The 142,434-nt window shown below is 42.3% G+C and overlaps 1 protein-coding gene and 1 long non-coding RNA gene across 2 annotated transcripts; both read right to left on the bottom strand.

Annotated features, from left to right (window-relative positions):
- Positions 1-58,996: 58,996 nt before the first annotated feature.
- LOC117522079 (cAMP-specific 3',5'-cyclic phosphodiesterase 4B-like) lies at positions 58,997-135,455 on the bottom strand. The gene is made up of 7 exons (XM_034183452.1): positions 135,450-135,455; positions 121,280-121,527; positions 103,364-103,558; positions 103,227-103,263; positions 97,275-97,345; positions 95,671-95,720; positions 58,997-60,127 (listed from the first exon to the last, which is right to left on the bottom strand). The coding sequence occupies exons 2-7, from the start codon at positions 121,507-121,509 to the stop codon at positions 60,102-60,104; spliced, it is 609 nt and encodes a 202-aa protein (XP_034039343.1). The 5' UTR covers positions 121,510-121,527; positions 135,450-135,455; the 3' UTR covers positions 58,997-60,101.
- LOC117522083 lies at positions 125,799-132,011 on the bottom strand. The gene is made up of 3 exons (XR_004564139.1): positions 131,897-132,011; positions 131,760-131,796; positions 125,799-125,870 (listed from the first exon to the last, which is right to left on the bottom strand). It is a non-coding gene; the product is annotated as an uncharacterized LOC117522083 (long non-coding RNA).
- Positions 135,456-142,434: the final 6,979 nt, after the last annotated feature.

The raw sequence follows: 142,434 nt of genomic DNA, 5'->3' as shown, positions 1-142,434 counted from the left end.
CGGCACCTCTGTCACTTCTTAAGCCTGGTTCACACGACAGGATTTTAAAATTATCTTTAAGTTTCTGATAGAAATTTCAAATATATGTTACCAATTATAATGTCTCTATCCTGATTTTTCATATACATGTATATTGGTGTGATTTTACTTTCCAAGTTAACCACTGAACTACTCACATGGTAAAAGCTTTTGCTGACTTGAGAGAGCGTGATCTGTGAGAGCGTAAATCTTGTTTACTGAGTACATTTTAATTAACAGATCGGCCTTGAGCAGGAACGTTGCGGCCTGCTCACCTAGCTCAGGGCTGGTCCTGTTTTTTCTCTGTTTAGTTTCTGTTCAAGAATAACGCTATATCTATGTGTGAACAGACTGTGAGATTCCAAAGTGTAAAGACATAATAATGCCATATCAATGTAAGAACAGACTGTGTGACTTCAAGATGTGTGTTGTTTTTTGCATATGCCTGTATGCAATTTTGCTTCAATAAATTCAGGAGGTGAGTGGGCGGGCCCTTCAGAGCTGATGAGGGGTCATGCCCGCCGGCTCTCTCTCCTGATTAGGAAAGAAATTCAGTGTTTGCCGTGTGGTCATTCTCTGTGATAATTTGAGTTGTCTTTTCCACCAGACACTCTGACAGTTTTCAAAACCTGAGAAACACACGCGTGAAGATAAAAAAAAAAAATCATAGCTCTAACAGGTTTCATCGTACAGTGTGTGGTGTTCAGCCACATGGTAAGGACAACAACACCACACACAAACAGATTTCACACACGAACATTCCCAGCTCAGACAGGAAATCTTGCAAAATCTCTCGAGATTATAAACGTGACTTCAGAGTAAACAAACAGAGATACTTGGTGGACTATTTAAAACAGAGGGAAAAACAATACAAAAAAAAAAAGAAAAGGCGTTCTTTAAAGGAGTGGAGACAGCGCGACCACCAGACTTCCTGGTAAGTCAGAACAGCTGTTTTGATTTTATTTTCCGCTCCGTACGTCCGTCACCTCGTTTTCTGATTGGCTGCACATCACACTCAGCAGGCTGTGTGCTTGTTTTGGTCAGAGGACAACACACACTGCGATATCGGGCAAAAAAAATCCAACATGTTGAATATCCCCGATTTGCGATCGGAGCGCCCCTGACGTCCTTCCGAGCAGATCAGAGCACTCTTAACACACCATACACCGCAGGAATATCTGATAAGATTATCTTTAGCATCATCACTATTGTCGGGGCATCCTTAAGATTGTCGGAAGGGGAAGATCGGGCCCAATATCAGCCCAATTATCCTGCTGTGTGAACCAGGCCTTACACGGATGCCAAACAATGTAACATTTTTTAGATTTTTTTTTTTTGTCTTGCTGGATAATGGGATTTCTTTTCATCGCGGGAATAGTCGAATGATTGTTGGGAAGGTGTCGTAGCACGGACCCACAACAGGGGGCGCAAATGAACGGACAATGAATAAACCAAAAGGTAACAATTTAATGTTGTGACACTACACAACGAAAAGATACAGAAAATATTCACAGTCACTTGTCAGTCACTTATCTGGAGGGAGTGGGAGGCGAAGACGTCGCGGTTCCCACAATACGCCGCTCCAACAAAACTGTCCCACATGAATAAACGGCTGCAAACAGAGATCAAAACGTGGATTAATCCAAATACTGCAGAGAAGGATTACCTCAGGAATGGTAGTCGATTTCTCGGCAAGGAGGTGGAGTTGCAGTCCGGCTTTTATGGTGTGATGTTGATGATGATAAACGAGTGACAGCTGGTGCAGGGAGAGAATGACAGCTGTCACTTCTTCGGGATCTGGCGCCCTCTCGTGCTTGGAGCCCGCACTCCAAGCAGGGCGCCCTCTGGTGGTGGTGGGCCAGCAGTACCTCCTCTTCAGCGGCCCACACAACAGGACCCCCCCTCAACGGGCGCCTCCTGGCGTCCGACCAGGCTTGTCCGGATGTCGTGCGTAGAATTCGGCCAGGAGGGCCGGGTCCAGGATGAAGCTCCTCTTCACCCAGGAGCGTTCCTCAGGTCCATACCCCTCCCAGTCCACCAGATATTGGAAACCCCGGCCCTTACTACGGACGTCCAGGAGCCTGCGGACTGTCCAGGCAGGCTCCCCGTCGATGAGCCGGGCAGGAGGCGGCATCGGTCCCGGAGTACAGAGGGGCGAGGTGTGGTGTGGCTTGAGACGGGAAACATGAAAGACGGGGTGAATCCGCAGTGAAGCCGGGAGTCGAAGCTTCACTGCGGCCGGGTTGATGATCTTGAGGATCTTGAATGGTCCGATGAATCTGTCTTTCAATTTAGGGGAGTCGACACACAGAGGGACGTCCTTGGTCGAAAGCCACACCTCCTGCCCAGGCTGGTATGTGGGGGCCGGGGAATGCCGGCGGTCCGCATGGGCCTTAGCCCTCGTCCGGGCCTTTACCAATGCAGAGCGGGCGGCCCGCCACACCCGGCGGCACCTCCTGAGGTGGGCCTGGACCGAGGGCACACGACCTCTCCCTCCACCAACGGGAACAATGGGGGCTGGTACCCCAAACATGCCTCAAAAGGGGAGAGGCCGGTAGCAGACGAAACTTGGCTGTTGTGGGCATACTCGATCCAGGCCAGATGGTGACTCCAGGCCGCCGGATGCGCGGAGGTGACACATCGGAGGGCTTGCTCTAACTCCTGGTTAGCCCGCTCTGCCTGGCCGTTGGTCTGGGGGTGGTACCCGGATGAGAGACTTACGGTGGCCCCCAGCTCCTTACAGAAACTCTTCCACACCTGTGAAGAGAACTGGGGACCCCGATCCGGGACGACGTCCGACGGTATCCCATGCAGCCGCATGACGTGGTGGACCAGGAGGTCTGCCGTCTCCTGGGCCGTCAGGAGCTTCGGGAGGGCCACGAAGTGGGCCGCCTTGGAGAACCGGTCCACTATCGTGAGAATCACGGTGTTGCCCTGGGACGGCGGGAGGCCCGTGACGAAGTCCAGGCCGATGTGAGACCAGGGGCGATGAGGCACTGGCAGGGGATGGAGGAGTCCCGTCGTCCTCCAATGGTCCGCCTTACCCCTGGCGCAGATGGTACAGGCCTGGACGTAGTCCCGGACGTCGGTTTCCAGGGACGCCCACCAGAAGCGCTGCTGGACTACTGCCACGGTCCTGCGCACTCCGGGATGACAGGACAACTTGGACCCGTGACAGAAGTCCAAGACGGCAGCTCTTGCCTCTGGTGGGACGTATAGTCTGTTCTTGGGGCCAGTCCCCGGGTCCGGGCTTCTTGTCAGGGCCTCCCGGACGGTCTTCTCCACGTCCCAGGTGAGGGTGGCCACGACAGTGGACTCGGGGATGATGGTCTCGGTAGGGTTCGACAGCTCTGCTTTGGCTTCTTCTTCATGCACCCGGGACAATGCATCTGGTTTTTGGTTCTTGGTCCCGGGGCGGTACGTGATCTGGAAGTCAAAGCGCCCGAAGAACAGAGACCAGCGGGCTTGCCTGGGGTTCAGCCGCTTGGCGTTCCGGATGTACTCCAGGTTCTGATGGTCCGTGAAAACCGTGAAGGGCAACGACGCCGCGAGGAGTTCCCGATTGCCGACGTCATAGTTCCGTTCAGCTGGGGTCAACCTGCGGGAATAAAAGGCACAAGGATGGAGAACTTTATCAGCCTCCACGCTCTGGGACAGCACGACTCCTATCCCTGAGTCAGAGGCGTCAACTTCAACTACGTACTGGCGATCAGGATCAGGCTGCACCAGAACAGGTGCAGTCGAGAACCGGCGTTTCAACTCCTGGAACGCGGCTTCGCACCGATCCGACCAGGTGAAGGGGACTTTGGTGGAGGTCAGGGCAGTCAGGGGACTAACTACCTGACTGTAACCCTTGATGAACCTCCTATAGAAATTTGCAAAGCCGAGGAACTGCTGTAGTTTCCTGCGGCTTATCGGTTGGGGCCAATCTCTCACCGCCGCAACCTTGGCCGGATCAGGGGCGACGGAGTTGGAGGAGATTATGAACCCCAGGAAGGACAAAGAAGTGCGGTGGAACTCGCACTTCTCGCCCTTCACAAACAGCCGATTCTCCAACAACCGCTGTAGGACCTGACGTACATGCTGGACATGGGTCTCAGGGTCCGGGGAGAAGATGAGTATATCGTCCAGATATACGAAGACGAACCGATGCAGGAAGTCCCGCAAGATGTCGTTTACCAAAGCTTGGAACGTCGCGGGGTGTTGGTGAGGCCGAACGGCATGACCAGGTACTCAAAATGACCTAACGGGGTGTTAAACGCCGTCTTCCATTCGTCTCCCTCCCGGATCCGAACCAGGTGGTACGCGTTTCTAAGATCCAATTTAGTGAAAATTTGGGCTCCATGCAGGGGCGTAAACACAGAATCCAACAGGGGCATCGGGTATCGGTTGCGAACCGTGATCTCGTTCAGCCCTCTGTAATCAATGCATGGACGGAGTCCGCCGTCTTTCTTGCCCACAAAAAAGAAACCAGCACCCATCGGGGAGGTGGAGTTTCGGATCAGCCCGGCAGCTAAGGAGTCCCGGATGTAGGTCTCCATTGATTCGCGTTCCGGACGTGAGAGGTTGTACAGTCTACTGGATGGGTACTCAGCGCCCGGGACCAAATTGATGGCACAATCATACGGTCGGTGCGGGGGAAGAGTGAGCGCCAGATCTTTGCTGAAAACGTCAGCAAGATCATGGTACTCCTTTGGCACCGCCGATAGATTGGGGGGGACTTTGACCTCCTCATTAGCCGTAGTGCCGGGAGGAACCGAGGATCCTAAGCACTCCCGGTGGCAGGTTTCGCTCCACTGCGTCACAACCCCAGACGGCCAATCAATCCGGGGATTGTGCTTCACCATCCATGGAAAGCCCAAAATCACTCGGGAGGTAGATGGTGTGACATGGAACACTATCTCCTCCCTGTGATTCCCAGACACAACCAAAGTCACTGGTTGAGTCTGATGTGTGATTAATGGAAGCAGGGTGCCGTCTAGTGCTCGCACCTGCAATGGTGCCGGCAGAGCCACCAGGGGGAGCCCTACTTCCTTTGCCCATCTGCTGTCCAGCAGATTCCCTTCCGACCCTGTGTCTAATAGTGCTGGGGCATGAAGGGTTAAATCCCCACTCAGGATTGTTACTGGGATTCGTGCAGATTTGCGGGGTTTTCCCGCGTGCGTATTATGGCCCACCCTTAGCCCAGTTTCTAAGGACGGGCGTTGTAGTTTGACCGTTTAGGGCAGTCCCTCTGCATGTGCTCACATGAGCCGCAGATAAAACACTCCCCGCGGGCCAGTCTCCTTTGTCTGATGTTTGTTTTTACTTTGGCCCTGCTCGTGTCCATAGCCTCCTCAGCAGGGGGAGCTGTAGCCACACGGAGCTCTCTGGCAGTGAAGCGTGGGGACGACGTCACTTTGTCGGAACCGGAAGGAGGAGGGACGGCTCGTGCCCGGTCACGCCCCCCGGCCTGCTCCCGACGATGCTCGTTTAAACGGTTGTCTAAGCGTATAACTAAATCAATAAGCCCGTCAAAATCCCGCGGTTCCTCCTTAGCCAGTAGGTGCTCCTTAAGGACCGGTGACAGTCCATTTACAAAGGCGGCGCGGAGCGCAACGTTATTCCAGCCGGACCTCGCTGCCGCGATGCGGAAGTCGACTGCATACTCGGCTGCGCTACGGCGCCCCTGTCTCATCAACAGCAGCACGTTCGAAGCGGTCTCGCCTCTGTTGGGATGATCAAACACTTGTTTGAACTCCCGTACAAACCCAGTATAAGACGTTAGGAGCCGTGAATTCTGCTCCCAAAGCGCCGTAGCCCATGCGCGTGCCTCTCCTCGAAGCGAATTAATAACATAAGCCACCCGGCTAGCGTCTGATGCGTACATGACAGGGCGCTGTGAAAAGACGAGCGAACACTGCATGAGGAAGTCCGCGCACGTCTCGACACAGCCCCCGTACGGTTCTGGAGGGCTTATGTATGCTTCAGGGGACGGTGGGGGGGTTCGTTGAACGACCAGTGGAACGTTGGATACAGGCCCAGGACCAGCCAGAGGAGCGGCTGCAGCAGCGCCCTGATCGTGCGCTTCCACCCTGGCGGTGAGAGCCTCCACCCTCCCATTAAGGAGGACATTCTGCTCGGTCACTAAATCTAACCGAGCCGTGAAGGCGGTTAAGATCTGCTGCAGCTCACTCAACACGCCTCCTGCTGACGCCTGCGCTCCTGGTTCTTCCATTGGCCGTTCAAGCTCGGGTTGACGCCCCTCGGAATCCATGACGATGGCCGAGAAATCCTGTTGGGAAGGTGTCGTAGCACGGACCCACAACAGGGGGCGCAAATGAACGGACAATGAATAAACCAAAAGGTAACAATTTAATGTTGTGACACTACACAACGAAAAGATACAGAAAATATGCACAGTCAATTAGCACCAGGTGACGTGTGGCAGGCTCGAAGATAGGAGACCCCCCCCGACGAGAGAGAAGCCGTACTCCACACGGCTTCCACCACCAACGGCCTGAAGAACACCGGAGCCGCCAAGTCCCGAGTCCCCAGGTGGCCTCTGTTCCCGGCTGTCGACCCTGGTACTGCTGGCAGAGAGCAAAAACAGGATGTGTGAGTGCGAGTCCGCACACTCAGTAATACACAGTCCAACACTGATGGGAGGGAGCACCTCCACCTCCAATCATACACTTAAGCAGCTCCTGTCAGTCACTTATCTGGAGGGAGTGGGAGGCGAAGACGTCGCGGTTCCCACAATACGCCGCTCCAACAAAACTGTCCCACAGGAATAAACGGCTGCAAACAGAGATCAAAACGTGGATTAATCCAAATACTGCAGAGAAGGATTACCTCAGGAATGGTAGTCGATTTCTCGGCAAGGAGGTGGAGTTGCAGTCCGGCTTTTATGGTGTGATGTTGATGATGATAAACGAGTGACAGCTGGTGCAGGGAGAGAATGACAGCTGTCACTTCTTCGGGATCTGGCATCCTCTCGTGCTTGGAGCCCGCACTCCAAGCAGGGCGCCCTCTGGTGGTGGTGGGCCAGCAGTACCTCCTCTTCAGCGGCCCACACAACACTGATGGCTGTAAACGATGATATGACATTAAAGAATGAGGCGCTGTGACTCTTAAGCTGATTTTCTTGTTGTGGAACAAAGCACTGGTGTTCTCTGGTTCAGGCTGAAAATACAGAGGGACTTCTTTTAAAATTCTACGTCTCTTCATGCCCCCGACAAGGAACTATTTTCAGACATTGTTTTCCAAAATCAGGATGATTATGCGGATAGGTTTTCACCAGGCTTTGATGATCAATCAGACTGAAAAGAACAGATAAGACTTTCTATTCAAATTTATATCATGTTTCCGGGGCTCACATTGGCTGTGGCTCGCCCCGCGTTTACACACTAACTGAAGTCAAATAACATTGGGACTGCAGTGTTTTTCAACAAGTTTTTTTTGTTTCGAACGCATTCTCAGCGGGACAAGTGAGTAACTGTGGGTCCCCATCACGTTAGTGGCTGCGTCTATAATAGTGCTGGGTTGAAAAGATTGATTTGCCAATTTCAAATGCATTCTCATTTTAATTACCACAGATCGATTCATACATCCAAAGATCGATAAAAAAAAAAAAAAAAAAAATATATATATATATATATATATATATATATATATATATATATATATATATATATATGTTTCGCCAGCATTATAACAGCGTGCCTGAAAATAATTACACCACAGTTTGGCTGTTACGTTGTTTCCGAGGGTGTGAAAATGATCATTTCTCTACATTCATTAGAGAAATACACTGGTTCTGATTTAGAAGCAGCGCGTCCACAATTTATTCATCAACCTCTGTCAAAGCCATTTAAAAAATATCAATCATGACTACCGGGACTGTTGTCTGTTGCGGGCGACAAAAGAGAATCATCCACCGTTAAACAGTCACCACTTAATTCAAACAGTAGTTTTTTTCTTCGTTCGTCATAACGTGCCTTTTCCGTGGGACAGGACAGTACTCCTTGTGCGGCTGTGGAAAAGTACTGCTGTAGCATGTTGCGCTGCAGATGCGAGTATCTGTAGGGGAGACCAAGACTGTTGTCCCTGGAAAATATTTTAATTTATAACGCTCTGAAACACTACTGCCTACATTTGAGGGCCAAATTTTGTGAAGTCAAGCCATAGTTTTTTTGTATATTTGTTACAGCTTTACTTTAAAGCCAAAAGAAACAAGGCATCAGGCCAAAACATGAAAGCGTATAGAAATGTACCTGTGTCAGGAGCAATGAACCAGGAGTAGAGCCCAATGGCGCCCTCTTTTGGCTGCCCTAGATCTGTTCAGTAATTCTACTCTAGAGTATGGCTGTAAAATGAAAAATAATAGTCTATCTTTCTGGGAGGGGGATTGGTCTGTGCCATTAGTCTTTTAGCCATTATTATTAACTACCAATACTTCATTAATTTGCTGTCAAATGCCAACATAATACTAGTATTAATATGTTGCAAAACTACACAATCAGGTAACAGCTCAAAAAACCGTTTTTAACCCCTACCACCTGCCTCATTTTGGCTTGTCAGTATCTTACAAATAAAAAGTGAAATTCCCATTGAATCAGGAAATACGGGCTTAGAAGGGGTTAATAACACTAACCCAAATCGATATCGGATCGAATCGAAATCATCAATTCTGAATCTTAAGAGTCAGAATCGAATCGATTCTTGAAATCTGAATCAATACCCAGCCCTAGCGTATACGCGAGTCAGACTATATTTTTAGACAAGCGCATAAACAGCCGGCCAAGAGCACCCAGACACAGACGCTGTTTGTGACAATCCCGCTGATCGCACCTGAACTTTGTGAAACTTTTGTCAGGCCGTCTTAACATTCTCCCTCTTGCACATAGAATTCAATGTGGATACAATAAGGTTAGTGCTTGGTCCCCACACGTCATAAAATTTCTGAACAATCAGATGCATTCTTTATCATTTTTCATTTTATCAATTTATTAATTATCAAAAACAAAAAAACTCACAAGAAGGGTAGGAAATGCATGTTTTTAGTGTGTTTTATCAGATAAAATAAGAAGTTTGATCACACAAACTATCTGCAGTGAAACAGAAGTTAAAGTAAACATAAAAATCACGGTGCGTGTGTGTGTTTTAAATTTGCAATTTCCATTTCGTCCCAACTTTTTTCTGATTTGGGTTGTCCTTGAAATTATCTGACTTGCTCTTTGAATCATTCACACCACTTCAGGACTGCATTCCGCAGAGATGTAGCATGCTACACAAACTGGCCCTCTGAGGGAAACCTTATCAAACTCCAAACTCTACTTCCACAAGCAACACAAGTGGCTAACTCTGACTGAATTTGGGGGTGGGAGGCTGGACCAGGGTCTCGGCATGTGCCAAAGAAACCAAAGAACTTCCTCTTTGGCTCTGCACTCTCTCAAAACATGGAGTGGAATTCCTGAATGGCAACGTGAGTACTGAAGTTCGTCACAGGAACCATTTGACTAAGCAGCCACGTGTCACAGGGCTGTGACTCACAACAGGCAGGCATACAAGAATTGGGGAGAAAAAAGTGAAATGGAGCAAAATAATCTAAGTACTAAGAGTGGCACTTAGAAATAACAGAAGGAATGTTGATTAAACACATTCCCCTCTGAATCTTTCTCTGGAAAAGACAGATCTTTACTTCACAGGAGTCCACACATGGAAGAAATTTACCCCATATGCTTAGCACAACAGCAAAGGCAGCGTGCTGCTCCCCAGTCTACGTCAATACCGTGGATCAAAGCACTTCAAAGCACTTGTCTGCGTACAGACACTGAGCCACCAGTGTTTAACAAAGAACTTCAAAGAAATTATGGATAAATTCTGCAGTCCAATATATCACGCTCCAATGGAAACAATCAGCACAATGTGATGACAGTACCTGCTTTGAATTACAAAAGACACTCGAGTTACAACCACATAGGTCTGACTGTGGCTTTTGGAAAATTAAATGAGAAGAGTTCAACTTGAACTTTCTGCCCCATACCTCAGGTCACACCAGTTTCCCTTAGAGGGCTCAATATACACCTCTTCATCAAACCAGTGTACTGTAGGTCACTGCTGTCTTAAGAACAAATATTACAGGTTTTTGACAAAGATGACTATTTAGACACTGAGGTGATGCATCCAAAAACAAAAAACAAAACAAAACAAAAAAACAATCATTTACAGGTGTTTAGTACCTCTTTCATATAGGAGACGCAGGTTTATTGTGTGTCTATGACCCCGTTCAGATTGAGGTTTGCAATCAGGTGTCACTCCCCCTAAAAATCCCCCCCGCCTTCACTGCGCATGCATCATTTCGGAGCGTCAGCTGCATTTCACAGATTATCGCCTTATTTCTGCTTAAAACTGCACTCCAGTCATCATCTGAAGCTTTTGTACAACAATCATTTCCACATAAATTCAGCATTATTTCATAATAAAAGACGGGGTGTGACAGTAACACGTCAGAGCCTGACTGATTCAGACGTGCTGCTGTGCCCAAGTAATTTCAAAGCGTTAGCAGCGATTCATTGATTATTGCCTCGTTTCTGCTTATAACTGACTTTAAAATGATTTAAGAGGTTTTACTTTGTCATCTGATTGTTAATAATCACATTATTCCCTTTGATCGCTTTGGGTGTAGAGAGTCAGACTCAGACGTGTTGCTGTGACGCTCTGATCACTCCCCCGTCTTTTATGATGAAATAATGCTGAATTTATGTGGAAATGACTGTTGTACAAAAGCTTCAGTTATCTGCCCCTGAGACAGATGATGACTGGAGTGTAGTTTTAAGCAGAAACAAGGCCATAATCGGTGAATAACTGCTGACGCTCCAAAATGCTGCTGACACTCCAAAAATGCTGCTGATGCTCTGAAATGACGCATGCTCAGTGAAGGCAGGGGGAACCGATTTTCAGGGGGGGACCGTTCAGTCGGCGACACCGGCTTAAGCAAGATACAGCCATATCCTGCAAAAGACAGTTTTTTTTCTGCATCTGAACAGTGCAAATCCGATTTAAGGTGGATTCCATGTCATGGAGACGGACTGATCCGGATCTGAGCATTATTTGAGCTGGATTCACTGCAGTCTAAACGCAAATGTGGCTTGAATCCGGCTAGCTTGGGAGTGGGAAGTCAAACTACATCTGTGCACTCAATTTAATTTCAATTTATTTTCATTTATATAGCGCCAAATCACAACAGAGTTGCCTCAAAGCGCTTCACACAGGTAAGGTCTAACCTTACCAACCCCCAGAGCAACAGTGGTAAGGAAAAACTCCCTCTGAGGAAGAAACCTCAAGCAGACCAGACTCAAAGGGGTGACCCTCTGCTTGGGCCATGCTACAAAACATAAATTACAGAACAATTCACAGAACAATTCACGGATGAATATACAAGAAATGCTATTGGTGCACAGGACAGGAGGATTGCCAACACGAACACAACTCCCATCTCTGGATGGAGCTGCACCTTAAACAGAGAGAAAAAACAGAATCAGGCATCAGAAAGACAAGAAATACTGTATAATTTGTCAGCCTTAAACAACAAGAAAAAGAGAGAAATACTAAGTTGATCACCGGCCACTAGCCCTAAACTTCACTAAAAGACCCAGAATTTAGGTAAAGTTGAGGCCACGGCCCGCTCCAATTACTAATAAAGTGAATTAAAAGAGTAAAAAGCGTAAAACAAAACTGTACCAGTATGCTATCCATATGAAAGGGAAAATAAGTGCGTCTTAAGTCTGGACGTGAAAGTCTCCACAGAATCTGAATGTTTTATTGACGCAGGGAGATCATTCCACAGAACAGGGGCACGATAAGAGAAAGCTCTGTGACCCTCAGACTTCTTATTCACCTTAGGGACACAAAGTAGTCCTGCACCCTGAGAACGTAAAACCCGGGCCGGTACATAAGGTTTAATTAGGTCAGCTAGGTAGGAGGGTGCCAGTCCATGAATAATTTTATAGGTTAGTAGCAGAACCTTAAAATCTGATCTCACTGGGACAGGAAGCCAGTGAAGGGATGCCAAAATGGGTGTAATGTGGTCAAACTTTCTGCTTCGTCTCAAAAGTCTGGCTGCAGCATTTTGAACCAACTGGAGACCCCTAAGATGTATGACACACGAGCCGAGGCTGAGCGTTAACTGGTCAAATTGATGCCGATGTCTCACTGGACCAAGAACCATCATTTCAGTCTTATCAGAGTTTAAAAGTAGGAAGTTTCTAGACATCCAGCTTCTCAATGCTGCAAGGCAATCTTCTAAGGATTTTATGTGAATGAGATTACCAGTAGTTATTGGCATATATAACTGAGTATCATCTGCATAGCAGTGAAAGGTAATCCCAAAACGCCGCAATATGTGCCCAAGGGGTGCCATATAAAGGGAGAAAAGCAGGGGGCCTAAGACAGAATTTCATGTCACTAAGGTTAGAGGTAGTGTTACTGTACAAAACACAGTGAGAACGACTGGTCAAGTATGACGTCAGCCATGCAAGGGCACTCCCAGTAATCCCAAAATGATTTTCCAGCCTATCAAGTAGAATATGATGATCCACTGTATCAAATGCAGCACTGAGATCTAACAGCAACAGAACCGCAGTGGTGTCCGAATCCATTGTAAGCAGAAGATCATTCACCACTTTAGTAAGAGCCGTCTCTGTGGAATGATATTTTCTAAAAGCAGACTGCAGTGGCTCAAAGAGATTATTCTCAGTAAGATAGTCTACGAGCTGCCGTGACACCACTTTTTCCAGAATTTTAGAGAAAAATAATAGATTTGATATCGGCCGATAGTTTGTCAATACACTAGGGTCAAGATAAGGTTTCTTAAGTAATGGTTTAGTCACTGCAGATTTGAAACATTTAGGAACAGATCCAGAAGTTAAAGAAAGATTAATCATTTCCAGCACAGTCGGCCCAAGAGTGGGCCACAGGTCCTTAAACAGTTTTGTTGGTATAGGATCAAATAAACAGGTTGTGCTTTTTGTTGACATTACGAGTTTTGTCAGCATGCCTAGTGAGATACTGTCAAATTTTGTAAATCTAGGTAATACCTCAGTAGTGGCGCCCACATCAATAGCAGGGTGTAGTGGCTGGATTAAGGCATGCCGGGATATGTTTAACCTGATGTCTTCTATTTTCTTCCCAAAGTAATCCAGGAAATCTTGTGCTGTAAAAGGAGAGCGAACTACAGGTGGTTGTCCATGCAAAAGTGTTGCCACCGTGTCGAACAAGAACTTTGAGTTATGCTTGTTTTTGTTGATCAAATCAGAGTAGTAAGTCCGCTTTGTAGCCAATAATGCATGCTTATAGTCTAAGATAGCATCACGCCACGCTAGGTGAAATACTTCTAATTTTGAACGATGCCATTTCCGTTCTAGACCTCTTGCTTTATGCTTGAGGTCACGCAGATAATCACTGAACCAAGGTGACTGTGATTTGGGGGAGTGCGGTTTTAACACAGGTGGTGCAATCATGTCAAGTGTAGTTTTGAGCACTGAGTATAGCTGCAGGAGCTGTGTCTGGGTGACGGCCACTTTCAGCGGTCCTTCCACCTCTGCAGGACCCAGTTTGAGGATCAACTGTCCCCTTCGCGCACGCGCACATGTAAACAATTAAAAAGAAACTCTGCTGCTTGCTGCAGTTGGCTCTTCCCCCAAAAAACTCTGTCATAATTGTGTTTAGAAACCAGTCACCATTTGTTTTATTATACATCTGTGTAGTTAATTAATAAAATATTCTCTACAGACGATTCGCTCGCGCGCACATAAAAAAAAAAAAGGAAAAAGCTCCGCTCCCGCTGCTGCAAGTAGGGCTGCTACTCGCTCCAAAAACTCTGTCATAATTGTGTTTAGAAACCAGTCACCATTTGCTTTATTATACAGCTGTGTAGTTAATAAGTAAAATAATCTCCAGGACGATTCATGCGCGCATGCACGTAAAACAAAAATACAAAGAAACTCCGCTTCCCGCTGCTGTGGTGCTGCTGTTCGCTCCAAAAACTCTGTCATGATTGTGAAATAAAGGACAAAAGAGACATAAGTCCTGCTCACAGGCTGCTACCAGATACAGGACATGTTCACATCTTCAGTCAAACTCCAGACATCTCCACGTCACTACATATTCAGTCCCTGATAGGTCATCGCGGCACAACAAGATGAAAAAGTTCAGATTTTTGAACTTGGGGAGGAGGGCAATGCGACGTGACGTGACGCATTATCACGCCACAAACGCGCAAAACGCTCAAAATTGCTTCACTCGCATCACTTCACTCGCGTCCATCGCGTCACGCTGCGCGGTTTGGCGCCAAAACGCGTCCTTACATAGGGATTACATGGCAACCTGTGGCTGCAGTCGCTCGCGTCGCGCCCGGTGTGAACGCAGCTTTAGTTGAGGAGTTGATGCATCGGCGTAAAGATATATAAGGTTGTTGTTCCACTAAACACGGCAGCGAAACTGTAAACTTAAGTGAGTGATCAGACACCACTGATGTAAGAGGCATGATGTCAATATTCGTGACAGCAATACCATGTGCGAGAACCAGATCCAAGGTATTTCCACTAATGTGCGTCGAATCCCGAATGCATTGCCGATATCCTAATGCATCCACAAGTTCCATAAATGATTTGCAGAGGGGATCAGAAGCCTTATTTATATGAATGTTAAAGTCACCAATGATCAGAATGTTATCTACACTAGTTGACAAGTTAGAGATGAATGCACCAAATTCATCTAAGAATTCAGAATATGGGCCAGGAGGCCTATATACAGTGACAAAGTAATATGACTGATTTTTATTCTTCTGACCTTGGCAATGTGCATTATCCTGAGCAGAGCAGAGAATCAGATGCTCAAATGAGTGATATTTGTAACCCCCTACAGCTAATAAGCTAAACCTAGATTTATAAATAAGAGCAACACCCCCGCCTTGCTTCGCATCACGAGGGACGTGACTAAATGTATATGCTGGTGGGCAGGCCTCATTTAAGGGGAGGACAGTTGTAGGTTTAAGCCAGGTTTCACATAGCCCAATCATATCTAAGTGATGGTCAATAATTAGATCATTAATCAACAATGATTTTGAGGACAGTGATCTTATGTTAATGAGACCCAGTCTAAGGACCTCAGTGGGGTTGACAGTTGAACTGTTTGGGTTCAGGGGTGGTTCCAGAGTAGCATATATAAGATGCCTAGAAGTAGGTTTGGGTTTAAGACATTCTACGCGCGTTGTAGGTAGCAGACACAAATGATTGCTATTGATGGAACAACCACTGGGCCATCCTCAATTTCAACATGATCCAATATAGTAATGGGTATTAAGTTTGCAAAGCATATCCCTCTATGATTTTTATGGACATGTCTACGGGAGCAGGCCACAGTCTCAACTTGTTGAATCTCCCTGCCAGATAAACTGCACTATCACCATAGTGGATTTTTCTGCACTAAATTTCCAGCTAAGCTAATGGATTCCACATCCACATTTGTCATAAGCCTTGCAGGGTCTCTAATCACCTGCTCCGTGGCCTGCTGTAGATTCCTAATGTTACCCTCCCTGTAGAGCTCCATCTATGTTCGCAGACAAGTGCACTCTGTGTCTTGTCCAGTAAAGTGCTAAACAAACTTCTTTATCTGCGGCGCCAACACACAGAAATGCACATGCGCACGCACACACACTCGCGCTCAGTCTTATTTCATCGTCAGAAAAACGTCACAGCAGAACTGAGGTCATCTGTAGCGAAAACCAGGTAAGTTGGAATTTTGTTTAGATGTCAAGGAATTAGGCTCAAGTCAAAGAAGCTTCTGGGATAAAATTGATCAGATTATTATTAGGTATTCATTTCCAGTTTATTTTCTGTGCAAAATACCACAGAACCCAAACTTTCCAGTCTGGTGTAGGATGTGGATCCAGCTGGATTGCGAACCTCAGTCTTAATGCAGCCTTGCAGGATGAGCCAGATTTGAAGGCTGAGAACCATCTGGCTAGAACGCAATCTGTCAATCTGGCCAGATTGAATCTGTCTTAAACTGTATTGCAAACCTCAGTATGAATGGGGTCTAAGATATGCAGGTTGAATGGGTATCGGTTCCATTCACATCAGAGTGTTTGGTAAACTGACACCATTTAGACAGGGCAAAGGTCTCCTCTGTAACTGCATTTCCTCATATAGCACTGCCATTTAATTAAACTATATATATATATATATATATATATATATATATATATACACACACACATACATACATATGTATTTTGTTCACACATAAGGCAGAAAGCTGTTGACGGCAGGCACACGTCAACATGCGGCTGTCAAAAGCCATACAAGCAGAGGATTTTTTTTTTCCAATTTTCAATTTCATGTCATTTATGAAATGGGCGCCTTCGAGGCCCGTTAGCGCCGTGGTTGCTACTGCTGCTGGAGCCCCACCGTTGGCGCTCGTCTGCCCGCCTTCGAGGCCCGACAGCCCCATGGCTGCTGCTGTAGGAGCATCGCTGTCGGCGCTCGTCAACTATGTTTGGTGGCTGGAGTGGATTCACGGAATTAATGTAGTGAGTGCAAGTTATTCTATTTTCTAATTATGGGGCCTAAAAAGGGGACTGCGGTTATGGAGGAAGAACTGGAGGAAATTAGAAAAATGTTAAAGGAGATGTCGGCGCAAATAAAACGTATTAAAGAGATGGCGCATCAATTAAAAATTATTTCACAGCAACAACAAAAAATATTGGAATTAACGAAGCAAGTTGCTGAATTACAAAAGGCAAATGAAGAGAAGGACAAGTCAATAAAACTTATGGAAAATCGCATTGCTGACCTTGAGCAACAGACTAGGTCAAATAACCTCCTCATCAAGGGTTTGGACATTCAACCTCGGAGTTATGCAAGAGCAGTGACTCCAGGAGGGGAGCCCTCTGAGTTGGACAACCAATCTGTGGAGGAACAGGTGATCTCTTTTCTGAATGCTAAAGGAATTTTGATAAACTCTGGAGACATTGAAAACTGTCACCTTTTACCCCGGCGAGGTCAAACGCAATCTAAAGTCACAGTATTGAGGTTTGTAAATAGAAAACAGAAGATTGCGGTTCTCAAGCAAGCAAAAAACTTAAGGCAACTAATGTGTACATAAATGAACACTTGACCAAAAAGAATTCAGACCTTGCAATGACTAACCTTATGGATGGCTTTTCATCATTGGATGATGGAACTTTTGCGCAGGAGTCTAGCTTAAAAATCTTTGAAGATATTGAATACAGTTTTCATAACTTTGAAAATAATATTGACCCAGGTTGTTTTTTTTGTGAAAATATTGTTCAAAATTGTAAACATTTCACTGAAGAGAAACTGAAGGATTATTCCTTAATAAATGGGACTTTTTCTATTATACATTTTAATAGTACAAATTTCTCTAAAATTCAGGACTGTTTAAGAATATCTAATAAGCAATTTTCAGTTATAGCTATCACTGAGACTTGGTTGAGAGAGGAGCTAGAGGATGATGTTCAGCTTGAGGGATATGACTTTTTTTCAGTAAACAGGAAGAATAAACGAGGTGGTGGTGTGGCACTTTATGTAAGTTCTAATCACCAATGCGAAATTATACATAGTATGTAATTTTCCTTGGAAAATATCATGGAATGTGTTACAGTTGAAATTAAATGTAAAAAAAAATCAAAAAATATAATTATAAGCTGTGTTTATAGAGCTCCAGGATCAGATATCAATACTTTTGTGGCTAGACTGACTGACATGTACAACACAATTAATAATAAGCTGTTTGTCTGTGGAGACTTTAATATTGATTTTTTTAAGCCCTTATGGTCAATTACAAACAACTGAATTTATAAACTCTATGTTTTGTATGGGTCTATATCCTGTGATCACACATCCAAACAGGATAACTCAGAACACATCAACACTCACTGACAACATATTAACAAATGCCATTGTAGGGAATATAACAGGTGGAATACTTATTTCCGATGTCAGTGATCACTTGCCAGTTTTTGTAGCTTTTCAATCATCAGGGGTTGTAATTTGTTTGCTGATGATACAACTGTGATTGGTAGTGGAGATAATTTGAGACAGTTCTTGGACTTGGTGGAGAGGGAACTGCAAAAATTTAAATACTGGTTTGACTCTAATAAATTATCACTTAATTTTGGTAAAACTAAGTGCATTATATTTGGAATTAAGCCCAGAAATTTAAGTAGTAAATTACTGCTGAATGGCATTGAAATTGTATCTCAAACTAAATTTCTTGGAGTTTTTGTTGATGATAAGCTCAGTTGGAAAACTCATATAAAACATACTGAGTCCAAAATATCAAAAGTTATTGCTATCTTGTACAAAGTACAATACTTTCTCCCCAACATCTGTTGGTTTCATTGTATCACTCATTACTTGTCCCTTATAGGACTTACTGCATTGAAGTCTTGGGAAATACATATAAAACAAATACTAATCCAATATTTCTGTTACAAAAAGCTATAAGACTGATAAGTAAAAAACCATATCGTGAACCAACAAATTCACTGTTTGTTCGTCTTCAGTTTTTGAAATTTTATGACTTGGTTGATTATTTTACAATACAGATAATGTATAAAGTTAAAAAATAGACTCTTCCTCAACATGTCCAGGAGCTGTTTAAAATGAGAGAGTCCAGTTATAATTTGCGTGGCTCTTTGGTGTTTGATAGAAGAAAGACTCGAACTACTGCTAAAAGTCACTGCATTTCCGTAAAGGGTGTTAGAGTGTGGAATGATTGTTTAGATTGTATTAAAGTATCTAGTACATTGGCTTGTTTTAAAAGACTGTACAAAAATAATATATAATCTTGTTATAGTTTGCGTAATTAAGTAAATTGCCTGTGTGGCTATTTTTTGTTTGTTTGTCTGTTGTATTACTTAGTTTGTTTCACTGCATTACATTGCTGACTGGTAATTGTTTTTGTGTTTATTTTTTGTTTGTACACAGAAACTGATGTACGGGGTGGGTGTTTATAAGCTTTTGCTTCTGGCCACACCCTTTCAGCCGCACTAAATTGGTAAATTGAGTTTTGTTCTATATGTTTTCATTTTTGTTTTCTCTTCACTTGTTTTGTAAATGAGAGATTTTGTTTGTGTATGCTGAATAAATCATTCATTCATTCATTCATTTATATAGCGCCAAATCACAACAGAATTGCCTCAAGGCACTTCACACAAGTACGGTCTAACCTTACCAACCCCCAGAGTAACAGTGGTAAGGAAAAACTCCCCCTAAGGAAGAAACCTCAAGCAGACCAGACTCAAAGGGGTGACACTCTGCTTGGGCCATGCTACAGACATAAATTACAGAACAATTCACAAAATGAATATACAGGAAATGCTGTTGGTGCACAGGACAGGAGGGTCGCCAGCACAAATACAACTCCCATCTCTGGGTGGAGCTGCACCTTAAACAGAGAGAAAAAACAGAATCAGGCAACAGAAAGACAAGGAATACTGTATAATTTGCCAGCATTAAACAACAAGAAAACAGAAGAAATACTAAGGTGATCGCTGGCCACTCGCCCTAAGTGTCACTAAAAAACCCAGAATTTAGGTAAAGTTGAGACCGTGGCATGCTCCGTTTTCTAATAAAATGAATTAAGAGTAAAAAGTGTAAAACAAAACTATAACAGTATGCTAGCCATACGAAAGGGAAAATAAGTGCGTCTTAAGTCTGGACTTGAAAGTCTCCACAGAATCTTATTGTTTAATTGATGCAGGGAGATCATTCCACAGAACAGGGGCATGATAAGAGAAAGCTCTATGACCTGCAGACTTCTTATTCACCCTAGGAACACAAAATAGTCCTGCACCCTGAGAACACAAAGCCCGGGCTGGTATGTAAGGTTTAATTAGGTCAGCTAGGTAGGGAGGTGCGAGTCCGTGAGCAATTTTATAGACTAGCAGCAGAACCTTAAAGCCTGATCTCACTGGGGCAGGAAGCCAGTGAAGGGATGCCAAAATGGGTGTAATGTGGTCAAACTTTCTGCTTCGTGTCAAAAGTCTGGCTGCAGCATTTTGAACCAATTGAAGAGCCCTAATGCTGGACTGCGTAGAGCTGCTTTGACAGCACTTTTTCCAGAATTTTAGAGCAAAATGATAGATTTGATATCGGCTACTAGTTTTTCAATGCACTCAGGTCAAGATTAGGTTTCTTAAGTAATGGTTTAATCACTGCAGATTTGAAACATTTAGGAACAGATCCAGAAGTTAAAGAAAGATTAATAACAGTTTTGTTGGTATAGGATCAAATAAACAGGTTGTGCTTTTTGTTGACATTACGAGTTTTGTCAGCATGCCTAGTGAGAACTATCAAATTCTGTAAATCTAGGTAATACCTCAGTAATGGCGCCCACCTCAATAGCAGGGTGTAGTGGCTGGGTTAAGGCATGCTGAGATATGTTTAACCTAATGTCTTCTATTTTCTTCTCAAAGTAATCCAGGAAATGCTGTAAAAGGACAGCGAACTATAGAATAAGTGTTGCCACTGTGTCGAACAAGAACTTTGAGTTATGCTTGTTTTTGTTGATCAAATCAGAGTAATAGGTCCGCTTTGTAGCCAATAATGCATGCTTATAGTGGATGTCATAAGAAGGTGCAACCACATGCTTTCAATGATAAACATTACACATTTTCACTTAGGCAACAAAGTCTTCTCATTCATATTGCTGATTTGGTCAACATTTAAGGTCATTTTTCAAATGGATGACTGATTCACGTCAAAAGTCCTCAAACTGATGACAATACCCAGGAAAACAACTACAGCAGAACCATTGTTTTGTGGTTTGTGCTTCTCCCAACAAGGTCTTTGTGAGTGAGTGAGACAACTAAAGTAGAATACAAACATGTTTTCTTTGAACAGACAATACAAACACAAGATAGTGTCTCTTTTGATCAACATGACTCAGAATGAAGAGTTAGGAAAGACGTGATGAAAAGGCAAAGAATGAAAACACACACACGGCCAACTGCATCCATCAGCGCCTTGGGCTGATTACAAATGCAGTGTTACATGAGATGACAGATACTTCACAATATTACCGGTAAGAAGTGGTGTGACGTACTTGCAGTCTGAAAAACCTGCTCTGAGACAGTGTGAGGTACTTTTCCAGCTTTTTTTTTTTTGGTGTGTCCTAATGCTTTGACCATATGCTGGAGACTGCTGAGAGGACAACAGGCCTCAGTGTGCTGACGGGCCCAGTCTGCCTCATTCCCTCTCTCTCTTTCCCTGCATCGGGCCACAAACCAGCCTCTGTAAGAACCATCAACTGCATTAACGATCAGGGCTGTGCTGAGACATCTCCAACCCCCCTTCTCACCAGTGAAACCATCTCCTCACATCCACCTCACACTGCCCCTTTCTGTGCTCTCTAAACCCGTTATATCTGTTTCCTCTGCTGTCTAGCTGAAGCTTGGTGTGCAGAGGTGTTTAGACTCACAGACTGATGAGTTGTACCACGAGGATCTGTGTGCAGTCAAGTGGGTTTGCAGAATATGAGACATTTAAATATTTCAAGAGAGGAAGATTATTGTGGTGTTTGACCTTTAAGTTGGAAGTCTCAACAGAGCTTAGCAGCCATTGTCACTGCACAGTATATTCTTGGGGACCAGTGGTGGGCAGAGCTAACAAAAAAGATTTGATACTTTGAACTTTGATAGCCGCTATTCAGCTAACTGAAAAGTTATCTTTTAGAACGCTTAACCGATAAACCACAAAAAATAAAAAATTATCGGAAGCTACAGCTAACCACTAACCAATAACTTTCACTATTGTTTTCAGTGCACTCTCAGCTACTGACATGCCAATTTTGAGTTTGAACACTGCCAACACTTCTGATGGAATTAAAGGTAATCACAAACCCAAACACAGCCAATGAGTCAGTGCTGCTGTCTTTGTGCGCCCTGCCCACTGCTGTAGGACTTTACCTTGACAGCACACAGATGGGTCCAGCCATAAGGCAGACGTCTTGAAAAGGAAAGCAGGTTTGACTTATAAACTAACTTAATCTGGATATCTTTTAATTTTAAAATAATGATTTGTACAAATGACAGAGTTGATATTAATGTCGTTAAACTATCCGGATTAATTTGGTTTATAAATCAAAACCTTAAGTCAAACCTGCTTTCCTTTTGAAGACTTCGGCCTCATGGCTGGACCGCTGTATGCTGTAATGGCCCGGTCACACAGCATATGACAATTCCTGAACGAAGGGAAAAAAGTAAAAAAAAAAGTCACAAATCATTGAGAAAAGGTGGCCGAACGAGCTTTATCACCGAATATCCTGCGAATCAAGACTGCAAAAGAAATGAAAGAGAAACAAAACAAAACCAAAGCTAACGCTGATCTCGATGCTTTAAACAAAACGCGCCTGGAGCAACTGCTGGAGCAGTGTGTGTCTGCATCTATGCATTCCAGGACTCTGCGCTGGGGCAGAGCTCTATGGCGCCTGAGTCCTGGAGAAACTGCAAACAGAGCGTGTGATCCAACCCACTGTGGAGATCTGTGCACAGATCGGTGGTTCCACCTGCTCTGGTTCCTCATCCAGAACAAAAGAGGGATCACCTCCTTCCTCGTCAGAATGCTCACTGTCTGACGACATGCTGCACGTTCGATCTTGCTCCCATTTAAAAAAAATGCTGGTGTACCATGGTGGATTGCTGTATCACTGTATTACATTACTAAGCCATATATACTGATTTATAACAGAAAACTGCCAAACTGATGGTTTTTGAAGTTAGCTGAAAAGCTAATCCAATAACAAAAGAGTTAGCTTCGATAATTAGCGGTTAGTGGATTAGCGGAACTGCGCTGCTGTTGGGTGGGCGCTCCTGAGCTGTACCACAACTGTACCACAGCTCAGGAGCCTCATGTACAAAGACTTGGGTGGATTTCCTACTGAAACATGACGTACGCCAAAACCCAGAAACTGGTGTAAGCACAAAAATATCCAGATGTATCAAAGTGTGCATACGCATGGATCCAAGCACATTCCATTTGTACATCCTACTGCACGTGCAACTGAGTGCACATGAACACACACTAAACTCTGCCCTGCCTACGCCCCTATTTAAATATGCAATTTCATCCAAATAGGCCCTTTGAGTACATCAGACAGCATGAACATAGAAAAGAAATTATACAGAGTGTGACTTAGATGACTGGAAATGATGTGGAGACACGCAGGGATAGTTTATTTGGTACCCTGTTAAACGGAATAAACATGAAACTGGAAATATATTAATGGAAGTGTGTGTGTGAGACGCTGAAACGCTGTGACCTCACTGCAACACGCACACACTGAAGTAAAAGAAAATGAGGTGCTCCGTGGCTGACAGTGTGACATCACAACTTTACACATGCATTTCTTGACAAATACTGAATGCAGGGAGACAATTGGGGACCTGTTAAGAATCTGCAGCTCTACTATCATTACCAAGAAAAAGAAAACACATTAATAATAATAATAATAATAATAACAACAAAAACATTTGAATGCGCACATGCCCAAATGTACCCACACTGGCTTTCATTCCGGAACAATTATACAAATAAACTACACAGCAAGCAGGCATCCATCGCGCACTACGCCAGCCTCTGTTCCCACCCCAACCCAATGCATTTGCACATCACATATGATCTGAACATTGATGGAATGAAATTGTTTCCTATGAACAAAAATAAATTAATCATGTGATGGCACTGTTATAGCAATATGTATGCAGTCTATAGCTCGGATTACAGCTCGTCTCTCGCTACAAACTGCACTTTAATGTTCGAATGTGATCTACCTAGATGACATTTGGGTGATTGTGTTCCAAACAGCTGGCAGGGCTCGGCTCAAGGTTGACTAGAACACTCCTGACTGATTGGCCAGCTCCCACTAGAATGCCTCTGTTGCCAGGAAGTGCAGCATGGTCAGGACCTGTGTTAGCATAGACAACCCTTGGCTCCTTGCCGTATTGCGCTCTAGGGCCAGCCGCAGTTTTGCACACAACTCCAGTAACACTGGCCTTGGCAAACAAAATCAACTTATGAGCCAATTATTATCATTTGCAAGTAAATCCTCGCATTCCCTGAATACTCACTCACGTTGGATTGCACCATTTGCAAGCCCTCTGACAGCGCTAACGCAACCATTGACTGCTCTGACTTTAACAAGTGTGTGTGTGTGTGTGTCTGTGTGTGTGTGTGTGTGGGGGGGGGGGGGGGGGCAACAGTAGTGTGGATCTAGGGCCAGGAGAGACAGAGGCTGCATACTGTAAGAGTGTTCACAGGAAACAGGGGAAGCTGTTGATTGCTTCAAAGACTGTTGCCAATCCTGTTACTCTCAATCCAACTTCTCCCTCACCTTCTCACAATTTTTTAACCCAGACTCTGTTAATTATACTACTTGCTAACCACACAAAGTAAACACAAATCTCCCGTTGCCTTAAGGCACCTTGACACTTGCACAAATTTGATTCCCGTACTGCTGTACAATTCATCAGGCCAATGCAACCCGCATTGTCCTTGGTAAAACAGTTGCATTTTCATTCCTTCTTATGAGTTAGATAATGTATCTGTAAAATTTTGTTTATTATAGATGTAACATCTCATCATAATCGTTCAGATGCGCTTCAGCAATGAGATGCATTGACTTGAAGTGGCACACAGTGTTTTAGAATAGGTTCAATCAATCAATCAATCAAATTTTATTTCTAAAGCGCTTTACAACAACCAAAGTTGATCAAAGTGCTGCACACAGTTAAAAACAACCACAAGATAAAACATATACATCTAAAATATATTACAGTTGTCGATTTCCAGGGAGTCACAGCTCTATGGGTCAAAGGCCAATTGAAACAAATGCGTTTTCAGCCTGGCTTTGAACAGGGGCAGGGATGAGATGGAGCGTAACTCCAGAGGAAGAGAGTTCCAGAGTTTAGGACCTGCGACGGCAAAGGCACGATCGCCCCACTGTCTATACCTCGACCTTGGAACCACCAGCAGGTGTTGGTCTGAAGAGCGCAAGGCTCTGCTGGACTGGTGAGGGGTCAAAATGTCACTGAGGTAAGTCGGTGTGAGGCCATGGATTGAACTAAAGGTGAACAACAAGAGTTTAAGTTGTATTCGGAACTGAACCGGGAGCCAACGGAGGGAGTAAAGAACTGGTGTGATATGGTCGTTATTTGCGAGTGCTGGTGAGGAGGCGAGCAGCCGCATTCTGCACCAGTTGCAGACGGTAAAGAGAGGCTTGACTAAGTCCAGTGTATAGAGCATTACAATAGTCCAGACGTGAACTGACAAAAGCATGGATGGTTTTCTCAAAATCTCTGCGGTTTAGTAAAGGTTTGACCTTAGCTAACTGTCTGAGTTGGAAATAGCTTGCTCTAACCACGGAGTCAATTTGTTTATTAAATTTTAAATCTGAGTCAAAAATCACATCCAGATTCCTGACAGTGTGGTTGGGCTGAGAGCCAAAATAAGTGATGTTTTTAACTGAATTTACATGGCTGGAAGATCCAAAGAGGATCAATTCAGTTTTTGACTCATTCAGACAGAGAAGGTTTTGTGATAGCCAGCACTTTATGTCAGTGAGACAGGAATTAATGGACTGTGTGTCTGAAAAAGAAGTCACAGGCAGATAGATTTGTAAGTCATCCGCGTACATATGAAAGGACACAATGTTCACGCCTAGCTCACAAAATTAATGCGTGCCAAAAGTTTTGAACATTTCAAAATTTTCATTGCGCATTAGCATGCAGCTGCGCATAGCTCACAGTTTACAATGGTGTACAGAGTGGCACGCCAGATTGCGTGCCAGTGCAGGGATCAAATTTGTGCAAGTGGCACCTTTAGTTTCACAATATTGGATGATGAGAATAATGACTGAGTGAATATATTTAACCATTATTTTGTAAGGGTGGCAGCTGCCACCTCTTTGCCACTCCAGTAGCTCCATCCTGCTAACAAACAAAGATTGTTCAGCATGGACAACCAGATTGTGCAGTATAGTTCATAGTGTCCCGTCAGGAAGCATTACAGATTACAGGATTAGGATTCAAGAGTTGACAGGACTCATCACCACCAGTTAAAGAGTAAACACTTCTACGGTATCTACGCATTCATTCTCCGGATTGACCTCAACACATTATAAGCACACAGTTTGTAAGGTGTACGTGCAGAGTCAGTGTTTGGATTTGATATTACAGTTCACACTACACTTGGAGCCAAGATAGCCTGGAGGGTTGGGTGCCATGATTCATCTTTGTATCAACTGCATTTGTGCGTCAGTTTACTCAACAGTCAATTACAAAGTTTGTCAAGAGACAAGTAAGAAAAAAAAGAAGATTCTATGAAAGCAACATAACTGCACCATGTTTGTCGAATCAGAATGCAATACACAGGCAATGTTTCTACAACCAACAGTCAACTTAAAGTATACTTTATGTGAAAATAGAATAACTTGACTTACATGAGGCAGTTTCACTCTACCTTCTCTTTGAGTAAAACAAACAGCCAATCACTTGGCTTTAGTGTATGTCTACAGATACCAACCTCCCTGAGGGTCTAGTGTGACTCTCACCCTCCATCTTTACCCAGCACACACACACACACACACACACACACACACACACACACACACACACACACACACACACACACACACACACACACACACACACACACACACACACACTGTGTATGCACCTGTGTGAGTTGTATGAGTGTTTGTGTGTATTAAATGTATGTGAAAGAAAAATTTATGTACACATATTGGGATGTATGATAAAGTAAATGTGAGATGATTCATTAACATGCCACATCACCCCACATTGTAGGCAGGTCCCTTTGCCACATGGGTAGCCACTACTCACAGCAGGTACCCCATGCTTAATGAACCAGGTTCACCGGAGAGGACATGCAATGAGAAGACAGGCAGGTCAAGGTTCAGCACTCCATACTCACTCTGAGCAGAGCAGCCACAACATGGAAAGGCACAGCAGACCATCCATTATGCAAGAGGACACAAACCCTATCACTGGCCCCAGAAAGGGACCTTCTCCACAGAAAGGTGAGGCATTGGCTCACCTAAGAGGCAAAACTAGGCAATGCCTTCAAGCACCACGATGCATCCATGGTTGAAGCCCCAGCACTGGAGTCAATGGGGGAGCAACCACCAGCCACAGGTGCTGAGCACACACCCATACCATGAAGACCATAAGCTATCTGGTAAATGACACACACCTACTAGAGACATCCATATCTTGTTAAATGATGCCAACATTAAGATGGGCTTCCCCACGAATCATCCAGCAGTTGACAGACAAATCTGTAAGATATTACACAGGCAAAACAAAATAGCTCTTTTGATGCAGCTCAAATAAAACCACTTCTAAATATGTGTTCCTCAAAATTTTACGCTCGATGGAAAGATATAGAACTTTCAATTATGAAACCCTCTATACAGGCAGTTTTGGCCCACTCAAGTTTAGATTATCATATCAAAGATATCTCGAATCCATAGATTAAAACTCAATTAAAAATCTGGAGTAAAGTGAAAAAAGAATATCAGTTAGATGACAAAATACAAATAATACAATGGTGTGCGTTCGATCCTGGATTTAAGCCTAATTCAATGGATAACACTTTTAAACTTTGGATTTCAAAAGGAGTTACCACGTTTTACTCCCTCACAGAAAGTGGAAAATTGAAAGATTTTGATAAATTGAAGATTGAGTTTCAGCTTGACAACTCCGACTTTTTTAGGTACCTACAATGGTAAGGGCCGGGTCCAGGATGAAGCTCCTCTTCACCCAGGAGCGTTCTTCGGGTCCGTACCCCTCCCAGTCCACCAAATACTGGAAATTCCGGCCCATCCTACGGACATCCAAGAGCCGGCGCACAGTCCAAGCCGGTTCGCCATCGATGATCCGGGCAGGAGGTGGTGCCGGACCCGGAGTACAGAGGGGTGAGGTGTGATGCGGCTTTATCCGGGACACATGGAAAACGGGATGGATCCGCAGTGAGGCCAGAAGCTGAAGCCTCACTGCGGCTGGACTGATGACCTTGAGGATCTTGAATGGACCGATGTACCGATCCTGCAGTTTAGGTGAGTCCACTTTGAGGGGAATGTCCTTTGTTGACAACCACACTTCCTGCCCTGGCCGATACGCAGGGGCCGGGGTCCGCCGACGGTCTGCATGGGCTTTCGTCCTCATCCGGGCCCTTAGCAAAGCAGAACGGGCGGCACGCCACACCCGACGGCACTTCCGCAGGTGGGCCTGGACCGAGGGCACACCGACCTCTCCCTCAACCACCGGAAACAAAGGAGGCTGGTACCCCAGACACACCTCAAAAGGGGAGAGGCCGGTGGCTGACGACACCTGGCTGTTATGGGCATACTCGATCCAGGCCAAATGGGTACCCCAGGCTGCCGGGTGAGCGGCCGTCACGCAACGCAGGGCCTGTTCCACCTCCTGATTGGCCCGTTCTGCTTGCCCGTTGGTCTGGGGATGATACCCGGATGAGAGACTCACCGTGGCCCCCAGTTCCCGGCAGAAGCTCCTCCAGACTTGCGAGGAGAACTGGGGACCGCGATCGGAGACGATGTCTGTTGGAATCCCATGCAGCCGGACGACGTGGTGGACCAGGAGGTCCGCTGTCTCCTGGGCAGTCGGGAGCTTCAGGAGGGCCACGAAGTGGGCCGCCTTGGAGAATCGGTCCACTATCGTGAGGATGGTGGTGTTGCCCTGGGACGGCGGGAGGCCCGTGACAAAATCCAGGCCGATGTGGGACCAGGGGCGATGAGGCACGGGCAGCGGCTGGAGCAGTCCCGATGCCCTGCGGTGGTCAGCCTTGCCCCTGGCGCAGGTGGTGCAGGCCTGGATATAATCCCGTCGGCCTCTAGGGACGGCCACCAGAAGCGCTGCCGGACAACTGCCACGGTTCTTCGCACCCCCGGATGACAGGAGAACTTGGAGCTGTGACAGAAGTCCAGGACTGCAGCCCTAGCCTCTGGTGGGACGTAAAGTCTGTTCTTCGGCCCAGTTCCGGGGTCCGGGCTTCGTGCCAGGGCCTCCCGGACGGTTCTCTCTACGTCCCAGGTGAGGGTGGCCACGATAGCGGACTCCGGGATGATGGGTTCCGGTGGATCCGACAACTCCGTTTTGACTTCATCTTCATGTAGGTGATCCGGAAGTCAAAACGGCCGAAGAACAGTGACCAGTGGGCTTGCCTGGGGTTCAGCCGCTTGGCGGTCCTGATATACTCCAGGTTCCGGTGGTCAGTGAAAACCGTGAATGGCACGGGCGTTCCCTCCAACAGATGTCTCCACTCTTCAAGAGCCTCTTTCACCGCAAGGAGTTCTCGATTGCCGACGTCATAGTTCCGTTCGGCCGGGGTCAACCTGCGGGAAAAATAGGCACACGGGTGAAGGACCTTATCGGTCTCTCCGCTCTGGGAAAGCACAGCTCCTATCCCTGAGTCCGAGGCGTCCACTTCAACCACAAACTGGCGACTAGGATCGGGCTGCACCAGAACGGGTGCAGACGAGAAGCGCCGTTTCAACTCCTTGAACGCGGCATCGCAACGATCCGACCAGGTGAAGGGGACTTTTGGAGAGGTCAGGGCTGTCAGGGGGCTAACTACCTGACTGTAGCCCTTAATGAATCTCCTGTAGAAATTTGCAAAGCCGAGGAACTGTTGCAGTTTCCTACGGCTGGTAGGTTGGGGCCAGTCTCTCACCGCCGCAACCTTGGCCGGATCAGGAGCGACGGAGTTAGGGGAGATGATAAACCCCAGGAAGGACAAAGAAGTGCGGTGGAACTCGCACTTCTTGCCCTTCACAAACAGCCGGTTCTCTAACAACTGCTGCCGCTGCCGGACATGGGTCTCAGGATCCGGAGAAAAGATGAGTATATCGTCCAGATATACGAAGACGAATCGGTGCAGGAAATCCCGCAAGACATCATTAACCAATGCTTGGAACGTCGCGGGGGCGTTTGTAAGACCGAACGGCATGACCAGGTACTCAAAGTGACCTAAGGGGGTGTTAAATGCCGTCTTCCACTCGTCTCCCTTCCGGATCCGAACCAGGTGATACGCATTTCTAAGATCTAGCTTAGTGAACATTTGGGCTCCATGCAGGGGCGTGAACACTGAATCCAACAAGGGCAATGGGTATCGGTTCCGAACCGTGATTTTGTTCAACCCCCTGTAATCAATGCATGGACGTAGTCCGCCATCCTTTTTCCCCACAAAAAAGAAACCTGCACCCATCGGGGAGGTGGAATTCCGGATCAACCCGGCAGCTAAAGAGTCCCGGATGTAGGTCTCCATTGATTCGCGCTCAGGTCGTGAGAGGTTGTACAGCCTGCTGGACGGAAACTCAACGCCTGGAACCAAATCAATGGCACAATCGTACGGGCGGTGCGGGGGAAGGGTGAGCGCCAGATCCTTACTGAACACGTCCACAAGGTCATGGTACTCCACCGGCACCGTCCCGAGATTGGGCGGGACTCTGACCTCCTCCTTAGCCTGGGAACCGGGAGGAACCGAGGAACCTAAACATACCCGATGGCAGGTCTCGCTCCACTGAACCACTACCCCGGACGGCCAATCGATCCGGGGATTGTGTTTTAACATCCAGGGGAACCCGAGAATCACACGGGAGGTGGCAGGAGTCACAAAAAACTCGATCTCCTCCCGGTGGTTTCCTGACACCACCAGAGTTACTGGAGGTGTCTTATGTGTGATTAAAGGGAGTAGGGAGCCATCTAGTGCCCGTACTTGCACAGGTGAAGTAAGTGCCACCAGAGGGAGCCCTGCCTCCCTGGCCCATTTGCTGTCTAGCAAATTCCCTTCAGAGCCCGTGTCCACCAGTGCTGGGGCCTGAAGGGTTAAATCCTCATAAAGGATTGTAACTGGGAGTCGTGTGGCAATATGGGTGTGTCCCACGTGAATGTCTTGGCCCACCCCTAGCCCAGTTTCTAGGGGCGGGCGTTGGTGTTTAACCGCTCGGGGCAGTCCCTCACCTGATGCTCTATCGAGCCACAAACAAAGCACGCTCCGTGGACCAGCCTCCTCTGTCTATCCGGTGGTCTAAATGTGGCCCTGCTCGTGTCCATAGCTTCATCAGCAGGGGGAGCTGTAACCACACGGAGCGTAGAGGCTGTGGAGCGTGGGGAGGGCGGAGCTCGGTCGGAGCTGGAAGGGAGAGGGACGGCGCGTGCCCGGCCACGCCCTTCGTCTCGTTCCAGACGGCGTTCTTCTAACCGATTGTCTAATCGTATAACGAGATCAATAAGCCCATCTAAATTCCGCGGTTCGTCCTTAGCCACCAGGTGCTCCTTCAGGACCAACGACAGTCCGTTTACAAAGGCGGCGCGGAGGGCAGTGCTATTCCAGCCGGACCTCGCAGCCGTGATGCGGAAGTCGACTGCATAAGCAGCTGCGCTCCGGCGCCCCTGTCTCATTGACAGCAGCACGGCTGAAGCGGTCTCTCCTCTATTTGGGTGATCGAACACTGTTCTGAACTCCCTCACAAACCCATCATATGTCTGAAGGAGCCGTGAATTTTGCTCCCAGAGCGCTGTAGCCCAAGCGCGTGCCTCACCGCGAAGCAGATTTATCACATAAGCTATTTTGCTAGCATCAGTCGCGTACATGACGGGACGTTGTGCGAAGACGAGCGAACACTGCATAAGAAAGTCCGCGCACGTCTCCACACAACCCCCGTACAGCTCTGGAGGGCTTATGTATGCTTCCGGGGAAGGTGGGAGGGGTCATTGAGCGACCTGTGGAACGTCACTGTTACGCACAGGGTCGACAGGAGGGAGAGCCGCAGCAGCGCCCTGAGGGCGCGCTTCCACCTGCGCGGCGAGAGCCTCCACCCTGCGGTTATGGAGGACGTTCTGCTCGGTCATTAGATCCAACCGAGCCGTGAAGGCGGTGACGATTCGCTGCAACTCACCGATCATTCCTCCTGCGGACGCCTGTGCGCCCTGTTCTTCCATTGGCCGTTCAACAGCTGGTTTCACGCCCCTCGGGATCCATGACGTTGGCCGAGATATCCTGTTGTGAAAGTGTAGGAACACGGACCCACAACAGGGGGCGCAAATGAACGGACAATGGAGGAAGTCAAATAGCACTTTTACTGTTGTGAAATAAGCACAACAAACACGACAGATTACAATAGTAGACAATGAAGTCAAATCACAAAAGGTGTCATGTGGGCAGGCTCGAAGATAGAAGACGTCTGTCCAAAGCAGAACCGGAACCACACGATTTCCTCCGCCACCGAACCCCGGGAATACTGGAGCCGCCAAGTCCCGAACTCCCAGGTGGCCACTGCCTCCGCTTGTCGGATCTGGTACTGCTGGCGAGGAACAAAAACAGTTAGATGTGGGTGCGTTTGCACCCAGCAACACGTATGGTGGAAAAACCACCTCCACCTCTCGTCAGGAAAATACTAGTAAGTGCAGGAATGTGAGTACTTATCCAAAAAGTCCAATACAGTCTCCAGCTGTACTACTCACTATCTGCACACAAGCAACAAAGTATTATTGTCAAGAAGACAACACAATTGGCTGAGTACGTTACCTCCTCGGTAGAGCGATATCTCGGCAAAGAGGTGGAGATGACGTCTTGCTGATATACCGATGCGGATCAGATGACTGGTGACAGCTGTCGTAGGTGATAAGTGACAGCTGTCACCCCGGCTGCTCCTGTGAGGCAGCAGCGCCCTCTGGTGCCTGGAGCCCGCACTCCAGGCAGGGTGCCCTCTGGTGGTGGTGGGCCAGCAGTACCTCCTCTTCAGCGGCCCCCACAACATACAACTGCGGAATCACTTTGAACATAATATTAGTGTCAAAACAGATTTTCAAGATCCATTACTGATAATATTCTTAAAAGCATACAAAAATACTGATATTAAAGGAGTCATTAGTAGTATTTACAAAAGCTTTCTGACAAAATAAACTCACTCCACAACTTACATTAAAGAGAAATGGGAGAATGAAGGAAACATGATAATATCCCCCGATGACTGGCTGGACATATGTGAATCTCAGTGGAAATTTTCAAATTCACATTCATGGCGTGAGTTCAGCTGGAAATGTCTAATGCGATTTTTTATTACTCCCAAGCAGAAGGTTCATTTTGGAGCAGGAAATGCAGCCTGCTGGAGACAGTGTGGGGCTTCTGAAGCTGACCATTGGCATATATTTTGGGCGTGTTCAAAGATCACACCACTTTGGGCAGAGTTCCACACAACGGTATCAAAACTTTTTCGGATTAAAATACCATACCAATTTTCAACTCTATTCCTGGGCCAAATTAACAACATAAATTTTAAAAACAAATATCTTGTTGCTATTCTGATCTCAGCTGCTAAAAAAACAATTACAAGACGATGGCTACTTTCGGATCCCCCTACCATATCTGAATGGATAAAAATAGTGAATGACATATATGTAATGGAAGCAATTACTTACTCTATCAGGCTGAAAAAAAACTGCTTTTGTTAAATTATAGTCAAGCTGGGTCAAATACATTAAACCTCTACAACCAGACTTTGTGGAGGTACAACTTAACTGAGGGCAACAGATTTTTTTTTTTCTACTCTCATCGGTTACTTTACCATTCCACCCGGCAATATTTATAGTGTAGGTGTGCATTGTCTCGCTCCCTTTTGAGGTCTTTAAGTTCCAAAATGTTTGTTCTAAAAAAAAAAACAGGTGGTGGAATGTATAGAAAACCTTTTTGTACTTGTGAGGTATATGTTGTAAACCACTATCTGTAAATAAATAATTTCAAAAAAAAAAAAAAAAATAGCTCTTTTGATTGACGTGGTACATCAGAGATCACCAAATGCAAAAAAAGGTTCGTCATTATATGTCCTCTTCAGTTGGTGAGTTACAAGATGAGCATTTGTTGTTGTTTTAGATACTGTCTACATACACTGGTGGAGATGGACTATCTCTCTCTCACTCACTTGCATATTTATACTAGCCAAGCCCAATGCGGCTGCCAATGCAGGGAAAATTTGTGTAAAAAAATTACTGATCATGGTAAATAATACAAATCTGAAACCAGTTTTCTGCTCATTTTCAGCAGTATTCATTCTGTGTTTTTATAATGTTGCAGCTATGTTAATGATTGACCACAACAATGATTTTGTGTAGGCTAATGAAATGGGTGAGGCTGTAAATTTGATGCCAAGGCTTCAGACAATGTGCAGATAATTGTACATACTTGTGTCATGCTACAACCACAAGGTTTCGCAATCTAAGCAATTGAAATGAAAGTCTGATGTTACCCAATCAATGCTCATCAAGGAAATACATTTGGATTGTCAAGAAATAAAGCTTACGTGTACCACAGCAATTGGGGAAAAAACCTGAGAACATTATGATCAATTAAACAACAAAAAAAAAATCCAACAATAAGCAGCCAAGATCAAAGTCTCACATCCACATTAAATACTTCAACTGAGCATGACTGCACATTTTCCATTAGTAGAATGTTCCACAGCATCAGAGCATGTAGTGCAGCAGATAACTGAAACAATCATGCAAATGGTGATAAAAGCATAAAATTCGACACTCCTCTTTTTAAAAAAAAAAAAAAAAAAAAAAAAAAAAAAGATTGGCCACTTGACTTTTCAATCGGTGGTCAGGTAGGGGTCAATAGAAGAATTACACAGAGGTCAAAATTAAAAGATGCTCCAATCATATTGAAAAATATTCCACATTATTTGCCTGATCATAAAGATTCCAAAAAGGTATAGTTTGGACTATCTGTGAGTGAATTTTATGGAGTTACGGGATAAAAACAGCAAGAATAGTGACAAAGCTCAGTTTCATTTTGTACAGGGATCAAAAGTTAAAGTTGGTCCAATTTTGGTAAAAAGTGATGCAAATTATTGGTTGAGCTAATAGGATTAATAAATGGAATAGTTTTGACAGTGCTGAATGCTTGGTCTCCAAAGTAAAGGTCAAACAAGGTCTACGTCTATTGGATTCTATGACATGTGACATATGTTACCCCGTAACGTGATAAGTAAGGATGATACACGGTCCAAACTGTTCCTTTTTAAAACTGTGTTAACTTGACTAGTAATTTGCATCACTTTTTACTAAAATTTTAACAACTTTAACCTTTGACCCCTGTACAAACCGACACTGACCTTTTTCACCATTCTTGCTGTTTTTATCCCATAACTCCATAGAATTCAGTTACAGACTGTCCAAACTGTACCTTTTTGGAATCTTTATGATCAGGCAAATAATGTGGCATAGGCTTCAATATGATTGGAGCATCTTTTAATTCTGACTCCCATATAAGAAGGCCTGCGACCAATTACAGTCAAGGCCATAAATAGCTGGACAGTAACAAATCGGACATTTATATTTGGACATGGGCAATTTCACCACATTGACAATTTTCAACCAACAATTTGAAGAATGTGTTATAAATAATGGGAACAACAGTCAGATTCAATTTCAGATTTATGTGTAATTGAATTTCACATATATAGTACCAGTCAAACATTTGAACACACTTATTCATTCAACTGAAAGGTAAAGTATGTCCAAACATTTGACTGGTAGTAGTAACGTACTTTTTGTAACATCATATGAAACATATATTGAAAGCTGTCAGACTGTGGTAAAATATCAAAAACTGTTTTGAAATAGACAATTTCTGCTTGAATGTGGATTTGACTGCGCAGTTATTTTTATGTCACCGCATGACGGCTTAGTGGTTAGCACTGTTGCCTCACAGCAAGAAGGTCATGGGATCAATTCCCACCCGTGGCCTGTGTGGCGTTTGTATTCTCTTCCCGTGTTTGCGTGGGTTCCCTCTGAGTGCTCCGGCTTCCTCCCACATCCAAAGACATGCAGGTTAGGTGGACTGACAACTTTAAATTGTCCGTGTGGGTGTGAATGTGCTAGTTTGTCTAAATGTGGCCCTGCAACAGACTGGCACCCTGTCCAGGATGTACCCCGCCTCGCACCCTATGATTGCTGGGATAGACTCCAGCCCCCCGACCTTTAACTGGAGTAAGCGGTTGAAGATGTGTGAGTGAGTTTTTTGATACCAGCTTATAACGTAAATACAACACAGACTGTGTAACTTGTGAAGTCTGCAACTGGTTCAAAATGTTGCTGCCAGAATCCTGAAGGGAAGCACAAAGTTTGACCACATTACACCCATTTTGGCATTTTTTATTGGCTTCTGTGTCTGAGGTCGGATTTTAAGGTCCTGTTATTAACCTATAAAATAATTCAAGGACGAGCATCTTCCTATTTAGCTGGCCTAATTAAACCCTACGTACCGGCCTGGGCTCTGCGTTCTCAGGGCACAGGACAACTTTGTGTCCCTAGGGTGAATAAAAGTCTGTGGGTCATACAGCCTTCACTTATCTTGCACCTGTTTTGTGGAATGACCTCCCTATGACAATAAAACAGTCAGACCCTGTAGAGACATTCAAGTCCAGACTTAAAATGCATCTATTCACCCTCTCATATGGCTAGTATACTGGCATAGTATGGTACTATGTTTCTTATCCCTAACAGAACAGGTCTCAGCCTCACTTCATCTAACTTCGGGGTTTGTTAGTGAAACTTTGGGCTAGCGGCTGGCAATCACCTTAGTATTCCCTCTGCTTTTCTGTTGATTTACTCCTGTGAACTATACTTTAGGTGTAGTTTTTCCAGTCAACTGACTCTGCTCTTTTTCTCTCTGTCTGAGGTACCACTGACATCTCACAAGACAGACAGCTGCACAGCAGGTGCCCCACTGCACCTGGTCAGTGTACCTACCAGGTGCCCTGACCAGGAGACGCCAAGTCTGAAGCTGAAACAGCACACTGCAGTCTGTGTTTTGGAATACACTGCCACAGTGACAGGCCCACTAATGGCATGATGGATGCATGCTGGCCCTGCACCCCAGAGTGCTGGATGACCCCCTGCCTGCATCTTAAATGCTTGTGTGGTCATCTCAACAATTGTGTGCATGTATGTGTAAAAAGCGGTGCTTTCAGATAATTAATATTTTTTCATTCTTGCAATGGAACAAATATTTCATTCGGTGAAAGATGGAATGTTCCATTGAACGAGTAATGAACAAGTAACAGTATTTCAGAATAATACGAATTGTTAATTTCACACAACCTATTAAAAGAGATGAAGTGCGCAGTGTATAAAAAATTATTTGCTGCCTTCAACAGCCCATGTTAGATTGTTAAGTAAATGCAGGAAGAACAATTTGACATTCAGGTCCAAACCCAAAACCACACATACATCATCATTCTGACTTGTGTTTGACAAACAATCTTTGCAGATTGGCACTTTGCCATAGTTTACAAACAGTGTAATCTTTGGCTATCAAAACAAAAGGCTTCACTTGTATTGCACACACCCCATTAGAGCCAGTCTGACAGCTCCTTCACAATGCACCATGGAGCTGTGCTGGCATGGGTCAGCATGAGGGATGGGCCACAGTGAGGTTTATGACTGTGCTGACGTCAATGGCATAATTCAAATACTTAACTAGACTGCATGCACCCAGCCCTCTGGATTTTCTCCTGTGGCTGTGAGCCTGGAAAACACAGAATGGACTGCTGAGACCAACATGAATTTTCAGACTTGTTCTGTGTGGTTATCTGTCTCTTTGTGTGTCCTTTCACCCATCTGTACAGTGATTAATTTAAGTGTGAAAAAACTATATCCTATTGCAAGTATAATATAGTTAAAGCACATAATCAACATCAAAACAAACATGGAATAATGCATTTGTTGCTTTACAGTTTTTAATATTAACATTAATACAGTTTGACATGAACAACACGTATTTAAATAAATGCAAACTACTACAGTTAGGTGCATGCACTGCACATATGAACATGAACAAACATTTTTTTCTTCGCTCCATAAAATGACAACTGAAAGAAAATAAATCTGAACATTGTGTCGACTATCATCTTTAAAAGTCATATTTAATCAAGATCAAACATTTTTGGACAACTGGCAACTGTGTTGCAGATCCCTCAGAGGGCAGTTAATCAAGTTATAAATAAATGTACGGTAAATCAGTGTAACATGACTGTTTATGAGAGAGACTAGTGTGTGAAGCCTCAAGACAACTACAATGAAAACATTGGAGGAGTTGAAATGTTTATTAGCTGTTGCTGGAGAGACTGCGCGTATGAAATTTAAGTTTGAGTTTGCCAGATGGTAGCAACATGTGCAACTGCACTTTTTTCACATACGGACTGCAGGTTTTCTCCTCATCAGATCCATTGTATATGGATAACAACAAGACAAAACAGGAAATAATGCAACTTATCAAATGATATCATCTGTGCATGTGCCCTGTCATCCATTGATTAACTGATTCCACTTGCTCAAAGTGATGGTATTCAGTGAAATCACCTGGTGGAGTGAGTGGTTGCAAAGAAAGCCTGCACCCTCTTGGCCCTTTCTGCAATGAGTTTGACACCTCTGCTGTAAGAGGTTGCATCAACCCATCCTGCAGACAGGCATGAGGCAGGACTGGGAGCATGCAATACAGGACCCTGACCCCCCAGCAAACACAAGACGGTTGGACTACATCACATATACACAAACTGATCAGGTGGGCTGGCTCTGTGGTTGGCATGACGCTGGACTTTCTGGTGACGGTGGTAGAGAATACAACACTGGACAAACTGCTGGACATTATGGACGATGCCAGTCACCCTCTGCACACCGTCATCAGCAACCAGAGGAGCCTCTTCAGCCACAGACTGCTCCTTCCCAAGTGCAGGACCAACAAACTGAAAAACGTCTTTGTCCCTCAGGCCATCAGACTCCTCACTCAGGGAGAGGAGAAGTAACAGGAAGACAGAGGACGGGAAGGAGAGGAATAGTATTAGCCAGTCAACCAGGATTGATCAGTATGTCTGGTATTTATATTGCAAACTGTTTTTCTTTTTTACTTCCACTTTTAAAACTGTGTGCTTCTTACCCTGTGTGCTGCTATACAGTACTGCTGGAACCTCAATTTCCATGAGGGAATCTTCCCAAGGGATCAGTAAAGTTCTATCTAATCTAATCACAAACTGATGTCAAATCATAACATCCTCATGACATTATGATGCAACATTATTTGGGTGTCATTTTATGGATCATCCATATTGATCCATACATCCAAATCAGATTTTTGTAAGATTTCAACAGTAGTCCATAGTGCATCATTCCCGTAAGGAAAAAAAGGGGGTAAATCAGTTTGCAGGAATACTGTCGATAAGTAGGTAGGAGTCTTCCAATTGTCAGGGAAGTTTATAACATAGCTAAATAAAGATTTTTTTTTACATTGAATAGTCATATACATGCAGCTTACTTGAATCGGTGTGTTCAAATTGACCGTACACTGTTAAACCAAACACTCCATTTTAACACAATAATTAAGTTAATGTAACTCAAACTTTGAAAAAAGTTATAGCCACTCATTTCCATTAATTTAACTAACTCAAAAATGAATTGTTGTCATAACAACTCAGTTCCTTTAAGTGCATTTAAAGTTTTGGGGCATTTAAATGTTGGTAATGTATTGCCAGTGCATTCCATTCACTCATTTTAATTGAGTTTATGTAACGGGGGCCAGCAGGTGTCGCTGTGCATATGTAGTTAGTATAAACCTCACTCCCAACAGCGCAAAAGGATTCTCTGGTCACAAGGCCAGAGCCCTGGGTTTTAGCCTTCTGGTTAGAGTCCGACTTCCATGCTGGAGATCGTGAGTTCGCATCCTGAGGGGAGCGTATGGGCGGAGTCATAACACAACGCAGAGTCAACAAATAAAACAAAGAATGCATCAAAAAATCTAAACCAAAATGTAATGCAAACTTTTTAGACACAAATTTGTTTTTTATTGAAAAAACAAAAACAAACTAGATTTACGTAAGTTTAATTAACTATAAATTAAGTTACTAAAACTTTAACAATTAAATTTTTTTAAATTATTTTATTTAAGTTGCCAAACTCAAAAGGTTTAAGGCAATTGGTTTCCTCAAATGGTTTGAGTTCAACCAACTCATTGAGTTTTACAGTGTAGGTGTGTGTGTTTGTCCATCTACATGTGGTGATGTGATAGAGTGGCATCCTGTCCAGGGTGTACCCCGCCTCACGCCCTATGACTGCATTGTTAGGCTCCAACCCCACTGTGGCTCTTGGAGTAATTGAATAAATAAAAGAACAGCATAACTCCATGATGTACTCGTAGCTCCACCGTGGCTGGAGTCTACACAATTACATCATGACAGCACTATGATGTGATGCCATGGTGGGAGGGTGGACAAGGGGATGCACCCAGTTGCCTTAGGCTCTGCAGTCAGCCCTGGGGCTGATTGCTTTTTAATGACCTGCTTTACATAGATTCATCATACGACTCCACAATTTGCAATGGTTACAAGAAATACACAACACTCAAAATTAATGCTTGACCTTAATTGTAGACCTGCCAATAAAACAATGAGAGGACACCACATACATGGATTTGAAACAGAGCAAAAGATAATTGTCCAGTTACAGTGCATCCGGAGAGTATTCGCAGCGATTCATTCATTCATTCATCCATCTTCTACCGCTTAGTCCATTTAAGGGTCGCGGGGGGCTGGAGCCTATCCCAGCAGTCATAGAGTGTGAGGCGGGGTACACCCAGGACAGGACGCCAGTCTGTCGCAGGGCCACAAACAGACAAACAAACACAGACACACACACCTACGGACAATTTAAAGATCCCAATCCACCTAACCCGCATGTCTTTGGATGTGGGAGGAAACCGGAGCACCCGGAGGAAACCCACACAAACACGGGGAGAACATGCAAACTCCACACAGAAAGGCCACGGGAATTGAACCCATGACCTTCTCGCTGTGAGGCAACAGTGATAACCACTAAGCCACCGTGCTGCCCCGCAGCGATTCACTTACTCAAAATTTTATGTTACACCCTTCTTCCAAAATGGAGTAAATTCTTCCCCCCCCCGCCTCAAAATTTTTACTCACAACAGCCCATAATGACAACATGAAAAAAAGTTTGTTTTTTTATTGCAAATTTATGAAAAATAAAAAGCTAAGAAATCACATGTACATTCACACCCTTCACTCAATACTTTGTTGATGCACCTTTGGCATCAATTACAGCCTCACGTCTTCTTGAATATGATGCTAGCTTGGTGCACCTATCTTTGGGCAGTTTTGTCCATTCCTCTTTGTGGCACCTCTCAAGCTCCATCAGGTTGGATGGGGAGCGTCGGTGCACAGCTATTTTCAGATCTCTCTAGAGATGTTCAGTCTGATTCAGGTCTGGGCTCTGGCTGGGCTACTCAAGGACATTTACAGAGTTGTCCTGAAGCCACTCCTTTGATAACTTGGCTGTGTACTTAGGGTCATTGTCCTGCTGAAAGATGAACCATTAATCTTCCATGCAAGTATCTGATCTTGATTATTTATTGTTCTATTTGTATGATGAGTGCTATATATATATATATATATATATATATATATATATATATATATATATATATATAAATTATACAAATAATGAATGTTTCAGTTCAATGGTACAAACTCCCGGACCACCAGTATCGGTACTCCTCAGGGCTGTGTCCTCTCCTCTGCTTTTCTCCCTGTACACCAATTGCTGCACCTCTGATCACCAGTCTGTCAAGTTTATCAAGTTTGCAGATGCCACCACCCTTATCGGACTCATCTCTGATGGGGATGAGTCCACCTATAGGCTGGAGGTCCAACGACTGGTGTCCTGGTGCAGCTATAACAACTTGGTGCTGAACACCGAGAAGACAGTGGAGATTATCGTGGACTTTAGGAAGAACACAGCCCCTCTCCCCTTCATTACCCTGGCAGACACCCCCATCACCATAGTGGACACCTTCTGTTTCCTGGGAATCACTTTAACCCAGGACCTCAGCGCATTGTACGCTCTGCTGAGAAGGTGATCGGCTGCAACCTTCCATCTCTTCAGGACCTGTACATCTTCAGGACACTGGAGCGTTCAGGTCGGATCAGAGCCGATCCTTCTCACCCTGGATATAGCCTTCTCGACCTCCTCCCGTCAGGCAGGAGGCTACGGTCCCTTCGGACCAGAACCTCCCGCCATAAGAACAGGTTTTTCCCCTCTGCTGTTAGCCTCCTCAACAAGCACCTTTAGAACTCTACACTGTTGCTATCACCACTAATGACCCTGTGTTATGTACTCTGTCTGCACAGATCACATCTGGGTGTATGTGTGTGTGTATATATATATATATATATATATATATATATATATATATATATATATGGGTGCATATATGTATATACATCTTATATATTATCTTAGCTCATACATTCTGTACATTTTGTAACATTGTATATTGTAAAGTTTTATTATAAATTGTTTTACTGCTCTATTTTGTTTTGTCTTTTATGTTAGCACCAAGTACCGCAGCAATTTCCTAATGTTGTGAACTTGTTCACTCATATAGCAATAAAACGTTTCTGATTCAATAAATTTAAGCAAAATTATAAGAGAAAACAGAAAGTGAACACCCTAAACTTGAAAATCACCACGATGGCGCTGAGAAAGTAACAACCTGGTGCTGCAACTCCATTTCCATTGTTGAGGAAGAGTCCTGCACCGCATGATGCTGCCACCACCATGCTTTACTGTAGGGATGGCGTCTTGACTTCCTCCAGACATGACACCTGGTGTTCACACCAAAGAGTACAATCTTTGTCTCATTAGACCAGAGAATTTAGTTTTTCATGGTCAGAGTCCTTCAGGTGCCTTTTGACAAACTCCAGGCGGGCTGTCATGTGCCTTTTACTAAGGAGTGTCTTCCGTATGGACACTCTACCATACAGGCCTGATTGGTGGATTGCTGCAGAGATGGTTGTCCTTCTGGAAGGTTCTCCTCTCTCCACAGAGAAATGCTAGAGCTCTGACAGCATGACCATCAGGTTCTTAGTCACCTCCCTGACTTAGGCCCTTCTCTCCTGATTTCTCAGTTTAGACGGGCAGCCAGCTCTAGGAAGAGTCCTGGTGGATCTGAACTTCTTCCACTTACGGATGATGGAGGCCACTGTGCTGACTGGGACCTTCAAAGCAGTAGAAATATTTCTGTATCCTTCCCCAGATTTGTGCCTTGAGACAATGTTGTCTCAGAGGTCTACAAATAATTCATTTGACTTCATGCTTTGTTTGTGCTCTGACATGCACTGTAATTGTGGGACCTTATATGTAGACAGGTGCGTGTCTTTCCAAATCACGTCCGATCAACTGAATTTACCCCAGGTGAACTCCAATTAAGCTGTAAAAACATCTCAAGGATGATCAGTGAAAACAGGATGCACCTGAACTCAATTTTGAGCTTCATGACAAGGGCTGTGAATATTTATGTACACGTGATTTCTTAGTTTTTTTTTTATGTTTAATAAATTTACAAAAATCTGATAAAAACTTTTTTCACTTCGTCATTATGGAGTATTGTGTGTAGAATTTGTAGAAAAAATGAATTTCATGCATTCTGGAATAAGGCTGTAACAAAAAAAAAAAAAAAGTGGAAAAAATGCAGCACTGTGAATACCTTCTGGATGCACTGTATATTGGGCCCAGAAACTATGAAAGTTCATACACAGAATGCCAGAATGAGATGTTATTTACTTGGAAATGAGTGAAAATTTTGTATTCTGTGTTCACACATTTTTTTCTTCAATTACTGTGACAGAGAGCTGAAACAACTGGATCCCTAACTGGATATAGACAGGTGTTTCGCCAATTTAACCATAATGACCCACCTTTTAGCCAACATTTAGAAATTATTTCATAATAAATGCATCAAACTACTATGACAGCACCTATTATTTGTAAATTCAAAGAAGTACCTCCAAAAATAGTTAAGCAATTCTCTTCAACAACTTTGATTTACACTATTTTACAAACTCAGTAAGAATGCAAATCAATAGTTAAAATTATGCCCTTTCAGACAGACTCTTATATAGTTTCCTATCTTTGCACATGTACTCCTGCTTTTCTCCTCATTTACAAAATCGGACTATAGCTTATGTCAATTGCAAAAAAGAAAATTGTCCACTTATATTCAGCAGAAAACTGTCCAGCGTCCATAGGCACAAGGAAGCAGAAATTAAGCAAAAAACCTTAAAAATGATGACATACTGTTTTGCCCTCAGTGTGCAGATTAAAATGACCACATTCTATTATACTTTATTCTGCCAGAATAACATTTGTGTCCTGTTCTTTACTTTAATAAACATGTTTGCACAATGAGACAAAAAAAAAAAAGAAATAAGTAATGCTGTGTGTTGGATCAGTCCTTCTGATTTACACACAGTCGCATACATGTATGGCCTCAAGACAAACTATGTATGTTAGAATACAGCTGAGCGGCTTCTTCATTCAGTCACACCTACATTAAGTGCAGCAAAATGAACAGAACTGTCTCTAACTGTGGAAGAAGAGAGAGAACTTGCTACAGGAGCGATAACATGCAAATTCCACAGAAAGGCTACAGGTCTGGTTTAAACACAAAAGGCAACATTTAAAAAAAGACATCCATACAACAAAGCTGCTGCTTTACCAGTAAAAAGCTTCTAAATATCAAATGCTTTAAGGAAAATGGTGCAAAGTGTTACAATTCAAATTTTAAAAACTCACATGATTAACCGTTACCAGTAACTGAATTATTCGGGGTCAATTATCATGCGGTTTTAGAACAGAGTAGAATGGGATGCGGAGCAAGTCACGTTCATTATTATGCTGTTTGGCACCTTTATGGAATCAGCTATTTGACTGTAAACTGACAAAGTAATCACAAACCTCAGATTGGTTGAGGCTCAGGGTAACAATGACCACTACCAGCACTGATGTCCAGCAGGGTGCCAGCGGAAACTGTGCTATTCTTGGGTGAAAAAAAAGAAGAAGTGGGGAGTGCATTCTGAGGAAGTAGGAGAGGAGGAAATTTACAAGGGTGGAAGTGAGAATCAGAACTTTACATGTTGGCAGTACGACTGGTAAAAGGAGAGAGCGAGTTGATATGTTGGAGAAAAGTAGACATACTGTGTGTACAAGAAAGTCAATGGTAGGGAATTAAGACCAGGAGCAACAAATGTGAGTCTCACCTGTTCTATTGTGATGTGGATGGAAGCAGAAATGGTTGAGGAGTAATTCTAATGGATGAATATATTAAGAGTGTGTTGAAGGATAAGTATCTGACAGCGTGATGAGTGTGAAGTTGAAGGAGTGTTGATGAATGCCATCAGTGCATATGTCCCACAAGTGCATTATGAGATGATGGAGAAAGAAGATTTCTCGAGTTAGATAAGGTAATAGAGAGTAAGGATGGGCATTGAAAACCGGTTCCTGTTAAGAAATGATTTGATCCACTGACATCAATAGCCTTTTTGCTTCCCTTATCAATTATTACATCCGCCAAGGATGTAATAAAATCATCAGTGTTTATTTATTCATTTATCTGTCTGTCTGTCTGTCTGTCTGTTAGCAGGATTACATCAAAACAACTGCATGGATTTTGATGACATTTTCACCACAGATACATATTACGCCATGGAAGAATCCATTCAACTTTTGGAGGTGACACTGACCTGGATCTGTATTCTGGATCAAGTTTCACTTTATATAGGCTTTGAAGGATTACTGTTAGCGGGATTAAGTTAAAACTACTGCACAGATTTTGACAAAATTTTCAACATAGATCCATATTAGGCTCCATTAAATTTTGGAGGTGATCTGGATCCAGGTCTGGATTCTGGATCAAGTTTCACTTTATACAGGATTACATCAAAACTACTTCACAAATTCTCACCATATTTGCACCACAGATAGACATTAGGACATGGAAGACTCTACTGAATTTTGGAGGTGATCCAGATTCAAATTGGTGGACATCAGAAGTCTCTGAATGCTCTTGTTCTTTAATTCACATTATGCCAGAGCTAGCTGGCGGACGAAGAAAGGTCCAACCACTCGCCATGATGAAAACATGTTTGTTTTTGTCTTGCGCATGCTCCGCTGAGTTAATGAGATTAACTGCACAATCAATGGGAACAAGTTCGATGATTAACCCAGACTGACAACAAATATGAGTAAATTAAGTACTTTTATGCATTTTTGCGGTTTCTTGAGGCATTTAGTGAATGCAGAAATGTGCTCTGACATCAAAATGCACTCCTGTGATAGAAACCAAACACACCCTCTCTTCTGTGGCGTTTAATGTCAGCTGGCATCCTTATTGCTGCATTGCTGCCACCTTCTGCATCAGTCCTTTATAGCAGTACTAAATGCTCTTGAGTCCAGTGTCTTTCAAGTATTTAAAAAGCCAACACTTCCCCCTCCCACTTTAATTTAAGCTTCATTTAACCAGGTTTGTCCCATTGAGATCAAGATCTCATTTACAAGTGTGATCTGGGCAATTATAAAGTTTTCAATTCATCTAACCTGCTGATCCTATGCCTAAAATACTTCCAACAGAAACTTCTTTCAGGCCTATTCATCTAAATTCTGAGAGAAGCTCTTGCCTTTCTCTTTAATATTTATTACAATACACAAGGACATCCCCAAGCACAAAAACAATGTCCCTAAATAAGGTCTTGCAGACTCCTGGCTGAACCTGTCTCAGAGATGTAGGATCCAATGACCAATTTCATATTCATTTGCTTTAAGACGCAATAAAATGTTGACAGAAAACCTGTAAAGGCTACTTTTTGTACACAGAAAATTCACAGGAGGTATTGATAAGGGAATTGATAAAGAACCAAATCGATAAGTGGAATCGATAGATAAAATCTTATCAATAACCATCCCTAATAGAGAGTGGACCCAAGCACAAAAGAATGGTGACTGGAGTGGACTTCAATGGGCATGTTGGTGAAGGGAACAGAGGAAATGTGGAAGTAATGAGTAGATACGGTATCAAGGAGAGGAATGTGACAGGGCACATGGTTGGAAATGGCTATGGTGAATAATTACTTTCAGAAGAAGGAGGACCACAGGGTGTTGTATAAGAGCAGAGAAAGGTGGACACAGGTGGTCTCTGCAGTAGGCAGGAAATGCAACCTGAAGGAAATTAAAGAGTGTAAAGTGGTGACAGGGGAAAGCGCAGCTCAGCAGTGGCAGCTAGTGTTTTATAGAATGACTTTGGAGGTGAACAGGAAGAGAATGAGAGTTGAACCAAGGATCAGATGCTGAAATCTGAGAGTGCAAGATTGTTGTGTGAACTTCAGGGAAAAGATGAGACAGGTACTGGATGAAGATGAAGAGGTAGTGGACGACTGAACATTAACTGCAGTAATGGAAAGAGCGACAGCCAGAAATGTACGGTTGTGACCTCTGGACAGAGGAAAAAATACAATTAAACTTGGTGGTGAAATGAAGATTTATAGGAAAGTATGAGGGGAAAGAAGTTGGTAAAGTGGAACTGGGCTAGTTGGAGGGTTGAAGAAATTCAACAGGATTACAAGGAGATGCAGTGCAAGGTGAGGAGAGATTTGACAAAGGCTAAGGCAACGTGTATAGTAAGGTGTAGGTGAAATTGATCACGTAAGGCCCAGTCACACCAGACGTCCAAGATAACATGTCATAGGTGTCATGCCCTATTCATGTGACAGTCACTGACTGGTTTTAAAGAAGTGTGCCACAGTGTACCATAGAAGGGTCGTAGTAGGCTTAATGACATTGAAGTTTTATGGCATACACACTTGTTGCTACAGAGATGGGCTGGCATCAGACAGCTTCTAATAAGCACACCTTGTGTTAAACATTTTTATTATAAATGTATGCATCGAATCATTATTATTATTACTGCTACTAGCGCATTGCCTGTGGGGATCAATGGGCTCTAGATCGGGTAGTGTTTATAAAATAGTTAGCTGACATTTTTCCAGGGTGGTGATAAATTATGCAAAGTTTCTATAATGAGTTGGAATGGCATGTGAGTCCAGAATGTTTTTGGAACCTTAGACCTCAACAGTTTTTAGAAGAACGCAACCCTTTTATTTCCTGTTAATTACGCAATTTTTTAATGTTACTTTACTGTCAGTGTATTTATAAATCATTTAGGTTCTTGTTATCATATACACGCACCATTATTATTATTATCAGTATTTTTGTTATTATTACTTCTATTTTGTTATTTGAGATTTAAATGGACTACAATGGAAATAAGTCTTCACTTATTTCATCCATGTATTTTAATGTATTTCAACATACTTTATTATTATCATTAAAATTATTTTATTGTTGTGTTTTTATTATGTACTTACATTGAACTTACTAAATAAAATTACACACATGCTTTGATATATAAATGATTTACTGCCCCCTGCTGGAATAGCATGTGAGTCCAGAATGTAATTACCAATGTCCATTGTTCAGTGTTGTTATCTAATATCTGTAGTTTCTCCAAAAACTTCAGTCCTATCAATGTTCCGTTTTTGGTGGCGTTCATCCTTGACCCAAAATACATGAGCATACCAAATGGCAAATGTCACCTCTCTCCAGTTTGTCCATCATCAAAATTATACACACAAGGATCACACGCATGCATGCACATCATTATGCCTTTTCTGCATTCTACGGCATTGTGATGGCAACATGCTGCTGACTAAATAAACTGACTAAATCAATTGAACTACAAAAACACAATAAATCAAGAATACTCACAACACTATTAAACTAACATGAACCACAACAACAACATTTAAATCCTCAAAACCCCAAACTCCCATGGTGCATTGCAGGACAACATCCATTGTTCACTTTTGTTAGACAATATCGCCAACTTCCCCCAAAATACTAGTTCTATCAACTTTTATTTTTCTCAGCATTCATCTTTGATCCAAAATACATAAGCTTTGGTCTCACAGAATAATAAAGCTATGAATAATGAGCCACATATGGATTTGTCAGAAATTTCAGTGATTATTTGAATAATGAGCCATGTATATCAATTATATATCAAAATTAAAAAAATACTGCGAGTGCGAGTGATCACGTCAGTGCACACAGCGCAGCTCACCTAAAAATTAGCTCAGATATCAGATAATCAGTTAACTAAAAAGTTATCTTTTATAAAGCTAAACCGATAAACCACCCAAAATTTTATCGGAACCTACAGACAACAGATAACCGATAACTCCCAGTATTGTCTCCGGTACACTTGCAACTACTAATAAGCTGATTTTGAGTTTTAACACCACAATTGCTTCTGGTAGCATCAAAGGTGACTACAGACCCAAACAATGAGTCAGCTCTTCTGTCTTTGAGCGTACTGCCCACTACTGGAGGCTCCTGTTTACTACATAGCTTCCAGCAGAGAAGCAGTTGTGAGGAGCAGCAAAACTCAACTCTGTACTCAATAACAGTGTTGCTGTGAGGCGGAGTTCTTGCAGTGCTGACTTATGGTTTGGTTTATAAATAAAATTAATACTGATAGAATAACTCCATTAATGACAATTCTGTAATTTGTACAAAGTTAAAATATAACATATATATTTTAATGTTGAATAATGCACTAATTCTGAAGTTTTGTAACAAACAGACAGATGGCAAAGGATTATGGGTAAAATGTGCCTCCGAAAACACTGATTGGTTGACTCATTCATTCTATGTAAACCAACACGTTAATGTGAGGTGTGTCGTATGTTGGTGCTTACAGATGAATGTGCTTTTGCAAAATATGACATTTTTTTATTTGTAAAAAAAAAAGCCAAGTTGTAATTAGATAACCGTCTGATATAAGCGGTGTCAAAATATATAGAACACTGCCAACTACTGGACGCTGAGTACTAGGGTGAATACTGCCATGAACACTACTGGCCAGCAGATGGCAGTAGAGACCATGAAAACTTGCCAAAACAAAATTACAGATAATCCGTGTCTGCTACGTTTAAGATGCGTGAATTTAAGCAACGCAAACTAAATTTCAGACATATTATATATATTACTCTGGAACAAAGATGACAGACAGTGTTTGACATAAGCAAGACTCACAGCAAACAGGAATTGATTGCAATGATTCCAACTGAAAATAATGGAGGAGCAACCTGAGTTTCTTCTGGCATTTTTAAACAGAACAAACACAATAACGTCTATAAACCCAGAGAATATATTCACAAGAGTTTTAGGCACAATATACAAAGAGTTTAATGCTGTTGTCCGTGGGGAGCCTGATCAGAGCGTCTCAAATGTATTTCTTCTGTCGTGAATGTACTGAGGTACCCATAATGCACCTGGGCACAGCATGTCCACATTAAAACCTTCAAAATTAGTGCATTGCTTTAAAACAAACATATCTGATATTTTCACTTTATAAAACTTCAGATGTGACGTTAATGTAAATATCTTGTCCGAAATTAGTTTGGTTAAAATTTTAACCATAAGTTAAAACTGTATGCCTCTGGATGACTTGGGTGATATTGCCAGCGTATTAGTATGGGGTCAAAAGAAATTAGCCTTTTTTTGTGACCTGTTCTCCTTTGCCTGCAGAGGATAGAGCGGTTTCTTCTAGAACCATCTCTCCTCCATTTATGGAGGATAGAACTGTGCATCTACTATAAAACATTTAACAGTACATGCTAATAACTGCGGCAAATCTCACTCCCATAAAATCCCTGGAGGACTGTCTTCTATCAGTGAGTAGTTGGATGTCTAGTAACTTCCTACTTTTAAACTTTGATAAGACTGAAATGATGGTTCTTGGTCCAGCGAGACATTGGCATCAGTTTGACCAGCTGGCGCTCGGCCTGGGTTCGTGTGTCATACATCATACGGATAAAATGAGGAACCTTGGGGTAATTTTTGATCCCACGCTGTCTTTTGACCTCCACATCAGGGATGTTACTAGGACTGCTTTTTTCCATCTGCGAAATATAGCAAGGACTCGCCCCATCCTGTCTATGGCTGATGCTGAGACCCTGATTCATGCTTTTATTTATTGATTATCATAGATTATTGTAATGTTCTATTTGTCTATTTTCAGGGTTACTGCAGTCCAGCATTGGGGTCTTCAGGTGGTTCAGACCGCTGCCGCCAGATTATTGACACATAGCAGAAGGTCTGAATATATCACACCCATTTTGGCATCCTTGCACTGGCTCCCTGTCTCTGTGAGAGCAGATGTTAAGGTTTTGTTATTGACTCAAAGTTGTTCATGGACTGGCGCCATCTTATCTGGCTGATCTGGTGGAACTTTACGTGCCGGCCCGGGCTTTGCGGTTGCAGGACTTCTGTGTTCCCAGGGCGAAGAAGTCAGCAGGTCAAAGAGCCTTTTCTCATCATGCACCCAGCCTGTGGAACAGTCTTCCTGCAACCGTGAGGCAGTCAGAGTCCGTGGACATTTTTAAGTCAAGACTGATTCTTCTGCTTTTAATTATGTATTTGAAATTTTTTATTCATTTTTAATTATTTTTTTTGTATTGTTTCATGTAAGATGGCTTTTGCTGTGATTTGGCGCATGATAAGCTAATTAAATTAAATTAACAGGTAGGTGCTTATCTGATTTTAGATCTCATAAATGTTTATAACTATTCAGCTTTGTTTACCACGTCTGCAAAAGTACGTTAGCGGTCTAAAATTATCGGACCAAAATGTTTCAGAAGATAATTGGTACGATAATGGTTTTCAAAGTTATCTGAAAAGCTAATCCGATAATGAAAACATTATCTGTGATAATTGGCTGTTATCGGATTAGCGGAACAATGCCCACCACTGATTATAACGAGATGTTAAATCTATTATAAACATACTTTTACAGCTGCTCATAAAGAAGGAATGAACATGCAACTGTTTTACCAAGCTATTACAATATAAATATCACAAATAATTACCTTTTTGGCTGTTCCAAATACCTTCTCCACCTCACACAGTGTAGGAGGGAGAGAGGAAAAACGCGGCAGCTATAAAGGTCCTCTACGATTCCAGAAGTGATTAGAGGTGTTTTCAACAGCCAACTCTGAGTGAAAATGATTAATCCGCTACAAAATAATTATTTTATATACAGCATCCAGCGCACAAAGCAGGTGGGATTGTCACGACAAAGTGCACGAGAGGGCAGAGCCAAAATAGTCTATCCTGTACTCGTAGCCGCCAGGTACTGGGATAATGGGCTTCTAACAGCCTCGTCCTCACCACAAACATGCCTCTAACATCCTCGTTTGTCCTCGTAGTACCTCGTACACAAACTGCCCCACACTGTTGTTGCTAAATTTTGAACTTCTTGAAATTAGGGCCACGCTCAGAGATGAGCCTTGTTAACCGAATATTCTGCCTCTAAGAGCCACTATTCTCCTACATTTGTTGAATAACTCCACTCGTACCCCCCCCCCCAAAAAAAAAACCCAACAACAACAACAAAAAAATGCTGCATGGTTCATTATTCACCGTTCATAATTCAGTGGGACCAGGGCATAAGCATTATGTTAGCTCTCCCCAGTTTCTCCGTGATCGAAATCATACACGCGCATACACGCACACAGAGGACACTTGGCTATTAGAATATAGATTATTAAATGTTCACATATATCAGAATATACATGGTGAGGCTCTGGGTTTATTCACAGGTGCCACAAGTAGCACACAGCTAAATATTTCCAAACTGTCCAAACATTTTCTGATTTGGGGTTGTACACGTTTTTGTTTTGCTGTTTATGTTTTGCCTTTTGCATCACATTTTGAGATTAATTTTTTGAATGCATTGTGTATACAGTCAGACCACTCAAAGCCAACAATTCCTCCAGAAATGTCAAGGTTCCATATGGCCTGCTTGACCATATGGCTAAGGCATGCACTGGTTGACCATTGTTTTTTAAACCAGGACCCAGTTTCATAAAACAGTCTAATCTTTTAGTCTATTAAACTTAGTCGACTACAGTTAGTCACCCAACATTAACCGCCTACTGTTTCACATGTAGACATGTAGATTAGTCGTCTTACATTAGTCAAGGATTTTCATGGCATAGTGCAATTGCGAGCGCCGTTGCCAAGAAACGCCTCCAATGCATGACACTTCCAGGCTGGTCGCTGTCATGAACTATCCAGCCTTTGTTTCATTATCTGGCTTTATTAACATTTACAGACACATACGAACTACAGAACGACATGCTTAGCTCTTAGCCTAGCAGTTCTTCATCTACACTTCATCACGTCTTTTTGTGCACACATAGCTGTTCAGTGTAACAGCGGCACCTGGTGCCTAATATGAGAACTGTCACAAACACATCATGACAGTCGTCTGCTGCAACCATGGCCAAAAGCGTAGGAAAATCTCTTTTAGGAGGTACATGAATGACGTAGGGGTGCTCTTAAGTGTTCCATCAAGTAGCGGTATGTGATAGCCGCCATTTTTGAAGTAAGACACTGAAGTTTTGTCGACTAAAATAAGATTAGCCTTCTCTGTACCAGGCTAAAAACTTTAATCAAGTATCGCAAAACTTTAGCCAACTAAGCGCTTTGTGCAACGACAAATGTCAAAAGATTAGTGGATTAAGTGAGTTTAGTTGACGAAACAAGATTAAACTGCTTTATGGAATCGGGTCCAGGTATTTCAAACGATTTCAAAAGATGTATGACCACTGATGCACAAAATATGCAAGAAACTAAGATGGAAAGTGTAAATGTGTGAAACAGTGTGCTTGACCAGTGCACTGATGATAAGTTACTATCCTCGTTTATATAAATTTATGCAATTTCTTGAATGTAAGAGCATTTTTCTGATTCTGACATGGCACACTTGTGTTAGCTGAGTGTTCTTAAAAAAAATAGCTGAAAGAAATTTGGGAGACATTTATGACAATGTACTTGCAAGAAGCCCAATGTCTCTAGAACCCCTATCTAAAGGGAGAGTGAGTGTGGCTAGGAGCATCTTCTTTGGGTTGAAAGGACATATGAGTAGTTTAACAAACAGGTCATTTCTTAAAAACCTGAAAATGGCTGTTTATTCTAATGAGTTATCACAGTATTAACAGGTTATTTTGGTGCCAACTCTAGTATAGTTTCAGGCTCCTGGTGACAGATATTAACTTGTTGAAACTATATATAATATGGACAGATGCCTGAAAAAAAAATCTATGAACCTGACAGGAGCTCAGAGACGTGAAGACACAAACCAGCAGCGCTGGAGAGCAGCGTGACATCTTTTAGAGCTGTGATGCTACAGAGTAGTAACAGATTGTGTAGTGAGATAGCAAAAAAAAAAAAAAAAAAAAAAAGGAAAACAATGCAGGACAGATCAGTGGAAAACATCAGATGTTGAACTTTTTAATTAGAAATTGTATAAGACAAGCAGGAAAAAAGGTCAGTTTAAAAGAAATGTGCAAAAACATCACTAAACCAATTGCAAAATCAGCTTAGATGTAAATGCATCGCTGTAGGTCATTTATACTCTTAGCCAGTGGTGAGCACAGATAACCAAAAAATTAACTTTGATAATACATAATCAGATAACTTAAAAGTTATCTTTGATAAAGACAAACCCATAAACCACCCAAAAATGTATCGGAAGTTACAGATAACCGATAAATTCCAGTATTGTCTCTGGTACACTTGCAACTACTAAAGCTGATTTTGAGTTTTAACACCACGATCGCTTTTGGAAGCATTAAAAGGGACAACAGACCCAAACAATGAGTCAGCACTTCTGTCTTTGAGCGTCCTGCCCCCTGCTGGAAGCTCCTGTTTACTACATGGCTTCCAGCACAGACGCAAGCTGAGGAGCGCTATGACGATCACCTCTCTGCTCAATCACAATGATGCTGTGAAGCAGTGGAGGTCTTGGAAAATAAAGCAATGCTGAGCTATGGTTTGGTGTATAAATAAAATTAGTACTGATAAAATAACTCCATTAATGTCAATTCTTGTCATTTGTACAAAGTTAAAATATAACATACCTTTTAATATTGAATAATGCACGAATTCTGAAGTTTTGTAACAAACAGACAGATCACAAAGGATTCTGGGTAAAATGTGCCTCGGCTAACACTGATTGGTTTGACTCATACATTATGTAAACCAACACGTTAATGTGAGGTGTGTCGTGTGTTTGGTATTTACAGATAAATGTGCTTTTGTAAAATGTTCCATTTTTTATTTGTAAAAAAAAAAAAAAAAAAAAAAAAAAAAAAAGGCATTTAAAAAAAAAAAACAAAAAAAAAAACAAAACAAAAAAGCCATGTAATTAGATAACTGTCAGATATAACGTGTCAAAAATAAATAATAGAACACTGTCGTGATCTACTGGTACCAGACGTTCAGTAAGCTGGGTTTACACTGTGCAAGTTTTGGCCCTTTTCAGATGATTTTTCATTTGTGCGAGAATTTTTTGGATCGCATAGAGTTTCAGGTTAATCGCGCGTCCTGCATTGTGTAGTATACACGGAGTAACGAGCTGCATTTAACATCTCATGACCACCTCCTGGTCGAATGAAAATCAAACCTGTTTGATATTATTCTGGTCAGCCGTCATGAGGGTATCCTGCTGCTGAAGAGCTACAAGCATCCAACCGCTCGCACTGTGCCTGTGCAAACACCGCAGACCTGTCTTGTAATGTTATTTTTTGTTGTTTTGTTTTTAAACTTTGATGTCTCCCATCGAGAGTTTTTGTAAATTAAGTTTGAAAAAAAGCTTACGTTTTGCTTCTGGAAACACAAGTCCGACGTGTGGTTTTTGAACGTACAATGTGTGTGAGAACACAAATCGTGCGCTCTGAACTTTTACACCGTGCGGTTCTGTGGTGCAGTTTGAACTGAAACAGAGTACAGTGATTAAAAATATCATACAGTGCCTGCCCAGCTTCAGGATATACTGCCATGAACACTACTAGCCAGTAGTAATTCCAGATAATCCGTTTCTGCTACATTTAAGATGCGTGGAATTTAACAAACGCAAACACAATAACATCTATAAACCCAGAGAATATATTCACAAGAGTTTTAAGCCCCTTTCACACTGGGGGTGCTCCTGGTTGCGCCGTGCGTCATTATGACGATGCCGCGTGGAAGCAACTCAGTGCCGAGACGATGCAGCTCGGCGCCACAACAGCGCGAGGGGCGCAAAGGAAGAAGCAAGTCGGGCGCTGAAAAATTAAATCTGTTTAATTTTTTTTGGTGCCCTGTGCTCGACGCAGAAAGGAAGTGGTTCCAGCGCAAGTCGGAGCAAAGAGGCGCAACACGGGGCAAAGAGGCATTACCCGGCGTGACTCGAAGCCAATTTATGATTCCTGCTGTGTTCCACTGTTCCCATGCAGGATTGTTTTTATACCGTGTACTTAATGCAGTAAAAACTACATGCTGAAGAAAAAAAATGGAGAATGATTGCCAGAAATATCCAGTAAAAAGTCCGGACATCTCTAGTCCACTCTTGGACGTTCGTTCACGCGCGCACATGTGAACAGTTAAAAGGAAAAAAAAAGTCTGGCTGCAGGCATTAGTTCCTTGTTCTCTGCTCAAACTCTCACATCACAATTTAAAAAAGGACAAAAAAGGACATAAGTCCTGAGACAGGAGATGTCAACATCAAGTAGTACACCAGACATCTCCACATTTGCTACCTGTAGCTATAGTTCAACTGATTTTAAATTTTAAAAATGTTTGTAGCTGTTTACTACGTTAACGGTCTAAAAATTATCGGATGAAAATTTATCGGAAGATAAATAGTCCGATAATGGTTTTTAAAGTTATCTAAAAAGTTAATCCGATAATGAAAACATTATCTTCGATAATTATCTGTTATCGGATTATCGGAACTGTGCCCACCACTGCTCTTAGCATAGGTAATATATTAGGTAACTCTTATTCATCGTGCATTTACATCTCCTTGGCTGGTGTCATCAAGTCCTGTGAGCCCGGGGGCCAACAAAAGCCTCTTTCTCTCACCATGACTGTTTAGACTATAGGCTTTAAAATGTGTAGGTAACCACTGTGTTTAGGGTAAATCCTTGACTACGGACGTTTTTAACCATCAAGGCCAGACACCTAATCTGTAAGATATCACCAGAAGATAGACAGATGAACAACTGAGTGTTTCCTACATACTTACTCCCCCCGTTTTAATTTTTGTTGCAGGGAGAATGGCAGACATCATCATATATAGTTATACTCTCAGATATGTCCTGAACAGTCCATACGAAGATGTCAAGAAAGTAAAGAAGCAGGTCACTTAGGGAGTTTTACAACAAAAAAAAAAGAAAAAAGACGAAGACAGACTGTAATGGCACAAACAGTGAAATAATGAGACGTAATGTAATGAATGTAATGAAGCTACAAAACAGGGAGAAATAAGTGCTTTTGATGCAGTTTCATCCAAGACAACTGACTCAATATGAAATAGACAACTTAAAAAAAAAATGAGGGCTGACACAGGTGTGGTCAATGGCAAGCCCCTGCCATGGAGATGAAAAAAACCCTAACCCTACCTCTCAAAACTGGTTTTGCAGTTAGATGTTCATACTGATTTGTGGTCTGGTGGTTGCATCTCAGAAGCACCTGTTTGGAACCCTTCCACAACTTGTAGAATGGACTATGGCCCATAGGCCTCTGCTCACCTTCCGGAGGCTGTTAATCTTACACATTCCCTCGCTGTGGGACTAATAAGAATATCTTGAATAAATTTTGAATTGGGGGCAGCATGGTGGCTTAGTGGTTAGCACTGTTGCCTCACAGCGAGAAGGTCGTGGGTTCAATTCCCATGGCCTTTCTGTGTGGAGTTTGCATGTTCTCCCCATGTTTGCGTGGGTTTCCACCGGGTGCTCCGGTTTCCTCCCACATCCAAAGACATGCGGGTTAGGTGGATTGGAATCTTTAAATTGTCCATAGGTGTGTGTGTGGGTGTGTCTGTGTTTGTTTGTCTGTTTGTTTGTCTGCAATAGACAGGCGTCCTGTTGTGGGTGTACCCCGCCTTGCGCTCGATGACTGCTGGGATAGGCTCCAGCCCCCTGCGACCCATAACTGGACTAAGTAGTAGAAGACAGATGAATGAATGAAATTTCGAACTAGATTACTATTTGAGTTAACCAGGATAACATCACTATGACACGCAAATTAAGTAAGATATTCAAAACTAAAACCGCTTCAAAGTAATCAAATATGTAAACAATTACTGATAATTCAGGCTTGTATGATAACAGACTAACTGTACATAACTCCGACTAGTGGTCTGAACCAGTCGCAAATTAGGTTCGTACCTATGAAAAAACTGAAAATATGACAAAAATGGTAGAATGCAGGAAGTGCTCTTAAATCATACTTACAAACAAATCTGTTAGCACAAGTGGTCCTTGAACAAAGCCCAATATGTGCCTGTGTGACCTACATCAAAGATATCTCCAATGACCCATTTTAGGTACAAAATTCATTTATAGCGGGGCATTTGTACAAGCATGCAATTGTGGGAATATTTAAGAGTAAACTCTAACCGCATTTAACTGTAAAAGGCAAAATAAAACCAATTTTGCGTCATATGACCCCTTTACAACACCCACTAAACCGTGGAATACTCTTTTGTGGTTTTATGAGCAAAAAGAAAACAGTTGCTCCATGGTTGTCTTCAGTGCTGACGAAGAGTAATGGGTCTTCTTCCACATCTTAAATGGGAGAAAGAGCTGGATAATGGAATAACAATATGGAAAGACATACTAGTACAACAACAGCACAAGTTTTACAGTGGAACAACTTTGAGGGACGTCAACAGAAGACACACGGATACAGTCTGTATTTCCATTCACGCCCAATTTTTTTTTCCTCTCTTCTTTACAAGTGATAGTTCACACCTCCTGTGTGAGTCATAAAAAAAAATCCAGGAGGGACAAAACTATTGTGCAGTGCTATGAAGTTCATAACTGCAAAGTCTTCCTTGTAAATCTCTCAAGTCCAAACAGTTTTTCACTTGGCTGTTTGTCAAAGAAATGGGTAAACAGTATAGAGGGGAGAGACACCACCATGACAAGAAAGGCTCAGAGAACAAACAAAAGCTACACAGTCAAACCTCTTAAGTTAGTCTATCTAAAAACACTGAGGAAATTAATGACCTAAAACAACTACTCAAACAACTTTTAGTCAACTCAGTTCATTCATGTTGCCAATCATTGCAACTGAATAAAATAAAGATGGTTGATTAGTGATTAATTAATCTGAATGCAGAAATTGAATTTCTATTGAAATTTATTGTGCACTCATTCATAAAAGCCTGACAACTATAATTAATGGTGACAAGACCACATTCACTCAGTATACGTTAACCCTCTTTCCATAATTTCAGATGTTCCCTGCAGCTCACACAACCCCTCTTCTATCTTTTGGGAGGGAAACACTTTCACATTTTTCTCAGCAGCAAACAACTACATAGTTATTGCAGGAACGAGCCATCAGACAACTACACTTTACCACCTGGGCCACAAAATTTTCTCATTTCCAACCCCATGCCATTTTCTTTTTCAGCATACCCCATGTACCCTCACATTCTACTTTGGTTAAAAAAGGAAGAAAAGGAAATGGGAAAAAAAAGAAGAGAAAAAGGCAGAGAAAACATAAAAAAAGTCATTTTAAAAAACTTTACATGGTTAAGAAAAAAAAGGCAGCTTTTACAGTATGGTTGCTTGAACATTTCTGCAAAATAAATACCCTTACAGAACAACCTATATATTTACGGTATAATGCTGTTGCAATTTACAAAATTTTACATTTTAAACCAGAAAATCCAACAGCATTTTTTTTTTTTTGCTAAATTAAAACTGTCATGCTGATTTAAAACCATTTCTGCATAACAGTTGTTAATTACTGTACATTAGAACTCATTCGATGACATTCCATTCCACTGCTCCTCCTGACTACCAGGACACACACACACACACACACACACACACACACACACACACACACACACACACACACACACACACACACACACATATATGGTCGGTTGACCATCGTCATCGATGATGTCAGTTCTGCTGATTTCTCTGGTGGGCCCTTCTGTGGCTGTTCAGGCCGATTCTTGATGCACAGACTCTAGAGCACAAAGGGCATTGGAATAGTTGAGAGTCAGGTCTAGGAATCCCTGCTTTTCGCCTACTCTTGGAGCTGGCGATACGGTCTCGTCATGCAGTCTCAAAGTTTGTATGGGCCCTCTCTACAAAGGACTATATACAACCCCTGGCAAAAATTGTGGAATCACCGGCCTCGGAGGATGTTCATTCAGTTGTTTAATTTTGTAGAAAAAAAGCAGATCACAGACATGACACAAAACGAAAGTCATTTCAATTGGCAACTTTCTGGCTTTAAGAAACACTATAAGAAATCAGGAAAAAAATTGTGGCAGTCAGTAACGGTTACTTTTTTAGACCAAGCAGAGGGAAAAAAATATGGAATCACTCAATTCTGAGGAAAAAATTATGGAATCATGAAAAACAAAAGAACGCTCCAACACATCACTAGTATTTTGTTGCACCACCTCTGGCTTTTATAACAGCTTGCAGTCTCTGAGGCATGGACTTAATGAGTGACAAACAGTACTCTTCATCAATCTGGCTCCAACTTTCTCTGATTGCTGTTGCCAGATCAGCTTTGCAGGTTGGAGCCTTGTCATGGACCATTTTCTTCAACTTCCACCAAAGATTTTCAATTGGATTAAGATCCGGACTATTTGCAGGCCATGACATTGACACTATGTGTCTTTTTGCAAGGAATGTTTTCACAGTTTTTGCTCTATGGCAAGATGCATTATCATCTTGAAAAATGATTTCATCATCCCCAAACATCCTTTCTGTTGTGTGGGCCGCTGAAGAGGAGGTACTGCTGGCCCACCACCACCAGAGGGCGCCCTGCTTGGAGTGCGGGCTCCAAGCACGAGAGGGCGCCAGATCCCGAAGAAGTGACAGCTGTCATTCTCTCCCTGCACCAGCTGTCACTCGTTTATCATCATCAACATCACACCATAAAAGCCGGACTGCAACTCCACCTCCTTGCCGAGAAATCGACTACCATTCCTGAGGTAATCCTTCTCTGCAGTATTTGGATTAATCCACGTTTTGATCTCTGTTTGCAGCCGTTTATTCCTGTGGGACAGTTTTGTTGGAGCGGCGTATTGTGGGAACCGCGACGTCTTCGCCTCCCACTCCCTCCAGATAAGTGACTGACAGGAGCTGCTTAAGTGTATGATTGGAGGTGGAGGTGCTCCCTCCCATCAGTGTTGGACTGTGTATTACTGAGTGTGCGGACTCACACTCACACATCCTGTTTTTGCTCTCTGCCAGCAGTACCAGGGTCTACAGCCGGGAACAGAGACCACCTGGGGACTCGGGACTTGGCGGCTCCGGTGTTCTTCAGGCCGTTGGTGGTGGAAGCCGTGTGGAGTACGGCTTCTCTCTCGTCGGGGGGGTCTCCTATCTTCGAGCCTGCCACACGTCACCTGGTGCTAATTGACTGTGCATATTTTCTGTATCTTTTCGTTGTGTAGTGTCACAACATTAAATTGTTACCTTTTGGTTTATTCATTGTCCGTTCATTTGCGCCCCCTGTTGTGGGTCCGTGCTACGACACCTTCCCAACAGGATTTCTCGGCCATCGTCATGGATTCCGAGGGGCGTCAACCCGAGCTTGAAAGGCCAATGGAAGAACCAGGAGCGCAGGCGTCAGCAGGAGGCGTGTTGAGTGAGCTGCAGCAGATCTTAACCGCCTTCACGGCTCGGTTAGATTTAGTGACCGAGCAGAATGTCCTCCTTAATCGGAGGGTGGAGGCTCTCACCGCCAGGGTGGAAGCGCACGATCAGGGCGCTGCTGCAGCCGCTCCTCTGGCTGGTCCTGGGCCTGTATCCAACGTTCCACTGGTCGTTCAACGAACCCCCCCACCGTCCCCTGAAGCATACATAAGCCCTCCGGAACCGTACGGGGGCTGTGTCGAGACGTGCGCGGACTTCCTCATGCAGTGTTCGCTCGTCTTTTCACAGCGCCCTGTCATGTACGCATCAGATGCTAGCCGGGTGGCTTATGTTATTAATTCGCTTCGAGGAGAGGCACGCGCATGGGCTACGGCGCTTTGGGAGCAGAATTCACGGCTCCTAACGTCTTATACTGGGTTTGTATGGGAGTTCAAACAAGTGTTTGATCATCCGAACAGAGGCGAGACCGCTTCGAACGTGCTGCTGTCGATGAGACAGGGGCGCCGTAGCGCAGCCGAGTATGCAGTCGACTTCCGCATCGCGGCAGCGAGGTCCGGCTGGAATAACGTTGCGCTCCGCGCCGCCTTTGTAAATGGACTGTCACCGGTCCTTAAGGAGCACCTACTGGCTAAGGAGGAACCGCGGGATTTTGACGGGCTTATTGATTTAGTTATACGCTTAGACAACCGTTTAAACGAGCATCGTCGGGAGCAGGCCGGGGGGCGTGACCGGGCACGAGCCGTCCCTCCTCCTTCCGGTTCCGACAAAGTGACGTCGTCCCCACGCTTCACTGCCAGAGAGCTCCGTGTGGCTACAGCTCCCCCTGCTGAGGAGGCTATGGACACGAGCAGGGCCAAAGTAAAAACAAACATCAGACAAAGGAGACTGGCCCGCGGGGAGTGTTTTATCTGCGGCTCATGTGAGCACATGCAGAGGGACTGCCCTAAACGGTCAAACTAAAATGCCCGTCCTTAGAAACTGGGCTAAGGGTGGGCCATAATACGCACGCGGGAAAACCCCGCAAATCTGCACGAATCCCAGTAACAATCCTGAGTGGGGATTTAACCCTTCATGCCCCAGCACTATTAGACACAGGGTCGGAAGGAAGTAGGGCTCCCCCTGGTGGCTCTGCCGGCACCATTGCAGGTGCGAGTACTAGACGGCACCCTGCTTCCATTAATCACACATCAGACTCAACCAGTGACTTTGGTTGTGTCTGGGAATCACAGGGAGGAGATAGTGTTCCATGTCACACCATCTACCTCCCGAGTGATTTTGGGCTTTCCATGGATGGTGAAGCACAATCCCCGGATTGATTGGCCGTCTGGGGTTGGGACGCAGTGGAGCGAAACCTGCCACCGGGAGTGCTTAGGATCCTCGGTTCCTCCCGGCACTACGGCTAATGAGGAGGTCAAAGTCCCCCCCAATCTATCGGCGGTGCCAAAGGAGTACCATGATCTTGCTGACGTTTTCAGCAAAGATCTGGCGCTCACTCTTCCCCCGCACCGACCGTATGATTGTGCCATCGATTTGGTCCCGGGCGCTGAGTACCCGTCCAGTAGACTGTACAACCTCTCACGTCCGGAACGCGAATCAATGGAGACCTACATCCGGGACTCCTTAGCTGCCGGGCTGATCCGAAACTCCACCTCCCCGATGGGTGCTGGTTTCTTTTTTGTGGGCAAGAAAGACGGCGGACTCCGTCCATGCATTGATTACAGAGGGCTGAACGAGATCACGGTTCGCAACCGATACCCGTTGCCCCTGTTGGATTCTGTGTTTACGCCCCTGCATGGAGCCCAAATTTTCACTAAATTGGATCTTAGAAACGCTTACCACCTGGTTCGGATCCGGGAGGGAGACGAATGGAAGACGGCGTTTAACACCCCGTTAGGTCATTTTGAGTACCTGGTCATGCCGTTCGGCCTCACCAACGCCCCCGCGACGTTCCAAGCTTTGGTAAACGACGTCTTGCGGGACTTCCTGCATCGGTTCATCTTCGTATATCTGGACGATATACTCATCTTCTCCCCGGACTCTGAGACCCATGTCCAGCATGTACGTCAGGTCCTACAGCAGTTGTTGGAGAATCGGCTGTTTGTGAAGGGTGAGAAGTGCGAGTTCCACCGCACTTCTTTGTCCTTCCTGGGGTTCATAATCTCCTCCAACTCCGTCGCCCCTGATCGGCCAAGGTTGCGGCGGTGAGAGATTGGCCCCAACCGATAAGCCGCAGGAAACTACAGCAGTTCCTCGGCTTTGCAAATTTCTATAGGAGGTTCATCAAGGGTTACAGTCAGGTAGTTAGTCCCCTGACTGCCCTGACCTCCACCAAAGTCCCCTTCACCTGGTCGGATCGGTGCGAAGCCGCGTTCCAGGAGTTGAAACGCCGGTTCTAGACTGCACCTGTTCTGGTGCAGCCTGATCCTGATCGCCAGTACGTAGTTGAAGTTGACGCCTCTGACTCAGGGATAGGAGCCATGCTGTCCCAGAGCGTGGAGGCTGATAAAGTTCTCCATCCTTGTGCCTTTTATTCCCGCAGGTTGACCCCAGCTGAACGGAACTATGACGTCGGCAATCGGGAAGTCCTCGCGGTGAAGGAGGCTCTTGAAGAGTGGAGACACCTGCTGGAGGGGGCGTCGTTGCCCTTCACGGTTTTCACGGACCATCAGAACCTGGAGTACATCTGGACCGCCAAGCGGCTGAACCCCAGGCAAGCCCGCTGGTCTCTGTTCTTCGGGCGCTTTGACTTCCAGATCACGTACCGCCCCGGCACCAAGAACCAAAAACCAGATGCATTGTCCTGGGTGCATGAAGAAGAAGCCAAAGCGGAGCTGTCGAACCCCACCGAGACCATCATCCCCGAGTCCACTGTCGTGGCCACCCTCACCTGGGACGTGGAGTAGACCGTCCGGGAGGCCCTGACAAGAACCCGGACCCGGGGACTGGCACCAAGAACAGACTATACGTCCCACCAGAGGCAAGAGCTGCCGTCTTGGACTTCTGTCACGGGTCCAAGTTGTCCTGTCATCCCGGAGTGCGCAGGACAGTGGCAGTAGTCCAGCAGCGCTTCTGGTGGGCGTCCCTGGAAACCGACGTCCGGGACTACGTCCAGGCCTGTACCATCTGCGCCAGGGGTAAGGCGGACCATCGGAGGATGACGGGACTCCTCCATCCCCTGCCAGTGCCTCATCGCCCCTGGTCTCACATCGGCCTGGACTTCGTCACGGGCCTCCCGCCGTCCCAGGGCAACACCGTGATTCTCACGATAGTGGACCGGTTCTCCAAGGCGGCCCACTTCGTGGCCCTCCCGAAGCTCCCGACGGCCCAGGAGACGGCAGACCTCCTGGTCCACCACGTCATGCGGCTGCATGGGATACCGTCGGACGTCGTCTCGGATCGGGGTCCCCAGTTCTCTTCAAAGGTGTGGAAGAGTTTCTGTAAGGAGCTGGGGGCCACCGTAAGTCTCTCGTCCGGGTACCACCCCTAGACCAACGGCCAGGCAGAGCGGGCTAACCAGGAGTTAGAGCAAGCCCTCCGATGTGTCACCTCCGCGCATCCGGCGGCCTGGAGTCACCATCTGGCCTGGATCGAGTATGCCCACAACACCCAAGTTTCGTCTGCTACCGGCCTCTCCCCTTTTGAGGCATGTTTGGGGTACCAGCCCCCATTGTTCCCGTTGGTGGAGGGAGAGGTCGGTGTGCCCTCGGTCCAGGCCCACCTCAGGAGGTGCCGCCGGGTGTGGCGGGCCGCCCGCTCTGCATTGGTAAAGGCCCGGACGAGGGCTAAGGCCCATGCGGACCGCCGGCGTTCCCCGGCCCCCACATACCAGCCTGGGCAGGAGGTGTGGCTTTCGACCAAGGACGTCCCTCTGTGTGTCGACTCCCCTAAATTGAAAGACAGATTCATCGGACCATTCAAGATCCTCAAGATCATCAACCCGGCCGCAGTGAAGCTTCGACTCCCGGCTTCACTGTGGATTCACCCCGTCTTTCATGTTTCCCGTCTCAAGCCACACCACACCTCGCCCCTCTGTACTCCGGGACCGACGCCGCCTCCTGCCCGGCTCATCGACGGGGAGCCTGCCTGGACAGTCCGCAGGCTCCTGGACGTCCGTTGTAAGGGCCGGGGTTTCCAATATCTGGTGGACTGGGAGGGGTATGGACCTGAGGAACGCTCCTGGGTGAAGAGGAGCTTCATCCTGGACCCGGCCCTCCTGGCCGAATTCTACGCACGACATCCGGACAAGCCTGGTCGGACGCCAGGAGGCGCCCGTTGAGGGGGGGGTCCTGTTGTGTGGGCCGCTGAAGAGGAGGTACTGCTGGCCCACCACCACCAGAGGGCGCCCTGCTTGGAGTGCGGGCTCCAAGCACGAGAGGGCGCCAGATCCCGAAGAAGTGACAGCTGTCATTCTCTCCCTGCACCAGCTGTCACTCGTTTATCATCATCAACATCACACCATAAAAGCCGGACTGCAACTCCACCTCCTTGCCGAGAAATCGACTACCATTCCTGAGGTAATCCTTCTCTGCAGTATTTGGATTAATCCACGTTTTGATCTCTGTTTGCAGCCGTTTATTCCTGTGGGACAGTTTTGTTGGAGCGGCGTATTGTGGGAACCGCGACGTCTTCGCCTCCCACTCCCTCCAGATAAGTGACTGACAGGAGCTGCTTAAGTGTATGATTGGAGATGGAGGTGCTCCCTCCCATCAGTGTTGGACTGTGTATTACTGAGTGTGCGGACTCACACTCACACATCCTGTTTTTGCTCTCTGCCAGCAGTACCAGGGTCGACAGCCGGGAACAGAGGCCACCTGGGGACTCGGGACTTGGCGGCTCCGGTGTTCTTCAGGCCGTTGGTGGTAGAAGCCGTGTGGAGTACGGCTTCTCTCTCGTCGGGGGGGTCTCCTATCTTCGAGCCTGCCACACGTCACCTGGTGCTAATTGACTGTGCATATTTTCTGTATCTTTTCGTTGTGTAGTGTCACAACATTAAATTGTTACCTTTTGGTTTATTCATTGTCCGTTCATTTGCGCCCCCTGTTGTGGGTCCGTGCTACGACACCTTCCCAACACTTTCAATTGATGGGATAAGAAAAGTGTCCAAAATATCAACGTAAACTTGTGCATTTATTGATGATGTAATGACAGCCATCTCCCCAGTGCCTTTACCTGACATGCAGCCCCATATCATCAATGACTGTGGACATTTACATGTTCTCTTCAGGCAGTCATCTTTATAAATCTCAAGGGCACCAAACAAAAGTTCCAGCATCATCACCTTGCCCAATGCAGATTCGAGATTCATCACTGAATATGACTTTCATCCAGTCATCCACAGTCCACGATTGCTTTTCCTTAGCCCATTGTAACCTTGTTTTTTTCTGTTTAGGTGTTAATGATGGCTTTCGTTTAGCTTTTCTGTATGTAAATCCCATTTTCTTTAGGCGGTTTCTTACAGTTCGGTCACAGATGTTGACTCCAGTTTCCTCCCATTCGTTCCTCATTTGTTTTGTTGTGCATTTTCGATTTTTGAGACATATTGCTTTAAGTTTTCTGTCTTGACGCTTTGATGTCTTCCTTGGTCTACCAGTATGTTTGCCTTTAACAACCTTCCCATGTTGTTTGTATTTGGTCCAGAGTTTAGACACAGCTGACTGTGAACAACCAACATCTTTTGCAACAATCCGTGATGATTTACCCTCTTTTAAGAGCTTGATAATCTTCTTCTTCTTTGTTTCAATTGACATCTCTCGTGTTGGAGCCATGATTCATGTCAGTCCACTTGGTGCAACAGCTCTCCAAGGTGTGATCACTCTTTTTTAGATGCAGACTAACGAGCAGATCTGATTTGATGCAGGTGTTAGTTTTGGGGATGAAAATTTACAGGGTGATTCCATAATTTATTCCTCAGAATTGAGTGAGTCCATATTTTTTTCCTCTGCTTAGTCTAAAAAAGTAACCGTTACTGACTGCCACAATTATTTTTCCTGATTTCTTATAGTGTTTCTTAAAGCCAGAAAGTTGCCATTTGAAATGACTTTAGTTTTGTGTCATGTCTGTGATCTGCTTTTTTTCTACAAAATTAAACAACTGAATGAATATCCTCCGAGGCCGGTGATTCCATAATTATTGCCAGGGGTTGTATGAGACTGCTTTAATTGGAAAATACTCAGAAAACCCCACATTTCTGTTTGGTCCACCATTCTTCCTAAAAATGACTGGAAATGCCTGTTTTAACCTTTGACTCCAATGACATGATCTCTTCCTGTATTTCAGTAGGTCAGAAAAAAGTTTAACTGAAGAGATACACTAAGAATTGGCCGAATACCTATGTTTCACTTTATACTGACATGATGCAGAAGGAAAATGGTTATGTTGGAAATAATTGACCCTTGATTGGAGTAAGCCGCTATGGAATCTGAATGAATGAATGAATGAACAAAACAGGTTATGTCAGATACCTGTTTATAGAATGTACTACCCTCAGAAGTACCCGCCTTCTTAAGGAGTGGTCAAGTGGGTAGTGGAATTGTGAATTCACTCACATCCTCCAAAAACAAGAAGGTGAAACACAGTAGCTGGCACAAATGCCCAGTAAGACGATGAATGCATGAGCAGCAAAATGCTGAGCCGCAGGAGTGATGTGGCAGTAGCAGTGTACACATGCAGAGGCGGTGTTGGGAAATTGTTGCACCTCAAATAACCTGCCCAATTTAGAGGAAGTGATTTAATGGAATCGTGTAAATGGTGTGTTTTATTAGACGTTTTGTGGAAATTTTTTCAATGAGGCAGCTTGTGTATACAGAACATGCAGAAAGTGTTCACAGTGCTTATTTACATACTAGTGATGTGTTGGAGCGTTCTTTTGTTTTTCATGATTCCATAATTTATTCCTCAGAATTGAGTGAGTCCATATTTTTTTCCCTCTGCTTGGTCTAAAAAGTAACCGTTACTGACTGCCACAATTTTTTTTCTTGATTTCTTATAGTGTTTCTTAAAGCCAGAAAGTTGCCATTTGAAATGACTTTAGTTTTGTGTCATGTCTGTGATCTGCTTTTTTCTACAAAATTAAACAACTGAATGAACATCCTCTGGGGCCGGTAATTCCATAATTTTTGCCAGGGGTTGTATATATATATATATATATATATATATTGGGATGGTATCGAGAACCGGTTCTTTTCAAGTATTGTTAAGAAATGATTCTAGCCACGGATATCAACAGCCTTTTTGCTTAACGATTCCCTTATCGGTCCTTCAGAGCAGCCGTTGTTTTTGAGGGTGTTTGTCAGGAAAATGATCATTCCTCTACGTTGATTACAGACTCTGTAGTGGCTCTGTAATCAACCGTTTCTGCAGCGGGACACCACTTTGAAGCATGAACCAATGAAACAATGCTTGATCAACTGGCTCATGGTTCTTTGATTCGCTGCTTTTCAGAAATGGCAAGTCCGCTTCTTAACTCCTCTCAAAGCCATTAAAATATCATGAGTCACTTTTGTGTCTGTCTGTCTCTTGCTTGCCTCTACTGGTGGTTGGCTCTCACTGCGGTATTGTATCACTTCCTGTTCCGGAGCACAGCGGTGTTTTGCTGTATCTGTTAGCTGTTTAATCTGCGCAATTAGATTGATCTAGTTACCTAGATAACGATTTGTTTCACAGTGTAGTCTTCACGTGCCTTAACTAAAGCACTCCCTCTGCTGAATCACCTCTAAATTATTTACACATTATTCACTTTGTGTGTTTTTAGGAATCCGCTAGCTTAGCGCAGCTACTAGCTCTTAGCCGGTTTAGCATGGCGGCTTCTCCTGTCTGTCCCGCACGTTTCTGCTCTGGGTGTGAAATGTTTAGTTATTCCTCGGCCTCCTTTAGCAGTAATGGTACTTGTAATAAGTGTAGCTTATTCGTAGCTTTGGAGGCCAGGCTGGGCGAATTGGAGACTCGGCTCCACACCGTGGAAAAGTCTACAGCTAGCCAGGCCCCTGTAGTCGGTGCGGACCAAGGTAGCTTAGCCGCTGTTAGTTTCCCTCTGGCAGATCCCGAGCAGCCGGGAAAGCAGGCCGACTGGGTGACTGTGAGGAGGAAGCGTAGCCCTAAACAGAAGCCCCGTGTACACCGCCAACCCGTTCACATTTCTAACCGTTTTTCCCCACTCGGCGACACACCTGCCGAGGATCAAACTCTGGTTATTGGCGACTCTGTTTTGAGAAATGTGAAGTTAGCGACACCAGCAACCATAGTCAATTGTCTTCCGGGGGCCAGAGCAGGCGACATTGAAGGAAATTTGAAACTGCTGGCTAAGGCTAAGCGTAAATTTGGTAAGACTGTAATTCACGTCGGCAGTAATGACACCCGGTTACGCCAATCGGAGGTCACTAAAATTAACATTGAATTGGTGTGTAACTTTGCAAAAACAATGTCGGACTCTGTAGTTTTCTCTGGGCCCCTCCCCAATCGGACCGGGAGTGACATGTTTAGCCGCATGTTCTCCTTGAATTGCTGGCTGTCTGAGTGGTGTCCAAAAAATGAGGTGGGCTTCATAGATAATTGGCAAAGCTTCTGGGGAAAACCTGGTCTTGTTAGGAGAGACGGCATCCATCCCACTTTGGATGGAGCAGCTCTCATTTCTAGAAATCTGGCCAATTTTCTTAAATCCTCCAAACCGTGACTATCCAGGGTTGGGACCAGGAAGCAGAGTTGTAGTCTTACACACCTCTCTGCAGCTTCTCTCCCCCTGCCATCCCCTCATTACCCCATCCCCGTAGAGACGGTGCCTGCTCCCAGACCACCAATAACCAGCAAAAATCTATTTAAGCATAAAAATTCAAAAAGAAAAAATAATATAGCACCTTCAACTGCACCACAGACTAAAACAGTTAAATGTGGTCTATTAAACATTAGGTCTCTCTCTTCTAAGTCCCTGTTAGTAAATGATATAATAATTGATCAACATATTGATTTATTCTGCCTAACAGAAACCTGGTTACAGCAGGATGAATATGTTAGTTTAAATGAGTCAACACCCCCGAGTCACACTAACTGCCAGAACACTCGTAGCACGGGCCGAGGCGGAGGATTAGCAGCAATCTTCCATTCCAGCTTATTAATTAATCAAAAACCCAGACAGAGCTTTAATTCATTTGAAAGCTTGACTCTTAGTCTTGTCCATCCAAATTGGAAGTCCCAAAAACCAGTTTTATTTGTTGTTATCTATCGTCCTCCTGGTCGTTACTGTGAGTTTCTCTGTGAATTTTCAGAACTTTTGTCTGACTTAGTGCTTAGCTCAGATAAGATAATTATAGTGGGCGATTTTAACATCCACACAGATGCTGAGAATGACAGCCTCAACACTGCATTTAATCTATTATTAGACTCAATTGGCTTTGCTCAAAACTGTAAATGAGTCCACCCACCACTTTAATCATATCTTAGATCTTGTTCTGACTTATGGTATGGAAATTGAAGACTTAACAGTATTCCCGGAAAACTCCCTTCTGTCTGATCATTTCTTAATAACATTTACATTTAATCTGATGGACTACCCAGCAGTGGGGAATAAGTTTCATTACACTAGAAGTCTTTCAGAAAGCGCTGTAACTAGGTTTAAGGATATGATTCCTTCTTTATGTACTCTAATGCCATATACCAACACAGTGCAGAGTAGCTACCTAAACTCTGTAAGTGAGATAGAGTATCTCGTCAATAGTTTTACATCCTCATTGAAGACAACTTTGGATGCTGTAGCTCCTCTGAAAAAGAGAGCTTTAAATCAGAAGTGCCTGACTCCGTGGTATAACTCACAAACTCGCAGCTTAAAGCAGATAACCCGTAAGTTGGAGAGGAAATGGCGTCTCACTAATTTAGAAGATTTTCACTTAGCCTGGACAAAGAGTCTGTTGCTCTATAAAAAAGCCCTCCGTAAAGCTAGGACATCTTACTACTCATCACTAATTGAAGAAAATAAGAACAACCCCAGGTTTCTTTTCAGCACTGTAGCCAGGCTGACAAAGAGTCAGAGCTCTATTGAGCCGAGTATTCCTTTAACTTTAACTAGTAATGACTTCATGACTTTCTTTGCTAATAAAATTTTAACTATTAGAGAAAAAATTACTCATAACCATCCCAAAGACGTATCGTTATCTTTGGCTGCTTTCAGTGATGCCGGTATTTGGTTAGACTCTTTCTCTCAGATTGTTCTGTCTGAGTTATTTTCATTAGTTACTTCATCCAAACCATCAACATGCCTATTAGACCCCATTCCTACCAGGCTGCTCAAGGAAGCCCTACCATTATTTAATGCTTCGATCTTAAATATGATCAATCTATCTTTATTAGTTGGCTATGTACCACAGGCTTTTAAGGTGGCAGTAATTAAACCATTACTTAAAAAGCCATCACTTGACCCAGCTATCTTAGCTAATTATAGGCCAATCTCCAACCTTCCTTTTCTCTCAAAAATTCTTGAAAGGGTAGTTGTAAAACAGCTAACTGATCATCTGCAGAGGAATGGTCTATTTGAAGAGTTTCAGTCAGGTTTTAGAATTCATCATAGTACAGAAACAGCATTAGTGAAGGTTACAAATGATCTTCTTATGGCCTCAGACACTGGACTCATCTCTGTGCTTGTTCTGTTGACCTCAGTGCTGCTTTTGATACTGTTGACCATAAAATTTTATTACAGAGATTAGAGCATGCCATAGGTATTAAAGGCACTGCGCTGCGGTGGTTTGAATCATATTTATCTAATAGATTACAATTTGTTCATGTAAATGGGGAATCTTCTTCACAGACTAAGGTTAATTATGGAGTTCCACAAGGTTCTGTGCTAGGACCAATTTTATTCACTTTATACATGCTTCCCTTAGGCAGTATAATTAGATGGCATTGCTTAAATTTTCATTGTTACGCAGATGATACCCAGCTTTATCTATCCATGAAGCCAGAGGACACACACCAATTAGCTAAACTGCAGGATTGTCTTACAGACATAAGGACATGGATGACCTCTAATTTCCTGCTTTTAAACTCAGATAAAACTGAAGTTATTGTACTTGGCCCCACAAATCTTAGAAACATGGTGTCTAACCAGATCCTTACTCTGGATGGCATTACCCTGACCTCTAGTAATACTGTGAGAAATCTTGGAGTCATTTTTGATCAGGATATGTCATTCAAAGCGCATATTAAACAAATATGTAAGACTGCTTTTTTGCATTTACGCAATATCTCTAAAATTAGAAAGGTCTTGTCTCAGAGTGATGCTGAAAAACTAATTCTTGCATTTATTTCCTCTAGGCTGGACTATTGCAATTCATTATTATCAGGTTGTCCTAAAAGTTCCCTGAAAAGCCTTCAGTTAATTCAAAATGCTGCAGCTAGAGTACTGACGGGGACTAGAAGGAGAGAGCATATCTCACCCATATTGGCCTCTCTTCACTGGCTTCCTGTTAATTCTAGAATAGAATTTAAAATTCTTCTTCTTACTTATAAGGTTTTGAATAATCAGGTCCCATCTTATCTTAGGGACCTCATAGTACCATATCACCCCAATAGAGCGCTTCGCTCTCAGACTGCAGGCTTACTTGTAGTTCCTAGGGTTTGTAAGAGTAGAATGGGAGGCAGAGCCTTCAGCTTTCAGGCTCCTCTCCTGTGGAACCAGCTCCCAATTCGGATCAGGGAGACAGACACCCTCTCTACTTTTAAGATTAGGCTTAAAACTTTCCTTTTTGCTAAAGCTTATAGTTAGGGCTGGATCAGGTGACCCTGAACCATCCCTTAGTTATGCTGCTATAGACTTAGACTGCTGGGGGGTTCCCATGATGCACTGAGTGTTTCTTTCTCTTTTTTTAATCTGTATGCACCACTCTGCATTTAATCATTAGTGATTGATCTCTGCTCCCCTCCACAGCATGTATTTTTCCTGGTTCTCTCCCTCAGCCCCAACCAGTCCCAGCAGAAGACTGCCCCTCCCTGAGCCTGGTTCTGCTGGAGGTTTCTTCCTGTTAAAAGGGAGTTTTTCCTTCCCAGTGTCGCCAAGTGCTTGCTCACAGGGGGTCGTTTTGACCACTGGGGTTTTTACGTAATTATTGTATGGCCTTGCCTTACAATATAAAGCGCCTTGGGGCAACTGTTTGTTGTGATTTGGTGCTATATAAATAAAATTGATTGATTGTGTGGATTAAAGTCACTAACTGGGACTCTTGTCTTGTTGCAGTCAAGAAACGAGAATCGTCCTTCGTTCAATTGGCACAGCTCCAAACGCTGCGTGGCTCTCTGCCGAGACAGAGTCCGGTCGGAATTAATAACTTCAAAACAAATTGCTGCTTTGAATAAAATGGCACCACTTACAAACGTTGTAATACAGACAAACTACAATTGACTGAAACTTTTTTCCACCCAAAATGAGACGTGCTGCGTTCTTTATAAATTACATCCTGATGTGCAGCACAGTCAGCTGCAAGAGCTCAGCTCAGCTGAAAGGAAATGCTTTTGACAAAAACTACAGATTTTGTTTATTTCTATTTATGTCCAGAGATCAAGGATCCACCATGTAGAGTTTATTATGTACAAAGTTTAAGGATCCAGTGACCAATTTCATATTTATTTACTTTAAGACTCAATAAAATGTTGTTCAACTTCAATTTAATCAGCTTATAAAGCGCCAAATCACAGGGTTAGGATTAGCCATCTCAAGGTGCCTTGCATAGAACAGTTCAACATAAAAAATTTAAATAAATAAAAAAAATTCAAATACATAATTAAAAACAGAAGTAAAAGAATAAAACAGATAAAAATAAAAACTATTCATAAGAAAGAGAATAAAAATAGGGTTTAAGTCTTGACTTAAAAATGTCTCACGGTCGCAGGAAGACCGTTCCAAAGAGGAAAAAAAAGCTCTGACATAGAAAACCTGTAAAGCGTACTTTTAGTACACAAGAAAATTCACGAGGTATCGTTAAGGGAATCGATAATGGTATCAACAGATAAAATCTTATCGATACCCATCCCTATACATACACATATACACACACACACACACACATATACACATACATATATACACATATATATAACCCCTGGCAATAATTATGGAATCACCGGCCTCGGAGGATGTTCATTCAGTTGTTTAATTTTGTAGAAAAAAGCAGATCACAGACATGACACAAAACTAAAGTCATTTCAAATGGCAACTTTCTGGCTTTAAGAAACACTATAAGAAATCAGGAAAAAAAATTGTGGCAGTCAGTAACGGTTACTTTTTTAGACCAAGCAGAGGGAAAAAAATATGGGCTCACTCAATTCTGAGGAATAAATTATGGAATCACCCTGTAAATTTTCATCCCCAAAACTAATACTAACACTAGCACGGTTCACTTTGTCTCCAAGCACCTTGAGAACACAAAGGCCTATGCCCGTATTTTATTTGTTGATTTTAGCTGAGCTTTTAATACAGTGCAGATCTATTTACTTTTACAGAAGCTTATTAACATTGGTGTCAGTGCATTTTTAATCAAATGGTTTTACTCATTTTTAAATAACAGAACCCAGCGAGTAAAGGTGAATGGTACATTGTCCGAGGTCAGAAGCTGCAACACTGGCGTTCCACAGGGCTCTGTGGCATCCCCTGTACTTTTTGCACTTTATACTAATGATTGCAAAAGTACACATGAAAACAATTACATTTTGAAATATGCAGATGACACGGCCATAGTGAGTCTTCTGCATAAGGACACTGACATCTCCTCATACCACAGTGAAATACAGCAGTTCACTCAATGGTGTGAGAGGAACTGTCTGCTACTAAACACCAAGAAGACTCAGGAAATGGTGCTGGATCCAAGAAACATCTGCCAGCATGACCCTGTCACAATAAAGAACACCACCATCCAGCAGGTGTCTATCCAACAAGTACCTGGAGATCCAGGTGGACAGCGCCCTCTGTTGGAAGCCTCATGTGGACTTTCTGTGCTCCCGCCTGCAGCAGAGGCTTTACTTTTTAAGAAGGCTGAGGCTGTATGGGGTGAGCACAAGCATTTTACTTGTTTTTTACCGAGCCATGGTGGAGAGTCTGCTCGGGTACAGGCTCATAGCCTGGTTTGGGAATATAACAGCTCAATCAAAAAACAAGTTAGCAAATTCACAAGACAGCAATGAAAATTATTGGACTCAAACAATATCCCATAGTTCAACACATTTATGAAGAAGCAGTGATGAGGTGGGCCAAGATCATCTCCACAGACCCAGATCACCTGCTGTTCCTGAATATGTGCTGCTGCCGTCAGGGAGGAAACAGAGTGCCTCAGTGAAGGAACAACAGGCTGAAACTCTCCTTTGTACCAGTCTCTATCAAACTCTTAAACACAAGCACATTAGCACTTTACTCGCCCAAAAACTTTTTTTTTTTTTTAATGTTTGTGTTTGTGTTATTTGTGTTTGACTTTGTCAATGTCTTTTAATGCAACTCTGTAGTACTTTGCCCAAGACAAATTGCCTCTTGGGGACAATAAAGTTTATTCAATCAGTCAATCAATAACACCTGCATCAAATCAGATCTGGTCGTTAGTCTGCATCTAAAAAGGAGTGATCACACCTTGGAGAGCTGTTGCACCAAGTGGACTGACATGAATCATGGCTCCAACACGAGAGATGTCAATTGAAACAAAGGAGAGGATTATCAAACTCTTAAAAGAGGGTAAATCATCACGCAATGTTGCAAAAGATGTTGGTTGTTCACAGTCAGCTGTGTCTAAACTCTGGACCAAATACAAACAACATGGGAAGGTTGTTAAAGGCAAACATACTGGCAGACCAAGGAAGACATCAAAGCGTCAAGACAGAAAACATAAAGCAATATGTCTCAAAAATCAAAAATGCACAACAAAACAAATGAGGAACGAATGGGAGGAAACTGGAGTCAACGTCTGTGACCGAACTGTAAGGATCCGCCTAAAGGAAATGGGATTTACATACAGAAAAGCTAAACGAAAGCCATCATTAACACCTAAACAGAAAAAAACAAGGTTACAATGGGCTAAGGAAAAGCAATCGTGGACTGTGGATGACTGGATAAAAGTCATATTCAGTGATGAATCTCGAATCTGCATTGGGCAAGGTGATGATGCTGGAACTTTTGTTTGGTGCCGTTCCAATGAGATTTATAAAGATGACTTCCTGAAGAGAACATGTAAATTTCCACAGTCATTGATGATATGGGGCTGCATGTCAGGTAAAGGCACTGGGGAGATGGCTGTCATTACATCATCAATAAATGCACAAGTTTACGTTGATATTTTGGACACTTTTCTTATCCCATCAATTGAAAGGATGTTTGGGGATGATGAAATCACTTTTCAAGATGATAATGCATCTTGCCATAGAGCAAAAACTGTGAAAACATTCCTTGCAAAAAGACACATAGGGTCAATGTCATGGCCTGCAAATAGTCCGGATCTGAATCCAATTGAAAATCTTTGGTGGAAGTTGAAGAAAATGGTCCATGAGAAGGCTCCAACGTGCAAAGCTGATCTGGCAACAGCAATCAGAGAAAGTTGGAGCCAGACTGATTAAGAGTACTGTTTGTCACTCATTAAGTCCATGCCTCAGAGACTGCAAGCTGTTATAAAAGCCAGAGGCGGTGCAACAAAATACTAGTGATGTGTTGGAGCGTTCTTTTGTTTTTCATGATTCCATAATTTTTTCCTCAGAACTGAGTGAGTCCGTATTTTTTTCCCTCTGCTTGGTCTAAAAAAGTAACCGTTACTGACTGCCACAATTTTTTTTTTCCTGATTTCTTATAGTGTTTCTTAAAGCCAGAAAGTTGCCAATTGAAATGACTTTAGTTTTGTGTCATGTCTGTGATCTGCTTTTTTTCTACAAAATTAAACAACTGAATGAACATCCTCCAAGGCCGGTGATTCCATAATTATTGCCAGGGGTTGTGTATACACACACACACACACACACACACACACACACACACACACACACACACACACACACACACACACACACACACACACACACACACACACACACACACACACACACACACACACACACACACACACACACACACGTGACATTGGATCCACATATTGATTTGGCTTTTTGAACACAACTCCTGCTGTATAACATGAATACATAATGTTTACAGAACTGTGCTGTCACACAAGAGGAACTACTCTGAAAATATAATGAACTGTTTATCTTAATGCTAACATATTTTTACTGTATTTGCACAATGTTAATATGAGAAGTTCTGAAAAAAGGTATGTCCATTTACAATGGAATAGGCTAAATATCAATAGGATAAAATGAAATCTGCATTCCATTATATTTTCAGACTAATTCACATGTGATAAAATGGTAGCACAAGCAGTTAATGTGCTTGTTTACCCAACTAGAAAAGCTCTGGTCCAAGGCTGCCCACAACCCATTCTCTTTTTTTTTTTTGAAATTACAACAATTTTATACTGCAAAATTTACAGCATTTCTTGCAAAGATATTTACACACTTTTACAGTGTTGTTTTTACAGAATTATTCTGGCAACCACAGCTGCCAGTACAACTCACACTGGGAACAATTCAACATCAACAGCAATAATAACAAAACAAATAATTAACAAAAGAGGAGGTCTAATCAGGAAACTGATAAATGTACGTTTTTGCAAACAATGCAGATTTGTTGGTTTTTATAGATTTCACTGCTCTCTTGAGATTTCTTAGCTCATTTGTGAAGGTTATAAACTGGCGTTTAAAATTTAGTAGTAACAATAGTATGACCAAGAGTAAGAAGTCAGTCTGTCAGATATTTTCACTTTAAGGGAAAAAACCTAGCTAGAACAAACAAAATTTAAAAAATGCACATTGCCAACTGTGGCTTACACTCAACAAAAATATAAACGCAACACTTTTGGTTTTGCTCCCATTTTGTATGAGATGAACTCAAAGATCTAAAACTTTTTCCACATACACAATATCACCATTTCCCTCAAATATTGTTCACAAACCAGTCTAAATCTGTGATAGTGAGCACTTCTCCTTTGTTGAGATAATCCATCCCCCCTCACAGGTGTGCAATATCAAGATTCTGAGTAGACACCATGATTAGTGCACAGGTGTGCCTTAGACTGCCCACAATAAAAGGCCACTCTGAAAGGTGCAGTTTTATCACACAGCACAATGCCACAGATGTCGCAAGATTTGAGGGAGCGTGCAATTGGCATGCTGACAGCAGGAATGTCAACCAGAGCTGTTGCTCGTGTATTGAATGTTCATTTCTCTACCATAAGCCGTCTCCAAAGGCGTTTCAGAGAATTTGGCAGTACATCCAACCAGCTTCACAACCGCAGACCACGTGTAACCACACCAGCCCAGGACCTCCACATCCAGCATGTTCACCTCCAAGATTGTCTGAGACCAGCCACTCGGACAGCTGCTGAAACAATCGGTTTGCATAACCAAAGAATTTCTGCACAAACTGTCAGAAACCGTCTCAGGGAAGCTCATCTGCATGCTCGTCGTCCTCATCGGGGTCTCGACCTGACTCCAGTTCGTCATCGTAACCGACTTGAGTGGGCAAATGCTCACATTCGCTGGCGTTTGGCACATTGGAGAGGTGTTCTCTTCACGGATGAATCCCGGTTCACACTGTTCAGGGCAGATGGCAGACAGCGTGTGTGGCGTTGTGTGGGTGAGCGGTTTTCTGATGTCAATGTTGTGGATCAAGTGGCCCATGGTGGCGGTGAGGTTATGGTATGGGCAGGCGTCTGTTATGGACGAAGAACACAGGTACATTTTATTGATGGCATTTTGAATGCACAGAGATACCGTGACGAGATCCTGAGGCCCATTGTTGTGCCATACATCCAAGAACATTACCTCATGTTGCAGCAGGATAATGCACGGCCCCATGTTGCAAGGATCTGTACACAATTGTTGGAAGCTGAAAATGTCCCAGTTCTTGCATGGCCGGCATACTCACCGGACATGTCACCCATTGAGCATGTTTGGGATGCTCTGGACCGGCGTATACGACAGCGTGTACCAGTTCCTGCCAATATCCAGCAACTTCGCACAGCCATTGAAGAGGAGTGGACCAACATTCCACAGGCCACAATTGACAACCTGATCAACTCTATGTGAAGGAGATGTGTTGCACTGCATGAGGCAAATGGTGGTCACACCAGATACTGACTGGTATCCCCCCCCAATAAAACAAAACTGCACCTTTCAGAGTGGCCTTTTATTGTGGGCAGTCTAAGGCACACCTGTGCACTAATCATGGTGTCTAATCAGCATCTTGATATGGCACACCTGTGAGGTGGGATGGATTATCTCAGCAAAGGAGAAGTGCTCACTATCACAGATTTAGACTGGTTTGTGAACAACATTTGAGGGAAATGGTGATATTGTGTATGTGGAAAACGTTTTAGATCTTTGAGTTCATCTCATACAAAATGTGAGCAAAACCAAAAGTGTTGCGTTTATATTTTTGTTGAGTGTAAATTTGTTGTGACATATTACATTATGCTTACTTAATTTAAACACTAATCAGCCAAGTTTACAGCAATTAAAGTAAAAACGTTTGATGGTTAAGGATTACCTCAAACTACAATGTTTGAGGTCATCCTGAACTCATTTTTCAAGTTTGTACAGTTTTTATTAATCTGTCTTATTGTGCTCTACTCCATATTGGAACACATGCAGTAATCATCAGATTTGTTTGTGAATTAAACACTTCAGTAACACAGGACTGATGCCAGTCATAAGATATCACATTTTCTCTTGAACACAATTGAACCGGTCACATCTGAAATATGTAAAATTATTACTACATGCACCCTAGGTATAAAGGGATTAAAATCTTCTACATTTATCCAAAGGGAAAAAAAAAAAAGCAAAAGGTACAGTATTTTTCCCCATAATGGACAAACAGGAAAAATCTGTTCCCTTTCTGGGAAACAAAATTCTATGGAACTGACAAACAGCAGACAAAAGACAGCAAACTAGAGGACATGAGGATATCTTTACTTATAATGTTTATTGTTGTATTCTCTCCAACGTGATTCCTGAACAATCGCCGTTATTGCTTGGCAGGTGTGCTCCATGTTCCATGTATGCTCAGGAAAAGGTGCTGACACCGATGTTCTGGGACTGTGAAGTACCCAGCTAACATATAATGTTCCCAAAATATTTTTTATTGGTTATATTTATGTTATGTTTATCAGAAATTTTTCTTTAACATTTTCCAAACATTATTACTTCCTTTTATATATATTGACAAGTCATGTTTATATCCATCCATCCATCCATTTTCTTCTGCTTCATGCGGAGTTGGGTCGCGGGGGCAGCAGCTCAAGCAAAGCCGCCCAGACCTCCCAATCCACACACACCTCCCGCAGCTCCTCTGGGGGAACCCCAAGGCGTTCCCAAGCCAGCCGAGAGATGTAGTCCCTCCAGCGTGTCCTGGGTCTTCCCCGGGGCCTCCTCCCAATGGGACGTGTCCAGAACACCTCTCCAGCGAGGTGTCCAGGGGGCATCCAGAAAAGATGCCCGAGCCACCTCAACTGACTCCTTTCGACGTGGAGGAGCAGCGGCTCGAATCCGAGATCCTCCCGAGTGACCGAGCTCCTCACCCTATCTCTAAGGGAGTGCCCAGCCACCCTGCGGAGGAAACTCATCTCGGCCGGTTGTACTCGCGATCTCGTTCTCTCGGTCATGAGCCAAATCTCATGACCATAGGTGAGGATCTGAACGTAGATCGATCGGTAAATCGAGAGCTTTGCCCCCCTACTCAGCTCTCTCTTCACCACGACGGTCCGATACAGCGACCGCATCACTGCAGATGCTGCACCGATCCGTCTATCGATCTCACGCTCCATCTGTCCCTCACTCGTGAACAAGACCCCGAGATACTTAAAATCCTCCACTTGAGGCAAGGACACTCCACCGACCTGAAGAGGGCAAAGCACCTTTTTCCGGTCGGGAACCATGGCCTCCGATTTGGAGGTGCTGATTTTCATCCCGGACGCGTCATACTCTGTTGCAAACCACCCCAGTGCACGCTGAAGGTCCTGATTTGACGAAGCCAACAGAACCACATCATCCACAAACAGCAGAGATGAGATTCTGTGGTTCCCAAACCAGACCCCCTCTACACCCTGGCTGTGCCTAGAAATTGTGTCCATAAAAATAATGAACAGAACCGGTGACAAAGGGCAGCCCTGGCGGAGGCCAACGTGCACTGGAAACAGGTTTGACTTACTACCGGCAATGCGAACCAAGCTCCTGCTGCAGTTGTACAGGGACCGGATAGCCCTTAGCAAAAGACCCTGGACCCCATACTCCCGGAGCACTCCCCACAAGGTGCCCCGAGGGACACGGTCGAACGCCTTCTCCAGAACACATGTGGACTGGTTGGGCAAACTCCCATGAACCCTCGAGCACCCGATGGAGCGTGTAGAGCTGGTCCAGTGTGCCGCGACCAGGACGAAAACCACACTGCTCCTCCTGAATCCGAGGTTCGACCATCGGTCGAATTCTCCTCTCCAGTGCTCTGGAACAGACCTTACCGGGAGGCTGAGGAGTGTGATCCCCCTATAGTTGGAACACACCCTCCGGTCCCCCTTCTTAAACAGAGGGACCACCACCCCGGTCTTCCAATCCAGAGGCACTGTCCCTGATCGCCACGCAATGTTGCAGAGGCGTGTCAGCCAAGACAGTCCCACAACATCCAGAGACTTAAGGTACTCAGGATGGATTTCATCCACCCCAGGAGCCTTGCCACCGAGGAGCTTTCTAACCACCTCGGTGACTTCGGCCTGGGTAATGGATGAGTCTGCCTCTGAGTCCCCAGTCTTTGCTTCCTCTTCAGAAGACATGACGATGGGATTGAGGAGATCCTCGAAGTACTCCTTCCACCGCCCGACAACATCCCCACTCAGGGTCAACAGCTCCCCACCAGCACCGTAAACAGTGCTGGTGGAGAGCTGCTTCCGCCTCCTGAGGCGTCGGACGGTTTGCCAGAATCTCTTCGAGGCCGACCGATAGTCCTCCTCCATGGCCTCCCAGAACTCCTCCTAGACCCGAGTTTTTGCTTCTGCGACTGCACGGGCTGCGGCACGCTTGGCCTGCCGGTACCTGTCAGCTGCCTCTGGGGTCCCACCTACCAACAAAGATAAGTAGGACTCCTTTGTCAGCTTGACGGCATCCCTTACTTCCGGTGTCCACCACCGAGTTCGGGGATTGCCGCCGCGACAGGCACCAGAGACCTTGTGACCACAGCTACGAGCGGCCGCATCGACAGTGGAGGTGGAGAACATGGTCCACTCGGACTCCATGTCTCCAACCTCCCCCAGGATCTGGGAGAAGCTCTCCCGGAGGTGGGACCTGAAGACCTCGCTGACAGAGGGTTCCGCCAGTCGTTCCCAGCAGACCCTCGCGATACGTTTGGGCCTGCCAGGTCCGACCGGCTTCCTCCCCTCCCAGCGGATCCAACTCACCACCAGGTGGTGATCGGTCGACAGCTCTGCCCCTCTCTTCACTCGAGTGTCCGAGACACGTGGCCGAAGGTCAGATGATATGACTACAAAGTCGATCATCGACCTACGGCTCAGGGTTTCCTGGTGCCATGTGCACTTATGGCCATCCTTGTGCTCGAACATGGTGTTCGTGATGGACAAACCGTGACTAGCACAGAAGTCCAACAACTGAACACCACTCGGGTTCAGATCGGGGAGGCCGTGCTTCCCGATCACCCCCCTCCAGGTTTCACTGTCACGGCCCACGTGGGCGTTGAAATCCCCCAGGAGAACAATGGAGTCCCCAGTCAGAGCGCTATCTAGTACCCCTCCCAGGGACTCCAGGAAGGTCGGGTACTCTGCACTGCTGCTCAGCCTGTAGGCCGAGACAACGGTGACCTGTCCCCGACCCAAAGGCGTAGGGACGTGACCCTCTCGTTCATCGGAGTGAACTCCAACACATGGCGACTGAGCTGCGGAGCAATAAGCAATGCGACCCCAGCTCTCCGCCTCTCCCCGTGGGCAACACCAGAAAAATGAACCATCCAGCCCCTCTCCAGGAGTTGGGTACCACAGCCCAAGCTGTGCGTGGAGGTGAGCCCGACTATCTCTAGTCGGCATCTCTCAACCTCCCGCACAAGCTCAGGCTCTTTCCCCCCCAGCGAGGTGACATTCCACGTCCCAACAGCCAGGGGCTGTGAGCATGGACCGGGCAGCCAGGCCACCCGCCCTCGACCGCCACCCAATCCTCTCTGCACCCGACCCCCATGGCCCCCTCTGCAGGTGGTGAACCCACAGGAGAGCGGGCCCACGAAGCTCTTTCGGGCACATGGGGCCCGGCCGTGTCATGTTTATAGTTGAGGGAAATTTGACAAATACATTAATTTTAGTCTCAGCGTCTTTCTTACTCCAAATTTCTTTCACTAACCTGACTATGACTTTAGGTAACGTTACCAGAATGTTCTGGGAACGTTTAGATGACACATATCTGTAGGTGGCTTTATCTAATGTTAGCAGAATGTTCTGGGAACCAAAAAGAAACTTCCTTAAAAACATTCCCAGAACATTAGGTCTAACTTTCTCAAAACACTTATGCTAAAGCTATTGTCAAATGTTCTGGGAACCAATAAGAGAATTTGCTAAAAATAAATTCCCAGAATGTTAGACCTTATGTCCTCAAAACGTTTGTGCTAATGTTATTGTCAAATGTTCTGGGAACCAAAAATAAACTTTCCTTAAAAAACAATCCCAGGATGTTAGGCTTACCGTCCTCAAAACATTTGTGCTAAAGATAATGTCAAATGTTCCGGGAGTAAAAAACAAAACAAACAAACAAAAAAACTTTCCTCCGAAACATTCTGAGAACTTTACAGCTAACATTCTGATAACATTTGATAAACGTTCTTATAAAACTTGTACCAAATCAACATGCAGACCCACCTTGGATGAAAACAAGGAATCAGCCAAAGGTAATTACTTTACTTTTATATAGTCCAAGCACATTCATTTTGAGAACATTAGACCTAATGTTTTGGGAATGTTTGTGCTAATTTTACTATCAAACATTCTGGGAATCAAAAGAAAACTTTCCTTAACCAAAAAGAAACTTTCCTGAAAAACATTCTGAGAACTTTACAGCTAACGCTCTGATAACGTTTGACAAACATTCTTATAATGTTTTGGGAACTATGGCATTGGATGATTTTGGTGGGTTTCTATAACATGAAAAATAAATTTTGCACTTTCCAGGATATCATATACACTTGTTTTTCTGACTGCATCTTCTTCAGGCATCATGATGTGCAGTTTCTCTCATCAGCAATTGCTTTTGAAAAGGTCAAGGTTTGTGAGTATTGTGGAGGAGGAAGGACAATAGAAGATTTGTATTGTACTTTTTCCTGCTGGGAGATTCTCAGAGCAGTCCATCTGTGCTGAAAGGAAGTGCATGGCACCCATGTCAGGCCACACTGACGTCAATTGAACTTGAAGAACCAGTGCAACAGGAACCAATTTCTCCTCCTCCCTTTATCCTTCTGTCCTTCACATGTACGCAATCTGTCTGGCAGATGAAAGAACACGGGTATTTCCCTTTCTGTAGTTCTCACATGTGTTCTTTTGTTTATCAAGTCATACTTTTATTAACAAAATTATATCAATTATTTGTACCCTTGAAAAGCTGAGTCAGATTTATGGTGGTAGTATAACCATGAATTTACAAGGCTTCCATAAAACATTTACAATAAAATTACAATTGTAAACCAAATCCATTTACGTTTGTACACTGCATTTGTAAGGAGGACAAAATGGGCTTACACTGATTGTGTTTCATGTTTGCTTCTATTTGCTTTCTCTACATTTAAGTACACACACTCACACACACAGTATAAATTGTAAAAAATCTTGAAATATTATTTTAGGACCATTATCTTTTGATCTTTTCAGGCGTTAATTTGGTATTTACACCTACCACCATGCGAATGTGGACAGTGACATCTTAACTGCATTATGCAAATCTGACAGCGCCACATTTCCCAGAAAGCTATTGTCTGTTGAATGTGTGAGCAGACATGTTTAGACTGGGTGCTTCCATAATGTTAAAAGAAACCCTACCAAGAGAAAAATTTCCTATCTGAACACATGGGACCAGTTGGATATGCATGTTTCTTTAGTATGCGTGCTAGTTCACTGCATGTAAGCACTTGACTGGTGTTTTGTTCAAGGGTCAAATTATTTTTCTGTTGGAATTATGAGTGAAACAATTACATTTTATTTGCCCATTGGTATGATAATGTGATCATTATTCAAATAAGGTAATGACCACATCCTATAAATATTTCATTTATATTTGCATTCAGTCCGTTTCTTTCAAGCATTGATTATAGACTTATTCTCCATTTTGTCAATATACTTATCCATTATCATAATAAAATAACTGTTAAAAATTGATGAGGAAAATTAAGTATTGCAAGAGCAAAAGATAAATCATTCACAATATTACCTATTACGTACATGTTTGTGTGTGAATGTATGCATTACCTATTACATACATTCGCACACAAGCATAGATACACTCAAATGCATAAACACAACACATTTACAAGTATATAATAATTCAAGATGGTGGGAAAAGCTCAGAAATGGCTTATTTCTGTATAAATCGAATATGCTTCTTGTATATTTTGTAAGTTAGTGAGAAATAAACAATTCTAAATGTAAAAACGCTGTTTTTGAAACCAGATAATACCTCTGAAATGATTTACAAGATATCTTACAGATGTTAGCATGCATACTCTGGGAGAGCATATCAAACCTCATGCATGTGCACACGCACCTTCTCCTGCAGACGGTGTTAGAAGGAAAAGAAAATGTTAGCTATGGAATTCTCCCTAGGTAAATACACCCTCTTCATTAACATGAGATGTAATTCTGCAACACATTACAAAAAATAAACCTTATTGGTCAAGTGGTATGTGCACTTGTTTTCAGTGTGGAAAGTTCCTGGTTCAAACTCTACCTCTGCCCATGCTCCATGTAATGTGGTGTTGCATCAGGAAGGGCATCTGGTGTAAAACATGTGCCAAATCAACATGCAAATCCACCTTGTATCATGCTGCATCTGAACAATTATGACGAGAGGTTACCTCTACAATAAACAGAATTTTACAGATACATTATCTAACTCATAAGAAGAAACGAAAATGCAACTGTTTAACCAATCCATTACAAAATAAAATTAAATCCAATCCATTACAATATATAATAAATAATTACATTTGAGACAAAATTCCAAATGCATTCTCCACTGCACAACATGCACGAGACAACCTGCAGCTGTAGAGAATGTCTGTGATTCTTGGAGCCATGAGAGAATGGATTCATTAGCCAAATTCTGACAGCAAATACGTCATCGGCTACAAATCATTTTAGACAGCATGGCGTTAAGTGGGCCAAGCGGGATGCATCGACACTACAAAATGTGTGGCAGTGCAGGGGATCAAATTCGTGCAAGTGTCAAGGTGCCTAAACCCTCATCTTATTTAATGTTGCATGCCTGGCGTGCCCAACCAGTTGACTGGGATCGACTGGTCGATCACAGTCTGACTTCCAGTCGATCACATAAAAAGTTCTCTCGGGTCCTGGACTCGAGAAGATTTAGTGCTGCTATAACAGACTGATACAGAAGGTGGCAGCAATGCACCAATAAGGATGTGGGCTGCCATTAAACGCCAAAGAATAAGAAGAGCCCTCTTCTTCTTCTATGGTCGAGGAGAAAAAAAAAAAAAAAAAAAAATGGGAGTAGGAGGAGGATTATTTTTGTCTTATCTGCAATGTAAATGTGGCTCTAATGAAGAAAGGGAATTTGGAACGGCATTTCAAGATGATTCACAAGCACTACGATGCAACTTCCCGGCTAAATCATTTCTGCACGCCCGAAAAGTCCAGGAATTGAAAAGTCGGCTAGCAGCACAACGGTCCATAAATATGGAAGATGTGATGGTTAAGGCGAACAAGACTGCATGTTTCTGTTTGGGCCAGGAGTCTGAGGACGCATTTATTCTGTACGCAGCTAGAGGAGACAGGTGCAGAACACACACACACACACACACACACACACACACACACACACACACACACACACACACACACACACACACACACACACACACACACACACACACACACACACACACACACACACACACACACACATCTACTGCACACAGACATTGGGTGACATAGCAGAGGTAAATTTCTGGGACGGTTTTCTGAAATTGTTGCCCGAAACTAAAGAATTTCTGAAATGTTCAAATCATGCTAAATATGCACAGCTTTTGGATTTAGCCTTTCTTACTGATCTGACTGACAAGCTCAAAAACAAACATCATCAACATGATCAGCTCCATGAACATGTTTAAAAGCAAGTTACACCTGCTATCAAGCAGGCTGCAACAGTGTGACCTGCGGAACTTTCCACACATGGACACAGAACTTAAGCATCAGGACAAGAACTGGGCGGAACTTGAGAGTGCACGTCATGATTATCAACTGTAGACCATCTTGTTGGTTTACGTGTTGGCATCAGAATTTTTGGCTCTCTGTTGGGACTGTTTACACAGAGACTGCTACCTGCTGCTTTGGACTTGAATTAACAGTCTTTTTCAAGACTTTTTTATTTTTTTTTTTACTTTTTCACTGTGCTCCAACGCCTAAGGAAGACCTCTAACGGTCGAAACATCGCGATGGAGCACTTTTATCAGCTAACTTTCATCAGCGTTGGCAAGCTAACTAGCTTGCTAACGATTTCGTTTTTATTTTTTTTTATTTATTTTTTTTTTTTATTATTTTTTTTTCTCTTTTAGCACTGTTGTCGTGCGTTATCTGTGCTGCTCCACAGCGTGTTTAGTTGATTTTTATTTTATTTTAGCGCTGTTGTCGTGCGTTGCCTGTGCTGCTTCATGGCCTGTTTGGTGCCTTGATTGGGGCACTCCTTCTGCTGAATCACCTTTAAATTATTTACACATTATTCACTTTGTGTGTTTTTAGCAATCCGCTAGGTTGCGTAGCTACTAGCTCTTAGCCGATTTAGCATGGCGGCTTCTCCTGTCTCACCCGCACTTTTCTGCTCTGGGTGTGAAATGTTTAGTTATTCCTCGGCCTCCTTTAGCAGTAACGGTACTTGTAATAAGTGCAGCTTATTCGTAGCTTTGGAGGCCAGGCTGGGTGAATTGGAGACTCGGCTCCGCACCGTGGAAAATTCTACAGCTAGCCAGGCCCCTGTAGTCGGTGCGGACCAAGGTAGCTTAGCCGCCGCTAGTTCCCCCCTGGCAGATCCTGGGCAGTCGGGAAAGCAGGCTGACTGGGTGACTGTGAGGAGGAAGCGTAGCCCTAAACAGAAGCCCCGTGTACACCGTCAACCCGTTCACATCTCTAACCGTTTTTCCCCACTCGACGATACACTCGCCGAGGATCAAACTCTGGTTATTGGCGACTCTGTTTTGAGAAATGTGAAGTTAGCGACACCAGCAACCATAGTCAATTGTCTTCCGGGGGCCAGAGCAGGCGACATCGAAGGACATTTGAAATTGCTGGCTAAGGCTAAGCGTAAATTTGGTAAGATTGTAATTCACGTCGGCAGTAATGACACTCGGTTACGCCAATCGGAGGTCACTAAAATTAACATTAAATCGGTGTGTAACTTTGCAAAAACAATGTCGGACTCTGTTGTTTTCTCTGGGCCCCTCCCCAATCAGACCGGGAGTGACATGTTTAGCCGCATGTTCTCCTTGAATTGCTGGCTGTCTGAGTGGTGTCCAAAAAATGAGGTGGGCTTCATTGATAATTGGCAAAGCTTCTGGGGAAAACCTGGTCTTGTTAGGAGAGACGGCATCCATCCCACTTTAGATGGAGCAGCTCTCATTTCTAGAAATCTGGCCAATTTTCTTGGATCCTCCAAACTGTGACTGTCCAGCGTTGGGACCAGGAGGCAGAGCTGTGGTCTTATACACCTCTTTGCAGCTTCTCTCCCCCTGCCATCCCCTCGTTGCCCCATCCCCGTAGAGACGGTGCCTGCTCCCAGACCACCAATAACCAGCAAAAATCTATTTAAGCATAAAAATTCAAAAAGAAAAAATAATATAGCACCTTCAACTGCACCACAGACTAAACCAGTTAAATGTGGTCTATTAAACATTAGGTCTCTCTCTTCTAAGTCCCTGTTGGTAAATGATATAATAATTGATCAACGTATTGATTTATTCTGCCTAACAGAAACCTGGTTACAGCAGGATGAATATGTTAGCTTAAACGAGTCAACACCCCCGCGTCACACTAACTGTCAGAATGCTCGTAGCACGGGCCGTGGCGGAGGATTAGCAGCAATCTTCCATTCCAGCTTATTAATTAATCAAAAACCTAGACAGAGCTTTAATTCATTTGAAAGCTTGTCTCTTAGTCTTGTCCATCCAAATTGGAAGTCCCAAAAACCAGTTTTATTTGTTATTATCTATCGTCCACCTGGTCGTTACTGTGAGTTTCTCTGTGAATTTTCAGACCTTTTGTCTGACTTAGTGCTTAGCTCAGATAAGATAATTATAGTGGGCGATTTTAATATCCACACAGATGCTGAGAATGACAGCCTCAACACGGCATTTAATCTATTATTAGACTCTATCGGCTTTGCTCAAAAAGTAAATGAGTCCACCCACCACTTTAATCATATCTTAGATCTTGTTCTGACTTATGGTATGGAAATAGAAGACTTAACAGTATTCCCTGAAAACTCCCTTCTGTCTGATCATTTTTTAATAACATTTACATTTACCCTGATGGACTACCCTGCAGTGGGGAATAAGTTTCATTACACTAGAAGTCTTTCAGAAAGCGCTGTAACTAGGTTTAAGGATATGATTCCTTCGTTATGTTCTCTAATGTCATATACCAACACAGAGCAGAGTAGCTACCTAAACTCTGTAAGGGAGTTAGAGTATCTCGTCAATAGTTTTACATCCTCTTTGAAGACAACTTTGGATGCTGTAGCTCCTCTGAAAAAGAGAGCTTTAAATCAGAAGTGTCTGACTCCGTGGTGTAACTCACAAACTCGTAGCTTAAAGCAGATAACCCGTAAGTTGGAGAGGAAATGGCGTCTCACTAATTTAGAAGATCTTCACTTAGCCTGGAAAAAGAGTTTGTTGCTCTATAAAAAAGCCCTCCGTAAAGCTAGGACATCTTTCTACTCATCACTAATTGAAGAAAATAAGAATAACCTCAGGTTTCTTTTCAGCACTGTAGCTAAGCTGACAAAGAGTCAGAGCTCTATTGAGCTGAGTATTCCATTAACTTTAACTAGTAATGACTTCATGACTTTCTTTGCTAACAAAATTTTGACTATTAGAGAAAAAATTACTCATAACCATCCCAAAGATGTATCGTTATCTTTGGCTGCTTTCAGTGATGCCGGTATTTGGTTAGACTCTTTCTCTCCGGTTGTTCTGTCTGAGTTATTTTCATTGGTTGCTTCGTCCAAACCATCGGCATGTTTATTGGACCCCATTCCTGCCAGGCTGCTCAAGGAAGTCCTACCATTATTTAATGCTTCAATCTTAAATATGATCAATCTATCTTTGTTAGTTGGTTATGTACCACAGGCCTTTAAGGTGGCAGTAATTAAACCATTACTTAAAAAGCCATCACTTGACCCAGCTATCTTAGCTAATTATAGGCCAATTTCCAACCTTCCTTTTCTCTCAAAGATTCTTGAGAGGGTAGTTGTAAAACAGCTAACTGATCACCTGCAGAGGAATGGTCTATTTGAAGAGTTTCAGTCAGGTTTTAGAATTCATCATAGTACAGAAACAGCATTAGTGAAGGTTACAAATGATCTTCTTATGGCTTCGGACAGTGGACTTATCTCTGTGCTTGTTCTGTTGGACCTCAGTGCTGCTTTTGATACTGTTGACCATAAAATTTTATTACAGAGATTAGAGCATGTCATAGGTATTAAAGGCACTGCGCTGCGGTGGTTTGAATCATATTTGTCTAATAGATTACAGTTTGTTCATGTAAATGGGGAATCTTCTTCACAGACTAAAGTTAATTATGGAGTTCCACAAGGTTCTGTGCTAGGACCAATTTTATTCACTTTATACATGCTTCCCTTAGGCAGTATTATTAGACGGTATTGCTTAAATTTTCATTGTTACACAGATGATACCCAGCTTTATCTATCCATGAAGCCAGAGGATACACACCAATTAGCTAAACTGCAGGATTGTCTTACAGTCATAAAGACATGGATGACCTCTAATTTCCTGCTTTTAAACTCAGATAAAACTGAAGTTATTGTACTTGGCCCCACAAATCTTAGAAGCATGGTGTCTAACCAGATCGTTACTCTGGATGGCATTTCCCTGATCTCTAGTAATACTGTGAGAAATCTTGGAGTCATTTTTGATCAGGATATGTCATTCAAAGCGCATATTAAACAAATATGTAGGACTGCCTTTTTGCATTTACGCAATATCTCTAAAATCAGAAAGGTCTTGTCTCAGAGTGATGCTGAAAAACTAATTCATGCATTTATTTCCTCTAGGCTGGACTATTGTAATTCATTATTATCAGGTTGTCCTAAAAGTTCCCTAAAAAGCCTTCAGTTGGTTCAGAATGCTGCAGCTAGAGTACTGACGGGGACTAGCAGGAGAGCGCATATCTCACCCGTGTTGGCCTTGCTTCATTGGCTTCCTGTTAATTCTAGAATAGAATTTAAAATTCTTCTTCTTACTTATAAGGTTTTGAATAATCAGGTCCCATCTTATCTTAGGGACCTCGTAGTACCATATTACCCCATTAGAGCGCTTCGCTCTCAGACTGCGGGCTTACTTGTAGTTCCTAGGGTTTGTAAGAGTAGAATGGGAGGCAGAGCCTTCAGCTTTCAGGCTCCTCTCCTGTGGAACCAGCTCCCAATTCAGATCAGGGAGACAGATACCCTCTCTACTTTTAAGATTAGGCTTAAAACTTTCCTTTTCGCTAAGGCTTATAGTTAGGGCTGGATCGGGTGACCCTGGACCATCCCTTGGTTATGCTGCTTTAGACGTAGATTGTGGGGGGGTTCCCATGATGCACTGTTTCTTTCTCTTTTTGCTCCGTATGCATCACTCTGCATTTAATCATTAGTGATCGATCTCTGCCCCCCTTCACGGCATGTCTTTTTTCTGTTTTTTTCCCTCAGCCCCAACCAGTCTCAGCAGAAGACTGCCCCTCCCTGAGCCTGGTTCTGCTGGAGGTTTCTTCCTGTTAAAAGGGAGTTTTTCCTTCCCACTGTTGCCAAGTGCTTGCTCATAGGGGGTCGTTTTGACCGTTGGGGTTTTTTATAATCATTGTATGGCCTTGCCTTACAATATGGAGCGCCTTGGGGCAACTGTTTGTTGTGATTTGGCGCTATATAAGAAAAAAGTTGATTGATTGATTGATTGATCTTGTCAGAATTTGACAGGCGCTTTACTGACTTTGCATCCACTGAAAATGTTGTCAGTTTTCTCTGTTTTCCATCTGGGGAAAATACAGATGTGGACTGTATTGTATCCAAAGTGTCATCACTCTTGAACCTGGATAGCTGTGCTATTGAGAATGAGATCCTCACACTGAAAAATGACATTGTGCTTAAATACAGAGCAACAGCTAACATGATTGACCAATTCTGGAATCTAATGCAGAAAGAGAGTGCCTACTTACAGCTGCACTCAGCTCCTACTGTCTGGACTATGAAAGACTAGCTTCCTCCTCTCAGTGCCAGAAGTCCCACTAAGGGGACAGCTTTTCCAACTTGAGGTGAGTCCTAAGCCTACTTGTGTTTATTCTTTGCACCAGGCACATTAACTTCAATAATGCATTATTATTGTTAAAACTTTATCTTTGTGCCAGAAAATTGTGTTATTATATTGGTGTACAATAAATTGTGGCTACACTATGGTGTTTGATATGGCTTGGTAGATCTTGATACATTGTCAACTTTAAAAGTAGAGGTCATTAAAAACAGGTTGGGCACCCCTGTTGTATGACAACAATATTAGCACTTCGAGCAGTTGTCGGTAGGTTCGCTTAATGTGATTACTGAGGAAATATGCGGCAGATGAGTTTTACTGTCCACCCCAAAGTTAGAGTTGGAGAACAACCGCACAGTTCCAAAAAACCCCAGAATCTAAGTTAGTCTGTTTGCTGGCGCTTTGGACTCAAAGAGAGGCACATGTTCATATGGCATCAGATCAGTGCCAAAACCATACTCACGTAAAAAATGAATTCGGGCATATTACATTATTTTACATTACAAAAATTTCATAGCCTTAAGAGTGTGCATATCATGAATGCTTGGTCTTGTTGGATTTGTGAGAATCTACTGAATCTACTGGTACCTTGTTTCCCATGTAACAATGAGAAATATACTCAAAACCTGGATTAATCTTTTTAGTCACATAGCACTACTATTATTCTGAACACTACTGTACATAGATATTAAATGTGCGAGAGCGAGGAAACTGCTCCTCGAGCAGGTGTAAAGGTACTGTGAGAGATGACCAGCGCCCTCCCCCCTCACAGTTGATTTCTGCTCACGCACAGTGGGCTTCTACTCTCTGGTTGGGTTTTGGCACTACGGGGGCGGGGGGGACCAGGTTGTCACTAGCTCTGCTGTGATTGGTCGTTTCTGAAGAGCGAGGTTTGATTGACAGCCCTCTTCACTGACATGGAATTCAGTCAGACACAACGGTGTTAAGCGATTAACACCTCGTTTCTGCTTAAAACGTCACTCCAGTCATCATCTATCGCAGCGACAGATATTTGAAGCTTCTGTACAACAATCATTTCCACATAAATTCAGCAATAATTACATAAAGTCTTAAAAATCACCTAAGATTAATGAAACCCAGCATGCCTGAGTCTGACTCTCTACACCCAAACTGCTCAAAAGGAATAATGTGATTATTAAGGATCAGATGATGAAGTAAAACCACTTAAAATCACGTGCAAACCATTACGCCACCACCTCCCAGAAGGAGACGACGTTTCCTTCATTTCAGTAGACTTCCGTGTCAGAGGAGGGCTGTCAATCAAACCTAGCTCTTCAGAAACAACCAATCACAGCTGCACTAGTACAGACTCCTTGTTCCCTCCCCCACAGAGCCAAAACCCTCCCCCAAGTTTCAAGCAAGAGTGCAGAAATCCACTACGCATGAGCAGAAATCAACGTCGCAAGGACGGGGGGGGGGCGCTGGTCACATATCCTTCCTCACTCACAGCTCGATGAGCAGTTTCCACTGAATACTCATGTGCACAGAGATAATTTACACACGTGCAGTTAATATCTACGCGTGTGAAATAATATAATATGCCCAAACACAAACACATTTTTATGCGAGTGGATTTGGTGTGCGTGTGTGTGTGTGTGTGTGTATATATATATACATATATATATACACATATATATACACATATATATACATATATATACACACATATATATACATATATACATACATATATATACACATATATATACATACATATATATATACACATATATATACATACATATATATATACACATATATATACATACATACACACACACTGTCCGGTCCGGTACCTGAATGTTACATTGTTAAATACTCCAGTGAATGGACGGTCTGAGAAGATGGCCATAACATATTTGTCTGTTTCAGGATGTGTGGCAAAACACAACTCCAACTCACACACCCAAAGTCGATCTACAGTACGTGAACATTACAAAAACAATGTAAAATTGTTGACAGAGAAGAATTGTTTAGAAAAATCCATCTACGGAGATCCTCACTTATTAGTTAACTATTCATCCAAAGACACTCACCTGACAGACAAACTTTGGTGGCAGAAGGTTGACTGGCAGCAGGAGACCTCCTTAAAACAGCAAAAACCAAGAAAAAAAAATTGAATCCAGATGTGAATTAAACAGATTAACTCTTACTTTTTTCAGTCGTAGTGTTTGCTGCCATAGCACAAAAATGAAGAAAAGAGATGCTTTCATTTCCTGAGCATGTCACAGGAGTAGTTTTGTAGCATATCACATTGTTCTGTTCAATTTTTCTTTGGCTCACCCCCTTCCTCACCCTCACTCCCTGAGGTCACAATGACTCCATGACTCCCAATACCAAATATGATGTAACTGCAGCCAGTAACGCAAATCACTGGTCAGACACAGTCAGCTGATGTGAAGTAAGCACCTCTTCTACCAAAAATTTAAAAATAAAATAAAATATTCTGCTAATTAAGATTTAAAATGCTGTGCTACTAACAAGTTTTAGCTTAACAAGGACAAGATAGTCTGGATGTTTTGAGGAAGTTAACTGTGAATGACGTAGTCTGCTGACTAACATGGGTATACGTGCCCCCCTCCACCACCACACACACATATCTCTATGAACCTGTATTTTCCTGAAGCCTTAGAGTGCCCCATTTATGAAATCAAATGTTAACATTGAAAATTTTGGGATACACTACGTGTTTTCAAACAACACATTCAGTGGCCTCCAAAAGTATTGGAACACTTGGAATTTCACACATTTTAATTTGTTTATGCGATTTCAAATACAAAATAATAATAATAATTAAAAAAAAATCTAAATTTTCCTTAAACTAAAACTGAAAACAACTCTGAAGTGATGAAGTGGTACAGGGGATGATTTTCTTAAAAACAAGACCTGAAAGTTCAGCTACAATTTGCCAGAAGGTACATCTGAGAAGCCCGTAACTTCTTCTGGGTTGTCTGGGTGTCTTGGTGGCTTTCCTCACTCTTCTTCTTGCACAGTCACTCTGTTTTTGAAAACTGTCTACTCCACACAGATTTACCACAGAGTGCCATACTGTTTGTATTTCTTCATAATTGATGTAAATAAAGTCCAAGACATATTCAGTGACTCGGAAATGTTCATGTATCCATCTCCTGACTTGTATGAAGAAAACTGGCAATAAAACCATTACTTATGCAATCAATCATCTTGGCTTTAATATTTTTAATTAATTTATATCAAGTTGTAGAGATTTCAGTTGAGTTTAAGGAAGATAATTTTAGGATTTTTTTGTATTTTCTGTATTTGAAATGGCATAAACAAATTAAAATTTGTGAAATACCAAGTGTTCCAATACCTTTGGAGGACACTGTACCTGCTGTGTGAAAACAGGTAGTGCATCCTAAAATTTTCAATGTTAACATTGGATTTTGTTAATGGAATACTCCAAGGCTTCAGAAAAATATAAGTTCAAAGAGTTGTGGGGGAGCACATGTTGGCCTGCAGGCTAATTCCTGCGCAGAACTCTGGCGCCCCCAAGTTAAACAGGCTGTCATTTTAACTACTGCAAAGTGATTGACCCCCAGTGTTCTTTCTACTAAAACATTTATTAATTGAAGACAAGGTGCAACATGCACCCACAAAAGCAAACAATGATGTGACTTACCTACTAGAAACACACTGCACATTTGTCAAAGTGGCGAAGTTGGTCCTGACAGTCTGAAGGCTTGCCAGAACCTGAAGTCAACAGAACAATTGGAAATAAAAGATTACAATCAGGCTTTCAAATCAATTCAAATGAGTTTTGAATTATAGTGCGAAAGGTTTAGTTTTTGACAGGATGGAGATAATGTCATGAAATATTTCAATGCACTTTGTCTTCCATAAAATGACATTGACAAAAAAAATAAATAATTAAAATAAAAAAATCTTCAATGCCTTCCCCTCTATTCTTTATATTTGTCAAATGCAGCCTTCTTCTTGAGCCCAAATTACAAAAACATACAGCATAATACTTTAGCTGATAAAGTGCAAGTTTGCAGAAGCTGGTGCTGATCTCACCCCCACATACAGTCACAATAAAACTCTTCACTGGACACTTGCTGTAACATATCTTTAAAAAGTACATAGAAATGGTTACCTCAGGTGTCAAGAAAAGCCAGAGACCAAATAAAAAGTCAGACATGAATGAACAAAGTGAGATCTTGCATTTTTTTAAGAGAGTAAGGAGCAGGTGGAATATGAATATAAGAAGAAGCACTTCCTTTGTACAGTAGGTTCATTAAAAAAAAAATCTTGTCTGTACAGTAGGTTCATTTAAAAAAATAATCTTGTCATATTCATTAAACACTTCTGACAAATTCTCCACTAACTAGCTCTAGATATGTCATAATAATTATTGATTTATTATATATATATATATATACACACACACACACACACACACACACACACAAAGCATTCAGATATATCCTACTACTTGATTTATTTGAAAAATGGTCAAGTCAGCCCAACTGTGACCCAGACTGGAGAGTTTGTTGTCTATGGACAAGTTCTTCCACGCACAGGTTTCCACCACAAAATCTGCATCCGCACAAAATAAGGGCTAGAAAAAAAACTAAACATCGGCATGTTCTGATCTCAAAAATATTATTTTGTTGTAGCCATTCTAGTAATTCCAAGTTCTTATATTTATGATGTGTGTCCGTTAATCCACAAGAGATCTGTCATCAAGCTCCCAAAAATAATATCTCTCAGCCTACTGCAATACCATAGCTGCTTTTCTGATGAAACGCATAAATCAACAAATTGGTGAACCTGCATATGTAATTGACAGATACAACAACAACAATCAAAGCATAATTTTCCAACAGGCACAACTTCAAGTTAACTTGTGATGTCAAAAAACAGGGCCAACAGCATGCAACCAACAGTCTGACTAACAATATGTCTGTGACATCAACTTTAGGTTGCAGCTGTTGAAATTTCTAATTTGAGGTGTCATGGTACACAGAAGTCGCGCTTTGGTTCACACCACAGTTTAAACATCATGGTTCAGTATGAGTTTGGTTTTTGAAAATTCTTCTAATCTTTATACAGTATCTTTAATCTGTGAGCAGCAGACAGCCACTGTCAGTCACTTTAGCACTGTGAGACAAAGTGTAAATGTAAACTTTCTTTTTTCATTAAACATTTATGAACTGGATTAGATATCATCATTCATGTTAGGATAAATTTATTGTGAAGCGTGTTAACTGTTTTGTTTGCTTGTTTTTATTTTGCGCGATGTGCCAAGCCAGACCACTTTCCATATTCTGTTCATTTGAAGTTTGTTTGATTTTTCGCCAATAACAGCATCTCATAAAACCTCACTCTGTACGGATCTGAAATCATTGTGCTCAGTGTCGTATTTGGCAACCACCTCATCCGTGAAATTTTACACCATTTAATAGAAAACGTCAACTTTTGTCATACGTTGGTGGAGTTCTCAGTCTAAACTTGAAACACTGGACTGAACTCATGCGGGGACAGTGATGTCACACAAATGGGATCGGTTCGCCTTTGCTTTTAGGATTACATTTAGGAAGAAAAACGTAAATTAATTCCATTCATGCTTTCACAGTTTCTGGGTGGAATAACAGTCGCTTGCTTCAGCTGACTGGTCCACTGTTTTCTCTGTTCGACTCAGACAGCAGGCTGAGGGGGCTGACCACACCTCTTGCACTGAGCATGAAACTGAAACTAGAGGGGTACAATCTATGGGTATGGGCAACGCAGCTCGCGGGTCGTACCATTTATTCTGTTTTGTGCACCAAACCGTGTGTGTGTGTGTGTGTGTGTACATTGTAGTACAAATAGATGTATTGTGACACCCCTAATTTCTACATACAGTCAGTATGACAAAAATATGTTAAGACACCATTAAGTGGTTGCAACCCTGCTTAATACATGTATGAATATTATTGAGAGGCTTACAATAAGAATGGGATTAAAGGATTATATTATACATGTTTTTAGGATGTAAACACAAGTCATCAGATGTCAGGAAAAGAAATAAGTACAGATTCCATAGCATAAAGTGGATGAGAGCGTATGACTCCCCCTGGACAGGACACAGGTTACTTCAAGAGCCATGTCTGCTTCCCATCAAGTGTCTTGTCCAAAGACAGACTGATTGCATGTGTGACTGGGAATCAGACCCAGGACTATGTATGCATCCATTCATTTTCTGAACCCACTTATCCCAGTTAAGAGTCACAGGGGAAGAAGGAAGGAAGGGGCTGGAGCCTACTCCAGCTGTCATCCATGGACACTCCCAGACAACGTTTGAGTCAACAGTTCACTTAAAGTAGAAATGCATTGAAATGCAGTCAGATCTTTGGACCAAAAAATGACTTATATTTACACATAAGATCCTTCTGAATGTAGTAAAGTAAATCTGCAAGCCCAGATCTGTCATTCAGCTAAAATTTAGCCCTCCGCAAAACTGTCATCACATCCGGGACGCTGCCGAGACGTCAGAGAGAAGACCCTATCCCCAGCATGCATTGCGCGCGCCAACTGTAATTTGTGGATTTACATCAGTTTGCATCTGCACCTTTTTCTTGTCTTATACGGAAGGATCTACTTTTTTAAAACTTCATATTGTCTTGCGGCACATTTGGTGAGTACACATTTCTTTTATTTGTGCATGAAAATTATTTTGGGGGACTTTTTCATACGCCCATTTGACTGAGTGGTGTCACACTGAAAATCTACTGTCTTTCGCCTCCAGAGTTACCGTCGCGGAGTACGGAGGAGGGACCCGCAAAGAATTCAAGTAATTAAAAAGATATAAACCTCTCTCAGCGGCCACGGAGCTCTGCGACTCCGATTACCGAGACGTGCAGCGCTGCGGATTTTGCCGCAAGAAGTCTGTCCTTGCGAGCAACAGGTGTCACCGGCCGCTTCGCATTAAAACAGTGAGCATAGTCTCTGGACTTGTGCCAAGTTGGCTGCACCTCCATTCAGTAGACAGAGAGGTGGTGCCGGCTGCAAAGCAGACATGGGGGCGATGTGAGTGGCCCGCCAGACTCGGTAAGCGCATTGGAGGCAGAGAGCGAGGCGTCGGGGAAGAACGTCGCCCGCTGTCGATGTCGCCGCTGATCTGAGCATGCAGAGCTGTATCTCACATTCATTGCAGCTTACTTTTGGATGTTGAAACCAGGACGTGTATAACAGTAACATTACTAACAGATAAAATCAATTTCAATGCGGGATCGGACTGAAGGCGTGAGCACTCCGTCTTCTGCCGGACGTCACTGCAATGTCCCGGATGTACAAACAGTTTTCGCTGAGGGCCAAATTTTAGCTGCAAATTTGTCATATTTAAACGAAGATTTCTCCGCTGAAGTACAAATTTGGGCTTGCAGATTTACTTTACTGCATTCATAAGGGTCTTATAAATACATATCAGCTATTTCTTTCTGAGATCTGACAACATTTATTTCAATGCAGGTCTACTTTAACGCGCATGTCTTTGGAAGTAGGAAGAAGCTGGAGCACCCGCAGGAAGCCCACACAGAAAGGACTAGCTGGGAAACTAATCTGAGACCTCCTTGCTCTGAGACTACAGGTAACCCAGCTCCTTCTCCCCTTTCCACCTGCTCTACAACCAGATGTCAGGCATCAAATATTCCAGCTCTTCAACAATGTACTTAAACTACCTTATAAGTAGATATCATCAATTTCTATTTAATATACCAGGTGGCAGATGCAGTCTGTGAGCTGTTGCCAGCAGCCGCCATCTTGCTTAGCGTTATTCGCGTCAGTCATTAGATTAAATAGAAATCTATGATGCACTGACTTGGGTTAAAGTGATCTGAAAATGCTGTTTTGTGCAGCATTTAGGTGCTGCGACAAGCTGACAAAGGAGTATCAGCTGGTTAAATAAAGGTTAAATAAATAAAAAATAAATAATAATAAATTGTGGAGTGAGCTTTCATAAGTGTGTATTATATGTAGTATAAATGATGTGGGGGAAATGACTAAATTGCTGAATAAAGATTAGAAAATGATTTATTTTTTGTGTCGGTCTGTATTCTGTAAAGTAGTGACTTCAGTTTTACTGCCTGAAGGCTTTGTCATGATAAATATCTCACCATTCGTTTAGCAATTCAATTTGAAGTCTTACTTTCATAAGTTTCAATGTATCCCTTTTTAATTAGCCTTGGTTTTTTTCTTCACATCAGGTTTTCCATCTGAGATATTCTGTAAGAGCAAATGCTTTTTCTCTCAATTTGGTAGGTCACATGACAGTCACTTTGATGTTGTATATTCTACTAATGTATAATATACATGAATAAGATTAACTTCTCGATTATATACTCTATATTCCAGTGAAGAGTTTTCAGATTTCTTTCAACTTCATTCAGAAATTATTGAATAATCTTACTTTCACCCTGGCTGGTGTGGCTGTTTCATTTTATTTATTTTATTTGCTATTTTCATGGAGAAGCGTTCCAAAAAGTGGGTTTAGAGCAGTCTTTAATATGATGTGAGCGTGCGAAGCTCTTACTTTCATCCCTGATTATTTCCCATCTTTAACTTAACTTCATAATGAAATTAATTAATGATCAGACAAGTATCTCGCATCATGGCAGACATAGTGTGTTTGACAAATTGGAATTTTCTATCTGTTCTGGGACTAACAAATTTATTCAAGTCTATTATATAAATAATCTGATCCTCTTCTGTATTTGTTTTGACACATAATGGCTGTACAAATTCAGGGCTGTGTTTGAATAAATTTAACAGCACAGTAATAGCACAGAAAATGTAGATTTATGGTGAAACTCTCTTGAAAACATTGATCATGCCCACAGAGATTTCTATTTATGTCTGGTTGTCAGACGCTAACCAAGATGGTGGCGCTCTGGCAACACCCAGCGAATGAGCGGACTGCCCCGGTCCACCATCTAGTGATTCAATAGATATCAATGCAGAGACCAATTGCCCCCTTTTCTTTAATCTGAATTGAGAGACAGTAAACACTGAAGAATTGCTGTAGGTTACAAACAGATTTTGCATTTCCACCATGTTTGTTTTGAATTTCAAATGCACGTTTTTGTTCTTGACATACAAGAACATTGTCTGTTATTCATGCCTGCTACACAGTGATGTACTTACTACACTGATGTCATAATAAAATTGTGTGTGGCTCCATCTGCAGGACACAAATTGGAACTCCTCACCTTGATCATTCATGGTTTTCATGCTGAAAGCTCATATCATAAAGGCATTGTATTTCTGTAAAACTACAGTATGGAAAAACCAAAGGCTGTGTTAATTATGAAAGAATTAGCAAGTTCCTTTGTGTGCAATCATTCAGAGTTAAGTGGCCTTGGACCAGTAACGTTTTCAATTAAACTAGGAAAAAAAAGTCATCTAACTTTGACAGTCTCAGAAGCTGATCTATACATATATTTATCAATATTCTGTTCTAAAGGCCTTCAAATGTTTAATTCTTTCTTTTCAGAATAAAAACATCTATCTTACTGCACATGAGCCAACACCATCACTGACCTAAGGGAACCACTGCTTTTGTACTTAATCTGTAAAACAATAATGTGACCTTTACCTGTGCAAACGGAGTCACAATCAAGTTGTCAACATGTCTGAAACAGAAAGTAAGAAGGATTTACTGAAATCTGTGCAAAAACAGTAACAGTGAAGGTGACACAAAAATGCCTGTCAGTGGTTACAGCACCAACTCACAGTTCTCCAGCAATGGAAGAGTTTCTGGACATGGACTTTGGTGACAGGTCGTAGTCACTGTCAGAGCGGTACAGGAAGGATTCTCTGCGCTGGCCATGGCTTGCTGCATTGGGATGTAAAATCAGACCTGAACCTGGAGAAACCTGCAGGTCTGAAGGACTGCAGCACCGTGACTGCCTGTTCTCAATCTCAAAGCTAAGAGGAGAGAAAGATGATTAAAATGTTACTTAACAGATCAAGAAAACATCTGGACCCCATCAACAAATTAAATTAGGGAATGGGTCTGGATAATTCCTAAATCAGTCTCAGGTAAAGACGACAGTGAAAATTCAATTCAATCATAGTCAGTATCCCATGTACTGAATACTTAAAGTAGGTTACCACTATGTACAGGCTTGTGCAAACTGTTCACAAGTCCAATCCAGGGAAGAGATGTGACATAATCCTTTTCATTATTACCCACCCAGTCTTAGCCTTAAAAACATAACAACAACATACCTACTGTAAGAATGTTTCAGCACTGGAATACCACCAGTGACATTCACTTGACCTGAATGATTAAATCATTGAACAATAGAGAATAATGGTTCTCTATTTGTGATCAGTTATTTCAGTAAATCAACAAGGAAAAAAAAAAAAAAAAATTTTTTTGATGTGCTCCACTTTTTCAAGTATGAACATCTGCTTAATTTCCATTTTAATTAAGATGAACAGCTTTGAACAAACTGTTCACCACTGTAATATTGCTCAACTTGAAATTTCAAACGCATGTTAAACTGATTTAAGACGTGCGTTAACTTATTTTTACCTTAAAGACAGAGAGAGAGAGAAAAGATTCAAACGTTTTTCTGGAGCTGACACCCAGTGACAGTGGATGAAAGTCAATGAGACAGACATCTTGTTGCCTTCTCATATTTAACAGGGTTTCCATTGCAGATTTTAAAAAAGTTAAGCGATAATTTCAAAATGTTGACAAAAGCTTGTACTTTAATGACAGTGTTCCCATTAACTGATGGAATGTGACTGCTGAGTTTTGTCATTTTGCAATAACAGTCATTTTTAGCAGGACTCTCACAATTTGATTTCTACTCCGTTTCAACTTATATACAGAAAAATCACATTTGCTGTTAATAGCAATAATAATAAAACCAACAATTTATATAGGGCTTTTCCAGGAATCAAAGCACAAAAAAGACTGCACAAAAAAATCCCAAATTAAAGAGTTGATAATACAGAAAAAAGGTGTGACTTGTATATGTCATTTTATTTCAACAGACGTTTTTTTTTAATAGATGCTAATTATACTCCAAAAAATGTGGCATCCAAAGCCTGTAGTTTATAAACATTTAAAGTTATTAGACTGAGAAGTGACACTCTTGATGCGCTTCATTTTTCATTCAGGAAGACTCTTCAGTTCTTGACCATGGTATTTTTAAGCCATTCAAAAAGTTTCATCATTTATGCACTGACATTTTCAAGTACAAGTCACTGGATGGGTTTCAGATTCACAGCCAAGTGAAGGCTGAGAAAATAAAGTGTTCGGACGTCAGATTTTATTTTGCGTCCCTTCTGTGTCTGGATGGATTAAAGCTGTTAACTAGTGTCCCCTGTGTTGTTTTCACAGACAAAATGGCCCAAAAATGTAAGAAAAAAAATTAATTCAGGCAAGTGGTGAGAAGAAATTCTTAACACTGAACCTTTCATCTGTGCTTCACATGCGTGCGCGCGCACACACACACACACACACACACACACACACACACACACACACACACACACACACACACACACACACACACACACACACACACACACACACACACACACACACACACACACACACACACACACACACCACAATTCTACATTTTTCAGTATGATTAGTAGTAGTTAGTGCTGAACTCATGATCAAGAAGGGCGTGATCTGTGAAGGAATTCTGAAAAGAGTATCTCTCGACAATGAAGAACTGGTCCTAGTTCTTTCCAGCACTAGCCTATAGCAGTCAGCCTCTCGGTAGGTGGGGTCTGGTTAGGTTAAAAAACTCCAGCTTTTGTTGGCTTCTGGTTTATTCTTCTCTACAAGAGTCAAGACAGAAGTCAGACTACCAGAGAAAGAATTTTAGCTGAGGAAGCTTCTGTGATTTGAAGTGAAACGTCTTCACGTCAAGCAACCCAGTCCAGTCGAAGATTCAAGCTTCTCTACTATGGAAACCACCTGGACAACTGAGAGCCTACACAGAAACATTGCGACCAACTGTGGGCATGAGGCCCTGGCACTGGTACGTAAGCTGGAAAGGACTGCTAAAAAGATAGCTAACTTTAGAAACCACTTAAGATTTAACCTAAGATGCAAACAAAACAATGTTATTCCCAAATGCATGAAGCAAAAGGCACTAGAAGCAGGCCACACAGCAGAAAAGATCCAGCACAGTTACCTTAGGAGGATTTTGGGTCTTAGAATTAGAAGGCTTCATTTTAAAATATTAGACCTCCAAAATAATCTTGATAGTCTTTACAAAAGGTTAGAAACCTTAGTGGGGGAAGAGGCCCATAATAAGATCACAAAGTTCATAGTTAAAATTCAAATGGCTGAGCATTTAAAAAGTAAGGAGAGGCAAATCAGGAAGTTTCACAACCTTTTAGTGCAGAAAAGGTGTACTTTCAGTGGGAGTAGTTTTAAAGATACACCCAGACAAATTAGTGACAAAAGGGAAAATTGGGTAAAGAATCTGTCCGACAGGGTTCTTATACAGACAGAAAAGGATGTGCTCACCAAAGGATTAAATTTCTCAGTGACCCCTAAACATATACCGACAGTATATTACATCACTGCAGTAGAGTCAGCCATTAAACACAACAGTTTGTCAGAGTCAGAAGCTGGGGACGTCCGACTAAGAGTCACAGCAGCGCTTAACAGTGCTAAGCCTCCTCCGTCCAACATCACAGGAGAAGAACAGAAAGCTTTGGCAGCACTGCAGAAGGACCAAAGCATCCTTATCCTGCCAGCAGATAAAGGCAGATGCATGGTGGTCCTGAACACATCGGACTACGAGGACAAGATCAACAACTTGCTCAATGACTCCAGTACATACGAACGTCTGAAGAGAGACCCCACGAGTGGCTATAAGAAGAAAATCATTAGCTGCCTCCAAAACCTGGAGAAAGAGGGACTCATCGACAGGCAGACATACTACAGACTGTACCCGGGGGACGCCACTCCATGCATCTATGGACTGCCCAAAATCCACAAACAGGACGTGCCACTCAGGCCTATTGTATGTAGCACAGATTCCATCACATACAATTTGGCCAAGCACCTCAAGTGGATTTTGGCTCCTCTAGTGGGTAACTCAGACCACCATGTGGAGAACACACAAGATTTTGTGAACAAAATCAAGGACCTGCAGCTGGAGGCAGATGAAACTATGGTGTCATTTGATGTGACTTCGTTGTTCAACTACATCCCCACCGCTGAGGCCATCTCAGCTGTGAGGCAGAGACTGCTGGAAGATGTCTCTCTACCTGAAAGGACCAAACTCACACCAGACCACATCTGCCAACTCTTGGAGATCTGCCTTAACACCACGTATTCCCTGTTTAGGGGGAATTACTACAAGCAGATCCATGGTTGTGCGATGGGGTCTCCGGTATCCCCCATAGTGGCCAATCTGTACATGGAGCGAGTGGAGAAAACAGCCTTGACGTCGTTCACGGCATCTCTCCCAGTCACTGGTTCAGATATGTCGATGACACATGTGTTAAAATCAAGCAACAGGAGGTCGAGGGCTTTACAGAAAACATCAATTTGGTGGACTACAATATCAAGTTCACACGTGAGGATGCCAGAAACAACAATTTAGCCTTCTTGGACTGTGATGTTACGATTGGAGAGAACAGGCAGCTCCAGACAGAGGTTTACAGAAAACCCACTCACACTGACCAATATCTGCTCTTTGGCTCAAACTACCCCCTTGAACACAAGCTCGGGGTGATCAGGACTCTTCAACACAGAGCCCTACAGGTGCCCACAACTGCACAGGGAAGGGCTAAAGAACAACAACTTGTACGGAAAGCCCTCACAGTATGTGCGTACCCACGTTGGTCCCTGGACAAAGTGCAGAAGTCCCAGAAAACAGAGACCAGATAGACAGGAGACGGAGACAAGAAGAAGAGGAGTGTCTCTCCCTTATTTAGCAGGAGTAGGGGAAAAACTACAGAGGATCTTCAGACAGCACAAAATCCCAGTTTACTTTAAACCAGTCAACACCTTGAAACAGAAATTAGTTCACCCTAAGGACAGGATCCCTAGTTGCAAACAGAGCAATGTAGTGTATCATATCAGATGTCAGGAAAACTGTAATGAACACTACATAGGTGAGACGAAGCAACTTTTACACAAGAGGCTATACCAGCACCGCAGAGAGGTTGCCAGTGGACCTCAGTCTGCAGTTCATTTCCACCTGAAAGACACTAACCACACGTTTGAGGACAAGGAAGTTAAAATCTTAGCCAGAGAGAAGAAATGGTTTGAGAGAGGTGTCAAGGAAGCATTCTTTGTAAAACAGTTGAAACCCAGCCTTAACCGCGGAGCGGGTCTCAGACACGCTTTGTCCCCTGTTTACAATGTGGTACTCAGGTCAAAGCAGTTTCAGTCTTTTGTTCATGGTAATGAGTCATTCACGTCATCAGGAGAAAGTGGTCAAGGGAGCCATCAGGGGAGGCTTCCGTCCTGTCATTAGGAGAGTGCTAACTAGAGCACAATAGGTGCTAATTAGAGCTATTGTTTAGTCACTAGCCTATAGCAGTCAGCCTCTCGGTAGGTGGGGTCTGGTTAGGTTAAAAACTCCAGCTTTTGTTGGCTTCTGGTTTATTCTTCTCTACAAGAGTCAAGACAGAAGTCAGACTACCAGAGCAAGAATTTTAGCTGAGGAAGCTTCTGTGATTTGAAGCGAAACGTCCTCACGTCAAGCAACCCAGTCCAGTCGAAGATTCAAGCGTCTCTACAGTACAGAAAAACCCATCAATTAGACATTTTATGCATGACCATATGGCCGAAGCATGTCATTTTTCTCCCCAATGCAGTTTTTAGATCAGTCTTTCCTTTTTGATGTTTTAACCCTTTATCTTTTACACCACATGATCAATGCAACCTCCTCATCTGAAGTTTCCTATGAAACAAATCATCAGTCTCCAGTTTTCCGGAAAACCACCAAGCAATTCAAGTCTCCTTGCCATTTGCTGGGGAGTTTGTTCTGAGACTGAATTTTGCATGGAAAGAGATGCAAGTCAGCCCTTAGAATGGGTTGCACAGAACAACAGTGAATGTTACTTTCTGCAGACGAATGGATTTTCTCGGATTTCGCCCAACTGACTCTCTCACAGCAAATACATGTTCCACTGAACAGCCAGTTCTTCTTCTGCCACTGTGTCCTTTGTTCAAATTGCACACAGATCCCACAGTGGAAAATTTAGCAACAGTTCTGCTAATTGTTTTTCGATTTGGTGTATTAGTTGTGTGAATGAATCCTCGATACCTACGCTGCACCTAAATCACTAATTTTGTTTGGTGCCAAAACTTGTTTTTTGTTCTGTGAATTAGGGTCAACTGCAGCATTTTTCCTGGACTTCAATGTCTTGCAGAACAAACTGTAGAGTTCTTGAAATGAGAAAAACACCATTATTTCCCAGTAAAACCATTTCCTGCTATTCATATTTCAGAGTAATTTTGGGTATATTTTTTGAGACACCCCATATAGTTACTGCACTTCAATCCCACTTCCAGGAATGTGAATTAGAGAATAGAGGGTGGCACACGTATTGCCTGCGGATCCTCTGTTCTTTGAGCTTGTAACTCTTTGATAAATATATTTGTGCAAGACATGCATTTCCTAAGTCTTCTTTGAGCTCAGGTCCAATTTCATCATCACAGGTGTGCAACATGACCTTGGACCCATAAAGGTCAAACTCAAGGTCGCAACAGTTTTTGAAGTTTACAGCCATTATAGATTAAAAATTATTTTGCATATGCACCAAACGTGCAAACGGAATCAAACACTTAAAAAAATAAAATTAAATTCAGTTACATTTACAGGATTTATAATACTCGTATTATTATATTAATTGCACTTGATCAGAATGTGCGCAAATAATTTTCTTATGTTAACATAAGAAAATTATTTGCCTACCTAAAGTCATGTTTTTTTAATTCCCCATTGTACATACTTGGGTGTATTTCACAAAAAATGGTTTCAATTGTATTTCAGGGGATATAAAATAGTAAGGAATAGTAACAACAGCAATTACATATAAATTTTGCAGACTATATTAAGAAATCAGGCCTGATTTCCTGAATTTTGCAGTCAGGATAGAAATCATAAATAGAAAGAAAAACCCGCAAGGATGAAGTGGTTCCATTTTGGATAGAACTGTATAAAAACCAAGGCCCCACAGAACACGCATAATACATCACTGAATTACAAAAAATGAATTTGCATGGATCAATGTCAGACATTTATCGCATGATGTCCCCGCTTGTCTCGTCAAAATTGATCATTACTAACAATCTTTGTGACAGTTCTCAAAAACACAATTTGTGATTTTATAATGTGACACTGCATCCCTGTGCACTGAAAAATTGCCAATGCAGTTTTAAACTTCTATAGAATAAATAATTTATTATAAAATGATCAACAGATTGTCAAAATATCATTTACAGTCATAATTCAGAGTAGGACAGCATCTAATAATTATAAAAAGTAAATCTGACTCATTGCAAATGTCATGTATTCACAGAATGTAAACATCCGTAATCCATGCAGACAGAATTGTAGATAATGCTGCAGTTAAACCACCACAGATGCACAGATGGATATAATCAGTTTGGTGCCATGGAGCGGGTGCAAGAGGGAATGAATCACTCTGTAACCTCATGATCAGAAATCTAAGGTCAGATCATAAACCAGACACAAAAACCCAATAGATCAGTGGCATAAAGAAACTAGAGATGCTGCACCTTATGACTAAACATCAACAACACTACTGTACAGCTGAGGAGATATGTTAACATACGCATACATTCAAAACCATATTCTTCTCGTGCACAAATTCAATTTTAACAAGCAGTGCAAATCAAGTCAGAATGTCAACTTTATTTTACGTATGAAGCTATTTGAAAACAAGACTTACAAAACAGATTTCAGTTTTGATTCAACTTGATCAGAAATTGATGGAATTGTATTACAAGGTTATAAGTGATTAACCAGCAGAGCAATTTTTAGCCAAAAGTTTCCATTGTTTTAATTTATGTTTATTTTTGATTAATAGCTTCCTTGGTCACCAAAATTTCAGGTCACAGAGACGAAGTGCTCATCACAGGTGGACAATGACATAATATATTGCTACCCAATTCCTCCATCTCCTTCAGTTCCTTAGTTTTGATCCTGAGGTTCGAGTGAACCATTTGAACAAAAATGTGTTTGTTTGGGACTCTTTCATCAAGTCTGCATGATCCTAAGCATCTTGCATGCTTGTATAACTGACTGTACAGTTGGTTGTATGAATTCTTCTGAGATGGCTTCTTTGGAGGAACCTGACTAGTGGAGATACAAAATTCAGCTTTGGAAGCCTCGTCCCCCCCGCACTTAAATCAAAGAAGTAAGAGTTTTGCATTAGCTCCGCATATATAGCCAAAGGTTCCCAATTATGCCAGTTAGTCTTTCAGGAGCTTTTTAAAAGTAATTCTTTCAGTTTTGGGGGATCTTTTGGAATCTTCCATGCTTTTTAAAAAGGCTTTTTTATCTGAGGTATGTAACTGCTGTCCCACTGAAAACCTGGAATCACATAATTACAAAACATTACTCTCCAACATAATATTTTGATGTTAAGCCTCTTTCACACCAGGCCAATGTCGAGTTGCGTAATGCAGTATACCAACTACACTGAGCTTAGGCAGCCCTACATGGAAATACGCTTAGGGACACAAAGGGGTCTGTGAAATGGATGCAATTAACCCCAGAGGGTTATTAGACGACACGAGGAGTCAGGGAGAGAGTCGCCTTTATGAGGTAAGGAAAAGAAGAAAAACACTGATTTAATATGACTAAAGTTTTTAAAGGTCCATAAAGTAAGAAAAAAACATATTGGCTATGTAATGTCAGACGTTTCCCCTCTCAGACAAAAATTTATGCAGACAGTCAGCATCAGCTCAAAAACTAAGATTTTGTGGAGCTTTTCACAACCAAATAACCATTTAAAACATAAAACCCTCCGCTAGTTAGATTTCTCAATAAATGACCCCCGACTATTTAATGATACTATCAAAGATACGGTGTCTGAGTTATGTGAATTGTAAAAATGACATCTTCGGTGTGTTTTCAGGGGAACTTCTGCAAAACAACTACATTTAAATCTGTATCCACATTAAAAACAGCTTAAAATTTGTAATTACACTATGAACAAATGAACAGATTCTACATGACACACTTTCCTCTTGTCATACTGACAGCAGTGTGTCGGCTCCGAGGCTTTTAATGTTTTTTGACAGAATTTGTTGGAAATGTGCAACTTTCAAGTGCTTGGTGCAGACTTTTGCAAATCATAAAACAGCAGAGCAACAACAGGACGCAGTGCTCTATGCATGTTTACTCAACACTCCGCTCCTGTATCTAAGTTTATGCAACACTGCGCTACAGTACACCATGCCTCCACAATTGTACACAATTCTACACCAGTCCGGCGAAAAACCTTACAGGTTTTTTTTTTATTAAATCAGTAGATACCTACATTGCAGCTGGTCTGCTCTGTGTCAGCCTGATCCCGTCAGATCTCAGAAGCTAAGCAGTGCGGCATCTGGTTAGTACTTGGATGGGAGACCTCTTTGGAACACCAGTGGCTGTGCGTGTTTCTACAGGTAATACTGGAGTTGCATCAGGAAGGGCATCCGGCGTAAAACTTGTGCCAATTACCAATGCGGATCTGGCTGTATCCGCTGTGGCGACCCCGAACAAAACCGGGAGCAGCCGAATGAACAACAACAGATACCTGCATTGCTAGATTTTATTCATCCTGCTGAACTTTGCTGGCACTGAAGCTTCAAAACCACAGAAGTTCTCTCACGATTGTGGCACGTTAAAGTCTATCAACTACTGGAAATTATGTATTCTGACTTTTTCAATGTATCAAATCCATCTGCACGTCCAGGCAGTCTGTAAAAACGGCGTCATGGAGCCAAGCTTCTTCCCCTGCATAGAGTTGGATTGTGCTGCGTATTTAGTGTGCAACTTACGCAGCCATTCCTGCATACTAAATACGCAGCACAATCCAACTCTATGCAGGCCCGGTGTGAAAGGGGCTTTAGACTTATATTTATTGTTAACTGCAGTAGCAATGTGACCGGGGGGGAAGACAGCCTCACACAGCACTTAGTCTCTTTTAGGCTCTGTGTCCACTCAGTGCTTTTAAAATGAATTACTGTAAATCTATTTCACTATTTGCCCCACACTCAGTCCTTGCTTCTCATTTGTGTTCCTTGTTGGATTATCTAGACTCATATCCCAAAGTCTCACATCTCTTCCAGAAAAACTCAAGATTAATGTTAAATGTCCACAGTGATTATAAACACATGCAGAAGGCTAAAGTCCTCTTCCTCACACTGTGCGTCATCCAAATTCTAACTGCACATAACATTATCATGCTTACCAAGTCAACTAATCTCTTAATCTGACATGCACGTACGCACACACGCAAGCAGACACACGCAAAACCACATAATATAAAATGTATATTATATATCAATCTGATGTAATAAATATATAATACTATGGTGATGATAAAGTACTAATAGTGTTCTATTTTGTCTAAAATTTAAACCTACCCAGAATGCATTGAAAGATTTTTTTTCTTGCAGAAGAAAAAACAAAAAAAACATCAAAGGTTCTTGTGTTTTGAGAGGGAAATAAACAGAAAATACATATACTCAGACAGCAAAAATCAATCGATCATTTCCAGGATACAGTTTTGAAAGAACCACAGAAAGAAACATGACAAGAAAATAAATAAATAATAAGTCACCTAGGAGCTGAGAGGTGTCTCATGCTGATTACATCCTCGCTGAAGTCAAAGTATCCAACTCTGCACCTGGGAGACCTCAGAAACATGCTTTCCACCTCTTTTCTCTTCATCATATGCCAAAAAACAAAAACAACTCTACAGACGCTGCTCACTTAAATGTGCACACCATAGGTACACACATTTTCCCCCTCTGTGCCAAAGCACCAAAGATTAGTGAGCATGTTTATCATCTCACCCTCATTTGACTTTGAAACCACTCATGACCTGAAAGTGCATGCGTAGTAGAATTTACAGTCAGATGCAATCCAACCAACTGAAGGCTTTTGTTTTTTCCTCTGAAGCGCATATGGTGTAGAATGCATACTTCTATGGAAAAGGATCAACAATAATATCAATAATAATAAAAAAAAAAAAAAATTCAAAATTGGGTGGTCTGGTACAAAAAGTGCCAAGCTTTTTAATATATCTAAATGCACTTGACAGGAAATAAAAGCTGACATTCTAAACCTTCTCATCTCATGCTCATCTTTTGCTCTCAAAGTCAAACGTCTTCAACGCACAGCAAAAAAAATTGGCATTGTTGTTCAAATACTTTCAGAGGGGACAGGTCAGGTAGGTCTATAAGAGGATTGGTCATCACATCTGCTGCACTACAGGACCACTCAGAGTCCCAACTGGTAACATCAGGAGGACTGATGGTCCATATCCTATCTCTCAAATGGAAAAGTGTGTATCTGCACAGCAAGGCGCACCAGAGATTTTAAATATTCTGGCAGGAGGATCAGCCTTAGACAAGAGCTCAAAGTAGTTGGACTAAATAGACAGCATATTAGAATCCTCCACCAGAATTGCACCATCAACTGCAGTGGGATGAGGTCTAGGTTTGGAGGAATGCAATGCTTTGATCCATGTGTAAGCAGGCTGAGGGTCACTAGACCACAGATGTCTCCCCTTGTCATAGATTCCTCTGGAAAATGTCTCCTTGTCTATCCTCAGTGCCATCGTAGCCTGGTTTTTCAGCTACCTAGACAGCTTAGAAATGCCACCATGTCATACACTACCACTCCTCTTGATGATGCTTAATGTGTCCTCTGAAAGAAACCCCTCATCTAAACACTGGAGACACCAGTGCAATCCCTGGCAACTTTCAGGGTGTGGTCCCAGAAGAACTCCCACTTTCCATGGTTCACATAGCAGACATAAAGCATCTTCCCACATGAACATCATCTTACTGGACCTGAGCTCCTGAAAACATACAGATAGCACACATTTACACTCTTTCAGTCCCCTGGAATTAACCTTTAATTAACGCCAGAAATGGCCACATATAGACAAAGACATTCACACCCACACCTATGGTTAATTTAAGTTTGCAATTCACTGAACAGCATGTCTTTGGATGTGAGAGGAAGCCAAAGAACTCAGAGGGAACTCACAGGAACACGGGGGAACATGCAAAATCCACACAAAGGCCCCATGTGTAAAGCGATCCCATAAAGGCATAACAGCGGCATAAATGCTACTGCCAGAGTTTTGACATGAAGCAGAAAGTTTGATCATATTACACCCATTTTGGCATCTCTACACTGGCTTCCTGTCCCAGTGAGATCAGATTTTAAGATTCTGCTACTAACCTACCTCCCTACCTAGCTGACCTAATTAAACCCTACGTACCGGCCCGGGCTTTGCGTTCTCAAGGTGTAGGACTACTTAGTGTCCCTAGGGTGAATAAAAAGTCTGCGGGTCACAGGGCTTTCTCTTATCATGCCCCTGTTCTGTGGAATGACCTCCCTGCATCAATAAAATAGTCAAATTCTGTAGAGACTTTCAAGTCCAGACTTAAGACGCACTTATTTTCCCTTTTGTATGGGTAGCATACTGGCATAGTATGTTTCTATGCTCTTTACTCTTAATTCATTTTATTAGGAAACAGAGCGGGCCGCGGTCTCAAATTTATCTAAATTATGGGTCTTTTAGTGAAGCTTAGGGCTAGTGGCCGGCGACCACCTTAGTATTGTTTGTTTTTCTTGTTGCTTAATGGTGACAAATTACACTGTATTTGTTGTCTTTCTGATGCCAGATTCTGCTTTTTTGTCTTTTCTGTTTGAGGTGCGGCTCCATCCAGAGATGGGTGTGGTATCTGTTCCGGAAAACATCCTGAGCACCGGCAACATTTCCTGTATGTTTGTTTTGTGAATTGTTTTGTAATTTGTGTCTGTAGCATGGCCCAAGCAAAGGATCACCCCTTTGAGTCTGGTCTGCTTGAGGTTTCTTCCTCAGAGGGAGTTTTTTCCTTACCACTGTTGATCTGGGGGTTGGTAAGGTTAGACCTCACTTGTGTGACGCACCTTGATGCAACCTTGTTGTGATGTGGCGCTATATAAATGAAAATAAATTGAAATTGAAATAACCTTCTTGCTGCAAGGCAACAGTGCTAACCACTAAGCCAGCGTGCTGCCCATGAACAAACAAACAAACAAAAAATGAAAACAAGGGCAGAACTACTTTTTTTAAACCGCAACATCTTCGGGCTTGAGTTAAAGCTATGCCCATGTTTATACACCACAAGTAAAATTAATTTAACACTAAGCCTTTAGGTGTGTGGTGAAACAGGGTACATCTTAATTTGGTGTAGAAGAATGATTTTAAACAGCTGACGTGAATCAGAGGCTCCTATTGTTGTCTGAGAGGAAACAGATGACAAAATAATCTAATGGACTTTCTAACCAACAACTCTGCAATGGAAAAGCAATTTATCCCAATCGGACACAGGAAACAGAGACTAAAACAACTTACCCTCAATTCAAAAATCACAAGGTGGAATAACATTTATTCATGCACGAGTCAGATGTTCTTATTCTCTTAGGAACAGTAAGCCTCCAAGGAAAAACATTTGGCAGAGTGCACTGCCCAAAATGCACTTTCAGTGGTTCAACAGCCAAAGCATTTCATCACTGGAACTTCAGAACACTAACAAACGCAACAATGTAGCTGAATGTGCTTGGATGACAACACTTGGATGTGATTTATTCAGCGCACTCCTCCTTATTAGCCTGAATTTCATGCTAAGTTATAGCCCATGGGGGATGCTAGCTCAATATGTCAGCTGACACTTCATATATTAGTCAACCTCTCTTTCCAGGGTTATTACGCAGCAATGACTTTGACAAATCAATCCTCCACTCTCACTTCCTCTAGAGCAAAAAGATGTACAGCCGACATCAGCTTCTGCCAAATAAGGCTTTATTTACACACATAAATAAAGCCTTTCACCACATAAGGCATTCTGCTCCTCGTGTGACATCTTTTGAACATTACATATCATATAGGACAAACACATAAACAGAATGGAGTAAAGTCTCTGAGGATGCTAGATGCTCCTTTTCTTGAAGGCACACAATGACCAACTAGTCCGTCACCAGGTGTTTATTACAGCGGGATGCAAAAAACCACAACTTCTGTGGTATAAGGTCACAATACCACATGGGTCAGATAGCACATCTACTGAGGAAACAACAACAACGAAACTGAGGTTCCAAGCTTCAGTTAAACATTTACACAGGTAATATGCTAAGAAATCATAGGTACGAGGGCTGTCCATAAAGTATAGGTCCTTTTTATTTTTTTCAAAAACTATATGGATTTCATTCATATGTTTTTACATCAGACATGCTTGAACCCTCGTGCGCATGCTTGAGTTTTTCCACGCCTGTGGGTGACGTCATTTGCCTGTGAGCACTCCTTGTGGGAGGAGTCGTCCAGCCCCTTGTCGGAATTCCTTTGTCCGAGAAGTTGCTGAGAGACTGGCGCTTTGTTTGATCAAAATTTTTTCTAAACCTGTGAGACACATTGAAGTGGACATGGTTCGAAAAATTAAGCTGGTTTTCGGTGAAAATTTTAACGGCTGATGAGAGATTTTGAGGTGATACTGTCGCTTAAGGACTTCCCACGGAGCGAGACGTCGTGCAGCGCTCCCAGGCGCCGTCGTCAGCCTGTTTCAAGCTGAAAACCTCCACATTTCAGGCTCTATTGATCCAGGACGTCGTGAGAGAACAGAGAAGTTTCAGAAGAAGTCGGTTTCAGCATTTTATCCAGATATTCCACTGTTAAAGGAGATTTTTATAATGAAAGACGTGCGGACGGGTCCGCGCGTCGTGATGCAGCCGGCGCGGTGCGGTGGCACAGGAAAAACACCTCCGTGTTGATAACCATTTGTAAAATCCAGGCGGCTTTTGATGACTTTCAGTGGAGTGAGTATATGAGAAATTGTTTAACAGCTGGACATGTTCCAACTTGTCCTTAAGGCTTCCAACGGAGGTGTTTTTCCTGTGGCGGAGCGTTGCGGCGGCTGCGAGCCGACGCTGCAATCCACCCGCACGTCTTTCATTAAAAAAAATTTCCTTTAACAGTGGAATATCTGAAGCTGACTTCTTCTGAAACTTCTCTGTTCTCTCACGACGTCCTGGATCAATAGAGCCTGAAATGTGGAGGTTTTCAGCTTGAAACAGACTGACGACGGCGCCTGGGAGTGCTGCACGACGTCTCGCTCCGTGGGAAGTCCTTAAAGCGACAGTATCACCTCAAAATCTCTCATCAGTCGTTAAAATTTTCACCGAAAACCAGCTTAATTTTTAGAACCGTGTCCACTTCGATGTGTCTCACAGGTTTAGAAAAAATTTTGATCAAACAAAGCGCCAGTCTCTCAGCAACTTCTCAGACAAAGGAATTCCGACGGGGGGCTGGACGACTCCTCCCACAAGGAGTGCTCACAGGCGAATGACATCACCGACAGGCATGGAAAAACTCACGCATGCGCACAAGGGTTCAAGCATGTCTGACGTAAAACATATGAATGAAATCCATATAGTTTTTGAAAAAAATAAAAAGGACCTATACTTTATGGACAGCCCTCGTATGTAGTAATGTGATGAAACCCAGATTCTTCCATAAATTCCACGGACGATCTTTCCGTTATGTGTGGATGCAGCGATGCACAGCACCAGCACATGCACTCTGATTTGACTTCATTTGATATTGTACCATATTCATGCATCTGAAGGATCAGGGCCGAGTGTCCACCCACCCCCTATTTTTAAGAAAGTTGGTTAAATTAAAATTTATTAAACACCCACCTGAAATAAATTAATTTCGTGACCCTCCGCTGATTTGATCTGTTTGTCATGTGCTCTTATTGTGAAAGACTTGTGCAAGAAACAGGAAGTGTTCTATGACAATGTGGCTAGCTTTGTACAAGCTCCAGTCAAACGCTGAAGGACCTACTATGAATTTGTGTTCGTTTTTGTGCGACAAAAATCTTTTTCCATCCAGCAAAATAAGTTACTTGTCAGCTAATGTCTGTAAAGTTCGTCAAAGCTTGGTGCACATTTAAAACTTTGTGTGAGGTTCAGACTGAGATCTTTCCTGCTGCTGTTTTGAGGTGGATCCTAAACATCTTGGAAATGGAAGCATTTCTTATGATGCAGATTAATGCATTATATTATGTCTCTGTATAATTAGAAGTAATACTGTAGATGATGTTTTAAATGGGGTAATGTTTTGCAGTTTTAAGAATGATTTATGGAGAAATCGTTATATTTCCAACCAGGTTGTGGTCAAAAACAAAACAAAATGACAAAATTGTTCTTAAAAAACAACACTACGTAATTCTTAAAGTGTACTAAATTACCCCATTTTAAACATCTTCAACAATATTACTTTTAATTACTGCCAGAAATGACATAAAATGCATTAATCTTAATCATAAGTAATGTTTCAGAGATGTCTCCAGGTTTTAGAATCCATCATGTTTGCAGTGTGAGAGAGTAGGACAGAGAGGACGCAGCATTGTTTTTTTTTGCGTTAATATAAACACTTCAAAATGTTTAAATGAAATAAATTGTCTGCCTGGTTAACATTAAAATTCTGACCGTGCACATCGTGTCACTGCTGATGATAAAAAAAAAAAACACCAGACAGAAAGCTGGTTAAACACCAAACCAATTTTTTTTTTTAAATGAAAGTTTATTAAAATGCCCACCTAAAATAAAATAAATTCTGTGACCCCCAGCATATTGTAAAAAGCAAAAAAACAGCTCTGAGAATGTTTTTCTCATCATCCGTTTGTTCTGTGCTGTTATTCTGAAAGTCTTGTGCAAGAAACAAAATAATACCTAATGTATTTAAAGGTACAGAACCGCAATAACTGTTGATGCTGCCTTTACAATCATGCCATCATCACTGTTAGTCTACTGTATATTGGTAATGTCTAATGTATTTGAACCACTGAAATGCTTCAAAACCCACTGTTTAAAGTTGTTGAAGTTTGGTGACGTTGCTCAGCTTCATGCTGCTAACCAACTGGCTTCTTGTTTTGAATTCAACATGTGAGACTAGCTTTGATTCAAAGCTTTGAATAATGTGCACAGTGTGGAGAGACATCACGGCCCCTGATGACAGAAATGGAATAAGAGTTTAAATGTTCCTTCTCATTTGTTTCCAGTATAACACAATCAGCTGCCCACAGAAATATATGAATGGATCTTGCTACAACAGTAAGTTTGTTTTGTTTTTATTGCACTGAAAACCATATCACTTTCTAATGTGATTGGTATAGCTGGCTAAATGCTTTTCAGGATACATTCATATGCTACACTGTATTGCTGAAGGCTTTGTAGCACTGGAGTGCCGACTCCAATGTGACAGAACATGATGACAACAATCTGCATTTGTGTGCATTTTATTGTTCACTGCAACTTTTCACTGTCAGTGCTGTTTTTCACTCCCAATATGCAACCCAATGTCAGAAAACAACAACAACAACAACTGGGGATGTGATGGTCCAGTGGTTAAGCGTTGGGTTTGAGACCAGAGGATCCTCAGTTCAAATCCCAGCCTGACTTGAAAATCACTAAGGGCCCTTGGGTAAAGTCCTTAATAATCCCCAAGTTGCTCCTGATGTGTAGTGGGCACCACGTATGGCAGCACCCTGACATCGGTGTGAATGTGAGGCATTATTATAAAGCACTTTGAGCGTCTGATGCAGATGGAAATGCGCCATTTACCATTTAACACCTAATACCCCAAACAAGAAAAAATTACAGTGATCCTTACATATACTTTGACTTTTATTTCATAGCAGAGTGTGTGGTCAACTGTGCTTCATTTGGTAATATAAAGTACATCCATTCCTGCATTTCAGACCTGCACCACAGTTGGAACACAAACATTTACCACTTTGCAACCCATTAATTCTCACAGTAGTGAACTGACTTTTGGACATTATTGTGTGTGCTTGCTTTATGACTGCCATCTTGTTCATAGAATTAATGAATAGTGTTAATGTTTTCCCAAGTTTTTTTTTTTTTTTTGATGACTTCACTGTTATTTTAAATGTAGCAAACAGCAGAAACAGAGACATTAAAAATTCCATTCTATTGACTGTTTAAATAAATGAAACATGTCCCGAGGACCTAAAAAAATTATCTATAAACATGCATTTTTTCGCCAAGGCAAAGGTTCATATTGGACGCTGCAATTAACACTTCTGTAAATGGAAATAAAACAACCTTACTAAAGCTGCCTCCAATTTCCAAGTCTAATAACAAAACCAGATGGTAAAAGAAACAGTAGCTTACCATTGCCAAGACACTAAATGCAGCGCCTACAAGTACAATTAAATCTACATAAAACTTAATTTTTTTAAGAAACCTCAGAAATTGACATTTAAAACAACTGAAGTAAACCAAAAAAAAAAAAAAAAAAATGAAATAAAAACTGACCACTACATGAAGATGTTTATTAAAATCCTTACATACTGTTGTAACATTGATGGTGTTCACAGAGTCTCACCTGTCGGGATCAGCATGTGTGATGTCGATGCGGGGCAGAGAGAAAATGGCCAGGCTTGTCGGTCTGATCTGGGTCTCTGGATCTTCTTCAGGTGTTGATGGCCGTTCCTTCTCCCTCGCCTTCTCCAACTGTCGCCACGACAATGGGGGTAGCTGCAGATTGCCAGAAAACCGCCTGTCGACTTTGCACACTTCTACCCCCAGGGTGCTACTACTGGAAAACTGTTCCATAAGAGGATCCTTATTCACCTGAAATGCAAGAAGATTTTACCAATAACATCTTGTGGTGTGTATAAAGGTTAAACTACTCTGCAAGTGGTTATAAAATATTTGCTTTGTGCTGGGAAAAAAGTTCACATAAAGTACAAAATATTTAGTAAAACTGCTCTAACAGGTCAGCCCTGGGAGAATGCACTAGTGATGCATCACTAAAACCACCCTTGGTCCTGGATGGCCACCACCCATGAATGTCACTAGCAAGATGCTGTAAGTGAATGTGTCTACAAGTTCAACACTTTCACCGCAAACAGATTCACTTCAGTCTAGGTTGTCACCAAAAGCCTGGATCTTCATCTTGATCCAGGATAATCTCAAACCAAGATGTGCCAATTCCTCACTCATCTTCATGTGCTACAACCCAGGAATCCATCAATTCAAAAAGATCACAGCAATGTCAATGAAGTCAAGGTCAGTCAACCTTTCCTAGCTGACAAACGCACCTAAGCCACTGGTTTCCATAACTCGACAACACCTAGTCCGTGCACTGAGCTGTGTAGGAGCTGAAACATCCCTGACTAATGGCAGTATTTACTTGTAAAAGTCAGATTCTGCCCCAGCAGCCAACACAACACTCACAGTACCTGTTTATACTCTGGCTATGATATCCATCAACATGTTGGAGATCCCATGAATTTCCAGGATGTCCCAGACTGAAACTGAATCCTGATCAGAATGATCCTTTTATCACCTGACCCTGCATAGAGACAAGTGGAATGTCCCTGTAGTTATTCACTCCAAGCTATCACGCTTTCCTTTCTAAAGTGGGACAAGTCCTTTCTTTGAGTTCATAGGAATGATGAGAACCCATCTCCCTGACTGCAATCCCAGGAGAACAGCAACTGCAACCACCTGGAATAGTTCAGCTCCAATGATGCAGATCCTTTGAACTTAACCTCCCCCCCAGTTGACTGTTTCACTGCCTTTGTCATTTCTCAACTGCAAAACTGCCATTCACGTCAATCAGTTGTAAATGCCAACTAGAGACATTCATCATGAAATGCCCCACGCGCAGTATTATTTTCCATGCAAAGTGCAGTAATATGTACTTGTATGGGGTGGGTATTTGGTTGAAGCCTTATGTGTTGGATGTAAACTGGGATATACAATGAAAAAATTGGAGATTGGCATATTTATTTAGAGGATGTGACAAACAGTGACCACAAAAAGTCGGTCACGGTCGCCAGCCTTCAAAACAAATGCAACCACTGGTGACCATGAAACGGGGGTCAAGGTCACCGGCATTCGAACACATGCAAAGTACTCCTCCAAAGCATGTACCCACCAAATATGAAGTTTCTGCAAGCAATAGGTGCTGAGCTACGTTGTGGTGAAGGATTTGACAGCTGTGACCATTGGTGACCTTGAAAAGCAGGTCAAGGTAACTGGCCTTCAAATCTATGTGAAGTACTCCTCCAAGGCATGTACCCACCAAATATGAAGTTTCTGCGAGCAATAGGTGCCAAGCTACGTTGCGGCAAATGAATTGCGGCCGGACGGACGGACGGACGGACAACCTGGATGCTATATGCCCCCCCCCACACACACACATTAAATTAATTTAATGTGTGAGGGGGGCATATGCTGTGAAATTAATTGTAAAAATTTTTACATTGCTGTAAAAATTTATTTTACAGCATGAAATTAATTTCATGGTGTGATACAGACATCTGTTTGTTAGTACCATAGCCACCATAGTACCACTGCACTCCAATATGAAGGGAATGACAGATGCTCAAGGCAAAAACATGCCCATGCCTAATGAAATGGTAAATTCAACACAGCTTTCCACCTGATTTACGGACTGCCTCAATAGCAAATATAACGTTGATACAGTTGCGAAACTTGTCCTGGACCTGTTGTCAAGACAGGGTTCATTCTGTTAGAATTTACACATAGTTGTACTAATGGGCGATATAAACGATATGCGATATAAACTATAAAAAATTGACCTAAGATAGAGATTTTCATTCTATTGCACTAACATAATACATGTTAATAGACTGAAGGTATCAGCAATGCAACAATAAGGATACCGGCTGCCGTTAAATGCCATAGAAGAAGAACAAGAAGAAGAAAATGCATGTTGATGATGCAATCTACTTCCAACCCGTGGAAGTTACAGCCATGATACAATGAATATGGCGATATCTGCTGGCCAATCTTAAACATAACACTTGTATGCAACAACACGTCATGAAACAGTAAGGCACCGTTATGTATGTTTAATAAGGTTCTATGTGCATCGTGAAATTTTGACTATATTTTCATTTAAAGACATTAATAATATACTTGTGTTATAATGTGATTGGGCCATCATGAAATACTGTATGTAAGAATAAATTGGGAAATGTTTGCGCAACTAGGGACTGTTATGAAAATAGTTGCACAAAACGATGGGAATTTGGGCATTTCAAGGGTTTTTAAATTTAAAACAAGATAATTTTAGCTATGTTAGGCTTGAGTCTGTTCCTCTTCTTTGTTACTACTTCTCCAGTTTTGGAGAAGACTCTCATATGGCAAAGATGTTGCTGTCATGTGAAGATAGCCTTTGCCCAGCTTGTAAACAGTTGGATAAACAGCAGTTTGGATTTCCTTAGGGTCTATGGAACCTGTTCTGAAATAGTTACATTATAATTTATCGTGGTATATATCATTATTGCAGAACCTGCAATATAATTCACAATACCATATAAAGCGGTATGCAGACCACCTCTTGGAAAATCTGACCACAATGTAATTCATCTTTTGCCTAAATACAAAGCTGTGGTCAAAAGATTAAAACAGTTAATAAGCAGGTACAGGTGTGGTCCGAGGAAAGCAAAGAGCAACTCAGAGACTGTTTTGATGAAACAAACTGGGACATTTTCTTTGAATCCTGTCTGGATGGAGATGAACTCACTGACACCATCACATCTTATATTAAGTTCTGTGAGGATAACGTGTCAGAGACTAAAACTGTGAAAATATTCCCAAATAACAAACCCTGGGTGTCCAAACAATTGAAAATCTGTCTTAATGAAAAGAAGGCAGCCTTCTGCTCTGGTAATGTGCAATTAATGCAGGAAAAAAGGAGACAGCTGAGAGGGAATATATTTAAGGCAAAAATTGAGTACAAGAATAAAGTAGAAAGTAAATTTTTCAGTGGCAATATAAAACAAGCCTGGGAAGGTCTAAATACACTGATGGGCAAATCCAGTAAGAAATGTGATGCTCTTACAACCATTAATCAATGTTTTGTTGATGAGTTAAACCGTTTCTTCTGTAGATTTGATAAAGTGGATGATAAACAGGAATGTGATGAGATCTGTAAAAATCTTCCAGCAGGAGCTCCCACAGCTATCACTGAGGATGACGTGGCTAAAAGTCTTTCTAAACTGAAGCCAAACAAGGCCACTGGCCCAGATGGCCTGAAAGCCCGTCTACTCAAAGACTGTGCTCCTCAATTAAAAGGAGTCTTTTCCAGATTGTTTAATTCCCTTCTTGTCACAGGAGTGCCCAAATCTTGGAAATTCTCCATAATAAGGCCTATACCAAAAAAGCCAGGGGCAAGCAAACCTGAAGATTTTCGGCCCATTGCCATAACCTCCATATTATGTAAAACTATGGAGAGAGTTTTAGTTGACGTCCTGACCACCACAGTGGTCAGTGAACTAGACCCTCTGCAGTTTGCCTATAAGAGGGACAGAGGTTACTGATGATGCCGGATTGATCTTGCTGGACATGATCTCAAAGCAGCTTTCACTTGCTAAAGCATATGCTCGGGTTTTGTTTGTAGACTTCAGTGCAGCTTTTAATTCTATGAAATTACATATTCTTCTGAAAAGGCTGGCTGATTTAAATGTTGAAAAGGGCCTGATGCTCTGGATCAGAGACTTTCTGTCTTGTCGCCCTCAAAGAGTTTGTGCTAACAACATTCTGTCAGGAGAGCTCATCATAAGCACTGGCTGCCCACAGGGTAGCGTTCTTTCCCTGCTCTTCTCTAAAATTTTCAATGTTAACATTGGATTTTGTTAATGGAATACTCCAAGGCTTCAGAAAAATATAAGTTCAAAGAGTTGTGGGGGAGCACATGTTGGCCTGCAGGCTAATTCCTGCGCAGAACTCTGGCGCCCCAAGTTAAACAGGCTGTCATTTTAACTACTGCAAAGTGATTGACCCCCAGTGTTCTTTCTACTAAAACATTTATTAATTGAAGACAAGGTGCAACATGCACCCACAAAAGCAAACAATGATGTGACTTACCTACTAGAAACACACTGCACATTTGTCAAAGTGGCGAAGTTGGTCCTGACAGTCTGAAGGCTTGCCAGAACCTGAAGTCAACAGAACAATTGGAAATAAAAGATTACAATCAGGCTTTCAAATCAATTCAAATGAGTTTTGAATTATAGTGCGAAAGGTTTAGTTTTTGACAGGATGGAGATAATGTCATGAAATATTTCAATGCACTTTGTCTTCCATAAAATGACATTGACAAAAAAAATAAATAATTAAAATAAAAAAATCTTCAATGCCTTCCCTCTATTCTTTATATTGTCAAATGCAGCCTTCTTCTTGAGCCCAAATTACAAAAACATACAGCATAATACTTTAGCTGATAAAGTGCAAGTTTGCAGAAGCTGGTGCTGATCTCACCCCCACATACAGTCACAATAAAACTCTTCACTGGACACTTGCTGTAACATATCTTTAAAAAGTACATAGAAATGGTTACCTCAGGTGTCAAGAAAAGCCAGAGACCAAATAAAAAGTCAGACATGAATGAACAAAGTGAGATCTTGCATTTTTTTAAGAGAGTAAGGAGCAGGTGGAATATGAATATAAGAAGAAGCACTTCCTTTGTACAGTAGGTTCATTAAAAAAAAAATCTTGTCTGTACAGTAGGTTCATTTAAAAAAATAATCTTGTCATATTCATTAAACACTTCTGACAAATTCTCCACTAACTAGCTCTAGATATGTCATAATAATTATTGATTTATTATATATATATATATATACACACACACACACACACACACACACACAAAGCATTCAGATATATCCTACTACTTGATTTATTTGAAAAATGGTCAAGTCAGCCCAACTGTGACCCAGACTGGAGAGTTTGTTCTATGGACAAGTTCTTCCACGCACAGGTTTCCACCACAAAATCTGCATCCGCACAAAATAAGGGCTAGAAAAAAAACTAAACATCGGCATGTTCTGATCTCAAAAATATTATTTTGTTGTAGCCATTCTAGTAATTCCAAGTTCTTATATTTATGATGTGTGTCCGTTAATCCACAAGAGATCTGTCATCAAGCTCCCAAAAATAATATCTCTCAGCCTACTGCAATACCATAGCTGCTTTTCTGATGAAACGCATAAATCAACAAATTGGTGAACCTGCATATGTAATTGACAGATACAACAACAACAATCAAAGCATAATTTTCCAACAGGCACAACTTCAAGTTAACTTGTGATGTCAAAAAACAGGGCCAACAGCATGCAACCAACAGTCTGACTAACAATATGTCTGTGACATCAACTTTAGGTTGCAGCTGTTGAAATTTCTAATTTGAGGTGTCATGGTACACAGAAGTCGCGCTTTGGTTCACACCAGTTTAAACATCATGGTTCAGTATGAGTTTGGTTTTGAAAATTCTTCTAATCTTTATACAGTATCTTTAATCTGTGAGCAGCAGACAGCCACTGTCAGTCACTTTAGCACTGTGAGACAAAGTGTAAATGTAAACTTTCTTTTTTCATTAAACATTTATGAACTGGATTAGATATCATCATTCATGTTAGGATAAATTTATTGTGAAGCGTGTTAACTGTTTTGTTTGCTTGTTTTTATTTTGCGCGATGTGCCAAGCCAGACCACTTTCCATATTCTGTTCATTTGAAGTTTGTTTGATTTTTCGCAAATAACAGCATCTCATAAAACCTCACTCTGTACGGATCTGAATCATTGTGCTCAGGTCGTATTTGGCAACCACCTCATCCGTGAAATTTTACACCATTTAATAGAAAACGTCAACTTTTGTCATACGTTGGTGGAGTTCTCAGTCTAAACTTGAAACACTGGACTGAACTCATGCGGGGACAGTGATGTCACACAAATGGGATCGGTTCGCCTTTGCTTTTAGGATTACATTTAGGAAGAAAAACGTAAATTAATTCCATTCATGCTTTCACAGTTTCTGGGTGGAATAACAGTCGCTTGCTTCAGCTGACTGGTCCACTGTTTTCTCTGTTCGACTCAGACAGCAGGCTGAGGGGGCTGACCACACCTCTTGCACTGAGCATGAAACTGAAACTAGAGGGGTACAATCTATGGGTATGGGCAACGCAGCTCGCGGTCGTACCATTTATTCTGTTTTGTGCACCAAACCGTGTGTGTGTGTGTGTGTACATTGTAGTACAAATAGATGTATTGTGACACCCTAATTTACATACAGTAAATTAGGGGCTCATTTTGTCATACAGTCAGTATGACAAAAATATGTTAAGACACCATTAAGTGGTTGCAACCCTGCTTAATACATGTATGAATATTATTGAGAGGCTTACAATAAGAATGGGATTAAAGGATTATATTATACATGTTTTTAGGATGTAAACACAAGTCATCAGATGTCAGGAAAAGAAATAAGTACAGATTCCATAGCATAAAGTGGATGAGAGCGTATGACTCCCCTGGACAGGACACAGGTTACTTCAAGAGCCATATGTCTGCTTCCCATCAAGTGTCTTGTCCAAAGCAGACTGATTGCATGTGTGCTGGGAATCAGACCCAGGACTATGTATGCATCCATTCATTTTCTGAACCCACTTATCCCAGTTAAGAGTCACAGGGGAAGAAGGAAGGAAGGGGCTGGAGCCTACTCCAGCTGTCATTCCATGGACACTCCCAGACAACGTTTGAGTCAACAGTTCACTTAAAGTAGAAATGCATTGAAATGCAGTCAGATCTTTGGACCAAAAATGACTTATATTTACACATAAGATCCTTCTGAATGTAGTAAAGTAAATCTGCAAGCCCAGATCTGTCATTCAGCTAAATTTAGCCTCCGCAAAACTGTCATCACCATCCGGGACGCTGCCGAGACGTCAGAGAGAAGACCCTATCCCCAGCATGCATTGCGCGCGCCAACTGTAATTTGTGGATTTACATCAGTTTGCATCTGCACCTTTTTCTTGTCTTATACGGAAGGATCTACTTTTTTAAAACTTCATATTGTCTTGCGGCACATTTGGTGAGTACACATTTCTTTTATTTGTGCATGAAAATTATTTTGGGGGACTTTTTCATACGCCCATTTGACTGAGTGGTGTCACACTGAAAATCTACTGTCTTTCGCCTCCAGAGTTACCGTCGCGGAGTACGGAGGAGGGACCCGCAAAGAATTCAAGTAATTAAAAAGATATAAACCTCTCTCAGCGGCCACGGAGCTCTGCGACTCCGATTACCGAGACGTGCAGCGCTGCGGATTTTGCCGCAAGAAGTCTGTCCTTGCGAGCAACAGGTGTCACCGGCCGCTTCGCATTAAAACAGTGAGCGTAGTCTCTGGACTTGTGCCAAGTTGGCTGCACCTCCATTCAGTAGACAGAGAGGTGGTGCCGGCTGCCAAAGCAGACATGGGGGCGATGTGAGTGGCCCGCCAGACTCGGTAAGCGCATTGGAGGCAGAGAGCGAGGCGTCGGGGAAGAACGTCGCCCGCTGTCGATGTCGCCGCTGATCTGAGCATGCAGAGCTGTATCTCACATTCATTGCAGCTTACTTTTGGATGTTGAAACCAGGACGTGTATAACAGTAACATTACTAACAGATAAAATCAATTTCAATGCGGGATCGGACTGAAGGCGTGAGCACTCCGTCTTCTGCCGGACGTCACTGCAATGTCCCGGATGTACAAACAGTTTTCGCTGAGGGCCAAATTTTAGCTGCAAATTTGTCATATTTAAACGAAGATTTCTCCGCTGAAGTACAAATTTGGGCTTGCAGATTTACTTTACTGCATTCATAAGGGTCTTATAAATACATATCAGCTATTTCTTTCTGAGATCTGACAACATTTATTTCAATGCAGGTCTACTTTAACGCGCATGTCTTTGGAAGTAGGAAGAAGCTGGAGCACCCGCAGGAAGCCCACACAGAAAGGACTAGCTGGGAAACTAATCTGAGACCTCCTTGCTCTGAGACTACAGGTAACCCAGCTCCTTCTCCCCTTTCACCTGCCTCTACAACCAGATGTCAGGCATCAAATATTCCAGCTCTTCAACAATGTACTTAAACTACCTTATAAGTAGATATCATCAATTTCTATTTAATATACCAGGTGGCAGATGCAGTCTGTGAGCTGTTGCCAGCAGCCGCCATCTTGCTTAGCGTTATTCGCGTCAGTCATTAGATTAAATAGAAATCTATGATGCACTGACTTGGGTTAAAGTGATCTGAAAATGCTGTTTTGTGCAGCATTTAGGTGCTGCGACAAGCTGACAAAGGAGTATCAGCTGGTTAAATAAAGGTTAAATAAATAAAAAATAAATAATAATAAATTGTGGAGTGAGCTTTCATAAGTGTGTATTATATGTAGTATAAATGATGTGGGGGGAAATGACTAAATTGCTGAATAAAGATTAGAAAATGATTTATTTTTTGTGTCGGTCTGTATTCTGTAAAGTAGTGACTTCAGTTTTACTGCCTGAAGGCTTTGTCATGATAAATATCTCACCATTCGTTTAGCAATTCAATTTGAAGTCTTACTTTCATAAGTTTCAATGTATCCCCTTTTTAATTAGCCTTGGTTTTTTTTCTTCACATCAGGTTTTCCATCTGAGATATTCTGTAAGAGCAAATGCTTTTTCTCTCAATTTGGTAGGTCACATGACAGTCACTTTGATGTTGTATATTCTACTAATGTATAATATACATGAATAAGATTAACTTCTCGATTATATACTCTATATTCCAGTGAAGAGTTTTCAGATTTCTTTCAACTTCATTCAGAAATTATTGAATAATCTTACTTTCACCCTGGCTGGTGTGGCTGTTTCATTTTATTTATTTTATTTGCTATTTTCATGGAGAAGCGTTCCAAAAAGTGGGTTTAGAGCAGTCTTTAATATGATGTGAGCGTGCGAAGCTCTTACTTTCATCCCTGATTATTTCCATCTTTAACTTAACTTCATAATGAAATTAATTAATGATCAGACAAGTATCTCGCATCATGGCAGACATAGTGTGTTTGACAAATTGGAATTTTCTATCTGTTCTGGGACTAACAAATTTATTCAAGTCTATTATATAATAATCTGATCCTCTTCTGTATTTGTTTTGACACATAATGGCTGTACAAATTCAGGGCTGTGTTTGAATAAATTTAACAGCACAGTAATAGCACAGAAATGTAGATTTATGGTGAAACTCTCTTGAAAACATTGATCATGCCCACAGAGATTTCTATTTATGTCTGGTTGTCAGACGCTAACCAAGATGGTGGCGCTCTGGCAACACCCAGCGATATGAGCGGACTGCCCCGGTCCACCATCTAGTGATTCAATAGATATCAATGCAGAGACCAATTGCCCCCTTTTCTTTAATCTGAATTGAGAGACAGTAAACACTGAAGAATTGCTGTAGGTTACAAACAGATTTTGCATTTCCACCATGTTTGTTTTGAATTTCAAATGCACGTTTTTGTTCTTGACATACAAGAACATTGTCTGTTATTCATGCCTGCTACACAGTGATGTACTTACTACACTGATGTCATAATAAATTGTGTGTGGCTCCATCTGCAGGACACAAATTGGAACTCCTCACCTTGATCATTCATGGTTTTCATGCTGAAAGCTCATATCATAAAGGCATTGTATTTCTGTAAAACTACAGTATGGAAAACCCAAAGGCTGTGTTAATTATGAAAGAATTAGCAAGTTCCTTTGTGTGCAATCATTCAGAGTTAAGTGGCCTTGGACCAGTAACGTTTTCAATTAAACTAGGAAAAAAAAGTCATCTAACTTTGACAGTCTCAGAAGCTGATCTATACATATATTTATCAATATTCTGTTCTAAAGGCCTTCAAATGTTTAATTCTTTCTTTTCAGAATAAAAACATCTATCTTACTGCACATGAGCCAACACCATCACTGACCTAAGGGAACCACTGCTTTTGTACTTAATCTGTAAAACAATAATGTGACCTTTACCTGTGCAAACGGAGTCACAATCAAGTTGTCAACATGTCTGAAACAGAAAGTAAGAAGGATTTACTGAAATCTGTGCAAAAACAGTAACAGTGAAGGTGACACAAAAATGCCTGTCAGTGGTTACAGCACCAACTCACAGTTCTCCAGCAATGGAAGAGTTTCTGGACATGGACTTTGGTGACAGGTCGTAGTCACTGTCAGAGCGGTACAGGAAGGATTCTCTGCGCTGGCCATGGCTTGCTGCATTGGGATGTAAATCAGACCTGAACCTGGAGAAACCTGCAGGTCTGAAGGACTGCAGCACCGTGACTGCCTGTTCTCAATCTCAAAGCTAAGAGGAGAGAAAGATGATTAAAATGTTACTTAACAGATCAAGAAAACATCTGGACCCCATCAACAAATTAAATTAGGGAATGGGTCTGGATAATTCCTAAATCAGTCTCAGGTAAAGACGACAGTGAAAATTCAATTCAATCATAGTCAGTATCCCATGTACTGAATACTTAAGTAGGTTACCACTATGTACAGGCTTGTGCAAACTGTTCACAAGTCCAATCCAGGGAAGAGATGTGACATAATCCTTTTCATTATTACCCACCCCAGTCTTAGCCTTAAAAACATAACAACAACATACCTACTGTAAGAATGTTTCAGCACTGGAATACCACCCAGTGACATTCACTTGACCTGAATGATTAAATCATTGAACAATAGAGAATAATGGTTCTCTATTTGTGATCAGTTATTTCAGTAAATCAACAAGGAAAAAAAAAAAAAAAAATTTTTTGATGTGCTCCACTTTTTCAAGTATGAACATCTGCTTAATTTCCATTTTAATTAAGATGAACAGCTTTGAACAAACTGTTCACCACTGTAATATTGCTCAACTTGAAATTTCAAACGCATGTTAAACTGATTTAAGACGTGCGTTAACTTATTTTTACCTTAAAGACAGAGAGAGAGAGAAAAGATTCAAACGTTTTTCTGGAGCTGACACCCAGTGACAGTGGATGAAAGTCAATGAGACAGACATCTTGTTGCCTTCTCATATTTAACAGGGTTTCCATTGCAGATTTTAAAAAAGTTAAGCGATAATTTCAAAATGTTGACAAAAGCTTGTACTTTAATGACAGTGTTCCCATTAACTGATGGAATGTGACTGCTGAGTTTTGTCATTTTGCAATAACAGTCATTTTTAGCAGGACTCTCACAATTTGATTTCTACTCCGTTTCAACTTATATACAGAAAAATCACATTTGCTGTTAATAGCAATAATAATAAAACCAACAATTTATATAGGGCTTTTCCAGGAATCAAAGCACAAAAAAGACTGCAACAAAAAAATCCCAAATTAAAGAGTTGATAATACAGAAAAAAGGTGTGACTTGTATATGTCATTTTATTTCAACAGACGTTTTTTTTTAATAGATGCTAATTATACTCCAAAAAATGTGGCATCCAAAGCCTGTAGTTTATAAACATTTAAGTTATTAGACTGAGAAGTGACACTCTTGATGCGCTTCATTTTTCATTCAGGAAGACTCTTCAGTTCTTGACCATGGTATTTTTAAGCCATTCAAAAAGTTTCATCATTTATGCACTGACATTTTCAAGTACAAGTCACTGGATGGGTTTCAGATTCACAGCCAAGTGAAGGCTGAGAAAATAAAGTGTTCGGACGTCAGATTTTATTTTGCGTCCCTTCTGTGTCTGGATGGATTAAAGCTGTTAACTAGTGTCCCCTGTGTTGTTTTCACAGACAAAATGGCCCAAAAATGTAAGAAAAAAAATTAATTCAGGCAAGTGGTGAGAGAAATTCTTAACACTGAACCTTTCATCTGTGCTTCACATGCGTGCGCGCGCACACACACACACACACACACACACACACACACACACACACACACACACACACACACACACACACACACACACACACACACACACACACACACACACACACACACACACACACACACACACACACACACACCACAATTCTACATTTTTCAGTATGATTAGTAGTAGTTAGTGCTGAACTCATGATCAAGAAGGGCGTGATCTGTGAAGGAATTCTGAAAAGAGTATCTCTCGACAATGAAGAACTGGTCCTAGTTCTTTCCAGCACTAGCCTATAGCAGTCAGCCTCTCGGTAGGTGGGGTCTGGTTAGGTTAAAAAACTCCAGCTTTTGTTGGCTTCTGGTTTATTCTTCTCTACAAGAGTCAAGACAGAAGTCAGACTACCAGAGAAAGAATTTTAGCTGAGGAAGCTTCTGTGATTTGAAGTGAAACGTCTTCACGTCAAGCAACCCAGTCCAGTCGAAGATTCAAGCTTCTCTACTATGGAAACCACCTGGACAACTGAGAGCCTACACAGAAACATTGCGACCAACTGTGGGCATGAGGCCCTGGCACTGGTACGTAAGCTGGAAAGGACTGCTAAAAAGATAGCTAACTTTAGAAACCACTTAAGATTTAACCTAAGATGCAAACAAAACAATGTTATTCCCAAATGCATGAAGCAAAAGGCACTAGAAGCAGGCCACACAGCAGAAAAGATCCAGCACAGTTACCTTAGGAGGATTTTGGGTCTTAGAATTAGAAGGCTTCATTTTAAAATATTAGACCTCCAAAATAATCTTGATAGTCTTTACAAAAGGTTAGAAACCTTAGTGGGGGAAGAGGCCCATAATAAGATCACAAAGTTCATAGTTAAAATTCAAATGGCTGAGCATTTAAAAAGTAAGGAGAGGCAAATCAGGAAGTTTCACAACCTTTTAGTGCAGAAAAGGTGTACTTTCAGTGGGAGTAGTTTTAAAGATACACCCAGACAAATTAGTGACAAAAGGGAAAATTGGGTAAAGAATCTGTCCGACAGGGTTCTTATACAGACAGAAAAGGATGTGCTCACCAAAGGATTAAATTTCTCAGTGACCCCTAAACATATACCGACAGTATATTACATCACTGCAGTAGAGTCAGCCATTAAACACAACAGTTTGTCAGAGTCAGAAGCTGGGGACGTCCGACTAAGAGTCACAGCAGCGCTTAACAGTGCTAAGCCTCCTCCGTCCAACATCACAGGAGAAGAACAGAAAGCTTTGGCAGCACTGCAGAAGGACCAAAGCATCCTTATCCTGCCAGCAGATAAAGGCAGATGCATGGTGGTCCTGAACACATCGGACTACGAGGACAAGATCAACAACTTGCTCAATGACTCCAGTACATACGAACGTCCTGAAGAGAGACCCCACGAGTGGCTATAAGAAGAAAATCATTAGCTGCCTCCAAACCTGGAGAAAGAGGGACTCATCGACAGGCAGACATACTACAGACTGTACCCGGGGGACGCCACTCCATGCATCTATGGACTGCCCAAAATCCACAAACAGGACGTGCCACTCAGGCTATTGTATGTAGCACAGATTCCATCACATACAATTGTGGCCAAGCACCTCAAGTGGATTTTGGCTCCTCTAGTGGGTAACTCAGACCACCATGTGGAGAACACACAAGATTTTGTGAACAAAATCAAGGACCTGCAGCTGGAGGCAGATGAAACTATGGTGTCATTTGATGTGACTTCGTTGTTCAACTACATCCCCACCGCTGAGGCCATCTCAGCTGTGAGGCAGAGACTGCTGGAAGATGTCTCTCTACCTGAAAGGACCAAACTCACACCAGACCACATCTGCCAACTCTTGGAGATCTGCCTTAACACCACGTATTCCCTGTTTAGGGGGAATTACTACAAGCAGATCCATGGTTGTGCGATGGGGTCTCCGGTATCCCCCATAGTGGCCAATCTGTACATGGAGCGAGTGGAGAAAACAGCCTTGACGTCGTTCACGGCATCTCTCCCAGTCACTGGTTCAGATATGTCGATGACACATGTGTTAAAATCAAGCAACAGGAGGTCGAGGGCTTTACAGAAAACATCAATTTGGTGGACTACAATATCAAGTTCACACGTGAGGATGCCAGAAAACAACAATTTAGCCTTCTTGGACTGTGATGTTACGATTGGAGAGAACAGGCAGCTCCAGACAGAGGTTTACAGAAAACCCACTCACACTGACCAATATCTGCTCTTTGGCTCAACTACCCCCTTGAACACAAGCTCGGGGTGATCAGGGACTCTTCAACACAGAGCCCTACAGGTGCCCACAACTGCACAGGGAAGGGCTAAAGAACAACAACTTGTACGGAAAGCCCTCACAGTATGTGCGTACCCACGTTGGTCCCTGGACAAAGTGCAGAAGTCCCAGAAAACAGAGACCAGATAGACAGGAGACGGAGACAAGAAGAAGAGGAGTGTCTCTCCCTTATTTAGCAGGAGTAGGGGAAAAACTACAGAGGATCTTCAGACAGCACAAAATCCCAGTTACTTTAAACCAGTCAACACCTTGAAACAGAAATTAGTTCACCCTAAGGACAGGATCCCTAGTTGCAAACAGAGCAATGTAGTGTATCATATCAGATGTCAGGAAAACTGTAATGAACACTACATAGGTGAGACGAAGCAACTTTTACACAAGAGGCTATACCAGCACCGCAGAGAGGTTGCCAGTGGACCTCAGTCTGCAGTTCATTTCCACCTGAAAGACACTAACCACACGTTTGAGGACAAGGAAGTTAAAATCTTAGCCAGAGAGAAGAAATGGTTTGAGAGAGGTGTCAAGGAAGCATTCTTTGTAAAACAGTTGAAACCCAGCCTTAACCGCGGAGCGGGTCTCAGACACGCTTTGTCCCCTGTTTACAATGTGGTACTCAGGTCAAAGCAGTTTCAGTCTTTTGTTCATGGTAATGAGTCATTCACGTCATCAGGAGAAAGTGGTCAAGGGAGCCATCAGGGGAGGCTTCCGTCCTGTCATTAGGAGAGTGCTAACTAGAGCACAATAGGTGCTAATTAGAGCTATTGTTTAGTCACTAGCCTATAGCAGTCAGCCTCTCGGTAGGTGGGGTCTGGTTAGGTTAAAAACTCCAGCTTTTGTTGGCTTCTGGTTTATTCTCTCTACAAGAGTCAAGACAGAAGTCAGACTACCAGAGCAAGAATTTTAGCTGAGGAAGCTTCTGTGATTTGAAGCGAAACGTCCTCACGTCAAGCAACCCAGTCCAGTCGAAGATTCAAGCGTCTCTACAGTACAGAAAAACCCATCAATTAGACATTTTATGCATGACCATATGGCCGAAGCATGTCATTTTTCTCCCCAATGCAGTTTTTAGATCAGTCTTTCCTTTTTGATGTTTTAACCCTTTATCTTTTACACCACATGATCAATGCAACCTCCTCATCTGAAGTTTCCTATGAAACAAATCATCAGTCTCCAGTTTTCCGGAAAACCACCAAGCAATTCAAGTCTCCTTGCCATTTGCTGGGGAGTTTGTTCTGAGACTGAATTTTGCATGGAAAGAGATGCAAGTCAGCCCTTAGAATGGGTTGCACAGACAACAGTGAATGTTACCTTTCTGCAGACGAATGGATTTTCTCGGATTTCGCCCAACTGACTCTCTCACAGCAAATACATGTTCCACTGAACAGCCAGTTCTTCTTCTGCCACTGTGTCCTTTGTTCAAATTGCACACAGATCCCACAGTGGAAAATTTAGCAACAGTTCTGCTAATTGTTTTTCGATTTGGTGTATTAGTTGTGTGAATGAATCCTCGATACCTACGCTGCACCTAAATCACTAATTTTGTTTGGTGCCAAAACTTGTTTTTTGTTCTGTGAATTAGGGTCAACTGCAGCATTTTTCCTGGACTTCAATGTCTTGCAGAACAAACTGTAGAGTTCTTGAAATGAGAAAAACACCATTATTTCCCAGTAAAACCATTTCCTGCTATTCATATTTCAGAGTAATTTTGGGTATATTTTTTGAGACACCCCATATAGTTACTGCACTTCAATCCCACTTCCAGGAATGTGAATTAGAGAATAGAGGGTGGCACACGTATTGCCTGCGGATCCTCTGTTCTTTGAGCTTGTAACTCTTTGATAAATATATTTGTGCAAGACATGCATTTCCTAAGTCTTCTTTGAGCTCAGGTCCAATTTCATCATCACAGGTGTGCAACATGACCTTGGACCCATAAAGGTCAAACTCAAGGTCGCAACAGTTTTTGAAGTTTACAGCCATTATAGATTAAAAATTATTTTGCATATGCACCAAACGTGCAAACGGAATCAAACACTTAAAAAAATAAAATTAAATTCAGTTACATTTACAGGATTTATAATACTCGTATTATTATATTAATTGCACTTGATCAGAATGTGCGCAAATAATTTTCTTATGTTAACATAAGAAAATTATTTGCCTACCTAAAGTCATGTTTTTTTAATTCCCCATTGTACATACTTGGGTGTATTTCACAAAAATGGTTTCAATTGTATTTCAGGGGATATAAAATAGTAAGGAATAGTAACAACAGCAATTACATATAAATTTTGCAGACTATATTAAGAAATCAGGCCTGATTTCCTGAATTTTGCAGTCAGGATAGAAATCATAAATAGAAAGAAAAACCCGCAAGGATGAAGTGGTTCCATTTTGGATAGAACTGTATAAAAACCAAGGCCCCACAGAACACGCATAATACATCACTGAATTACAAAAAATGAATTTGCATGGATCAATGTCAGACATTTATCGCATGATGTCCCCGCTTGTCTCGTCAAAATTGATCATTACTAACAATCTTTGTGACAGTTCTCAAAAACACAATTTGTGATTTTATAATGTGACACTGCATCCCTGTGCACTGAAAAATTGCCAATGCAGTTTTAAACTTCTATAGAATAAATAATTTATTATAAAATGATCAACAGATTGTCAAAATATCATTTACAGTCATAATTCAGAGTAGGACAGCATCTAATAATTATAAAAAGTAAATCTGACTCATTGCAAATGTCATGTATTCACAGAATGTAAACATCCGTAATCCATGCAGACAGAATTGTAGATAATGCTGCAGTTAAACCACCACAGATGCACAGATGGATATAATCAGTTTGGTGCCATGGAGCGGGTGCAAGAGGGAATGAATCACTCTGTAACCTCATGATCAGAAATCTAAGGTCAGATCATAAACCAGACACAAAAACCCAATAGATCAGTGGCATAAAGAAACTAGAGATGCTGCACCTTATGACTAAACATCAACAACACTACTGTACAGCTGAGGAGATATGTTAACATACGCATACATTCAAAACCATATTCTTCTCGTGCACAAATTCAATTTTAACAAGCAGTGCAAATCAAGTCAGAATGTCAACTTTATTTTACGTATGAAGCTATTTGAAAACAAGACTTACAAAACAGATTTCAGTTTTGATTCAACTTGATCAGAAATTGATGGAATTGTATTACAAGGTTATAAGTGATTAACCAGCAGAGCAATTTTTAGCCAAAAGTTTCCATTGTTTTAATTTATGTTTATTTTTGATTAATAGCTTCCTTGGTCACCAAAATTTCAGGTCACAGAGACGAAGTGCTCATCACAGGTGGACAATGACATAATATATTGCTACCCAATTCCTCCATCTCCTTCAGTTCCTTAGTTTTGATCCTGAGGTTCGATGTGAACCATTTGAACAAAAATGTGTTTGTTTGGGACTCTTTCATCAAGTCTGCATGATCCTAAGCATCTTGCATGCTTGTATAACTGACTGTACAGTTGGTTGTATGAATTCTTCTGAGATGGCTTCTTTGGAGGAACCTGACTAGTGGAGATACAAAATTCAGCTTTGGAAGCCTCGTCCCCCCCGCACTTAAATCAAAGAAGTAAGAGTTTTGCATTAGCTCCGCATATATAGCCAAAGGTTCCCAATTATGCCAGTTAGTCTTTCAGGAGCTTTTTAAAAGTAATTCTTTCAGTTTTGGGGGATCTTTTGGAATCTTCCATGCTTTTAAAAAGGCTTTTTTATCTGAGGTATGTAACTGCTGTCCCACTGAAAACCTGGAATCACATAATTACAAAACATTACTCTCCAACATAATATTTTGATGTTAAGCCTCTTTCACACCAGGCCAATGTCGAGTTGCGTAATGCAGTATACCAACTACACTGAGCTTAGGCAGCCCTACATGGAAATACGCTTAGGGACACAAAGGGGTCTGTGAAATGGATGCAATTAACCCCAGAGGGTTATTAGACGACACGAGGAGTCAGGGAGAGAGTCGCCTTTATGAGGTAAGGAAAAGAAGAAAAACACTGATTTAATATGACTAAAGTTTTTAAAGGTCCATAAAGTAAGAAAAAACATATTGGCTATGTAATGTCAGACGTTTCCCCTCTCAGACAAAAATTTATGCAGACAGTCAGCATCAGCTCAAAAACTAAGATTTTGTGGAGCTTTTCACAACCAAATAACCATTTAAAACATAAAACCCTCCGCTAGTTAGATTTCTCAATAAATGACCCCCGACTATTTAATGATACTATCAAAGATACGGTGTCTGAGTTATGTGAATTGTAAAAATGACATCTTCGGTGTGTTTTCAGGGGAACTTCTGCAAAACAACTACATTTAAATCTGTATCCACATTAAAAACAGCTTAAAATTTGTAATTACACTATGAACAAATGAACAGATTCTACATGACACACTTTCCTCTTGTCATACTGACAGCAGTGTGTCGGCTCCGAGGCTTTTAATGTTTTTTGACAGAATTTGTTGGAAATGTGCAACTTTCAAGTGCTTGGTGCAGACTTTTGCAAATCATAAAACAGCAGAGCAACAACAGGACGCAGTGCTCTATGCATGTTTACTCAACACTCCGCTCCTGTATCTAAGTTTATGCAACACTGCGCTACAGTACACCATGCCTCCACAATTGTACACAATTCTACACCAGTCCGGCGAAAAACCTTACAGGTTTTTTTTTATTAAATCAGTAGATACCTACATTGCAGCTGGTCTGCTCTGTGTCAGCCTGATCCCGTCAGATCTCAGAAGCTAAGCAGTGCGGCATCTGGTTAGTACTTGGATGGGAGACCTCTTTGGAACACCAGTGGCTGTGCGTGTTTCTACAGGTAATACTGGAGTTGCATCAGGAAGGGCATCCGGCGGTAAAACTTGTGCCAATTACCAATGCGGATCTGGCTGTATCCGCTGTGGCGACCCCGAACAAAACCGGGGAGCAGCCGAATGAACAACAACAGATACCTGCATTGCTAGATTTTATTCATCCTGCTGAACTTTGCTGGCACTGAAGCTTCAAAACCACAGAAGTTCTCTCACGATTGTGGCACGTTAAAGTCTATCAACTACTGGAAATTATGTATTCTGACTTTTTCAATGTATCAAATCCATCTGCACGTCCAGGCAGTCTGTAAAAACGGCGTCATGGAGCCAAGCTTCTTCCCCTGCATAGAGTTGGATTGTGCTGCGTATTTAGTGTGCAACTTACGCAGCCATTCCTGCATACTAAATACGCAGCACAATCCAACTCTATGCAGGCCCGGTGTGAAAGGGGCTTTAGACTTATATTTATTGTTAACTGCAGTAGCAATGTGACCGGGGGGGAAGACAGCCTCACACAGCACTTAGTCTCTTTTAGGCTCTGTGTCCACTCAGTGCTTTTAAAATGAATTACTGTAAATCTATTTCACTATTTGCCCCACACTCAGTCCTTGCTTCTCATTTGTGTTCCTTGTTGGATTATCTAGACTCATATCCCAAAGTCTCACATCTCTTCCAGAAAAACTCAAGATTAATGTTAAATGTCCACAGTGATTATAAACACATGCAGAAGGCTAAAGTCCTCTTCCTCACACTGTGCGTCATCCAAATTCTAACTGCACATAACATTATCATGCTTACCAAGTCAACTAATCTCTTAATCTGACATGCACGTACGCACACACGCAAGCAGACACACGCAAAACCACATAATATAAAATGTATATTATATATCAATCTGATGTAATAAATATATAATACTATGGTGATGATAAAGTACTAATAGTGTTCTATTTTGTCTAAAATTTAAACCTACCCAGAATGCATTGAAGATTTTTTTTTCTTGCAGAAGAAAAAACAAAAAAAACATCAAAGGTTCTTGTGTTTTGAGAGGGAAATAAACAGAAAATACATATACTCAGACAGCAAAAATCAATCGATCATTTCCAGGATACAGTTTTGAAAGAACCACAGAAAGAAACATGACAAGAAATAAATAAATAATAAGTCACCTAGGAGCTGAGAGGTGTCTCATGCTGATTACATCCTCGCTGAAGTCAAAGTATCCAACTCTGCACCTGGGAGACCTCAGAAACATGCTTTCCACCTCTTTTCTCTTCATCATATGCCAAAAAACAAAACAACTCTACAGACGCTGCTCACTTAAATGTGCACACCATAGGTACACACATTTTCCCCCTCTGTGCCAAAGCACCAAAGATTAGTGAGCATGTTTATCATCTCACCCTCATTTGACTTTGAAACCACTCATGACCTGAAAGTGCATGCGTAGTAGAATTTACAGTCAGATGCAATCCAACCAACTGAAGGCTTTTGTTTTTTCCTCTGAAGCGCATATGGTGTAGAATGCATACTTCTATGGAAAAGGATCAACAATAATATCAATAATAATAAAAAAAAAAAAAATTCAAAATTGGGTGGTCTGGTACAAAAAGTGCCAAGCTTTTTAAATATATCTAAAT

This window comes from Thalassophryne amazonica, chromosome 12, assembly GCF_902500255.1.
Source record: "Thalassophryne amazonica chromosome 12, fThaAma1.1, whole genome shotgun sequence".
Classification (NCBI taxonomy): Eukaryota; Metazoa; Chordata; class Actinopteri; order Batrachoidiformes; family Batrachoididae; genus Thalassophryne; species Thalassophryne amazonica.
Note: the sequence above shows the minus strand (reverse complement) of the source record. Positions and strands in the feature narration are given on the sequence as shown.

Coding starts and splice junctions, on each gene's coding strand:
- LOC117522079 (XM_034183452.1), bottom strand. CDS start 121,509: ATGGAACAGTTTTCCAGTAGTAGCACCCTGGGGGTAGAAGTGTGCAAA. Junction 103,264..103,363: donor TCTTCCATTGCTGGAGAACT/GTGAGTTGGTGC, acceptor TTTCTGTTTCAG/ACATGTTGACAACTTGATTG. Junction 95,721..97,274: donor GTGCAGTGTGTTTCTAGTAG/GTAAGTCACATC, acceptor TGCTGTTTTAAG/GAGGTCTCCTGCTGCCAGTC.